At 41.4% G+C, this 119,949-nt stretch overlaps 2 protein-coding genes across 5 annotated transcripts; one reads left to right on the plus strand and one right to left on the minus strand.

Moving 5' to 3' along the window:
- Nucleotides 1–2,376: 2,376 nt before the first annotated feature.
- Nucleotides 2,377–86,226, plus strand: sytl4 (synaptotagmin-like 4). 2 transcript variants are annotated; one of them, XM_080187684.1, is made up of 19 exons: nucleotides 2,388–2,491; nucleotides 3,375–3,426; nucleotides 37,593–37,756; nucleotides 37,856–38,069; nucleotides 40,398–40,613; nucleotides 42,350–42,459; nucleotides 43,676–43,796; nucleotides 46,569–46,697; nucleotides 50,713–50,851; nucleotides 51,678–51,774; nucleotides 52,891–52,994; nucleotides 60,510–60,596; nucleotides 68,230–68,408; nucleotides 72,246–72,348; nucleotides 73,596–73,757; nucleotides 78,549–78,642; nucleotides 79,322–79,433; nucleotides 83,782–83,990; nucleotides 84,573–86,226. In XM_080187684.1, exons 4-19 carry the CDS (start codon nucleotides 37,951–37,953, stop codon nucleotides 84,710–84,712), a joined length of 2,121 nt encoding a protein of 706 aa, XP_080043810.1. In that variant the 5' UTR covers nucleotides 2,388–2,491; nucleotides 3,375–3,426; nucleotides 37,593–37,756; nucleotides 37,856–37,950; the 3' UTR covers nucleotides 84,713–86,226. The 2 variants fall into 2 exon arrangements, with proteins under 2 accessions (XP_080043809.1, XP_080043810.1); XM_080187683.1 differs by lacking the exon at nucleotides 3,375–3,426 and having other exon boundaries at nucleotides 2,377–2,491.
- A 4,304-nt stretch (nucleotides 86,227–90,530) lies between these two features.
- LOC145342267 (mitochondrial fission factor-like) lies at nucleotides 90,531–118,340 on the minus strand. 3 transcript variants are annotated; one of them, XM_080187686.1, is made up of 9 exons: nucleotides 118,249–118,340; nucleotides 116,909–117,007; nucleotides 112,289–112,501; nucleotides 106,624–106,781; nucleotides 105,435–105,523; nucleotides 102,673–102,828; nucleotides 99,813–99,884; nucleotides 94,860–94,938; nucleotides 90,531–94,494 (listed from the first exon to the last, which is right to left on the minus strand). In XM_080187686.1, exons 3-9 carry the CDS (start codon nucleotides 112,494–112,496, stop codon nucleotides 94,363–94,365), a joined length of 894 nt encoding a protein of 297 aa, XP_080043812.1. In that variant the 5' UTR covers nucleotides 112,497–112,501; nucleotides 116,909–117,007; nucleotides 118,249–118,340; the 3' UTR covers nucleotides 90,531–94,362. The 3 variants fall into 3 exon arrangements, with proteins under 3 accessions (XP_080043812.1, XP_080043811.1, XP_080043813.1); XM_080187685.1 differs by having other exon boundaries at nucleotides 112,280–112,501; XM_080187687.1 differs by lacking the exon at nucleotides 102,673–102,828 and having other exon boundaries at nucleotides 112,280–112,501.
- Between the last annotated feature and the right edge of the window lie 1,609 nt (nucleotides 118,341–119,949).

Consider the following 119,949-nt stretch of genomic DNA (forward strand, 5'->3'; position numbering starts at 1 on the left):
GTGGCCCAGGTTTCAGACTGGATCTGGACCTTGAATGGGAACACATGTTCAGGAGAGGGAAGTAGTGAGTGGGAGTTTTGGGAAGTAGTAAGATCTCCGAGAAAGTGAGTTAAGGAGCAGCAGAGGCTGTAAGTCAGAGGGTTGGCAGCAAGAGGATGCATTAGGAAGTTGGGGAGCCCACTCCAAACTGGTGTTGATGGAGTCATGTAGTGCGATGTCAGACCAGCATGAAATGGCTTTAAAACAAATCTCGTGACCCTGGATACTACATCATCTTTTTATCAATAACTATGTAAGGTCCAGATCCAGCCTGAAACCTGGGCTGCAAGGTTGTGAAAGTGTTGTTGTTTCAATACATAGATGAACAGTCACACGTGATGAATTTTTAACAAAATAGTAAAACATTTATCAAGCAAGAAAAGATCAACGCCAATATCCTACTCCTTCACAGATATATTTGTAACAATAACACAAGTTACAACATTTATTTTAAACACTAATGTACATAATAAGGATAAAGTCACCATAGTCCCAGATGACCATAAACTGCTCTTCCTCTCAGAGGATGGTGATTTAGCTTGAGGGTCACCACACCTCAGGCAAAGGGCAAGGTTGAGAAGATTCATGAACAACCTTAGCCAGTATGGAAATTGAGCCCGTGCTGTTGACATCACTCGGCATCACAAACCAGCCGTCAAGCCAACTGAACTAACCGATCCCATAGTAAATACACAGACCGTGTGAAACAAATAGTGAAATGTGATCAGACATCGCACACTTTGAAACCAAATGACAAATGCCACCTGATACAACCCCACCCCTGATACTTGTCACACTAAGAATCAACTGGAAATCTGACCTTCGCACAAAGGTTTCCAAACTCTTCTCTTTAAGAATATGGTTGGAATGTTCTCCCAAGCAATGGTTTGGCTTGGATGCCTTCACCAAGGATCCACCTTCAGGATTTCAATCTCTCCTTTTGGTATTCCTCCACCTTGGATCACCACATGCATTCAGGCTTTGCCTTCCAAACACACTCTCAAGATTCGCAGCCATGCAACAAAGAGCAATCAACCTTCTGATTACATTTGATGATCAGCCATGATCAAAATGAATGCCAGAACACGCTCGAAGGGCCCACTCCTGCGTCTAGTTTCTATTCGATGTCTGTCTTCTTGCAAACTGATTTTAAAACTGGTTCCCACAGCTGTCACTTTAATTCAGAACCCTTTCTCTGCTCTTTAACTTCCCTGAACAGGACCGTGCTCAGATTCCTATCATCCTGAATCCTCTGAAAAAAGGGGTTGTGTTCAAGCAATGCATGCTTTTCTAAATTACCTGGTAGGTCAGGGAGCCTATTGTACTCCACTGCTTTTTCCATGGCACAATGTTGGCCAATCGGAATTGACTAGCCAACTAATTAGTTGCGATTGTTTGAAATTTGGCATTCTTGGGCTTGTCCTCACAGGTGCGACACAAAAAGCTTCAGCAGGTTTCTTCAGCAATATTCAAGTTTTGTAATTTCAAAGTATTTCAAATTAATTTAACTAGAAATTAGGGGGAAAATTACTCCAAAAATGGTGGAGGCAAAAATAGGTACTTTCAAAAGGAAAATAAAGAAAAGGAAGAGAAAGGATAACTAAAATACTGAGATGAGAAATGGATTGGGAAGATGGAGGTAGAGTATAAATACCAGCACAGATTAGCCAGGCCAAATGGCCTGTTTCTGTGCTGCACATGAATCAAATTCAAGTTGACGGTAGAACCTTAATTGATAACTAGTTTCAAAGGTACCATTTTCAAAATCTGTGAATTTACTTTCGCTTTCTTGGCTTGTGATTTGTTCTGCAAGAAGCACTTTCTCCCGCAGGTGGCAATGTTTTAATTGTATCTGGTTTGGCTGTGTCTTACTCGGCCAACACTTCGTGTTGTTCACTCTTTGTTGTGGTGCACTTTCATTAGTGCTAATCACACCTTACTGTTCTTAGAAACACGGAAATTTTTAGGACGCCGTTCAGCTTAGAGAATTAAAAATAAAAACCTAATCCCGCTCCCCAGCTCTAGATCCATAACGCATTAAAGCATTGATAATGTCATAACCTGAATATGAGGGTAGGGAGAAACATCACAGCCCAGGTCTAACTGCCCTCACCAGATAACAGAGATTCTCCAGTGAGAACTCTGATTAATTGAACCCAATAGTTTGGATTTTATTTATCAGCAGAATCAAGTCTGGAGCTTTGGCAATATGTGTGTCCCAGACACTTCCCAGTGAGGAGAGGGACAGTGTGGAAGGAGTGGGTCAGAGCCTCTGGGCAGGAGCGGGATTCGAACGGTGTTCCGCCCCCAGGTGGCTGGATCGCTTTGAGCTGAAAAGTTCCTCAAACTTTCGCTTCCGGAACCAGCGGAAGAAAGAAGCCAGGAATCCGAGAGAAAGGATTGGAAAGATCTCTTCCGAAAGAGGGTTTTGGTGTATTTCCTGTCCCTTAAAGTAAGTGAAACTTCTTTAAAGTGACAGATTGTAGGTGTATTATGATGACATCTGTCCCCAATCCACCTGAGTTGGGCACACTGTCATTTCCAGGGTCTGTTGAAACAACTGAAGCAATTTATTAACTTTTTTAACTTCATTTTTCAACGGGACAGAGGCTGAAGGGTCCTGTTTTCTACTCAATCTGGACTGTAGATGTAGTTAATTCAGATGGTTAAAAGATGTTTTCAGTGTCAGAAAATGATCGGTATCAATAATTGGGAGAACGGTAATCATAATGATACAAATATACAAACGTAATATGAACTACCGTTGAGACTCTCTGTGAGCAATTTATCATGTCAAGGCATTTGCACCAGCACTGTGGGTTCAGGGTGGGCAGGGCACTGAGAATCGGGCCGAGTGGCCGGGGTCTCTGTTAACCCGCCTTCCAGCCTGGACACTGAGATTATCCAGTGTCCCATTATGATATTAGTGACCCACACCTTTTGATGTGACTCTCTTGTGGCACTGCTGCCTCACAGCTCCAGGGACCTGGGTTCGATTCCTGGCCTCAGTTCACTGTCTGTGTGGAGTTTGCGAGTGCTCCCCGTGTCTGCATGGGTTTCCTCCAGGTGCTCCGGTTTCCTCCCACTGTCCAAAGATGTGTGGGTCAGATTGATTGACCGTGCTAAGTTGACCCGACCATCAGGGTAAATATATGTGGAATTACAGGAATAGGGTCTGGGTGCGATTGTGAATAGTGCAGACTCGATGTGCCAAATGGCCTCCTTCTGCACAATAGGGATTCCATGATTCTATGTGTGATTTTCAAATTGCTATCAAGAAAATTCAGTAGTTTCATTTTATAAACAAAATCATTTTGTTTCTGATGTTCTGACAGGCAAATGATAACTTTTGAGCACTAAAAGGAAACAAAAGCGAATGGGGAGAGGGTGAGTTTGATTGGGCTTATCTTACTGACGTCCAGGATGAATAGGAGTTGAATAGATGGAATAACTTTGAGGAGAAAGTTGCCTGTCTATTAAGTTAAAGGCTGGTGTCTATCTGCGTTAGAAAAGTGTATATGTATATGTGTATGTATGCCCGTTGAAGTGGTGGAGGCTACCTCGCTAAATATTTTTAAGACGCGGGTTGATTGGTTTTTGATAAGAGAGGGGATTGGGGGTTATGGGGAGAGGGCGGGAATGTGGAGCTGAGCCGCGACAGATCGGCCATGATCTTGTTGAATGGCGGGGCAGGCTCGAAGGGCTAGATGGCCTACTCCTGCTCCTATTTCTTATGTTCTTATATGGATGAAAGTATGTGAAATGGGAAAAAAATACAGGAGCAAGAATCCCTCCGCTTGCTGAGAGGGGATTCAGAATTTCAAGAATGTCACTGCCTTCGGATTAATGGCAAAATTAGGAATTGAAATGTGAAATATTTTATCACTTAAAAATAATACATTTCAGATTCTACTTAAATATTCTGAATGAAATAGAAATGAATATTTACAGTTTTGTTTGTATTTTGTGTGTTTTAAGTGGTTATGTTGTAACCTCTATCCAAAGAACTAGGGAAGGATGTTATTGCTGGAAAATGGGATACTTGAATTGGATCAAATGGAGGCTCATAGATCCAATTCAAAAGAATAAAAGAGGGTGATGAGTCTTTGGAATTCTCTTCTTGAAAAGGTTGTGGAAGCAGAGTCTTTGAATATTTTTAAGGTTGAGGTGATTGATTCTTGGTAAGTTGCGGGAGCGGGGTGGAGGTGGTGATAGGGAATCAGAAGCGGGAGGACTGAAAATTTGGCATTATAATCAGATCTTATTAAAAAGCAGAGCAGGCTTAAGGGAGTGAATGGCCTACTCTGCTTCTTTTTTGTGCATTCATATGTTTGTATAACAGGGTAAATCAGGAGCTGCTGTATAGGTAATGCCCAGCTAGAACCATACAATCCCTACAGTGCAGAAAGAGGCCATTTGGCCCATTTAGTTTGTACCAACTCTCCGAAAGAGCATCTTACCCCTGCCTTATCTCTGTAACGCCATGCATTTATCATGGTTAATCCACCTAACCTACACATCTTTGGACACGAAGGGGCAACTTAGCATAGCCAGTCAACCTAACCTGCACATCTGTGGACTGTGAGAGGAAATTGGAGCTCCTGGAGGAAACCCATGCAGACACAGGGAGAATGTGCAAACTTCTCACACAGTCACCCAAGACCAGAATCAAACCCAGCTCCATGGCACTGTGAGGCAGCAGTGCTAACCACTTTGCCACCTGTTTGGGATTTAAAGACTTGGAAACTGGAGGAGTTGACCAATCTTCATTTTGTTTAAGATTGGTTAGTTGGAGGTTCATTACTACTGACCCATCAATGTGTCTGAACTCCCATATTAGAAACACAGCCTTTATTGTGCTAACCATCCTCCTGCCTCTCTGGATCAGGTTTGTGTTGCTAGAAATTTTATTAAGACCGTCCTAAATCAATTCACTTGGACCCTTTACAGCTAACATAAAAGATAGTCATCTCATCAGTCGGAGCTGAATTCAATTCTAGATCTCAGAAGTGAATCACAGAAGTTAGGAGACAATTTGACCCATCAAGGCTGTACCAATATTAATTTTTCAATCGGAGTGACTTATTTCTCTCCTTTTCTCCCTATTCATTCATTAACATGTGCTTTCCCTGAAGGCAGGTCTTAAGCTCAGTGTCTGTTGGTGTTCTGAGCTGTTTCCTTGGCAGTTTTTCTCAGTGATGGTTTGCCATTGCCTTCCACCGTCAGAGTAAGGCACAAGACTGGTTCCAAGTCTACCTCAAACCCAAACTGTTGTGTTATTCTGAACTATATAGTAGCCATCTAGCCAACCGCACTAACGGGCCTCAGCTTTTTCCAACAGATCCTTTAGGGAAACATCCTTTTTAATATCTACTTGCGGTAAAACTTTCCACGTTCTAATGTACTTATTTCCCCTTTATTCCAGCATTAATCTTTACCAATTTACTAATCAGAAATAATCTGTTACTTTTTATTTCCTCAAGACCTTAATCTTTTTTGTTCCAATGGGCAAAAGTTATTTTCTCAAGTGATTCTTCATAATAATGATGTCTAATGCCTGCATCATTGTGATATTAGTGAAAATTTAAGAAATTATTTTTTTAAAACATGATTTCTGCAGCTCACAACTTCAGGGGTTTCTTAGCTCACAGCTTCAGTGATGTTGTTGCCAGGCTGACTGCGATGAATCTCTTTATTGCTACTTAAGTGGTTTAAATGGTGTTGTTGTGTTTACTCTGGGATAAGTTTTATGATCCTGCTTTGTTAGGAGGGCAGTCATGTGTTTTTGGTCAGTTTTTTTTCTTTTTCGGTTTGGAGCTTAGAAAGGATAGCAGGACTAGAGGGCATAGCCTCAAGATAAGGGGGGGGGCAGTTTGGATCGGAGTTGAGGAGGAACTTCTTCACTCAAAGGGTGGTGAATCTCTGGAATTCTCTGCCCATTGAAGAGGTGGAGGCTACCTCGCTAAATATATTTAAGTCACGGGTAGATAGGTTTTTGACAGACAAGGGAATTAAGGGTTATGAGGAGAAAGTGGGAAAGTGGAACTGATCCACTTCAGATCAGCCATGATCTTATTGAATGGCAGGGCAGGCTCGAAGGGCTAGATGGCCTATTCCTGCTCCTATTTCTTATGTTCTTATGAGCTGCAGACTTGAGTTTCAGTTTTAGAAGGGGCTGCAAGCTGAAAAGAATTGTTTTCCCCCTCTCCCTGTTTTATTTGGAAATTCTACTGGCGATCTTAAAGCAAAGTTTTGCCTTCCTGAATGAAGAAATCTGCTGTTGTTGGAGGCTGGGCCAGAGCCTCTCTGGTGTTTTGGGAAGCTATCTTGTCTTCAAACTGTTCTGAGTCTCAACAGCACTTGACTGCAGAATTCAACTAATGGCCTGATCCCAGTATCACATAAGCATTAGTCTGCTGTGTTAAACCTGTGAAAAGGGTCTTTTGTCTATGGGATTAGTTTGATTGGAACATTGTAGATATTTTATTTAAGGGTTAAATATTATTATGATTGTTTGTTTCTCGTTTGTAATTGATAAAAAGTTCTTGCTAATTTTCTTATAAGTTAACTATATTCTTAAATGAACTTTGTTTGATCAAAGCTCCGTAGTGGATCACTTGAATCATACTTGAAGTGAAACATCTTATGCTTATCCTTGCCAAATTCAAGATGCAAAACTTATGATTCAGGCAGGCTTCATAAAACACTTTGGAGTTTCTAACCTGAACCAAGATATCATCCTCATGAATATTCACCATTCCCTTTTATATGACTCTAATAGCTTTTGTGCAATAAGGTGCCATAACAACATTTCCATATTGCAGCTGTGAATTAATTAATATCTTGTATCACTTCCTTGCTTTTGTTTTTAATGTTACTAAGAATAAAACCCAGAACTTCATTTGTCCCTTTGAATTAGACTCTCAACTTTGAAGACTTCTATATTGGCATCTCTAAAACACTCCATTTCTACCAACAATGTATTAATGACAACAGTAAAACACTAAACCAGATTGTCCTGTCTCTTTTGGATCAGTTAGAGTGACAGATATGAAAGAAAATAACTAATGGCCAAGATTTTTAGGATGGAGGTGTTTCCCAACCTGCCGTTCAAAGAGTCTGTGGAGAACGCTTCACTGCCGATGTTGTCTGTTCCCAGCCAGTTAATAGTCCCAATGAATGTTAATTGGCTGAAGTTGGGGCTTCTGCCTCTCGCTTGGGAGGCAGTCCCACATCAGATTGGCCACCAGCTCTGCAGTCCTAGCAGACGCTGCAGTGGACAGGACTGGAACTACAAGGAGTCTCCAGAATGTAAGATCCAGGAGTTCAGTACCAAGTAAATGTGGAAGTAGGTGGGGTGGGGGGTGGGAGTGAGGTCTCTAGGAGGAGGGCTGGAGAAGAGAGTAGGGGCTGAGCTTGTTGGGGTGGGGAATGCCCAATGTTAAAAGAAGGCTGCTGCAATAGTGGAGACACCACCAGCACCCACCCCCCCCCGTCTTACCCAGGGACTTAACAGTATTACTTTCCGGACTTGCCTCCTTCCTCAGGACCTTGAACTCCTCCCACCAGGCTGAAAAGAGGCTGGGCAAGAAAAGGCCCTTAGGTAGTCATTAAGACCTCACCCTCCCCATTGTAAAATTATGCAGAGGCCAGTGTGGGCATGAGCCTGGTGGGAAGGAATCTTCTGGCCCTCTTTTCCAGCCTGCAAACTCACTGGCACTGTAAAATTCTGCACAATGTCTGCCAGTGTCTGACATAGCCTGAAGATTGGAATCAGGATGGAAGTGGGAAAAAAGAATACAAAATTATGTCACATCATTCCTCTCCCATCAGAGTTTGGAGATTAAAAAAACAAATATTTCGTAATCAAATTCTGTGATTGATATTAAAATAAAAATAAAATAATGTGGATGCTGAAAATCTAGAATAAAACCAGGAATTGATGGGATAAATCAGCAGGTCTGACAGCATTTGTGGAGAAACAAATGGAGTTAATGGATAGGATACTCCAATCTTGTTCACTCCTATCCTGTTGCCAGCAAGAAAAGAAAATTTGGTGTGCAGCCAAAATGCCATTCACTGCTGTGGGCGCTGGAGAATCTCCGCTGTGGAGGAAATTGAAAATTTCCTGTGAATGTTTTAGCTTTGAAGAGCAATCATACAGACTCAAAACTTTAGCACTGTGATTGACATTGATAATTACATACAGTTAGAATGGAATCTACAATATGGAATATGGTTGCACTGTAACTGATCCACACCAGTGTTAGTACTCCCATAAATCTCCGTCCACTCTAATTACCACTCCCCACTGTGCTGCCATATTCCCGTATTTTCTTTTGTGCAGGTTAGATGAATTGGCCAAGCTAAATTCTTCTTCAGTGTACCCGAACAGGTGCCAGAGTATGGCGACTAGGGGATTTTCACAGTAACTTCATTGTAGTGTTAATGTAAGCCTACTTGTGACGAATAAATAAACTTTTTTTAACTCATGTAGCTATAAAATGTCTTTCATAGCTTCTCAACACTATTTGCTTGGACAACTCCATGTGATAGAAGTTTCAACTTGCTCATCACTGCCAGATATTAATCTGTTAAAATCTTATTTTCTGGATCTTGCCTCACCCAAAAGTGGCAATACATTTTTTACATCTATCCTATTGAACCCCTTCATAAATTTGAAGATCTTTTACAGGTCTTTTCTTTACCTTCTTGGAGGAGCCAAGTTTAATTTAATGTTTTCTATGCTTCTTTTGCTTGCATTTTTCCAAACATTTTAATTGTTGATGAAAGTAATCCACTTGTTTTTGTTTTGCAATTTAAGGAAATAATTGGCGCTATTATATGGCTTCTAGTAATACAATTGCTGCACTCATTGACGCATCTCCCACCTCCCTCTCCTTGGGTCGATTGCCACCCTGGTAAACCCTGATTGCAGATTGTGCAATTCCCCACGTGCTACCTCCTCATTAGGCCCTGCCCCTCTCCTTAGTTCCCACCCCTTGGCACTGCCCAGTGGTGGTGACAGGCTAGCACTGCCTGCCTCTGACCACCCGGAGCCTCAGTAGCCTCCAGTCCCACCATCGAGGCCATCATGTCTGGTCCTCGTTGCCAATGGTGACCTACACCGGTGAGGCTATTAAGGCAAGTGAGCCCCGAATGATTATGTTCTGGCCTCACTAATAATATTTAAATTTTGACTCAAATATTAAAATCAGCCTCAAGTCAGCAATTCAGGGCCAGTATCATTGTGAGAGACAAGAAACCAGGCGTGAACCCAAATTTTGCCTCTTTCACGACCTTACCAGCTCACCAGGCCAAACGACCGGTGTAAAGAGCTGGTAAGATTGCTCTCTGAGGACTTTTAATGGAATCAAAGCTGCTTGCTTGGGAGGGGAAAGGTTTTATCCAGCTTTGTGTAAAAACAGGCTGAGAAGAGAAGTACAAATGTTGTCAAGAATTTGATCTTGTGATTTGTTTATATTCTTAGAATATGAAAGTGTAATTGAGGACATCTCTTAAATTGAAAAGATAACTTTATAGCTGATGGGTTCAATGTTATTTGAAAAATAAATACCCTACTTCCTTGAAATCTGCTTGATATATTTTCAGCATTGATTATCGAAGAAAATTCCTTCCTGACTACCAAGCATTTTGCTTGACAAAGTCCATGTTTAGGATTCAAGTTGCATAGCAACATTATAACTGCTCCTTATTTGAGTCTAAGTTTGTGCAGTGGTTTGCCCATTGCAGTTAGGCTGTGTAGAAACTCTGGAGGATATTAACGGTTATCATCACCTTCGTCTACAGAAACAACACTGGTGTGTTCATCAAATTCACCCGAGGGCTTTTCTAAAACTTTTCATGAAAACCTAGTAAATCATTAGCGCAGCTTTTTAAATAATAAGTCATAACAAATAAGTCAATGGCTCATTCCCTTCCACCCATACCGTCCTATGCCTTTCCATCCCATCCTTCACATTGCATCCCCTTCCCATTCCTTCTGACTCAACCATGATATCCCACCCCATTCATCAATACCATCCCATCCCTCAAGAAAACGATCTCTCCAGCGGGGATAACTTTGCTTTTGAGCTGCCCGTACCTTCTGTTCTTTATTTCTCCACCTATCCTGCCAACTCCCCAACTCTGTACCCCCTCCCCCACCCATCGCTGCCATCTAACGTTGACAGCTGCACAGACATTAGTACTTCGCACACCTTGTGTGTTTTCTCACATGCCAAACACCACACACCAGCAAAATTACCCCCTAAACCAATCAAAATAATCCAGATGGCCAACAATTGAAAATTATTATAGATAAGATTCGTTAACCTTTTTTCTCCCTTTTCTTGATTTTCTGGAACCTTCCTTGACTTGGAAACTAATTGGAGACATGCTTCTGGGTGCTTGCCATTGTTGCCTTATGCTGCAAAACTATCCTTTCATTCTCTAGTCTTCTCTCCCTTACTTTCTAGAAATTCAAATGTCTTTCATTCATGCAGCATCAGTGAATTATCACATGAGAAATTAGAGGCACAACTCTGCTTTCTATTTCTGTGCTCCAGTGTCCTGGATTTATGATTGTACCACATTAAAGTTCTATTTTATTAAGTTAAAATCTATTACTTGACTTTTCACTGTGCAGCACCCTCTTTTATCCCAAGTTGAGTCAGAGTATGTAACATAAGACATGGAACAAAACTCCACTGAATGAATTAATCCTACTCTTTCCACAACATAGAATCTGTTCTATCGTAAACCATACCCATTTGTTTTATCTCTTAAAGTTCTGCATGATGTGACATTAGTGTATCTTTAAGAAAGCCTCAGCTGATATCCCCTACAGTGCAGGAGGAGGCCTTTTAGGCCATTAGGTCTTCGCTGGCTCTTACCTAGGCTTACCCTGTAACCCCAAGTATTTACCCTGCTAATCCCCCAAAACCTATATATCTTAAGAACATAAGAAATAGGAGCAGGAGTAGGCCATCCAGCCCTTCGAGCCTGCCCCGCCATTCAATAAGATCATGGCTGATCTGTCGCTGCTCACTAAAGAACAGTTCAGCATGGCCAGTCAACCTAACCTGCACATCTTTGGAGTTTGGGAGGAAACCGGAGCACCCAGAGGAAACCCATGTAGACATGGGGAAAACGAGCTAACTTCACACAGTCATTCACCCAAGGCCAGAATTGAACCTGGTCCCTGGTGCTGTGAGGCAGCAGTGCTTTATGAAGATCTTTGAAGTTGGGAGTTCTTCCGGTGTGCAAGCCAAAGCACATTAAACTAATCATTCATGCCACTATTGTTTCACTGACCTTGCTATGTGCAAATTGATTGCTGCAGTTGTATACAGAATAGATCAACACACTACAGAAAGAAAAATGCCTTTGAAGCAGTTTCAGATGCCTTAATTCTGAAATGTTCCATTAAATGCAAGTTTTTCTTCTTCACTGCCCCAGTAATAAAGGATTACTAGATCCTGCAAAATATTTGATCTCTTCCTTGAACTATCAACCTCAATAAACCTCAGAAACAAGAAGTGCTGGAAATATTCAGTAGGTTCCATGGTATAATTCTTCACTGAGATTCATTTTCGACTTCAATCATTAATTCTGTTTCTCTCTGCAGAGGCTGCCAAGAGTTGCTGAATTTTTCCAGCTCTTTGTTTTTATTTTGGATTTCCAACATCTGCAGTATTTTATTTTCACTTTGGTTTCAAATCCTGTTTGCAACCAAATGTATACTAAATATTGTGTATGTGCTTTAGCCGCAAGTGCTTCTAGTAGAGGCTTGTTCCTCATACCTGTTTTTCCGAATGGGGTGAGAAACATCTTCTGTTTTCTTCTCATGCGTGAAGCTTGCAGTTTTTTTAAGTTGTCTGCTTTGGTTTCATGACTCAAAATAGCCTCAAACAATTGCATCACCAACTGCTTCTGAGCATTTTAAAAAGTCATTATTCTCTATGAATCATATTCCTGTGAAAACCATTTAATCTTAATGAGTCTCCTCATGCTTTGGAGCTCTGAAGCCCAGAATCTTCCATGTTTTACAAATATGCCATTCCTAATGAGACAAGTATTGTTAAAATAATTACTTTTGACTTGTAGTTAAGTTTATCCATTTGTCCATTTATTGTTATTAATATCTACCCAGATAATTGAGGCACTCGGATAACAAGTCATGTTGTGTGTGATTAGTGTAGACACTCATGGATTTATTGCAGAATGTTGTGTCATTTCAAATCACTTACCCTATTTATATCAAAAGCTCTTAAAATATAACCAATATTTGATTCACTTCCTTAATCATGAGTTCCAATAGACTAGAAACTCTAAATGAATTATTAATATTTTGATCATATATTTAATCCCACCTCCACTTTTCCTAACTCCTGTTGGCTAATGGCACATTCATGGAAATATTATGCAAGTTTATGACAGCAGAAATAACCACTTCCTGGCCAATTTTGATCCTCCCTAATTAGTTTATCAAAGATTATTCAGCTCATTGTCATCCTTTTCAGTTAACCATTGGAGTGCCAAATTTGTTACGTGTTTCAAACTGCCATCATTTGGAATTAATCTCAGATCATCCTGCTGATTGGGATACAAAATTCTTCTATAATTGCATTCAAACAACAATTCTAAGCTAGGGAAGTGATAAAATATTTATGCACCAGTCCTCACTTAATAGTCTAGTAAGGAGTCTCACAATGCCAAGGTTAAAGTCCAACACGTTTATTTGGAATCACGAGCTGTCGGATTCCACTCACTTGATGAAGGAGCAGCGCTCCGAAAGTTTGTGATTCCAAATAGACCTGTTGGACTTTAACCTGGTGTTATGAGACTTCTTACTGTGCCCACCCCAGCCCAATGCCGGCATCTCCATCTCATTAATTGTCTATACAAACACTCTGCTGGGGTATTATGATTAACAGTTTCACTTAAACCTAGAACTTGTGATCCAGACCATCAGAGTGACTTTGCCTAAGATTCAATCAGAATTATAGCTATATAAATTTGAATTCTCGTGAGTCGAGTTACAAGGTTGTAATATAATGTGGGATTTAGGTTACATCACAAACCTTGAACATAAAACTCATAAGATTTAAAACCCCGACATTCAATTGCAACTTCATACCCTTTCCTCCCTGATTATATAATCAACCTCAAGAAACCTAGTTGAGTTCTTCGATAATGTGACTGAACACATTGACGAAGGAAGTGCAGTGGACGTGGTGTACATGGACTTCAGCAAGGCGTTTGATAAGGTCCCCCATGCAAGACTTCTTGAGAAGGTGAGAGGGCTTGGGATCCAAGGGCCTTTGGCCTTGTGGATCCAGAACTGGCTTGCCTGCAGAAGGCAGAGAGTGGTTGTGGATGGGTCTTTTTCGGCATGGAGGTCAGTCACCAGTGGAGTGCCCCAGGGATCTGTTCTAGGACCCTTGCTGTTTGTCATTTTCATAAATGACCTGGATGAGGAAGTGGAGGGATGGGTAAGTAAGTTCGCTGATGACACGAAGGTCGGTGGTGTTGTGGATGGTCTGGAAGGATGTCAAAAGTTGCAGCAGGACACAAATAGGATGCAGGACTGGGCGGAGAAGTGGCAGATGGACTTCAACGCGGATAAATGTGTAGTCGTCCATTTTGGCAGAACCAACGGGATGAACGAGTACACTATCAAGGGCAGGAGTCTTAGTAGTGTTGAAGAGCAGAAGGATGTGGAGGATGTGGTCAAGAAGGCGTATGGTGTACTGGCCTTCATTAATCGAGGGATTGAGTTTAGGAATCGGGAGGTAATGCTGCAACTTTGTAAGACCCTAGTCAGGCCTCATTTGGAGTACTGTGCGCAGTTCTGGTCGTCTCACTATAGGAAAGACGTAGAAGCTATTGAAAGGGTACAGAGGAGATTTACAAGGATGTTGCCTGGACTGGGAGGCATGCCTTATGCAGTTAGGTTGAGGGAGCTGGGACTCTTCTCCCTGGAGAGACGAAGGTTGAGAGGCGACCTGATAGAAGTTTATAAAATGTTGAGAGGAATAGATAGGGTGGATTCTCAGAGGCTATTTCCCCGGGTTGAAATGGTCGCTACGAGAGGACACAGATTTAAGGTGCGGGGAGGAAAGTACAGAAGTGATGTTAGGGGTAAGTTTTTCACTCAGAGGGTGGTGAGTGAATGGAATCGGCTGCCGTCAGTGGTGGTGGAGGCGAACTCGCTGGGGTCTTTTAAAAGACTTCTGGATGAGTATATGGGGTTTAATGGGATTGGGGGTTATAGATAGGTCTATAGATTGGTAGGTGTTGATGTGATCAGCACAACTCGTGGGCCGAAGGGCCTGTTTGTGCTGTAGTGTTCTATGTTCTATAATACTATCAATGATGGATAGACATTCAGAGCGAAACCTGAGAAACTAGCGTTTCTTCATTAGAGCCGAGGGAGTTGGAGGGAATTGCTTCATGCGGGTCATTAAGATTGAGAGGTTTTAACAGAGTAAATAGCGATTGTCTCAGTTCTGGACTGAAAATATAACATAAGCAAATTAGTAATACTCAGTGTCTACAAATAACCAAATACAAAATGAATGCTTCCCCCTTGAAATTTCTAAAGAATGCTGTTACTTAGGAATTCACAGAAACTATTTAGGTTGTTATGCAGAAAGTCAACACTAGATCTCCAAGACAAACAAAATGCTTGGGTACATGAAGCAGAACTTCTGTCATTCTTCAACTATATAAAGGAAATACAGTACCTGACGTTGGTTAGACCAATGGTTCCCAACCTTTTCACTAACACAGTTTCGTGAGAAACTATTCCACGGCACGCCCATCTTTTTTCAGCTGAATCAAATGCTTATAAAAGTCATGTTTACCTGCATTTACTATGGTTACGGTCTTACTGGAGAGGTTTGCAGCATTCAGTTGAAATTCAGTGGATCGGAACAAAATGCAAAGTTGACTAAACAGCAACATATCAGGTTAGTGGGAAAACTGGATCTGTCAGTGCACACAGAACCTTTTGATCTGGGGAGGAATCAATGAGAGGGCCACCTGCAAATCTTGCTCCACTGACAAGTGCTCCCTGCTGTTGTTTTTTTTCACATACGCCAGTTTTGAAAATGCTAGATTGCAGAGGAATGTTGTCAGAAATGGCAAATGTATAGCAATAGCATGGTCAGAGGTCATCAGATATTCATGTGCTACACACAGCCAGCCAAAACATGTCCAAAGACACCTCTCCAAATTTCAACATCATTCTCCAATTGTTCTGTAGCTCCGCATATTCCTCTTTTTCTTTTAATGTCAGCTCTTGTGATGATGTGGATGAAAGTAAACAAAATGCATCATGCACCCAGACATAGTCTTCCACATCTGAAGAGCGAGATGTAGCACTCAAACTTTTCTTGCAGTGTTTTGAGTTGTTGGAATATGAGACTGCGCACATTGACAGCTGCGTCTGTCATTGACAACATTAATGGAAACATCTCAAGTGAACCCACTGTCACTATCACTTGCTAAAGATACAGTTTTGACCTAAAACCTTGAAGTTGATATGTGATGGTATCATATACATCATGTTGTTTTTCTCCTGCATTTTAGAATTCAGCTCAGACAGATGACTGAACATGTCAGTGAGATACGTAAGCTTAGCCCAACAGTAAGTATCGGATAGTAACTCTTTATTAGGCAGTTCGTGCATTGTTAAAAACTCTTATCAGTTCTCTCCTTTGCACTCTCTGCACCCTCCTTTCCTTCTCTATGAATGGTATGCTTTGTCTGTATAGCGCGCAAGAAACAATACTTATCACTGTATATCAATACATACGACAATAATATTCAAATCCAGAATTCATGAACACGGGAGAGAACCTTCCCCCGGGTTAACCATCTCACCTCAGTGTGCACATTCTGTTGCTTAACCCCCATCTCTGCACACAACATAATGAATAAGCATGATTTTGATGGCTGTGATTTTATGTAAGTCATAACTTTCACAGCTTGCTCTCCAACAGCCGCTAAGTCTAGTGACAGTGTTTTGGCTACAAAACAGAGCATATAATGGTTGATATGAGTGCTGTTTCATCTTACTGACAAATCCTTTGACTTTCCCTATTATGGAACCCATAACCATCTTAACTCAAAGACACAAGGATATTTCTCACACTTTTAAAGTTGACTTATTAGACTCACAAGCACACTTACATTAACACTGCAATGAAGTTACTGTGAAAATCCCCTGGCCGCCACACTCTGGCGCCTGTTTGGGTACACTGAGGGAGAATTTAGCATAGCCAATTCACCTAACTAGCATGTCTTTTGGACTGTGGGAGGAAACTGGAGCACCCTGAGGAAACCTACACAGACAAGGAAAGAAAGTGCAGACTCCGTACAGATAGTGACCCAAGCTGGGAATCAAACCCACGTCCCTGGCACTATGTGGCAACAGTGCAAACCACTGTGCCACAGTCTCACACTGGTGAAAGGAACAGAGTTTAACCTATTGAATCAGTCACTGGTGTGATGAAGAAGCAGGTTTAAACTTCCTTCATTACCCAGTGTTAGGAAAGGGAACATAATTTAACCCTTGCTGGTGCTATTATTTCGATGAGATATTAAACTGAGCATCATTTAGCCTTGGTCTCTCCTCCCAGATGCATATGAAATCCTATATTACTACAGTACACAAAAGCAGGCTAGTACTTCTACTATCTTCGCCTTTATTTATCCCTCAACCAACATCACCAAAAGATATCTGGAAATTGATCCTGTTGGTGCTTGTGGAAGTTTGCTGCCCATAACCCTGCCATAATGTTTCCCAACATTGCAACAGTTAGTACAATTCAAAAATACCTAATAGGCTGTGAAACATGTCAGGATGTTCTGAATTCAAAATGTGCAATATAAATCAAAGCTTTCACTCTGTTGATCAGTGAGCTGGCATCAAGGTGGCAGCAAGATAAGAAAATCACAAAAGAAATTAAAGGGGAAAGTAGAAATAAATTCTTTGCACAAAGAAGGTTACAATATGGTATTCATTGCCTCAAATAATTGTTGAAGTCCACAAGTCCTTTGAAAGAGTATTTTTTGCTTGAAAATGAGAAGTCTTAAAGAATTAAGGAAGCATTCAGGGGATTAGGATAAGATTTGATCAGAGTGCAGTGCATAACGTTGGTGCAGATTCGATGAACCAAATGTCTTGTTTCTGTGATGGAACATTCAATGATCTATACAAGTGTTTTTACTAGCTGTGTGTTATGATCACTCACCAACTGTTTGGTGTCTGTGGAACCTTTGTCAAGGGGTAGGAACATTGCAGGAGGGGGTTAAATCAGGTTTCCAGACTGCTTATGACATTCAAATCTACCTAAAACTGCTGACATCAGATTCTCACCCTTGTGGCTGAGAACCTGATTCAAGTGGGCGCAGTGGGTCAGGAAACTGGGAACGGGATTGATACTAAATGGGAATTTTGAATTTGCCTTCTTGCCTGACTTAGCCAGCCATCATGATTCCTGGCTGGGGCTAGTGCCCTGGAAAATCCTGGTCCTTGTCTTCTATTAGTTAGCCAATCCTCTGTCTATGCTAATATATTACCTCCATGGGTTCTTATTTTTTAAGGAGCTTTTTGTGCAGTTCCATAATGAACATTTCTTTGGAAATGCAAGTTTACATGTTGACAGGTTCCCCTACTGGTTCCCCTTCACCTATATTGCAAGTTACCACCTCACAGAATTCTAATATGTTTGTCAGGCATGATTTCCCCTTCACAAAGCCATGCTGACTCTGCTTGATTATGTATTTCTAAATGCTCTGCTATTACATCTTTTATAATGAACTCTAACATTTTCCCAGTGACAGAAATTAAAGCTAACTGACCTGTTTTGTCTACCTCAATTTTGACTAATGGCATTACATTAACAGTTTTCTAACCCTCTGGGAATTTTCCAGACTTTAAAGATTACTACCAGTACATCCACCATCTGTGTAGCTACTCCCTTTAATATCCTCGAATGCATTCCATCAGACCTTTAATCCCATTTGTTTCCCTCGTACTTTTTCTTTAATGGTAGTTATTGTATTTATTTCCTCACTCTTTTTCGTCCCTTAATTAATTAGTATTTTTTTGAATGCTATCAGTGTCTTTACCATGAAGACTGGCGCCAAGTATTTGTTCAATTCCTCTGCTGTTTCTTGGTTCCCCATCATTATTTCCCCAGTCTCATTCTCAAAAGGATCTACTTGACTTTAGCATTCTCCTCTTTTTTTTATAGCTTTAAAGAAGTTCTTAATGTCCTTTTTTATATTATTTACTGGTTCACCCTCATAGTTTATTTTCTCCCTGTCTGTAACAAGAGTTAAACAATTTAAAATGTTAATTATTAAGACTACTGTTGGTAATATAGAGCTGTATATTATAGAACAGATTTTGAAGTTGATTCATGGGGGACTGTGCAAGCTTGTCCAACATTCATAGCCAAATGTCTCCAAATGCCATATAAAGTAACAAGTACTGATCCAGGCCAGGCAGCTGGCTGGCATCCATGAACTGTTGTTTTCTTTCTCTGATTCTTTCCTTGGTGCCTTATGTTTTCATGATTTCTCGGACTAACGAAGCATGTTAGATTAGAGTCATTCCCTGGAGTTACTCATCATCATTCCAAAATCTGTTACTTTATACCCTTTCACAGGAGTGGACCTGGATGTTATATTATTAGGGCCACATTGTCCTGTAAACATTCTCCATAATACAGAATGCCCAATAGTTTGTCAAGTTTTTTGTTTCAAGCATGAGGTAGGCACTAACTCAAATATTATCCATTTTTTATGAACTTCTAGAGCCTTCAAATGTATCTACTGGTTTTAATTAACCAGGACTTCACATCATCTTCCCAATCTCATCTTAAGCTGTTCTCTATATACAGCTCCTTAAAACATCTCATCTCCAGCCTTCAAACGAATTTTCAGGAACTTGATTGTGTTTGTCCATTATCAGTCATTAATGCCCAGGATTGTTCACAGCTCCAGTTAATAAACTGTTCATATTGACTATTCAGTCTATCTGCTCTAATTCCTTATCAAAGAGTGATCCACTAAAATCACTTTTATTCTAATTCCACACGCAAGAAAAGTTTCCCATTCCAGTGTGTATCTTATTAGGCAAGGTTGACTGCAAGGCTGTAACAGTTTTGTATATATTTTAAGTATTTATTTAGTTACTTGCCAGCTAATGCCCTGCTCTGTCTGACCATAGTAGTCTTTCAGGCGAGCTATAGTCATTCCGCCAGTTTTGTTTGGAAACAAAACCTCATGTAGTTTTCAGTAAAATAAAATTTTCAGCACAAACTGATTCCTTTGCCTGTTTCATTCATACTAGGCATTTTGCCAATTTCTGAAACCTTAAACCAAATTTGTTTGTATATTGACACAAGTATTCTGGCTGGGCCAAGGATACACAAAGTGTGTAGTACATAGTGCAAGAAGTATGAAAGCCAGCCGTGCCAAAAGAAGCTCATGTGCCACCGTGGATAAATATGGCTTCATTGTTAATATATATATGTGTAGCTTTGAACTGGACCATGACACCTGTTACTGCCCTCAGCAAAACAAGGGACAGTCATCTTAGAGGAGGAAAACCACGTCTTATCACTTGAATATGGTTATATTCAACAATAACAGCATTCTTGGGTTTCAGTTATTATTTGGATTATCACTGTTGTGAATAAATACCTAAAGTCTTGGATGCATCATTCACTATAAAGTAATCCTTTGACAACATAAAATAACAGGTGAGAACAAAGTTCCTCAAATCTCAGTGCTGGAAATGCACTGGAAATGCTTAGCAAGTTGATCAATGTTTAATAGATAAAGATAATGTGGTTGGCATTGCTGTCTCACAACGCCAGGGGCTGGGGTTTGATTCCCTGTTTGGGTCACTGTCTGCGTGGAGTTTGCACACTCTCCCCATGTCTGCATGGGTTTCCTCCAGGTGCTCTGGCTTCCTTCCACAGTCAGAAAAACATGGTGGTTAGTGCATTGGCCATACTAAATTCTCCCTCGGTGTACCCGAACAAGTGCTGGAGTGTGGCAGCAAGGGGATTTTCACAGTAACTTCATTGTAGTGTTAATATAAGCCTACTTGTGACAAGTAAATAAACTTTAACTTTAATGGTTGGGATTCAGTGCCACCCTGGTAGCAAGATTGGAGGCAGGGGGACATTTAATTGGGTGGGAGGGTGCAAGGTGGGAATCCTGCCCCCTGCCTCCAACCAATAAGTCCTGGGCAAAAAGACTTAAGGACAATATTCCTGCCCGGATTCTAATTGAAGACCTTGTGTGGGGCACAAAAGGGACTCATGCTCCTGCTGCTGGCATGAGCCTGAAGATCTTTTAACACAGTGTTGGGTTGTGTGAACATCCTGGAGTAGTTCCTGTTGCCTCATTCAGGGACCTGTCATCAGGAATGCAGTCTCCACTGAGAGCCAGCCATCCTTTCTGCAACACTCACCCACACACCACAACCCTGCCCTCATTTCCCTTTGGCTGTATGTCCCTTGTTGATACTGGGTCTCTGGAGAATGCATTCCCAGCAGATGCTGTTGTTCCTGGTAGCATTGACAGGCAGTAGGGTCCTTAATCCTCAGCAAAACCGATGCTGGCCACTTAAGTGCCTGAATTCCACTGGCTCTTTCCCAGTGAAGGTGTTTGGAGCTCCAACTGGTTTTCCGCCAATGGACAAGATCCCTGTTGCAAACAGTAAATTATTCCCAGTTTTTCAGATGCAATCTTGCAACATTAACCTAACTTTCTCTTTTAGATGCAGAGGCCACCAATGTAAATATCATTAAATTTAAGGGGAGGGGCCTAGTCCTGCCCAAAAGGCTGAAACCTGGGGGTCTCTGCGGGCCCAACACTGTCAGCATCCCAATTGCTGGCCAGCATAATCACTGCCTCAATCGCTGGCCAGTCCTGTGACTCCCACAATACTATCCCTCCAGTCCCCCCACAAGCCAATTGCAGGCTCCCCAACCATTCCGGACCAGTCCCAGCCATCCCCCCAAGCCCTGACCGTCCCGATCTCCAGTCTCCCCCCTCCAACCAGTAGTGACTCCACCTTCCCACAGTCTGCCCCGATTGCTGGCCTCCCTCCTTAGCTGACCAATCCCAATGGCAGAGTGACAGCGGGCCCTGCACCCCTCTTAGCACTTCTTCATGTCCAATGGGCAGTGCCAAGGTGCTACCTGGGCATTGGCACTTTTCACCTTGGGCAGTGCCGGGGACAGACTCTGCTGGTACGCTGCCATTGGGATTGATCAATGCCTAGAGGCCACACCTCTTCTCCCCCCCTCCCCCCCAGCCCTGATTACCCCTCTTCCCCGCCCCCCGCTCCCCCCAGCCCCGATTACCCCTCTTCCCACTTCACTCCCACATGGTCAGGCAGGTAGCTCCCCCTGGTGGGATGGGAGAATTGCGGCCATTATCTGGGAGACACCATGCAGCAACTATGTATGGACTTTTAGAACTTGTACAGATATAAGTCTTTGGTGAATGTGATCTTTAAGAATGGTTACCATTGTAGGATTACTGCATGAATCATTGTATCTGAGAATATATTAATAGCAAGGTGACCGCTTCTCTGGAGTCTTGTAGGAAGATATCAGGTATCACACCATGAATGAATGGGACAAAATAAAGGCTGTCACCTGCCCACCATTGCAGCACAATCATTTCATTTGTTAAATCGCAGCTGCATTTGAAAACCTGCTGCACAGCACTCCTGTTTATTCAGCAAGATGTAATCGTATAGAGATGCCACTGTACAGAGTGTAGAGCTGCTGTGTTTAAAAATAAAGTTTATTTATGAGTCACAAGTAGGCTTGCTTTAACACCGTAATGAAGTTACTGTGAAAATCCCCTAGTTGCCACACTCTGGCGCCTGTTCTGGTACACTGAGGGAGAATTTTAGTAAGGCCAACGCACCTAACCAGCACATCTTTCGGACTGTGGGGGGAAACCAAAGCACCCAGAGGAAACCTATGCAGACACAGGGAGAACATACAAACGCCACATACACAGTGACCCAAGCTGGGAATCGAACCCAGGTCCCTGGCACTGTGAGGCAGCAGTGCTAACCACTGTGCAGCCCTTGTGTGTTCAGCACCGTAAGAGTTATAATGCATGTAGTGCAGTAGAATTGCAGTTTGCTTAGTTTGGTAAGGAATATACTGAAAGAGAATGGAGTTGTTCAAGAAAGACAACTTTGCAGTTTGTTTCATAGAGTAATGGTTCTACACTATGATTTTGTTGTTCTTTATTCACCACAGACAATTATTGGGCTGTTCAATTGTACCAAGTTACTGTTTAGCCAGCAAGGCAGAAGTTAATCCAACATGTGTTGTGCTCACTTCCCAATTCCATTTCCAATGACATTGTTTCATTTGCCTTTGTTTTCCACAAGCTCTTGGCTTCATAGGTTATTTCCTGCCATCCATCTCTGTGTTGCCATTGCAAACTGGAATGTTAGAAACAAGCAAGCAATGCAAATTCCCAAGCCGCGTTTTCAGTCGAACAGGCGTTGATGAAAGCCCACTGCATACCAATTTTATGAGCAATGTTTTCCATCTCCAATTCAATGTAAACAGCCTTGGTGTTTTGGTCCTGAATTTGCCTTATCAGCTATTGCAGACAGTCCAGATGACCTAACTGTATTCAGATCTGTCATGGTGGGTGACAATGGTGCAAGTAAAGCAGACAATTTCTGATGTGAGATTAAGGACAGGAAACCTTGTTGTTGTACTTTGCCCGTATAATACTGAATCCATCCATCCATCTACAAAGAGAAAACAAGATTTTGAATCATCTCCGTTCCATGTAATATAAACAATGTAGTTCCCTCCACTGAATGAACATATACGTCCAGCCAACATGGATCAAAATAAATGAATCCTCTAGGTTGAATATTATTTATCCAGGAGAAATAAGAATAGGAAACGGGTTGATTTGTGAGATGTTGTTCAGTTGCCTAGTTGCTAAGCTCTGAAAAACCTCCCTAGATTTCTTCACTTTGCTACCTCTCTTTCCTCCTTCCAGACACTACTTTAAAAACATCTCTCAAACCAAATTTTTGGTCCACTGAACCGATATTTTGTTACATGGTTTGGTTTTGTTTGAATGTGTTCTGTGAAGCACCTTTGTATATTTCACAACATTAAAGATATTCATAGAAGGAGTCAGCACCAACACCAATCCCACCCAGGCCCTATTCCCATAACCCCACATATTTATCCTGCTAATCCCCCTGACACTAAGGGGCAATTTACTATTACCACAGGAAATCGGCACAGTTCCTGCCTTTGTTGCTGATTCTTCGCTCCATCATGTCCCTCTGAACATCACTCCCATGTGGCCTGGGATCCAGCAGCAATCCTGGCCCTCAGGTGGGTGCTGTCGTGGCAGCAACCACTGCTTCTCTGATGACACTTCTGTTCAACATAGCTGCCTACCTCTGACAAACCAGGGTGGGACTTGCCTTCCTGAAAACCTGGATCCTGGGAAAGATACTGTCCAAATGAGTGCCAGATAGGACTTTGTACTTAGAGGTGAAGCAGGCTCTTACCTCCTCTCCAGCTGGCAGACAAAAACCCCCATTGCCTCTATAAATACTACCCTTGTTCTAGATTTTCCAAAAACAGAGAAAAATTGTCCCTTATCTATCTTGTCGAACCCCATTACTAGTTTCAAAACCTTAATCAGATCATCCATAACTTATCTTGCCCTGTCTCTTGTAGCTCATTCCTTCATTCCAAATAAGAACATTGTCAGTTGTCATTGGACTTTCCCTATGGCCAGTATGTTCTTCCTAAAGCATGTTCTCTTTCCCCTAATAATACTGTGTGCCATAATACCTCAGTAGCATTTTCTCCTCTCCAATCTGCAAGTTATTTCCTAATTATGTTTGCCCTCTTCCCTTATTATCACTCAGTGGTAAAACTCTATTCAAGTGGTGCTCTGTGGAAGAAATTGGATCATGCAGGGTATATCTTTTGTGTTAAACCAAATAAACAAAATCAAACTAACTTAAGGGCAGCTCCCTAAAAGGAGGGGAACCACCCGAAACAAAAGATAAGGATGGGACGATAAGCTAGCTTGCAGAGAAAGGACCATGGTGAAAGAGATAGCTGGCTGTTGGCCCGTACGGGTATCAAATCCGCAAATTTGGTATTATTAGTACCATGCTCTAACCAATTGAGCTAATGGACCGCTGTAAAGTTCACAGATTCATCTGTCCCAGTGTAAACAAGAGACAGGTTGAAGAGAATAACAGTTCCACTGAGATGCGAACTCAGATTGCTGGATTCAAAATCCAAAGTGCTAAGCGTATCATGGCAGAGGCAAACGTAATAAATCATCACCTTCTCTGTGAAGTAATAAAATAATTAAATTAATGTATACTGGGAAAAGATTTTTAGCCCCATGATAACGTTGCTCATCTATAACATGCGAATAGAAAGTTTTACTGGAAGTTGATGTTATTTAATCCTTCGTTGCATGCGTAACAGTTAGAACATTCTTGAGTTAAACTCTCATCTGGGCAACCAGGAAGGAACTTTATTGACTTTGAATGAAGACCAAGGAAAGACATGCACAGAACAAATCATTGCTTACTGCCAGAATAGCACAGCAAAGTTCAAGGCATTCCCACCAACTGTGATAACAAAGTCTTAACTCTTCAGCACATCTTCTTCCCTCAGTATGATTAGCATTTTTCCTTGAAGCTTGCTCTTCTGCTGCCTCATTGTACCCCCTGCACACAACCCCTGACCCCAAAATAAATAAACTGGGCAGGTTTGATCATTCCTACAACTGCAGAAGATGGTACAGGATTTAAAAATGAGCGGTGCAAAAGGGAAACTTTAATTGTGTGTATTTCAATGGCAAAAGATAATAGAATTGAGATTAGCTGTAGATTCCTCTGCATTCATCCCCACCACAGTTTTATAGTCTGCCGACTTTCGTTGCCGAGGCTGAAAATAAAGAATCCCATTGGGTGCAGTTCCCAGCATACAGCCAATACATGTGGCAACATAACTCTGACTCATAATCTTTAGAAATGAAAGATTAACAATAATGTTTGTACACTGACTACTGTTGGCCAAGATATTTCATTTTTTATGGTTGGAAATCCCGACCTTTGATCCAGAGAAGAGAATTTTAAACCTCCACATCCCACACCCATAATAGGTGCGAGAGGGGTGAGGACATAACCAATTTGCCCCTAATGCATATGGAAAGCCCATTTCTGTTTTATGTCATTGGTGATAGCTGTCCCTCAGTTTGGGTTTGATGCCTACACAGTGTTAGGAGTTTCTGCCACGGGTCTTCATGTCATGGAGCGGCCAATTCTCGACTCTCAGATCTTTGGACACATGAGGCAGGTTGTCACATGATGTAGTGGGATCCAGATTGTAGGATTTGCTTCCTTTCATTATCTATGACTACTTTGCTTTCTCATTTAGACATTGAGGTTCAAAACTTGATGCAGCTTATGGATCAATTGTCATTTTGAATAATTATTACCAAGCTCCTCCCAGCCAAATGCTGCTGTGCTTCATGGAGTTTCAGAGCGACATGGAAGTGTTTACTTTGTTCTCCCCTGGAAGGTTGGCCATTTGAGATTTGGGGAAACTGGATTTTGGACATCCAGACATAGTGTCAGATTTTGGTGATATACTGATCACAATTACTGAGACAATTCCACCTTCCATTTTCACAGTCAGTGATGTGCACGGCCTTCCTTCACCTGTTTTTCCATTAAGGAATTTTTGGATTGCATTTTGTCTGGCACCTTCCCCTTACCTCGCTGCCATTGGAAGCCATACCAGGAGCAAGGATATCCCAGTGGGGTCACTCAAGGGATCTTTGACCCAAGCCATTCCACCAAGTCAAGGAAGTAATTCACAGCCAGGCATCCAAGTAATCTGCTGTGGTGTGGTAAGTTTTAAATGAAGCTGTTTTCCAGAGATTTTGGCAGTTTGAAATTAAATACTTCCGGCACGAGTTCCCCTGAATTCAAGAAGGTTGTCAGTAATTTGGAGGTTGGACTTGAGTAACATGATCAGGGGATGGTTGAATGTCAAGAATTCTGAAAGAAAATAATGGCTGAGTGCCCAGAGCTGCCACTCTCAGTTATTTCTGGGTAATGATTGGTGAGAGTTCTTGGTAAAAGAAACTAAGGTTAGATGTAAAAAACATCAGGATGGTTGACATCTTGGCTGCTTTGATTGGTCTTCAGATGAGGAAGATCAGTGTCCATAGCAGTCAGGACATAATGAAGAGAGTCACAAATGAAAAATAAGAGAGGGCGAGCTGACAGGAGGCATTACCCAGAAACTCAATTTCCTTAACCTTTCAGAAGAGTAATGCTTTCACAAGCTGAGATTATCATGTCCAATGATCATAGACATTATTAGCCACCCAAAGGAAAACCTTCTTCCTACCTGTTGGACACACATTGCCAGTGTCTGTAAAAGTCACTACCACCCTCCATCTTCTCATCTTTGGTTCCTTCCAGGATACTACCAGAAACAAATTGAGGGACTTACATAAGAACTAGGAACAGGATAAGCCATCTGCCTGCAACACCCCCACCCTCTGGAGCCTGCACCACCATTCAATAAGATCATGGCTGATCTTTTTGTGGACTCAGCTCCAGTTACCTGCCCACTTACCATAACCCTTACTTCCTTTACTATTCAAAAAATTATCTACCCTTGCCCGAAAAACATTCAATGAGGGGTGCCTCAACTTCTTCACAGGGCAGGGATTCACAACCCTTTGGATGAAGAAGTTGCTCCTCAACCCAGTCCTAAATCTGCTCCCCCTTATTTTGAGGCCATGCCACATATTCTAGTTTCACCTGCCAGAGGAAACAACCTCCCTGCTTCTATCCTATCTCATTCCTTCATAATCTTATATGTTTCTATAAGTTCTGCCCTCATTCTTCTGAATTCCAGTGAGTATAGTGCCAGTCTACACTGGGTTTCCTCATAAGCCAACCCCCTCAACTCCGGAATCAACTTAGTAAATATCGTCTGCACTCCCTCCAGTACTAGTAATCCTTTCTCAAGTAAGGAGACCAGAATTGTACACAGTACTCCAGGTGTGCCTCACCAGCACCCTATACAACTGCAATATAGTCTCCCTATTTTTAAACTCCATCCCTCCAGCAATGAAGGACAAAATTCTATTTGCCTTCTTAATTACCTGCTGCACCTGCAAATCAACTTTTTGTGATTTGTGCACAAAGATACCCAGGTCCCTCTGCACAGCAGCATGCTGCAATTTTTTACCATTTAAATAATAGTCTACTTTGCTGTTATTCTGACCAAAATGGATGACCTCACATTTACCAACATTGTACTCCATCTGCCAGACCCTTGCCCACTCACTTAGACTATCCATATCCCTTTGCAGACTTTCAGTGCCTTCTGCACACTTTGTTCTGAAACTCATCTTAGTGTTATTTGTGAATTTTGATGCACTATACTTGGTCCCCAACTCCAACTCATCTAAGTAAATTGTAAACAATTGCGGTCCCAACCCTGGCCCCTGAGGCACACCACTAGTCATTGATCGCCAACAAGAAAAACACCCATTTATCCCCAGTCTTTGCTTTCTGTTAGTTAACCAATCCGCTATCCATGCTATTACATTACTCATAACACCACGCACCTTTACCTTATGCAGCAGTCTTTGGGGAGGCATCTTGTCAAATGCCTTTTGAAAATCCAGATACAGCACATTCCCAGGTTCCCCGTTATTCACTTCGCACATAACGTTCTCAAAGAATTCCACCAAATTAGTCAAACATGACCTGCACTTCATGAACTCATGCTGCGTCTTCCCAATGGGACAGTTTATATCCAGATGCCTCGCTATTTCTTCCTTGATGATAGATTCAAGCATTTTCTATACTACAGAAGTTAAGCTAACCGGCCTATACTTACCCGTCTTTTGCCTACCTTTTATTTAAACAGTGGCATCATATTTGCTGTTTTCCAATCTGCAGGAGCCACACCAGAATCCAGCGAATTTTCATTAAATATCAGGAATGCATTTGCTATTTTCCCTACTATCTCCTATATTATCCTGAGATGCATTCCATATGAGCCAGGAGACTTGCCTACCTTAAGCCCCATTAGCTTCCCCAACACTACTTCTATAGCATTAATGATTGCTTCTAGGTCCTCACCTGCCATAGCCATCTTGTCATCAATTTTTGTCATGTTATTTGTGTCTTCCACTGTGAAGACTGACACACAATACCTTACAATGCCTCAGCCATTTCCTATTATTAAATCCTTCTTATCATCATCTAAAGCACCAATGTTTACCTTAGCCTCTCTTTTTCATTTTATATATTTGAAGAAACTTTTGCTATCGGTTTTTATATTCTGAGCTAGTTTATTCTCATAATCCATCTTTATAGATTTTTTTGTGGCTTTCTGATGACCTTTAAAGATTTCCCAATCCTCTAGTTTCCCAAATAATCTTTGCCACTTTGTATGCATTTTCTTTCAGCTTCATGCTGTCCCGTATTTCCTGAGATATCCATGGCTGATTATCTCTTTCTACAGTCCTTCCTTATCATTGGTATATACTTTTGCTGAGCACTGTGAAAAATCACTTTGAAAGTCTTCCACTGTTCCTCAAAATCCCACCATCAAGTTTTTGCTCCCAGTCTCCCTTAGCCAACTCCTCCCTCATCTCATTGTAGTCTCCTATGTTTAAGCACCAGACACTGGTATTGGATTTTACCTTCTCGTACTCCATCTATATTTTAAATTCAACCACATAGTTATTGCTCCTTCCAAGAGGATCCCTTACTGTGACGTCACTATTTATTTCTGTCCCATTACACAGGAAGAAGTCTCACAACACTGGATTAAAGTCCAACAAGTTTATTTGATAGTAAACCCACTAGCTTTTGGGGTTTGCCCCTTCGTCAGGTGAGTGGAGAGGACTTCTTACTGTGTTTACCCCAGTCCAATGCCGGTATCTCCACATCATTACACATGACCAGATCTAGGAAAGCTTGCTCCCTCAGAGGTTCCATTACATGTATTGTGGATACATTCTATGAACCCCTCCGCAAGGCTGCCTTGACCGACCTGGTTTGACCAATCAACATGTAGATTAAAATCCTGTATGATAATTGCTGCACTGTTTTTACGTGCATCAGTTATTTTTTGGTTTATTGCTTGCCCCACCATGATATTATTTGGTGGCCTATCAGTGACTTTTTCTCCTTACTATTTCTAATTTCCACACAAATGGATTCATCCTATAGAACCTACATAATCTCTCACTACCCACCTGATGCCATCCTTAAATATCAGAGTTATATCACCTCCCTTACCTTTCTGTCTGTCCTTACAGACAGTCTGAAACCCCTGGATATTTAACTCCAGTGCTGCATATTGAGGCATAACAGATGTAGGTGATGGATGGATTGTTTGCTAGGCATGGGAATTTTGCAAATCTCTCCTTTGATGACAACAGAATGAGCGGGAAATCCGATTAACATTTCGGGTGGGCTTTCCAAAAGTGCTGGGTTCCCATCCAAGCATTACCAGATCAATCAAGTGTCCCCATCAGCTGCAAGAAATTTCATTCCATTAATGTTCAGCAGGTGTACAGCATCATTAAAGATCCATGCACATCTGTATCAGTGCCCCTGGGAGCTGTGATGACGCTTTCATATTGCAGCAGTCCAAACCTGGACTGTTCAGACCTGGAACTAGCCTTAAGTGGTGAATGCTGCGCAACAGAGATTTCAAACCTGTCTGATGAAACCTCTAGAATTTTGCAGCATATGACAACATGATTGTGTCATCGAGCAGGTTTTAGCATGTCCCAGATGTGCTTCAAGTGCCTAGACAGGTCTGGAGGTTCCTGTCGGTACTCCCTAATGAGGGTTTCCAGGCTAATCATAATGTACTGTATTCTGCACAACATAGTAAGCAATGAAGACTAGCAATGCAGAATAAGTGCACCATTCAACACTCTTCATCTGATATGGATTCCAATAAGGAGGAGGAAAAAGAGAAGAATGATGAAGATGGGACCCACATTGTCCAGATCAGCCATTTGCTTGCACTGCTGCTTATGATGCCTTGGATATCTTAATAGTTCAAAGATTTAATTAGTCACTCAGACTAGACCAAGATAGTAATCACTTGTCCCCTTCCTACTGCACCCTCAATCCAAACTCCCTAACACAAAACAGTCCTGTAACCAATTACCTACTCAATGCACTTGCATCAATTACTCAGTCAGTTCATGTATTTACATTCATTATCAGACAACTGAAAACGTGGCCAGACATCCTTGCAAGAATAATGAACAGGAGGGTGTTGTAAATTAATTATACAAGCAAATAAATTAAGGTAGTTCTTTCAATGACCCAACAAGTAAAACAAACTCAAATTAACTTAGAGACAAATTAAGAGGGGCAGCCCCCCAAAAAGGAGGGGGGGGGGGATGGCCCAAACACAAACCAAAGTCCAAAGGAAACTTAAAACATTAAATCAAAATGTGGTTGTAAGGGTCTATAACACACACCAGCCCCTGCGGTGCCCAGCGGGCGCGGAAGGCATTGACTGCGCCCGTGGACACCGCATGCTCCCTCTCCAGGGACACCTGGCTGCAAACGTAGCTGCGGTAGAGGGGCAGGCAGTGCAAATAAATTAAGGTAACAACTGCCAGTCAGTGCTGAAATCAAGCCAAAAAGACTTTGCCTCGTTCGAGATGTGGGTGGAGATTTATTTAATGCTGTTACCATGTGGTGGCAAGGTCCAAATCTGTCTGTCTCCTATGGCTTGAGATGCAGTTTATAACTGTTGTTTCTCCCCTGCAGGTGCTGGCTGTACATTAAGTAATGGACATCTCCAGATCTGCCCTTCACTCTCTGCCTTGTATTTTAGGCTGTTGTTACCTGCAAGTGAGAACAACAGACTTATGAGTATTCGCAAGTGCACTGATGACCTGATGCCCTAATTCCGATTACATCCCGTTCATCCATCAGCCCAGTGTTTGCTGACCTACATTGCCTCGCAGCCAAGCAATACCTCAGTTTTAAAATTCTCAGTCTTATTTACAGATCCCTCCTCGGCCTCTCCCCGCCTATGTCTGTATTCTTCTCCAATTCCACAATCCTTTGTGATATATATGCTGTTCCAGTTCTGACCTCTTGAACACCCCTGACTTGAATCAGTTCATAATTGGTGGCCAAGCCTTCAGCTGCTAAAACACTAAGCTCCAGAACCTCTCCTTTAATTTCTCTATCTACCTATTTTTTTTTTAAGAATACCTCAAAACCTACCTATAAGTTTTTGGTCAGCTGGCCTTATATATTGTTGGTGCCTCGGGATCAAATATCATAATGCTGCCATGAAAGGCTTTTGGACATGTTAAGTTGCTGTATGACTCTGAAGTTACAGGTGTTATTTCAATACAGGTTGTTGTTGTTGCCTGCTTGCCACACTTTCTCTTCCTGTGTATCTGTAATTGTCACACCTTTTATTGAAATATGTTTGCAATAACTGAGAAGTCTGATCAGCTTCTTTTGTGTTTTGCCAAGCTTGGATATAGTTCTGCTTACAAGTGGATACCTATAAAATTTGTTTGTCTGATTGTGGTGTCCAACTAGACTATCCAGATTCCACCTTAGTGACTCTCCCATATAATCCATGCCACATTTAAATGAGGCATTCGATGCAACGTGGCTCGAATCCTTCCTGAGCTTGCATTAAATTCAAGCAACATATAGTGAAAGTAATACATTAAAGAACAATAATGGTGCAGTGGCAGTTCTAGAAGTGAATATAATGTATATCATGGATTTCGTTGCTTCTCACCTTCCACTTAAGCTTGCATGCTTTCTGCCTGCCAATCCATTAATAGCTGAGTCTTCCCTCCACCACACCTCCCCCTTTCTATTTTAGAGTTCAATGTCCAATTAATTAACTCTCGTAATCTCAAAAACCCAATGTTACATCCAGCAGCAAGTAGGATCCACCTTTAAAGGGATCATCAATTGCGTAGGAGGTTAGTTTGATTTCTTCCAGTTGTCGCTTTCCTTCTGCAAGTGTTTGGAGTTTCTATTGTTTTTTTCCAGTTGCCAGAGTACTCGATGGGTCTTTGGTGATTTCAGGGCTTCTGCACAAACCAGCTGCACCCAGACTTGGATGCACTAGTAAACATTCCAATTACAGTACCTCATAATTTGGGGAATGAACCAAGATCATGCAAAGCAGGACATGCTGCTGGAAGGAGGAAAAGGAGGTCTGAGGAGAAAGGCTCTCAGCAGGAGGCCATACCATCCAAGGTATTTAGAGGGCAATTCTCCAGCTTGAACTTCGGTGAGGAACAATTTATATGGTGTCTGTATTTCAGTAAAAAATCTACTCGTTGACATCTAACACTGGCTGCAGCCACAACTGCATCCTCAGAGCAGGAGAAGGACATTACCAGTAGCTGTGAAGGTAACCATGATGATGAATCTGGTTACCAACTGGCACCTTCCACACTGAAGCTAGAGGCATTTAAACATCACACAGTCACCATTCATTGTTGTGTGAGGCAGATCACTGACACGCTATTCAATAAAGTCTGACTGATGTTCTCTCTTTGCAGAGAGAAGCTGGTGGAATGAGGACACGCTTTCTCCAGTTATAAACTTCTGAGTAACATTGATTGTGCACATGTTGCTTTGTGGGTACCATATCTCATATTCTATAGTGAAAACAAAAGGGATTCTGCTTCCTCAACATCTAGCCGAGCAGGTCTGTGACCACTGACAGTGAATCAATGCCAGTATCCACAATAGATAATGAATCAAGAATGTCCACAAGACCATAAGATATAGAAGCAGAGGTGGGCTATCAACTCTGATCTATCAAGTCTGTTCTGCCATTCAAGTGATCATGGCTAATCTGATATAATACTCAACTCCACTTTCCCGCCTTATCCCCATACCCCTGATTATCTTGCCGATTAAAAACTGGTTATCTCAGCCTTGAACGTACCCAGCTTTTACAGCCCTCTGCTGATGCCAGTGCCCTATGAACTGAAACCTACTTCTTCCACAACAGTCTTCCAGCCACGTATTAATCTCTCTAATATTATACACCTTATGCCAATTTGTATAACCTTGGAGGCCCTGTTTTATAAGTGAATGCCTAGCTCCTCAAACTATCAACCTCTTTCCTCAGTCTACCCACACAGACATGGGGAGAACTTGCAATCTCCACAGTCACCCAAGGCCGGAACGAACCTGAGCCCCTGGCACTGTGAGGAAGCAGTGCTAACCATTGTGCCATTGTGCTGTCCAAAAGAAGGAAATGAAAGAAAGGAGGCAACTTAGACAGTTCCTTTTGCCTGGGCTGTCTGTGGAAAAATTCACTGAGTCCAACACCAGTAACTGCAACTTTAACTCCCATTCGCCAACAGCCCTGCATCTTGCCTTCCTTCTGTTATTGATCATCACAGCATCCATTTAGCCACAATGCAAAAATAATTACCAGGCAAAATAAACATTCCAAACTGATTGTAGAAATGAAATCATTGCAAATTATATTCCAAAGCCAATCAATCATCCTTGTGTATTTTCTTACTGCCTATTTCGCAGCTGCCTCTGTCCATCCTAGTGATCCGATGCAGTGTTATCGCAGTGGCTGTGTGTGGCTGGTGCAACAATGCTGACTATTAGCAGGGGAGACTTCCAACAGACTTGGAGGACAACCTCAGACTGCTTCACTTCGACATAAGCATCTGGGCTGGCTGGCTGACGGGCATCAGCAAGTGCATTGGCAGAGTGGCAGGGTGTTTGCTGCTTTCTGAGAGAGGATATCAGATTTGTGCTCCATGGAGCCAATACCACACCCCCAGGAAATGCCTCAACAATCCTAGTGATCTTCTGATTGAACATTCCCTCAATGCATTTGTAGAGTGCTTGCATGATTTACTTAAAAGTACTGCATCTTTATCTCTTTGTTGGCATGGCCACACATGCATGATAATTTAAAGGGACCAACTGCCTGGGTGGGGATTTTCCAGGTTGCTGCACAGCTTAGTGGGAATACTGGACAGATTGTTAGATTGCTTGACATCTTCTATACTATTCTGGGTGATATAATCCACTGCCATGATGGCAGCGTGCTGACCTTGCGTGACTTCTTACTGAGCTTTCAATACAGCAATGAGGCTTCTGATGCAAGTTGCTACAACAGAAGCTGACACATCGGTCATTGTACTGTGTGACATGGTTGGGTCCACAAGTGTGCTGATGAAGTTGGTAACCAATTCTAGGCTGGAAAGGTTGAGCTCTAAGCTTTGGGAAAAACCCTATGTCAACTTGTGCTCGACTCCTCCATGCTCCATGAGATTCAGCAGGCTTTCTGGCAGGCTTCCTAATGCACCAAGCATTTCATTGTGCATAACCAGCAGCATTCTTCTGTGGGTTCCCCACCAAAGTCCTCATTTGACGTCCCTGCATGAGAAGCTGTATGTGACCTCACCTTTGGGTGAGCTGGCACTTGTGTTGTCATTAACTATTGCCCTGGCTGCCTGCGTTCTCCCCATGTGCAGACCTTGCCTCTTGAGCTTTCCATTAAATGCACACGGAATTGGCATCTGAAGTGGTGGCTGCAGATATCAAATCATGTGACAGTGTATCTTCATCATCATTGTCTTCTTTCTGTTCCTCCCATATCTGGCTGGTTCTTGGGTATCTGCAAAGAGAAATATACAAGCATAAGATTGTGGTGCAAAGCAGACAGAATAACTGGTTCAGGCTTGACCATCTGCAGCTTGTAAATCAGAAGAGATTGTGGGATGAAGACAAGTTGGATGTGGGGGTGACAACTAAGTTCATGTATAACATCATCTTCAATTGTTCCAGCTTTGGTGCTTGCCACAACCTGAGCAATGAGCATCTCAATAATGACCAGTACCATCTCCTCCTTGGACTTTAGGTTGGAAGCTACACCTGTCCCCTCTAATTCGCTTCCTTGGCCTCTGGTTGTGCAACATCTTGTAAGGGTGAGTGTCATGCGATCTGTTGGATGATATGATTTATCCATGGTTGAAACTCCCAGAGTGTGCAAGCGGAGATGTGGTTGTGAGGCTTACAGCAGTGCTTGGTCTGAAGTGTATGAGTGTTAAATACAAGTTCTGATTTATATGGATCACTGGAAGATGAGAAATGGCATTGTGGTTGATTGAAAAGTGTCTGCCACTAATGGTGCAGTTGGTTAGATGTGGCATTTGAAAGTGGATTCACTAACCTTTGCCACTTGTGTGCAGCCATTAAACTGCTAGGTACTTGGATGCTAACTTGACTATCTGTTCCTACTGCTTTCTGTGCACGCTAGAGAGAGCCTCCTGGGCTCCTGCCAATATAGGATATCTCTCTTTTCAATTTCTTCTGTCTAGGACTCTGGTGCAGAAACTGAAAATCTACAAACCCTCACTCTGCCATATGCCATCTTTCAGTGTTGGGGTGGCACAGTGGTTAGCACTGCTGCCTCATAGTGCCAGGAACCCCAGTTCAATTCTGGCCTTGAGTGACTATGTGAAGTTTGCACATTGGCTCCGTATTGGCGTGGGTTTCCTGCGTGTACTCTGGTTTCCTCTCACACTCCAAAGATGTGCAGGTTGGGTGGACTGGTCATGCTAAGTTGCCCCTTAGTATCCAAAGATCTGTTGATTAGGGGAATTAACAGGGTAAATATGCAAAGTTACAGGGGTAGGGCAGGGGCTGAGCCTGGGTGAGATGCTTTGTCAGGAAGTCAGCACAGACTCGATTAGCTCAGTGGCCTCTTTCAGCACTGTGGGGATTCTATGTTTCATAGGTCAGATTCACTTCCTGCATGACTGCCAACACCTGCTTCTACCTTTAATGTACTTCCTCTTTAAGGGATCTAGCTGATGCCAGCCACTCATGATATTGGTGATGTGTTCAAACAACTAGTCAATCAACAGTTCCATGAGCCCTGGCTAAGGCTGAAGTGATTTTAAGACAGCAGACAGCACAAAGTTACCACCCTGTGACATTAAACAGGTGCAGGTTATTCACCAATTACAATCCTTATGCCTATTGTCATGGGCTGCCTATTTTAACTCCCTGCAGTTCAGCTGCTGTCGGGCTAATGGTGTGTATTCTACACCAAAGTAGTGTTGCCACCACTCAGCTACAGGTTGGTAGAACCAACTGCACCCTGATTGGCAACCATTACTTTGTTCTGTACAAATAAAGGTTCCAGTTCTGTGTAACCTTTTATTTACTTAGCGAATGCAAATCCCTGAAGAACTGCAATAGCCTCCTCATTTGCTGAGTTTGATATGATCTTGGAAGATCCTTATACTCTGGGCTCTTATGAAATGTTTTAGTGTTCTTGTTATATTGTAATGGTAAACTGGTTTCAATTCCAACATCATAAGTTGTGTACATTTGTTCAGGCCTCAGCCATCCTAACACAAGTATTGGACTCTGATCTTGACACCTACTGTTCTGTGTTGAATAAGTAGGCAAGGTAATTGTAAGAGGTGGGGCCAGCTGTTACCATTCTGTATTTTCTCACAGTTGAGGTCTTACTAGTCAAACAAATTTGTCTTGTTCTAATCTTGGCTTAGAAGGAACTAAGAAGAATGATTTAGATGTGTGTCTCAGTGGGTGGAGCAATGCCCTACCCTGTTCATGCAGTTTGCTTAATTACACCGGCAAAAAATGTTTTGAATGTATTGTAAATGACAATGCTGAACTGGAATGTAGATAAATATCTGGAGTTCAGGTGAGGTGGGTGTGATCATTGTGACTAAGATTCCAATATGCACACTTTGTCAATATTGAAGTACATAGAACATAGAACATTACAGCGCAGTACAGGCCCTTCAGCCCTCGACATTGCGCCGACCAGTGGAACCAATCTAATGACCCTCTAACCTAAACTATTCCAGTTAAACCTAAACTAAACTGTTAAGTAGCTGCCAGTGAGTATATTCTGCAAGGTAAAAAGTATATTCTGAGTATATTCTGCAAGGTAAAAAGCAAAATGCAATAATTTTGTGTTTTCAGAGCAACTGTTGGACAAAACCTCAGTCCAAACAAGCACAATTCATCTTGTTCAAAGTATTTCCAAAAACATTCTTAACTGCAAATTTGAAACTTTCCAAAAAAATTCAGTGGCCGAGCAATTGGAGATTTACTTAAAGATCCTAAAGGAATGTTGTGTATTGTGCAGAAATCATTGCTGGCTTCACAAGTTGATTTACTGGTTAGCCCTTGTTTAGTGATGAGACAATCTAATTTGTATAAGGTGTCATCTGTCAGACTTTACTCAAGTACCTGATACTGAATCCTTAATTGGACAGTCTGAAACTACATTCATTAGCATAACATTGTTTTTTTCCTCGGTCTTCACCATAGCACAATGCAGCAATTCACATTAGCTTTCCATTCTATAATTGTAATAGTTCTCCATTTGTTTCATTTCTAGGATCTAATCTGGTGAAATGTTCAAAAGATTGCCTCCAGACAGCTAACCCTGTTGAATGAGTTCCTCCAGTGAATGGATAGCAACGCAATGTCAGACGGGACAACCATCGTTAAACAATATCATGAGCCAAAGGCTTAGCACAGAAATCACCCAGAGCCATTGTGGTTAGTGAATGTGCAGCCTTATCTACAAATTTCTTTATTATAAAATCATTTTTTGTTAGTGTCAAAGGTTTTAAATTCATGCTCTATTCTCTGTTTCAGTATCGAACATCTGAAACCTCTTTATTGCCCACACTTAGTAAGGAAGAGGTTGTTGCAGTTTGTACAGACATCAAACCTTTGGTGATTGCAGCAATATGTCAAAACAAATGGAGATGATCAACCTGTCATTCCTGACGGATAAAGAGAGGGAAGCAATCATGGAAGTGCTGCTCCGAGATGAGACGTTGCGGACATCTGAGGAAAAGCGAATAAGGTAATGAGGGGAGAGACGATGTTGGAACAACATTTCTGACTGTGATTGTTTCTAAATTCTTCCACTGGCAATGCCACATCTAAGTGGTGTTCTGCACAAAATGCCTACACCCAGCAACCCACAATTTTAAACCATAAGGACTGGAAGTAAGGAAGACTGGCACGTGAATTATTTCAGCTATCTCCCTTGACAACACATTAATACTAAAATGCTTTTAAAGCAAAGTGATTTTTCATAAATGCCTGAATATTAGGTTGTATTGTGGATGTGGAAACAGGCAACAGGAGCAACGGTACAGGATTACTGCCTCCTTGTACTTTGTTTGGAGGTTCCCAAAACTTTATTTTGGGTGGCATGATGGCACAGTGGTTAGCATTGCTGCCTCACAGTGCCAGGAACCTGTGTTCAAATTCCCGGCTTGGGCCACTGTCTGTGTAGCTTCTGCACCTTCTCCCTGTGTCTGAGTGGGCTTCTTCCAGGTGCTTCGGTTTCCTCCCACTGTCTGAAAAATCTACTGGTTAGGTGCGTTGGCCATACTAAATTCTCTCTCAGTGTACCCCAACAGGCACCGGAGTGTGGCAACTAGGGGATTTTCATCGTAACTTCATTGCAGTGTTAATGTAAGCCTACTTGTGACACTAAGAAATAAAAAACAACTTTATTTGCTAAGCACCTACTTTGAAGATTCAGGTCCTGTGTACACATCTCTCTGTTTAAGGAGAAGTGGGACAGAAACCAGTCTCTGAACATAGCACGGAATGGATAATAAAACTTTGGCAGCCCACACATACAATTTTATTTTCCAGAAATCAGGTTCAGTCTAAAACAATTAGCCTGTTTCATGCTTCAGGTAAAGATGAATCGCACCAGCTGCAATATTTATACACAGAACAGGAGGATTTTATTCTATAAGTTAACACTGCATACTGCTTAAGACAGAAAGCACAGTGCCAGTACTATACAGCTGAACAAATATAAACATAAAACAGCGTTTGATGATTCATCAGTGAGTTGGGTGAATTAATTTGTTCGTGCAACCTCAGTTTGGTTTTGCAGAGTCATTTGCAAATCAGTCTGCAAATTGAAGTTAATTTCATAGTTGTTTTTGATGTAAAGTAAATTGAGCCCCATTTTACATGGTAGGTACATGGGGGCAGAGTGGGCAAGCATTTCAGCAGCTCATTGGGGAACTCTGGGAACCCTTCATGAAATAAGAGACATTGTCTGGAGGGACGATTAGAGTCACCAGTACTACTGATGAAATTCTCTTTTAACTGCGCCGTAATCTTGGTTTTTGTTCTAGTCCTCAAAGATGGATTATGAACCATGTTCTGTCTTTTAGGAAAACATTTGTTTGATTTTGAGCAAAGCCAAGACAAAACAGAGGTGTTTCTGATGTGTAGTAACTGATTACTGTGTACCAGAAGCAGCTCTGATTAGACCAACTTCCAGTTTTAGGAAAACTTCGTGAATACATATATCCAATGCTGTGCTGGGCTGTGACTTTCCTTGACAAGGATGCACCTGGGTATACCCTTTCTTTAAAGTTAAAAAGATAAAGAAACTCAGACTATTGATGTATCACCTCAGAGTGAATTGGAGGCTCTTCTTCTCAGCCTGTCCTCAGTCCCTGGTGTTTTTGCTGTGCCTGCCAATTTGGGAGCTGGGTAGGTGATGGCATAGTGATATTGTCACTAGACTAGAAATCCAGAGACCCAGGCCAAGATCTGGAGACCCGGGTTCAAATGTCACCACGGTAGCTGGCGAAAGTTGAATTCCATAATAATCCGGAATTAAAAGTCAATGATCAGGATTCACTAATGTCCTTTAGGGAAGGAAATCTAGACTGGCCTACGTGTGACTTCAGACCCACAGCAATGTGACTGACTTTCAAATGCCCTCTGACATGGAGTGTAGTTAGGGATGGCCAGCCAGCGAAGCCCATATCTTGCAAATGAATTTTTAAAAATTTGGTTTAGAAGCTGCTTCTGTGTGTGCCATCAAAAAGTGACAATTGTGCCCCTGGAGGGATCTCTGGATTCACCTCCCACTCCATTTTGCCATGGTTGTATGATTCCATTAGTGAGAATTGTTTAAAGTGACACCATAGCGATGGCTTAGGACAGACTGTAAATGCAGTCTTGTGACAGTCATCCATATATGGAGAGCTTTTTTTTTTAAAGGACATAATTAGGTTGATTCAGCTGATATTCTTAGTAGCCTTTAATAAAGTAATTAATGTCATTTCTCATTGCAGTTTGCCTTATTTTGAATAGACACACGTCGGGGTTTGTGCTGACGTAGTCTTATTGTTTGATTTTTTTTAAGAAAGTTGAAGAGTGAGCTGTTGGAAATACGACGTAAGGGAGCAAAGCGTGGCAGTCAGGACTACAGTGATAAGACCTGTGCACGATGCCAGCAGACACTGGGCCGCTTTGTTAAGAGTGGAAATGTGTGCAAACAGTGTAACCACCTGGTGTGTAAAGAATGTGGCGTTTCAGGTGACGATGGAAAATGGAGATGCACTGTGTGCATCAAGGAGGCGTAAGTGTGACTTCTTCCTTTAAACAAAATACTAAGTAGGATTGGCTGGGGAGCATATTTTTTGCACGATGCATAAATCTGAAAATATGTTTTACTGAGATGTGTTCAAATTCCCGGCTTGGGCCACTGTCTGTGTAGCTTCTGCACCTTCTCCCTGTGTCTGAGTGGGCTTTTTCCGGGTGCTCCGGTTTCCTCCCACTGTCTGAAAAATCTACTGGTTAGGTGCGTTGGCCATACTAAATTCTCTCTCGGTGTACCCCAACAGGCACCGGAGTGTGGCAACTAGGGGATTTTCATCGTAACTTCATTGCAGTGTTAATGTAAGCCTGCTTGTGACACTAAGAAATAAAAAACAACTTTATTTGCTAAGCACCTACTTTGAAGATTCAGGTCCTGTGTACATATCTCTCTGTTTAAGGAGAAGTGGGACAGAAACCAGTCTCTGAACATAGCACGGAATGGATAATAAAACTTTGGCAGCCCACACATACAATTTTATTTGCCAGAAATCAGGTTCAGTCTAAAACAATTAGCCTGTTTCATGCTTCAGGTAAAGATGAATCGCACCAGCTGCAATATTTATACACAGAACAGGAGGATTTTATTCTATAAGTTAACACTGCATACTGCTTAAGACAGAGAGCACAGATTCCTGGATGCATGAGATCCTGGGGTATGCCACAAGAAACGCCTAGAAAACGGTCTGAGATAATGGGAAGATTTGTGTTGGGTTAGCTGTTTTCCTCAAAACATCAAAGAGTACTTTTCAAATCGGACATTTGACCAATAAAGTTTAAAATATCTTGCATTAAATTTGCTGGAAAATTAACCAGATTGAACTCAGGTTAATTGACTGACACAAAAGCTTCAGGACCATTTTATATCTTCCTTCTAAACAGAGAAATCTATGATGGTGAAATTGGCAGAGAAATTTAGATACACAATATCCAGGGTTCCCTGTCAAAGCTCTAGTATTGGAACGTGATGGATGTTTGAGGAGAGATTTTATGAATCGCACTCCTAGTGGGAGCACCTAGTGAGAAATCATGGGGTGTGGCTTTGTCTAGGCCCAGAATATGCGTTCAAAAAATTAGTCTGAAGGTATAGATATCCAGATGGAAGACCTTCTCAACATTAACATTGAATTTATAAACCGTGGGCAAGTGGTAGGAAAAGGACAGAGGTCAATGCCTTGACTGAATTGGATTACATTGATCCCAAACAGTCCTTTTATTCTAAGGAATTTCCTTCAGGTGATCCTTAACTTATTCCTAAACTCAAAGACATTGAGGGGTAGATTGACTTTGTTGCATCCTGTAGACTGAGCAACCCTTCTCCTAAATGTGACTGACCCTTCCTCCTAAACTGCAATAGTAATCCTGTTGCCTTTCTAAAAGCTTTTGTGAAATCCAACTTCCTCAGTATGGCTTTTGGATGATGCGCCTGAGATTTACATTCATTATTAGCAAACAATCGAGGCAATATTTTCGAGTAAGTTCTGGGAAAAGATTTAAATGGATTGCTCAGTGTCAACATGAAGTCAGGTCTTAGAAGAAATAAAATTTAGAGCAGAAACAGGGAATTGATGTTAGAGTTTAATCCAATACCAATAAGAATGATTTCATTTTGAAAAATACAAAGTACAGGCCAGATTAAATCTTCAACAAACGTTTATAGTAAAAAGATCAAAAGAGTGGAATTCCACACAGTGACTATAATCCTATGTTCTTTATCAGAAAACTAAAGAAACAAACAGGAGACTGGTTCTTTGAATACCGAGCAAAGCGGTACAGCATTGACTTTGGTAGTGATATAATCAGAGCATCATTAAAGAGGAAACATGTCTGTAAGTAGCTGAGTGCTGCATATTTTCAATTAAAGTTTATATATCTGATACTCATGTACATTACACATTTATTCACTAAGGGAAAGGAATTCTGTTACCTTGACTAAGTTGAACCTCAGAGCTGCACACGTCAACAACTTTGCCCATTTCCATCTCTGCTCAGCTGAACTATTGCTGAAATTCTCATCCATGCTTTTGTTACTTCCTGACTCAACTCTTCCAATGCTCTCCTGGCTTGCCTCTCATCTTGTACTGTCCCATTAACTTCTGCTAATTTGTGCTGCTTGTATCCTAATTCACACCAAGCCCTGTTCTTCCATCAGCCCTGTGCTTCCTGACTTTGCATTGGCTCCCAATCAGGCAATGCCTCGGTTTAAAGCTCTCAATTTTATTTTCACACAGCCTCCCCTATCCCCACCGTTGTAATCTCCTTCAGTGCCAGAACATTGCAGGATTTTTGTGCTTCTCCATATATGGCTTCTCTCATTTTCCTGATATTAATTACTTCACCAAATGGTAACCATAGGGCAGCACGGTGTCACAGTAGTTAGCACAGCTTCCTCATAGTGCCAGAGTCCCAAGCTCAATTCCTGCCTCGGGTCACTGTCTTTGTGGAGTTTGCACTTTCTCCTCGTGTCCGCATGGGTTTCCACCAGGTGCTCCAGTTTCCTCCCACAGTCCAAAGATGTGCAGGTTAGTTGACTGGCCATGCTAAATTGACCCTAGTAACAGGGATTAGCAGGGTAAATGTGTGGAGTTACGGGAATAGGGCCCGGGTGGGATTGTGGTCGGTACGGACTTGATGGTCCTAATGGCCTCCTTCTGTGCTGTAGGGATTCTATATAACCCTAAATTCTGGAATTCCCTCTGTATATCTTGCTGTTCCTCTTTCCTCCTTTCAAATTCTTTCTTAAAGTTTACCTCTTTGGTCTGTTTTTGGTTACCTGAGCTAATATCTGGCTCAGTGTGAAATTTTGTTTGGTAACTCTGTGGTAAAATACCCTAGGACGTTTAACTATATTAAAGATGTTAAATAAATGCAAGTTTTTATTTGATTGCTGCAAGATGGATGTTTCTCTTAGTGATTACACATTGGCTTTCCAATTCCCATTCTCTAATGCAGGAGTTAGTGATGAATTGAAAAATCTGGGGAAGAAATGGATAATATCCTTTTAAAAACCAGTAAATACTTCCTAACTTTTCTCCTACTGTGCAGTAAATAAGCGAGAGACAGTAGGACAGGCATTACTACAGAAGGCACTGGCCAACGATGCAAAAGCAAATACTGCAGCAAAGGCAAGACAGAAGACATCTCAAAATGACAGCAAGGTTTCTCGGTGAGTGTGGTCATGTAGCATAGCAGTTAACATGCGTTTGTATTTGATTAATTTTGGTTTTCTATACATTGACATGTACATTGTGAATTTTAGTTATTATTTTGTTTTATTTTGTTGTCGAGAGACCAGAGAGAAGGACAAAGGCTAAAATACAGCACATAAACAAGGCTAGACAAAGGAATAGAGTGAATCAATTGGAAACTAATGATAAGGGTGAGATGCTTTCAAAGTGAGGATTGTACCAGGAAAGGAGAAAGGACAAAGGTAGGAAACCTACAGCTTGAATTTTTAGAAAAGAATCAATTAAATGTGATTGCAGTACAGGAGGGGAAAGGGTGAGCATATAGCACATTGTATTTGGAAAAGGAGAAAGGAAGAATTGAGAAATACCTAAAGTGTTGCAATTGAGAAAGAGAAGTTGAACAACAAAAATAAAGAAGCCATAAGTCTGGTTGCTGAATGTAAGGAAGCATTGCGAATGGGAGCATGCTGAAGCTTTGGAATAACTTCAGCTTGACTGAGAGTGGAAAGATGTCAAAGTGTGAGGATCATTTGTCTCAGAGAAGGAAGCAAAGTTTTTTGAAAGAATTTCTGACCAATGAGGGGATTTGAAAGTTATATGAGGTCAGAAGAGATAGTAAGATCAAGAATATTAGTATTTAAAGCAAGACTCAGGATGGAAACATCCATTGGATGAAGTGGTCGTTGTTAGTTAGATGTAACTAACTAACATAAATTAGTTAGTTACATCTATTTGATGGTTATTGTGGCTGAGATTCCACTTGTTTTGCTCTCTAACTCCAGGAAAAGTTTTGACTTCCTGCCACTAAATTGAAAGAAGCAATTTTCAATTTTCTTCTTAAAAGACGTGGACGAGATGAAGATTTTATAGAGCAGATCAAGTTGTGATTTAGCCATTATATTTCAAGAGAGCACACATTTTGGGATATATGGGGACTGATTTTCAAGGTCCTGCAACTGAGTGCATTGGATCACTTTGATAGATCCTATCAGCCACGCTTCTTCTTGGCTGTGCAATCCTTCTGGCTCATTTCCCTATATGTACAGGGGTAGGAAAATCTGACCCGTGATCTTTGCAGAAAAACTTGAATTTAATAGCTCAGTGTCATTGGCTGGGTGTTTGCGTGGTTTACTGTACCATCGAACTTTTTCTAATCTTGACCCCCATAAGGCAAGAACATACAGAATATGCAGTGTAATGATGTTCATCTTTGGCCAAGATCATGAGGACTTCTTATGAGTTTTTTAATGGCTGTTTACAAACAAAAGGATGGACTTTTCAGATCCTGAAGCAGTCTGTGCCCATATGCAGCAAGACCTGAGCAACATTCAAGCTTGGTCTGATAAGTGGCAAGTAACATTCAGGCCACATAAGTGTTAGGCAATGATAATCTCCAACAAGAGAGAATCTAACCATCTCTCCTTGACATTTAATAGCATTACCACCACTGAATTCCCTGCTGTCAACATTCTGGGGGTTACCATTGACAAGAAACTGAACTGGACAAGTTATTTAAACAACATAACTACAAAAGCAGGTCAGAGGCTGTGAAACTCACTAAAGCCTGTCTGCAATCTACAAGATACAAGTTGGGTATTAATTGGAATACCTTCCACTTGCCCAGATGAGTGCAGCTCCGACAACACTCAATAAAGCACACGTCATTCAGGACAAAGCAGCCCACTTGACTGACACCCCATCCACCACCTTAAACATTCACTACCGACATACAGTGGTTGTACTGTGTGCAATCTACAAGGTGTGCTGCAACAACTGGCCAAGGTCCTTTGAACAGCACATTCAAATCCTACAATCTCTGCCCTGGTCCTTACAAGTGGCAGTAGATGCATGGGAACACCACTGCCTGCAGATTCCCCTCCAAGCCACACATTACCCTGTGCTTGGAAATATGTTACCGTTCCTTCACTGGGTTAAAGTTCTGGAATTTGTTTCCTGACAGCACTTTGTATGTACATACACCACATGAACTGCAGCGGTTCACAAAGGCGGCTAACTGCCACCTTCTCAAGGCAGTTAGATATAGGCAATAAATGAATTAACTTTATCATTGGGAGCTATCAGCAAATCATAGGAAACATATTTTAATCTGCAAAATATTCTTATAATTTTCAACATTTTGGAAGATTGAAATGAGGAACGTGGATCAATGTGGGCAGCACGGTGGCACAGTGATTAACACTGCTGCCTCACAGCACCAGGGACCTGTGTTCGATTCCCGGCTTAGGTCACTGTCTGTGTGGAGTTTGCACGTTCTCCCTGTGTCTGCGTGGGTTTCCTCCAGGTGCTTTGATTTCCTCCCACAGTCTGAATGATGTGCTGGTTAGGTGCATTGACCCGAACTGGCGCCGGAATATGGTGACTAGCACAATTTCACAGTAACTTCATTGCAATGTTAATAGAACATAGAACACTACAGCACAAACAGGCCCTTTGGCCCACGAGTTGCGCCGATCACATCAACACCTACCAACCTACAGACCTATCTATAACTCTCAATCTCATTAAACCCCATATACTCATCCAGAAGTCTTTTAAAAGACCCCAGCGAGTTCGCCTCCACCACCACTGACGGCAGCCGATTCCATTCACTCACCACCCTGAGTGAAAAACTTACCCCTAATGTAGGCCTTATTTGTGACTAACAAATAAATAAACTTTATAAACAATATGGTTCTCTGAAGTAGCAGTCAAGTAACTAAACTATGAACCTGTGATTTGCGATTTTATAGCATTCTGCCTGAATTCCAAGAAAATTCTGAGCAGCTAAGTGACACAGAGTCCACTGGACGCGTAAGCATCAGCAGCCACAAGAGCAACTCGCAATCTCCCTCCAAACACAGCACACCTAACAATTCCAGGTGAGAGATCTGGGGAGGATACTGTTTGAAATTCCTGCGATCAAATGGAAATCCGTTCATTAATGTGATTCAGACCATCTATTTCCTTAAAACCTACTTCATTCATTTGCCCTAATGTCTCCTACATAGCTCAGTATCAAATTTTGTTTAATAATGTTACTGTAAAGTGTCTTGGGATATTTTAGTGCATTAAAGGTGAATATCAAAGCAATTTGTTGTTGAAATAATTGACTATCATGTACTTATGTTTAGTTTTTTTGCTTTTCTCTCTCAGCTTGCTTGAGTCATACTATATCATGTAGCCCATTAGATGAAGAGATGAGCTGGTAACTTACTGCTAGGTCTCTGAAGATCCTGCTTTGAAAAACTGATTCAAAGTAATTCTGTGGCAGCAATCTCATGTGCTGGATCCTTGCTCTGGGAAAGTGACTGGCCTCCAATTAACCTCCCTCTATAACTGTGTGGAGGGAGAATGATATTCAGCATAGAGAGGATTGCAAGCAATGTCCCATATTGTTCCAATCCATCGTTGCTTTATCCAAGATATTCTGGTTATGATCCTAATATAAGAATGTTACTGTGCCTTCATCCCTTGGGCATGGTTTGTTTGGTTTGTGTCTATCACAATGGCCTGGATATCACGGTCTACAGCAAAATGACAGCACTCATTACTGACTTGACAAAAGCTTCTCCTAGATTTTATTTTTAGCACTTGCAATAATCAGCAAGCCAGACAATAGTTTCCGCAGTGGCTAAATGGATCACCTTGAGTCCTCTACTGAATTTTGTTAGGGGCAGTCTTCAGTGATGTGAGTCATTGGTTGGGGTTCATCACAACTGCAGTCTGTATCTTTTTGCTGCAGTCCGGTCTTGGCTAGTGCAGTAACAGTCGAGGAATGCCCAATGTTTGCATGACAGGTTGAAGTCAGGTGAACAGGCTGTGGGATCTTTGAGGACGCTTTTTTTTAATATCTAGTGATCACTATAGTATGGATTCTATTTTTCCCTGTGTTCTGGTGCCAACTACAGGTGTTCTCCAATGCCAAAAACAATGATGTCATCAAGGAGGCTAATATCAGCCAATCACATTGATGAATTCTCATAGACAGCAAGCCAGAAAGCAAAAAGGACTGATTTTCCTTCAACTTTTAATCAGCAAACAGAGAACCAAATAAAGATTGATACACGGAATTGAAATAAAAGTTGAAAATTCATAAACAAATTTAAGATAAATATTTTGACTGTTTTTAAAAATCTATGGTTTCTTTTTAAATTTTCATTAACATTCCACAAAGATAAAATGAGTTTTACTGGACCAGAGAGGTTGTACAGTAATTATGATGTAGCACATTGTAAAAACCCAGATACATCTCAATCAACAAGGCATAACTTTTCAGGTTTTTACAGCAGTGTTAGTAGTGTAAAATATAGGCAAAATATTGCTTATTCCCAGGCTGGAATCTGAAACAAAAACAGAAAATGCTGGAAAATCTCCACGGTCTGACAGCATCTGTGGAGAGCAAATAGAGTCAACTCTGACGAAGAGTCATCCAGACTCTCAACATTGGTTCTATTCTCTCTCCACAGATGCTGTCAGAACTGCTGACATTTTCCAGCATTTTCTGTTTTGTTCGTAGCGTAAAAAATGGATGTTCTTGTCAAATCATAGAATCCTACAGTGCAGAAGGAGGCAATTTGGCCCATGGAGTCTGCACGGACCACAATCCAACACGGGCCCTATCCCCATAACCTCATGCATTTACTCTAGCTAGTCCTCCTCCGGGCACTAATTTAGCGTGGTCAATCCACCTAACCCACGCATTTTTGGACTATGGGAGGAAACCGGTGCACCTGGTGGAAACCCACACAGACATGGGGAGAATGTGTAAACTCCACACCGACAGTGATCCAATCTGGGAATCAAACCCGCATCCCGGAACATTGAGGCAGCAGTGCTAACCACTGTGCCACCTGGAATCAATGATTTCTAAATGATTACTACCTGAAAGAACTTTGACAGCACATCCTGTGAAGGAGCGATGAATCACTGACAGCGGCTTATGGATAATCATGTTTAACTGCGCATGCAGTCTCCATATGACAGAGTAATGACAGTTCTGTGAACCATTAAAACTGCAAAATCCAGGCCAACATATCAAATGGTTGTCATTTGTCATTAAAGGTGGATTGACCTTGCTAAATCAGCAGGATACTGTTTATTGAAATTTAAACTAATTTTATCAGCATATTTAATTAAAGTATGGACTACGTAAATGTAAACTCAACATCATCTTTCCGATTTAACATAAAGTGAAGGTAATTCTGTTTTAGTGTTAAATATAGACGTGGAGAGGAAGAGTTCAGTTTCACTGTTAATTATGACTGCACTGCTTTTAGCACTGGAGAAAATAGAGTGCTACCTTTAGAAGCTGTATAACAATGAGTCGTTTGTAATGTCACTGTCAAAAAGAGAATTTGTGAAACGCACACAGCTACTCTGTTTAAAATGAATGGATTAATGTCAGTGTTACAATAATACTGACTGGAAATTTTATAATTGTGTCCATTTCTATGGTCACTCTCTGGGCTGCTGCTAGCGTGGGAGTTTGGAGTGTGGCTGTCAGCAGGCAATTTAAACAAAAAAAGCTTTGCAGCCAAGCCTGATCCTGCCCCTGCCTGGTATCTGCACACATGCACTTCCTGGCAGGAATTGACAGATTGTAATCAGGAGCGGGAAACCTGTCGGAATCGTCTCTTCCTTGGGCCACAGGCACTCGGGCCTATTGTACTGATTCAAGAATCAAGCTGAGATCAGTTAGCTCAATATCAGGAATTAAATCCAGGGCCTTTCCAACTCAGTAATGCACTATCTTTATGAACTCAGCCGTCAGGGCAGCTAAACGCTATCTCTGACATTTACATTCCTTTGTAACTAATGAATGCAAACAACGCACGTTATTTAGTGACAACTAGTAATTCTTAGATCTCTTCAGTTGAAAGCTAAGCTGTTATTGGTGATTTTAATGTAAACATAAATAAGGCACAATATTTATCCAGTGAGGTGGGCCATCATGAGCAAACTGCTGTTAATGTTCACTGTTTGCGGGAGTTCACCTCTTTGATAAACATTGTAATCAACTGATATAGATGTTCAGGATTTAGACACGGGCAAGTTTCTTTCATATAAAGAGTGAGACTATGCGGTGACCTTACTATCTGCCAGAATTCCTTTTAGGAAATCAAACTATTCTTTAGAAAATATCCCTAACTTTTGTTGGGAATAGGTTTAAAAGCTGAAACTTAGAAAGAATGTGCAATCCTCCATCAGAACTCCAGTCGTTATGTAAATGAATTTAAAGACTACTCTGCTCAGAAGTATCCTTCCCATAACTATCTTGGGCTGAGACCATCGTGGAACCTGAGTACGTTTTGAAAGTTTGTTTATTATTGTCACAAGCAGACTTACATTAACACTGCAATGAAGTTCTGTGAAAATCTCCTAGTCGCCACACTCCGGGGCCTGTTCGGGTACACTGAGGGTGAATTTAGCATGGCCGATGCACCCAACCAGCATGTCTTTTTGGAATGTGCGAGCACCCCTCAGAGGAAACCCACGCAGATATGGGGAGCATGTGCAAGCTCCACACTGACAGTGCCCCAAGCTGGAAATTGAACCTGAGACCCAGGCACTGAGGCAACAGTGCTAACCATTGTGCCACCATGCCGCCCTGAAGTTTTAAAGTGTCAAAGTTTCTCTGTTGCTATTTGTAAATTATGGGAGTGAATTTTTCTATGGTTCTCCCCCTGCCACCCCCCGCAACTCATCTGCCATAACTTTGGTGAATGAGGCATGTGAACCCCAGAATGCCATTTGCACAATTCTCCCAGGGCCCCACCATTCTACCGTTCTTCCATCAAGGCCTGTAGACATGCAGGAGCTGGGATTGGTGAATTCACCTATGGATTGGTAAAGCTTCAGCAAACTTTGTGACCTCCCTGTTTCTATATTTTTCAGGCGGAGTTCCTTAACAGAGAGCAGTATGATGAATGAGCTTCCCATTTCCAAACCCATGAATGCAGGCAGCATGACTCTTCCAGCCGTATCGAAGTCACCCACCACAAGCAAAACCAACATGCAATCTGACTTAGACAATGTATGGCAATACACTTCTTGTTGTGTTTTACTTATTGCGAGTGCATGGGTTTGGCTGATCAGTTGGCCACCTCCAGTTTTTTTAATGCAGTTGAGTAGCCATTCAGAAGATATTAAGAGTCAACCATAAACTAACTGGAATTAATGACCAATTGCAGGTTGCAGAGATCAACCATCGTCCTGCCCAGTTCAAGCTATTGATAAATGATTTCAGGGTTTAAAATGCTGAGCGGCTCAGATATAACCAAACTACAATACATTGCTTCAAATTGAACAAGCCTCAGTCAAGAGAGAAGAATTCTTTTCCACACAGAATAGTGGAAATGGGGAACAGACTCACAGGAAAATCAGTTGAGTCAATTAATCCTTCAAACAAGATCCAAATAAATATGATTGGGACTAAATTAAAAGTTACAAGAATAGATATAGAGCACTGACTTTTTGTTGAGGGTCATAATCAGAAATAAACTAACATGACTGATGAAATATGAGGAAAGGATAACTTTGCCTCCAAATAACTGTTTCTCCCTGGAAAGCATGAGAAGGTGAGGGGCAAATGCTGAATCACACAGTTGAAACTTAGTTCCTTCAGAAGATAAAGTGCATGGAAAAAATCAATCAGAATGTGGATTGTATATAGGCATTGGAAAGAGTGGGCTGGATGTGATTAATGGACTTTATGATCCACACTTTCTCAATAAACCAGTCATTAAGTGATATAATTTTATGTAACAGTGATACTGTATTCAATGTAAAAAAAAATGCAATATATAGCACAATCTACTCAGACATAATTCAAAGGTTTATGGAATGTTTTAATCTTTCAGGGAAATCGCACAAAAAAACACAGTAAAGTTTCAGTGGATGAAAATGTCCCCGAGAATGTATTTAAAAAGAGTTCAAAAATCACTCTGAAACCCACAGGTGAGCTTCAGCACATCAGTGTCTCTTGAGTTAAATTCAATCAAAAGTTTATTTAACACATTTTGAGAATGTTCCACACGTACAAAGAGGAGTCCAGAAGCTTCCTGAGAAGGAGGAAAATTCAGTCCATGCCACATTTGTTCTCATACTAATGCCAGCTTCAGAGAAAACCTCATAGATACTTAAGTGCAGATTGCTTTGTTACATGGCAACACATAATGTATGGCACAAAGAGACTAAGGAATTCTTAATCTCTCACCCCCACTGAATTAACTGTTCTGTGTGAGGCAATGAGATTTGACGCCTATATCCTTTGTCCAAAATGGAGAAAAATCAGCCAAGGTTCCTGCTCCTGATTGATATCCAGTGACTCAAATCGTAAGTGTTTTTGGTCATCAGGCTTGGCTGTGAGCCTTCACCATGGTTGAACTGCCTGCTGATTTCACTCATTAAGAAAAGACCATTGATAAGTTATTACAATAGCAGGACCATGGAACCACAATCAGGCATCAGTTATATTAGTCATGTCAAGGTGTGAAAACTGAAGGGGTGGGGGTCAGTGAGTGTTGAAACAGAATCTTAAAAAGCTAAAGTCTCACTCTCAAAAATATAAATAAACAAGATCACAATTCTCAAAGCAATTGGCTTTGTTTGTGTGCTACACCAGAGATGAAAAACCCAAACCAACGTGATGACTTTAGCTGTCATTTGCAATGTCGTGATGATTTGCTAATTTCAGCCATGTCTTCAATTAAAATGTTTTGTGCATCAGCACTTTCTCCACTGACCACAGAATGCTTTTGGCAGAAGCTATTGTTGTTTTAGAGTCATTGATCTGGTTGCTTGTTTATCTGTGTCTGCATTGTGAAATATGAGACGATGAATGGCTGTATCTAACACATGGATTGTCTTTGTGTGTGGTGTTTCAGGTGTCTGGACTGTTTTTTGCTAAGTTTTGGTTTAACACAGAGGCTGTTTGGCCAGAGTCTCAAGCAAAATTCAGTGAAACCCTCATTCAAACTCCATAAAATTAGGATGAGCAGAAGTATCACCAAGTGCAGTTTTACCCCAGTCTATGCTTTGAAATAATTATTTTATATTTAAATCCTCTGTTAGATTATAGTAAATCTGTGATGGATCTTCGCATATCGGATTCTACAAACATAGGTGATTCCATGGGAGACCGTAGTCGTTCAGTTCCAGGTCTCAATGTGGAGCAGGTCTGTGCGCATATGTTTTTGTGTGATCTTTATACCCTGCATCTGGTTCAGCGATCACCAGCTTCCACTTTCAGGACATTGCCTATTTAGTCCTATCCCTCTCCTCCACCATTGCTGAGATCTTATTACCATGAGGAACAAGTTTTTAAATGCTCTTCATCAATTTTAGCTGTCCTTCAAAATTTAAGTTTATCCAGAACTTTGCAGAGCCCATGTCCTCTCCTACAGGAAGCCCTTGCCACTTAAACCATTCTCATGCTTCTCAATGTCCCTGTGTCCCATAAACTGATTTCAAAATCCTCATTCTCAATTGCCCCCAATATAATGCTCTAATCTAGCTTCACCATGAATGCGCTTCATCTTTCCAAATCCAGTTTACTTTTCCTGTTCCCGCTGCTCCACACTCAAAGCCAAACTTTTAACTGTGATATTTCTGCTGCCTTTTCCCAAATCACTTTGACTTATCAGCTGCTTCCCTGCTTCAAAGCCTAACTTTTTTTTGTATCCATTGCATAAACCTCCCCTTCCCTATTTTCCATCCACTGCTCCCCTTTGTAAACACTTGCAAACTTTTTGTTGCATGTGAATTTATAAATTGTTTTGCTGTTTAAACTCAGAGTGGGATGCTGATCAAGAGACTTTCTGTGCCCTAGATTATTGCGTCATATATCTCCCACACAAGCCATAGTAACATGTCTGTATTTCACTTATGTCACAAATAACATAATTAGTAAAATAATGGCACTGAACCAAAAACAGAAATTCTCATAACATTTATTATGTAGTTTCCATACACATTATGTCAAATACATTATTATAAGGTTTCTCACCGACGACAAATCATTAAACATTTGCCTTTTTACCCACATTATATCAAGACAACAGAAATGTTATTTCATATTATCCAAGTAACTATTATTTCAGCATCTTCTTCATAAAGTAACTTACTGGGTGCATTTCAATGTGTTGGTAGATGTATGGTATACAAAATGACTCTTTATGTTAGGGCATTGATTAATTTCTATCTACATTTAGACAATTGAAAATCAGACTTTAAACTACAATGAAAGATTTAACTGACTCATTTGGTGGGATTTTCCAAACTTTGTTCCTGGCCAAACAGCAGGACGGTTTTAAGGTTCAGGAAGCTGTTGATAGCTCAAATGAGCTTTGCTGAGAGTCTTTAATTCAGCCATATGTTGGTATCCCACCTCCAAGTTCCCTAACTAATCATGAAAGATGGGCAGTCATGAGGTTTAAAATACTATACAAGCTGGTAGTAAAGTTAATAAAATATCTAAAAACAAAAGTATATAAACCAGTGAATAGTATAATTAATTAATTATGGATGGCAGGATAGATGATGTTAAAGCTGCAGCATGTGGGAGCTCCTGGATAACATTGTCTGCAAACAAGAGCAAACGTGTCTGCAGTAGGTGTTTGTGACTTGAGAAGCTTCAGTTCAGAGTAATTGAACTGGAGGCACTGAAACACATCAGTGAGGTGGGAAGTTACCTGGGTGCTTTCTACCAGGAGGCAGTCACACCAGTAAGAATAGAGTCTTCTCATTTGGTCATTCGTCAGGGACAGGATGGCGAGACACTACTGAAACAGGTAAGGGGTCCCAGAGGGCAGGGGTGTCAGCCTCTGTAATTGTCCCATAAGTTTGCGGTTCTCTCAGCTTGTTGGACGAGAGTGGGGACTACAAGATAGATGAGCAAACTGACCACAGCACCGTTGTTCTATGCAGCAACGAGTGAGGGTCCAGATGGCTATGTTGCCTGCCCATTCCAGGGTTTGGTTCATCTGCTAAGGGCTGGAGAGGGATTTAACGGGGAGGGGATGGATTCAGTTGTCGTGGCCCACGTAGGCATCACTGACATAGAAAGAGGTTTTGCCTAGAGTATGAGGAACGAGACACCAAATTAAAAAGCAGAACCTGAAAGGTTATAATCTCTGGATTATTATCTGAGCTTTGGGCAAATTAGCATAGGGTACATAAAATGAAGGAGATGAATATGTGGCCCAAAGATTGGTATGGGAGAAGTGGGTTAAGATTTGTGGGGCACTGGCACCCGTACTGGGGAAAGTGGGAGCTGTACTATTGGGACAATTGCACCTGAACCATGTTGGGACCAGTGTTCTTGCAAGCCACGTAAGTAGGGAGGCACAGGGAGTTTTAAATTAAATAGTGGTGCAAGGGATCAAAGGTGGGCAAATGTGAAATAAGTGTAAGGGAAGAGAGGAAGGTATGAATATGGGAAATGATAAACAGCTCATATCAGGAAGGACAGAGTACAAGTCTAACAATAAATCAACAGATAATGCTAGAAGTTGCAAAAATAATAAAAGGACAATCTTAAGGCTCTGTCTCTGTATGCACAATGCACTTGAAACAAACTAGATGAATTGATCGTGTAAATAGAGATTAATAGGAATGATCTAATAGCCATTATAGAAGAATAACTATAGGATGGCATAGATTGGGACCTGAATTTTGACAGGTATGTGACTTTTAGGAAGGATAGGAAGTCAGGAAAAGGTAGTCCTGTTAATTAAAGACAGTGGACGGGATCATGAGCCCGCACTCTTTATTTGTAGATCGCCAGTGGAGGCTGAAGATCCAACAAAACCTGGAAATCTCGAATCTCGCTGATGAGGTTGCAATTTCTCATTCTCAGTGACGACTTAATTAGGTTAAAGCCCTTAGTAAGCAAGATCCTGATTTGGATTAATTTTAATTTTTAATATAATTAAACAATCCCCTTACCAGATCCACCACCCCCCCCCCCCCCCCACTAGATTTTTGTCACATTGGCGAGTTTTACAACAGATTCACACAGACGTGAACCTGTCAAGGCGATTCCCCTTCTCAACCCACCCAGGACACAAAGTTAGGTATAGTCCCTGATGGAGAAGGACATGGGCAGACAGAACTGTGGCAGTGCCCCAAGGCACTGCAGTGCCAATGTGGAGGTGCCAAACTGTGCCAGAGGACAATGCCAGGGGCAGACCCTAAGGGGAGCCTCACATGCATGGATTTGTGTATTTGTGGGGGTGGGGAGGTAACAATAATGATCAGGGAGAAGGGGGTCAATGCCATTGATAATCACAGGAGGGATGGGGTTGTGGGAAAGTCACATATGCCTCTGTGGAGGATGGGGGCAGATAAACTATTGTTCAGTGAGCCAGTTCCTGACCCAAAGAGTCCCTCCCCTCAGCAGACTGATGGCACAAACCACGCCCACTTTTTTCCACAGTTAATGTCACATGATCTGGAGAGAAAACTGGCCAGTGGAGCTGGAGAGTCCCTTGCCAGTATTCTCATTAGGACTGACATTCTGCAAATTTCTCCTAAGATTCTGCCAGATGTTAGCACACCAGAGGTAGCTGACCTAAGTTCAGGAAACCAGGATACAGAAGCGATTTGGGTAGAGATGAGGAATAACAAAGGCAAAATGCCACTTGTGGAAGTGCTGTATAAACCCCCTAATTATAATCACATGTAAGATGGGATATCAAAGAAGAAATAGTTGAAGCTTGTCAGAAAGTTATGGCGATTATCATGGGGGATTTTAATGTATATATAGACTAGAATAACCGGGTAAACAAAAGTATGTAGATGACAAATTCATAGAATGTTTTCAGGGTAATTTCTGAGATCAGCATGTTCTGAATCCAACCAGGAAGCTGGCTATACCATACTTGGTATTTTTCAATGAGATAAAATTAGTGTATGAACTAATAGTGAAGGTGTCCCTAGATAACAATAATATCATTGAATTTTACATTCAGTTTGAAGGAGATGGTTTAAGACTAGCATTGTGAATTTAATTAAAGACAATTATAAGAGCATGAAAGGAGAGCTAGTGAAAGTGAATTGTCAATTTATATTGAGAAATAGGTCAATAGAGATGCAGTGGCAGATATTTAAGGAGATATTTCAGAAAACACAGAATAGTTACACTCCAGTGAATAATAAAAATTCCAAGGGGAGGATGCACCATCAGTGGTTAATTAAAAAAGATAAAGATAGTATCAAGTATAAAGAAAAACCATGAAATTGTGCAAAGATGAGTGACAAATCAGAGGATGGGTAGCAGGTCAGAAGAAATAAAGCAAAGAATGACTAAAAGATTGACAAAAAGGGAAAAATTAGAGTATGAGAGAAAACCAGATGGTAATATAAAGACAGATAGTAAGAGTTTCTGGAGATATTTAAAAAAGAAAAGAGTTAATAAGAGTGAGTATTGGCCCCATAGAAAGTGAGCCTGGGGAATCAATAATGAAAAAAATACTGAGATGGCAAATGAACTGATCAGGTATTTTGCATCAGTTTTCACTATAGAAGACACAAATGACATCCCAGAAATCACTAAGTCAAGAATTGGAAGGGAGCTGAGGATCTCCAGAAAATTACAATCACCGGGAAAGTGGTACTGAGCAAGTTGATGGAGCTATGTGCTGACAAGATCCCAAATCTTGATGGATTTCATCAGAAGGTCTTAAAAAAAAGTGGCTAGTGAGACAGTTGCTATATTGATTTTAATTTTCCAAATTTCACTAGATTGAGGAAAGGTTCCATTAGTTTGGAAAATAGCAGATGTAACTCAAAGGGAGACACAAAACTGGGAACACAAAACATAACGTGCCTCATCAAAAGCTATTGAGGAAATAAAAGCTCATGGTGTAGGTGGTAACATATTGGCATCTATTTTAGTTTTATTTATTAGTGTTATAAGTAGGCTTATATTAACACTGCAATGAAGTTACTGTGAAAATCCCATAGTCGCCACATTTCAGCACCTGGAGGGATATACAAAAAGAGAACTTAATATGGCCAATGCACTTAACCAGCATGTCTTTCAGACTGTGGGAGGAAACCAGAGCACCTGGAGGAATCCCATGCAGACATGGGGAGAATGTGCAGACTCTGCACAAACAGTGACCCAAGCCAAAAATCAAACCCAGCTCCCTGGCACTGAGAGGCAGCAGTGCTAATCACTGTGTCACCTGGCTGCTCCGGATAGAGGATTCGTTACTTAATGGGAAATGTTGTGTAGATAAATGGATCATTTTCTGCTTTGCAGAATTTGATGAGTGGTGTGCCACATGGATCAATACTGGGACCTCAACTCTTGTCATTTTATATAAATGACATGGACTGAAGGGATAGTTGCCAAATTTGCTGACAACACATAGTAGTAAAGTAAGTTGTGAAGCGGACATAAAGAGGACCCAAAAGGATGTAGCTAGATTAGGTGAGTAGATAAAGATCTGTCAAACGGGTGATGATGTGGAGAAATGTGAGGTTGTCAGATTTGGCAGGATGAATAATAAAGAAGCACATTATCTGAATTGTGAGAGTTTGCAGAGCTCTGAAGTGCAGAAGGATCGGGGTATCTTCGTACATAAATCACAAAAGGTTAGCATACAGGGACTGCAAATAACTAGCAAAGCTAATCGTATGTTGTTGTTTATTGCATGGGGAATTGAATACAAGAGTAGGGAGGTTATACAAAGAACAAAGAACATCCCAGCACGGGAAACAGGCCCTTCGGCCCAACGAGCCCACACCGCCGCATCTTCCCACACCCGCCCTGTGTGTATGTGAGTGGAACCCCTAATGTAGCCAGATTCAGGGGAGAATAGTGTCAATTTGGTACACCAATCAGTCTAAGAGCACATCTTTGGGGTGTGGGAGGAAACCCACGCAACCACAGGGAGAATGCGCAAACTCCCACAGACACAGGCCCAAATCCATGTATCTGCACAGCTAGCAGTGATAGTCACTGAGCTGTTGCAGTGTTATGCTTCAATTGTGCAGGGCCTGGTGAGATCAGACCTGGAGTACTATGTACAGTGTTGATCTCCTTATTTAAGGAAAGGTATAAATGCGTTGGAAGCAGTTCTGAGAATGTTTACTGGTTTAACACCTGGAATTTGCAAGTTGTCTTGTTAGGAAAGGTTGGACAAGCTAGGCTTGTATCCACTGAAATTTAAAAGATTAAGAAGCAATTTGACTGAAACATGTGAGATCTTGAGTCTTGAAAGGATGGATGTAAATAGGATGTTTCTTCTTATGGGCAAATCTAGAACTAGGGGCTGTATAGGGATTGCCCATTTTAGACAGATGAAGGGGGGAAATGTCATATGGGGTTGTGAGACTTTGGAATTATCTTCCTCAAAAGGTGGTTGAGGCAGAGACTTTGAATATCTTTAAAGCAGAAGTCAATAGATTCTCGATAAGCAAGGGAGTTAAAGTTTAACGGGCATAGGCAGGATTATGAAGTTGATAAAATTATATCAGCCATTATCTTATTGAATGGTGGGGTGTGCTCAAGGGCCAAGAAGCCTACACCTGTTCCTAATCCATATATTTGTAGGGCTATCTGAAACAAGGGGCATAATCATAAAATTTGAGTTTGGCCCTTCAGGGGTGAAATCCTGAAACACATTTTTGCACAGAGTGGTAGAAAGCTGGAGTTTTCGCCCCCAAAAATTTAACTGATCAATTGAAATTTTCCATAGGTAAATTAAGTTGAGGCATGAATTAGCTGTGATTTGACAGCAAGGACAGGCCTGAGTGGGTTGATTGGACTAGTCCTGCTTCTATGTAAATGGAATATCCAACTTCAATTTGAGTGTGAACAAGAGTTTTCCAAAGCTTTCATTTGCACTTTGGCACATCAGGTTAGGCTCTGCTGATCAAACTACTCCACTCTGAATAAGTCAGCAGGATACAAGAAAGAGGGGCAATAGTAGACCATACTACCACATCGTCAGTATAATTTTGTCTGATCTTAGGTTTCAACTCCATATTTCCGCCTGTTCCCAATATTCTTTTATCCCCTGAGAGGCAAAGACATCCATCTATTGTAGCATTGAATATAGTTAATGATGGAGCATCCATGATACTCTGGCATGGAGAATTCCAAAGGTTCACAACACTTGACACCAATTTCTCCTCATCTCAGTACAACATGATCTGACCTGACATTCCCCAACTAGCAGAAACAACCTCTCAGTGCCTACAATGTAAAGCCCCTTCCGAATTTTGTATGTTTCAGTGAGATGCTCTCTCGTTCTTCTAAATTTTGGACAATATAGGCCCAATTTGCCCAGCCTCCCATCAAACACAACCCTCATCCCAGGGAACATTGAAGCTATCAAATCTTTAGTTGTGCCATATCATAGCATGTTGGCACAAAAATTGACAAAGCAGAGGACCAGCGGTTCCAAATGCTAAATTGTGTTTTTCATAAGTGTTATTCCAGAGGGGAAACCAAGCTTGGTGCTGCTTATTCTCCTAACATGAGATTTGGTAGTTCAAGGTCGCTCTAGAGCATCCTGAATGCCTAATTGCTAAAAATTGAGAAACAGACAGATAACTTTTTTTCTGAATTCAGAAGGGAAATTTAAAAATTGCTTCAACAGTTAACCATACTTGCTACAGAAGCAATCCCCACATTGAACTTTACTGCTCTAATTTTTGTAATTTATGCCTTTTGACAGGAGGAGGAGGAAGAAGACATTGATAAATTGGTGAAAATCCACCGGCTGACAAGTGCTCGCCAAAGCCTGAAGAGTGGCAATTCTGTCGTAAGTGACTCAGCAAAATATTGTAATATACTTCCTCATGCATGAGATGCATGCACAGAAACCAATGTAAGACTAAATTTAATGTCCATTCGTAGTCTTAATGGGGACTATGTGAACTAAATGCTTCACTAAGATGTTCTACTATTGGGCAGTATTTCCTAGTACAGGCTGATTGTATTGATGCAGGAACTCTTTCCATGCAGTCCATGTTCTGTGGGTTGGCCCACAATGTCGTTAGGGAGGAAATTCCAGGATTTTGACCCAGTAACTACTAAGGAATGGCAATATATTTCCAAGTCAGGATGATGAGTGGCTTGGAGGGGAACTTGCAAGTGATGGTGTTCCCATTTATCTGCTGCCCTTGACCTTCTAGATGGAAGTGGTCATGGGTTTGGAAGATGTTGTCTAAGGATCTTTGGTGAATTGCTACAGTGCATCTTGTAGATAGTGCATATTGCTGTTACTGACCGTTACTGTTACTGTCGGTGGTGGAGGGATTAAATGTATGTAGATGTGGTGTCAATCAAGTGGGCTGTTCTGTCCTGGATGGTGTAAAGCTTTTTGAGTGTTGTTGGAGCTGCACCCATCCAGGCAAGTAGGGAGTATTCCATCACACTCCTGACCTGTGCCTTGTAGATGGTGGATAAGCTTTGGGGAGTCAGGAGGTGAATTACTCACCACAGTATTCCTAGCCTCTAACCTGCTGTTGTAGCCACTGTGTTTATGTGGTGAGTCCAGTTGAGTTTCTGGTCAATTGTAACCCCAAGGGTGTTGACAGTGAGGGATCCAGTGAATGTTAAGGGGCTGTGGTTATTGGTGATGGTCATTGCTTGGCATTTGTGTAGTGCAAATGTTTCTTGCCACTTGTCAGCCCAAGCCTGGATATTGTCCAGATCTTGTTGCATTTGAATATGGACTGCTTCATATCTGAGGAGTCACAAATGGTGCTGAACATTATGTGAACATCCCCACTTCTGCCCTTATGATGGAGGAAAGGTCATTGATAAAGCAGCTGAAGATTGTTGGGCCTAGAACACTACTCTGACACTATCCTGGAGCTGAGATAGCTGACCCTCTATAACCCCAACCATTTTCCTATGGACCAGGTATATCACCAACCAGCGGAGGATTTGCTCCCTGACACCCATTGATTCCAGTTTTCCTAGGGCTCCTTGATGCCACACTGGGTTGAATGCAGCCTTGATGCCAAAGGCTGTCACTCTCACCTCACCTCTGAAGTTCAGCTCTTTTGTTCTTGTTTAAACCAAGATTGTAATGATGTAAGGGGCTGAGTGACCCAGACTAAACCCAAACTGGGCGTTACTGAGCAGGTTATTGCTGAGCAGGTGCTGCTTGATAACACTGTTGATAACCCCTTCCATCACTTTACTGATGATTGAGAGTAGACTGATTGGGTGATAATTGGCTGGGTTGGGTTTGTCCTGCTTTTTGTGTACAGGACATAGCTGGGCAGTTTTTCACAAATTGGGTAGATGCCAGTGTTGTAACTGTACTGGAAGAGCTTGGCTAGAGGAGCGGCAAGTTCTGGAGCGCCAAGTCTTCAGTACTATTGCCAGAATGTTATCAAGGCCCAGGGCCTTTGCAGTATCCAGTGCTTTCATATGGAGTGAATCAAATTGACTGGAGACTGGAGTTGCTGGGGACCACTGGAGGAAGCTGAGATGAATCACCCACTTGGCACTTCTGGCTGAAGATTGCTGTGAGTGCTTCAGCCTTGTCTTTTGCACAGATGTGTTGGGCTTCTCCATCATTGAGGCTGGGAGTATTTGTGGGACCTCCTCCTCCAGTAAGTTGTTTAATTGTCCACCACCATTCTTGACTGGATGTGGAAGGACTGCAGAGCATGGATCTGATCCGTTGGTTGTGGGATCGTTTAGCTCTGCCTATCACTTACCGTTTTTGCCATTTGGCATGCAAATAGTCCTGTGTTTTAGCTTTGCCATGTTGACACTTCATTTTTAGGTATGCCTAGTGCTGCTCCTGGCATACCCTCCTGCACTCTCCATTGAACATGCTTGGATCCCCTGACTTGGTGATAATAGTTGAGTGGGATTGTGCTGGAGTACAATTCCACTGCTGTTGATGGCCCACAGCACCTCATGGATATGCCGTCTTGAGTTGCTTGTTTGGTTCGAAGTCTGTCCTATTTAGTATGGTGATAGTGCCACTCAACACGATGGAGATTATTCTCAACGTGAAGGCAGGACTTCATATCCACAAGGACTGTGCAGTGGTCACTCTTAATGATACCATCATGGACAGATGCATCTACAGCCATTCGATTTATGATGAGGTCAAGTATGCTTTTTCCTCTTGTTGGTTCCCTCACCACCTGCAGCAGACCCAGTCTAGCAGTCATATTCTTTAGGACCTGATCACCTCGATCAGTCGTATTGCTGCCGAGCCATTCTTGCTGGTGGATATTGAAATCCCCCCACCCAGAGTACATTTTGTGCCCATGCCACCCTCAGTGCTTCCTCCAAGTGTTGCTCAACATAGAGGAATACTGATTCATCAGCTGAAAGAGGATGAAACATGGTAACCAGTAAGAGGTTTCCTCACCCATGTTTAACCTGAAGCCATGAGACTTCATGGGGTCCGGAGTCAATGTTAAGGACTCCCAGGGCAACTCCCTCATGACTGTATACCACTGTGCTGCCACCTCTGATGGATCTGTCCCGCTGGTGGGACAGGACATATCCAGGGTTAGTAATGGTGGTATCTGGGGTGTTATCTGTAAGGTATGATTCCGTGAGAATGACTATGTCAGGCTGTTGCTTGGTTAGTCTCTGATTCAGTTCTCCCAGTTGTGGCATAGGCCCCCAGATGTCAATACGGAGGACTTTGCAGGGTCAACAGGATTGTTTGTTTTGCCGTTGACTTTCCTAGTGCCTAGGTCGATGCCAGATGGTCCGTCTGGTTTCATTTCTTTGCTGAGACTTTAAAACAATTACTACAACTGAGTGGCTTGCTAGGGCCACTTCAGAGGGCAGTTGGGAGTCAACCATGTTGCTGTGACCCTGGAGTCATATGTAGGCCAGACGAGGTAAGGATGGCAGATTTCCTTCCCTAAAGACCATTCGTGAATTAGATGGGTTTTTCTGACAATCAACAACATCGGTAGATTCTTAATTCCAGATTTTTTGTTGAATTCAAATTCCACCATCTACCATGGCGGGATTCGAACCCAGGTCCTCAGAACATTATTTGGGTGTCTGGATTAACAGTTGAGCAATAATACAGAGGAGATGTCAGAGGTAAGTTTTTCACTCAGAGGGTGGTGAGTGAGTGGAATCGGCTGCCGTCAGTGGTGGTAGAGGCAAACTTGTTGAGGTCTTTTAAGAGAGTTCTGGATGAGTACATGGGATTTAAGGGGATTGAGGGTTATAGATAAGCCTGGTAGATAGGGATATGATCGGCGCAACTTGTGGGCCAAAGGGCCTGTTTGTGCTGTAGTGTTATGTGTTCCCAGGGGTCGGTGCTGGGGCCTCAGCTATTTACCATTTATATAGATGATCTGGAGGAGGGAACCGAGTGCAGGGTGTCGAAATTTGCTGATGACACCAAGATTGGGGGAAAGGCAAATTGTGCGGAGGGTGTGGAGAGTCTGCAGAAGGATCTAGATAGGCTGGGCGAATGGGCCAGGAAATGGCAAATGGAATTTAATGTTGGCAAGTGTGAGGTGGTCCACTTTGGTAGGAAGAATGGTAGGAAGGACTATTACTTACGTGGCGAAAAACTGCAGCAGGCGACGGTGCAGAGGGACCTCGGGGTCCTTGTGCATGAGTCGCAAAAACCCAGCTTGCAGGTGCAGCAGGTGGTCAGGAAGGCGAATGGGATGCTGGCCTTCATAGCGAGGGGGATTGAATATAAAAGTAGGGAGGTCTTACTGCAGCTGTATAGGGCATTGGTGAGGCCGCAGCTGGAGTACTGTGTGCAGTTTTGGGCGCCGCACCTGTGCAAGGATATTTTGGCCCTGGAGGGAGTGCAGAGGAGGTTTACTAGGCTGATACCGGAGTTGAGGGGATTGAGCTATGAGGAGAGGCTGAATAAACTAGGCTTGTAATCGTTAGAGTTTAGAAGAATGAGGGGAGATCTCATTGAGACGTATAAGATGATGAATGGGATGGATAGGATAGAGGTGGAGAGACTCTTCCCGCTCAAAAAAGACAGTAGGACTAGGGGGCACAGCCTCAAGATAAAGGGGAGGCGGTTTAGAACGGAGTTGAGGAGGAACTTCTTCACTCAAAGGGTGGTGAATCTCTGGAATTCTCTGCCCGTTGAAGTGGTGGAGGCTGCCTCGCTAAATATTTTTAAGAAGCGGGTTGATGGGTTCTTGATAAGAGAGGGGATTAAGGGTTATGGGGAGAGGGCGGGAAAGTGGAACTGAGCCACAACAGATCAGCCATGATCTTATTGAATGGCGGGGCAGGCTCGAAGGGCTAGATGGCCTACTCCTGCTCCTATTTCTTATGTTCTTATGTTCTATAATACCGTGAGACCATCGCCTTTCCAACTTCATTTTTTCTGTGTTCTGACCTGTGCTCTTTGTTTCTCCTGAGACAGATGATTAAGTAGTGTGGGAAAAACAAGTGAATCTGTCCATGATAGTTGCTCTTTTATTTCTGTTGGCAACAACAATATAAGTTCATTTCATGGTCATTCCAGTTTTTTTTTAACATTTTATTGAATAGTTCACTCTGGAGAAAAATGCATATTTCCCTTCTCTCCTGAAAGCACTGATTCTGTGTTAGGGTAAGTCCACTGAGAGTCAGTCAGAGTGCAGTAACTCATTGCTGTGGCCTTCTGACAAATTTGGTCCAGTCCTGTCAAGACATTCATGTATTTGCATCTTCATTAGGAGTCACTGGGTGGCTGTCAGGAACAGAAATATTACCAATTCTGCCCTCAATAACCTAGGGCCAGTCAATCCAATTGGAATGGTCTTATTCTCCTCAACTAACTTAGCACAGTTTGAGGTTTGAACCCTGGGATCTCCATGTTCAGCTACTCACCGGATAAACTTACTGAACATTACGGGAGAAGAAAAATGTTATTTGTTTAAATAAGTATCCAACATACAGTTCTAAGATGAACCTGTTCCCATTAGCGATCCGATGCATATATCCTTCTAACCAGGCTAATTAACTCAAGGATAACATCACACATTTTGGTATAAAATTTAATTGATTTTGATGTATTTCTTATAACGTAGATCCACGTGTTAAGCTAATTATTTCTGATCATAAATGATACTTCTCTAATATTTTGCCATTTCTAGACCCAAGAAAATAAGGTGATAGATTTTTTACAATTAAATCTATGCTACCTATAGCTGACCTGAGAGGACTGGCCAGAGGAGACAGAGTAAAAAGTCTGACAACACCAGGTTTTAGTCCAACCGATTTATTTGATAGTAAACTCACAAGCTTTTGAGGGGACTCCCTCTTCGTCAAGTGAATGGAGAGTTCTGGCCTCAGACAGAGCATATAAAGCACAGACGGTTTAGAGATTATTGATTAGAATGCGAATCTTTACACCTAACCTGCTGTTCAAGTCCTAAAGTGGCTGTCAATGTGTGTGGAAGGAGCACTGATCACAGGTTAAAGAGATGTGTATTGTCTCCAGACAGTACAGTAAGTGAGGTTTTGCAAACCCAGGCAAGTCACGGGGGTTACAGATAGTGCGACATGAACCCAAGATCCCTGTTGAGACCGTCCTCATGTGTGTGGAACTTGGCTATCAGTCTCTGCTCAGCGACTCTGTGCTGTCGTGTGTTGTGAAGGCCACCTTGGAGAATGCTTACCCGAAGGTCAGAGGCTGAATGCCCGTGACCACTGAAGTGTTCGCCAACAGGAAGGGAACAGTCATGCCTGGTGATTGTCGAGCGATGTTCATTCATCCGTTGTCGTAGCTTCTGCATGGTCTCCCCAACGTACCATGCTTCAGAACATCCTTTCTTGCAACGTATCAGGTAGAAAATGTTGGCCAAGTTGCAAGAGTATTTACCGTGTACCTAGTGGATGGTATTCTCACGTGTGATGATGGTATCCATATTGATGATCCGGCATGCCTTGCAGAGGTTGCTGTGGCAAGGTTGTGTGGTATTGTAGTCACTGTTCTCCTGAAGGCTGGGTAGTTTGCTGCGAACAATGGTCTGTTTGAGGTTGTGTGGTTGTCTGAAGGCAAGAAGTGGGGGTGTGGGGTGGCCCTGGCGAGACGTTCGTCTTCATCAATGATATGTTGAAGACTCCGGAGAAGATGTTGTAGCTTCTCCGCTCCGGGGAAGTACTGGACGACGAAGGGTACTCTGTCCACTGTGTCCCGTGTTTGTCTTCTGAGGAGATCGGTGCGGTTTTTCGCTGTGGCGCATTGGAACTGTCGATCTATGAGTCGAGCGCCATATCCTGTTCTTATGAGGGCATCTTTCAGCATCTGGAGGTGTCTGTCACGATCTTCCTCATCCGAGCAAATCCTGTGTATACAGAGGGCCTTCACGACACACGACAGCGCAGAGTCGCTGAGCAGAGACTGATAGCCAAGTTCCGCACACATGAGGACGGTCTCAACAAGGATCTTGAGGTCATGTCGCACTATCTGTAACCCCCGTGACTTGCCTGGGTTTGCAAAACCTCACTTACTATACTGTCTGGAGACAATACACATCTCTTTATCCTGTGATCAGTGCTCCTTCCACACACATTGTCAGCCACTTTAGGACTTGAACAGCAGGTTAGGTGTAAAGATTCGCATTCTGATCAGTAATCTCGAAACTGTCTGTGCTTTATATGCTCTGTCCAAGGCCAGAACTCTCCATTCACCTGAAGAAGAGGGAATCCCCTCGAAAGCTAGTGAGTTTACTATCAAATAAATCGGTTGGACTAAAACCTGGTGTTGTCAGACTTTTTACTGTGTTTACCCCAGTCCAACACCGGCATATCCACATCATGACTACTATCGACAGAGGAGACAGTACATTAACTCATGATATCTAGTCAAGGGGTATTTTTTGGTGATACTGAATAACAAAAGTGATAGATGATTTCCCAATCCTGGCATTCCTCAGCTCAAAGAGCATAAAACATTCCGCTGAATTCCTTACCTGAAGAAAAATAGTTTGAAGCTTCTCAAGAAATCGTATTGAATCCTTTACAAAATGTTTTATTCATTCAAAGGATGTGGAGTTCATTACCCACCCCTAATTGCCCTTGAGAGGGTGGTGGTGAGCGGTCTTCTTCAACCGCTACAGTCCATGTGATGCAGGTACACCCACACTGCTTTTTAGAGAGCGAATTCCAGGAACTTGGCCCAGTGACAGTGAAGGAATGGTGATATATTCTCAAATCAGGATGGTGTGGAACTTGTAGGTGGTAGTGTTCCCATGTTTCTGCTGCTCTGTCTTTCTAGATGGAAGTGGCTGTGTGTTTGAAAGGTGCTGTCTAAAGAGCGTTGGTGAGTTCCTGCAGTGCATCTTGGTAAATATATTAAGATTACATAAATGATACTGAGGATCCCTCATTATAAATTGCATGAGATAAGTTTAACGAACTGGGATCTGTAGTTTTCTCTGTTAATTTACTTTCAGACTAATGTTACAAAACTTGTATTTCAGAGTACAATAGGCAGCATGACTAGCATCTACAGTGAGGCAGGCGATTATGGCAATGTCACAGTTACTGGGGAAATCATCTTCCTTCTGAATTATGACCAAAAAAGACAAGGGCTTAATATACATGTGAAGGAGTGTCGTAACCTGGCTTATGGAGATGAGAAGAAGAGGAGGTCAAACCCGTAAGTGTGTCTGCTTGTGAAAAATCAACTGTTTCTAAAAAACATACTATCCCTACGTTGAAGCAAATGCTCCTTGCTTAAAGTTAACAGCAAAATGCAAGCCATTGTTCAGCTGAAGGGTTTATCATCAAAGCTTTGAGTTAAGTGATAATTCCTCTGTAGTCTGGAGATAGGTGGATACCATATTGTTCTGAAAATATTCAATGAATTGAACATTTTATGATCTTTACTTGAAAATTAGCACATATGTTGGACGCTGGAATTACAGTCACAATATCTAATATTAGCCACTAACCACTTCCCTGGGTTCATGTTACAATGCCAAGACCCCAATTCTGAGATGCATTCTGGCAGTCTGCTGAGCTATTCAGAGCATGTTAATGGTCTGCAAAGACTGCATGATAGTTTTGTTAATTAGTAAGGTTTTGCCTCTGCAGAAAAATTAGAACTGAAAATCCATTTTGGATATGCAGCGCTATACAGTTACTGGAAAAATTTTTATTCCTTCCTCTTTGTGGATGAGTTATATTGGCTGGCTTGGGTGTGATTGTATAATAAAATGCTCCTCTTACTCTGCTCCAACTAGAATCCACAGTTTTAAGTTGATTTATTAGTGCCACAAGTAAGCTTAAATTAACACTGTAATGAAGTTACTGTGAATACCTCTGAGTCACCACACTCCAGTGACTGTTCGAGTACACTGTGGGAGAATTTAGCATGGCCAACGCACCTAACCTGCATGTCTTTCGGACTGAGGGGAAACCGGAGCACCCAGAGGAAACCCACGCTGACACAGGGAGAACATGCAGACTGCACAGATACTGTAACCCAAGCCAGGAATTGAAACTGGGTCCCTGACGCTGTGAGGCATCAGTACTAACCACTGTGCCACTGTGTTGCCCATAGAATCCCTATTGTGCATGCCTCAACACAATCTCACAACCCCTCCAAATGCACCAATCTGACATGTTTTTCAGTTAACCTCTGGCCTCTCTAAGTGTAATTGTATATCCTTTATCTGTAAATCCGAAAACTGAACATACATAAAATCTACTTTTTTTGAATCACATCAACCTTTAGCATAGGAAGTCTAGTTGCTTGTTTGCACTGTTTACCTTGCAATTTTTGGGGTGAACATGTCAAAAAGAAACTCATAATGGGTACCTTATATTTATTATTCAGTGATACATCTTACTTTTCTAGTCATTTTATTTACTTTTAACTATAGCTGGCCTTGATATAGACTTTTGTAATGTAAGTTTATATGCAGTATCAGAAAAGCTAAATTATCTGAACTCCAAAATGCAATCGGCCCCAAAAACTTTGGATAAAAGATACTCGAATTGCATTATGAAACTAAAGAGAGTTTGATGCTACTGCTCACGTGGGATTCTTAAAACCAGCAGAAAAGTTAGGTTTAATCCCACCTATTTTGGACTGGCTGATATCCCAGAACTCAAACAACACTAATACTGTTTAAATTAATTGCCCACACAGTGCTCTCCAAGTTAACTTCTTAAGCATAGTTATAGATCATAACTTTTGAATTATTCCATGTTAGCCTTAGATGAAAATGATAAGGGAGAGAATGGAAAGAAAGTAAGCGATGATGAGCAGAGATGTGTTTTTGATAGCTTTATTTTATTTTGACAAGTGTTGAACTTCTTTCTTGCCAATTTTCTACCAATTCTGTTACCTAAGGTAATTGAATCCTTTCTACTGTACGATACTATGATTGCTGATCACCCTCCAATTTCTTGCTAACACCTAATAACATGTACATGAGTGTTGTCTGTATAGGTAGCTGTTTGGCCATGTGATCAATTGTATCTGAGCTCTATCATGCCCTCATCTGAAGTTCACTCATGCAGTTTCAATGAGATGATGGTTCATTTCTCCAATCCATCATCCAAGGGTCCCAAGAACAATTGTTTAGCTTTATAAGGCTTTATGTCGTGAGGTAGATTAGGATAATTTGATCATGGCCTTCCAGAATACCAACCTTATCATCTTCCATAATACGACATAGCTGTTTTCTGAAATAAGTACAATGCTCCAACAGATGCTGATATTGAGAGCACGCCTGGTGCAAAATGTTAAGAGTATTCCAAAACCCAGAATGGAACTCTGGAGTGCTGACTCTAAACTGTATTTTTTGCAACTTATCCAATGTGAAGGATGTCCCAGACTCTTGTGTGATGATTTTAAACAAAATAAATGTTTATTTACTAGTAAAACACACAAGAAAGTCAATTATAGTTAACTGTATTAATGGCTGACCGCAAAATCTTTAAATTTACCAGTTCCAAAATATCTATTTACCCAGTTTCAAACTATATATTTTCCTGACCTTAGAGCTAAACTTCCCCAAAACAACATTCCATAGGTTTTAAAATTATAATCAAAATCCAGCAATAGTTACCACACTGGGCACCTCCATCCTTCAGGTTGCTTCAGATTCGGAACAAAGACACCAGTTTTTCGAAATAGTGTTTCTCCATAGTTTCCTCAATATATGGGCTATGATCTCAAAACAACTCCCTGCATGGGATGAATATGCCTCTGATATTCTGCCTTTCTTTTTGGTCTCCTCTTATCTGAACAACCTTCTCAGAAGTTACTACTCCTTGCCTTTATTACATGAGCTTACCTTTCATAACATAAATTTGAAACCCACCAAACTTGCCTTAGATAAACATTTGTTCCCAGTGTTGCTCTGCTAGGACTGTGATATATCGGTATCTCAAAGCCCTGGTTCCATCAGCTCAGACAATCTGTCTATTTTCCATTTTAAACAAAATATCTTGTTTTCCCTTCAAACCTACAGCTACCAGAACACATTCTGAATTATTGAATTCCTTATTTTCCCATTTTACCCTGTGTCCTAACACTGGAATATAACAGAAAATGCTGGAAACGCTCAGCAAGTCAAGGAGCATCTATAAAGTATTAAACTTTCAGGCGTAGCTCTTCAATTGGGTTCTGTTGAAGAGGAAACCTGAAACATCAAAATGTTTTCAATGTATAAAAGTTGCTAACATTCTTGGATAATCCCCATATCTGTGTTTGATCTGATAATCTAGGAAGTCATTCCAGTGGAATGCAGACAAATTGCTCCAGATAAGTTAAAGATCCCATGGCATTATTTTGAAGTTGTCCTGATACTCTGCCCAAAATTCCTCCCCTAACCAATAGCATCATGACTGGTCATTCATTACATGCTGTTGCTGGGGCAAAATGCCCACTTAACAGTTTCCGCATTTTATTGTGTAAAATATTTTTGAGATGTCTAGGTATAGCAAAAACATTTTACAAACTCAAAATTAATCAAAATATTTTAGTGTTGTCACTGCATTATCAGTTTTTGATTAAGTATGCATGTATGTCGGGGGAGGGGGGACCGGTAGCTGAAAGCAACCTAAGACTGTTACTTCATGAAACATCAACCTATTTTTTTAAAACTACCTTCACACATACACACTGTTTTCCCCTTTAGGGGATAGCAAGGATTGTGTACTAATTATCAGACCACTGAACTGTGTTATGGATGCTTCGTCCATGGCCAACAAGTCCTGGCACTGGACTTGAACCTGGAGCTTCAGGTTCAGATGTTGGGGCATTACCACTGTGCCACAAGACCTCCTTCTCAATCTCTTTGAACCAGGTTCCTTAGAATGGAATGACACACTACAGCTGGTGAGAAGAAAGATTAAGTGGGACCCAGGGCAGCTGACAGCACAGATACTATTCTGGTCCAGTCCATTCCCAGCAACTGATTCTGCAAATATAATTAAATTTATAATCTTTCGTTTAAAACAAATCTTTTTTTCTCTGCAGCTATGTGAAGTCTTACCTGTTGCCAGATAAATCCCGACAAAGTAAACGGAAGACTACAATTAAACAAAACACGACTGACCCAGTCTACAATGAAAACTTACGGGTAAGGCTTAAAAGGCTATAGGTTTGTCTTTACAATCAGCACTGAAGAAATGAGGGGCAATTCTCCCAACCAACTTTGCTGCTTTTGTAGTGCTGTGGGCTAGGAGTCTCCAGCAGAAGATTTTTCACGGGCTCCCTGCTGGATCCACGGCCCCCGCTCATCTCCCAGTGCCTGATTTCCAACGCCATCAGCTCTGCACCAGAAATCAGCATGAAGTCTCCTAATGTATTCAAAATGTAATTTCAATACAATTTAAATAGCATTAGCGGGCCCAGGACTAAAATTTCTGGGTCCATTAAACAGGGGCCATTGTACGTGCACCGACCTTGGTGCTGGCAGATTGGCGCATGCGCAATGGCCCGCTCTGTGCTGCCAATTTCCCCAGCAGGAGTAGGCCTACCCCCAGCTTTCTGAACAAATTCACACTGGCGTACTCTGCAGTGCACAGAATGTGGGAGATTCATTTTAAAATGATTGCTGTAAAAACCAGTGTGATTTACTCCAGTTTTTACACAAATTCAACACACACAATTTTTTTGGGAGAATCGCCCCCTTGGAGTTTGTGGGATTTGTGGAAAGAAGAGGCTCTAATGGCCTCCAGTGCTTCCCATCTATGTTGGAAAATCCCATTCTTTATAGAATTCCCACATCGACTACATGGAGGAAGAAACCATTTAATAGAGACAATCCAAGGCAGAGTGAATTCTCAATCATCAGGTTTGAGAATTCAAGTAGCAAATTTGACCAAGAATTTCTGGTGTATTAAAATTCCTAAATGATTTAAAATTAAATGCAGTGGTAGCATACTTTGTGTTTTACTTTTGAATGCACAAACCTCACACCTCACATTCATTATGAAGAGACAACATTTCATTTTCTACTTATTATTAGCATCATATTTTCCATCTTTAATTCCTTCCACCAAATACCACTTGCTGACTAAAAAGGTGGTCGGTGACCGGTTCCTAGTCTGGTTGGTTGCTGTTTCTTACCTCTGGGAACTGAATTGACTGCTGTCCAGACAGAAGTTAAAGTGTCTCTTTCATGCGGTGGGGAATATTATACTGAGGTTCTTTATTGGGACAATGAGGAAACAGTTTTGCCCTGCATATAGCCAGTGCTATATCTGACCTACGACAGGGAAGAGGTTGTTTCTTCAACGGTATACACAATTTTCTCTCATCAATGTTCAAAGATAAATCAGTTTTTATGGACCTTGTTTCAACTGTGTTCTTTTTTCTAATTAGTATGACATCAGTGAGTCACAGTTAATTATGAGGACATTACAACTTTCTGTCTGGCATTATGACCGCTTTGGGCGGAACGCATTTCTTGGAGAGGTGGACGTCTCATTAGATATTTGGAACTTCAGCAGTGAGATTGAGGAGTGCCTTCCTCTTCACGGTAAGGTAAGGACAAGACCCTTTTGTAAACGTCATTTAAATAGTACAAAAGCAGTAAAATGATTTTCTGGATTATTTGCTCTCTCGTCTATTCAGTCTAGAATTCTAGGTGGCCAGGGAAAGAATTTGAATGTTTTTGGCGCTGCTAATTGTTGGAGACAGATGCATTTCTATTTTATTTGAGGCTGGGATTTTCCGGCCTCTCCGTGGTGGGACTTGTAGTGGGCCAGCCAAAAGCGCTTTGACTTTTGGCAGATCCAGAAGATCCCAGCAGCAGGCAGGGCTGGCTCCACTTCAAAGTCCTCTGGCAACATAAGTAAAAATAAGTTAAATTACTTATGCTCCAGTTCCTCCCACAGTCCAAAGATGTGCAGGTTAGATGGATTGGCCATGCTAAATTGCTCCTTGGTGTCAGGAGGACTAGCTAGAATAAATGCATGGGGTTATGGGGATAAGGCCTGGATGGGACGGTGGTTGGTGCAGACTTGATGGGCCAAATGGGCTCCTTCTGCACTATAGGATTCTATGATTCTAATTTAAGGGATAGGGGCATTACAGTTATATGGATAGACTGGTGGAACTGGAATTGTTCTTAAAACAGCAAAGGCTAAGAGGAAATTTATTGAAAGTGATAAAATAGAATAAATAAAGAGTAATTATATCCGTTGGTTGAAGAGTCAATACTCAGTGATTTAGGGTGATTGATAAAAATAACCAGGTGGAACAAGTATTTTTACGGAACAACTGATGAAGATTTGGAATGCAGTGTGTGTTGGAAATGGATTCAATACCAATACTCAAAAGAGAATTGGTTAAATGCTTCAATGTGAACAAAATTGCAAGGATATGGGCAAAGAAACAGACACTGGGACCTGCTAAATTGCTCTTCAAAGGAGCAGGTGCAGACACGTTGAAACCAAAGTTTGAATTCAACGTGGGCCAATTCTCTGAAAGATTATTTTCTGCTAGTTGTAAAGATTATACACAAGATTACTTTAGATAGCAACAGCACAGCCTAAAGCACAAAACTGTTCATCATAAAAACCCAACAAATAACTTGATTCAGCAATCGTATATGTAGGAAATGAAAGTATCACCTTTGCACAGTGGGAGATTTCTAGGGTACATTGTTGAAACAGTAAGGGAAAGCTTACTCTCAATCCAAACCATTTTACACCAAAAATGATATAAACTATGTGGTGAAAGTATAAAATTGTTACATTTTAAAGTTCTGTTTATTAGTCACAAGTAACGCTTACGTTATCACTGCAATGAAGTTACTGTGAAATTTTCCCTAGTCACCAACGTCCAGTGCTGGTCCAGGTCAATGCACCTTACCCAACATGTCTTTCAGATTGTGGGAGGAAACTGGAGTACTAGGAGGAAACCCACGCAGACATAGGGAGAATGTGCAAACTCCACACTGACAGTGATCCAAGCCGGGAATCGAACCTGGGTCCCTGGCATTGTGAGGCAACAGTGTTAACCACTGTGCCACCTTCCCACCCTTGCATCTTTGCACATATATCCATCATCCATGAAAACAGAAAAGCCAGGCTCAAAAATATAAATCACAGTGCTGCTTATGTTCCAAGCAATAATTTTTTAAATATGTCTCAAGTACTTTGTGAGAAGTTCATATTCAGGTTTTTCATGGGAGAGCTCAGGGAATGTCATTCTCTGCTGAAAGAGGTTTGAAGAGAGGAAGAGAAACCCCGTGGCTTGGGCAGCTTGGCTCACTGGGTGCACTACATAAACTGCAAAAACTTCCTGAAAAGGACATTCATAAACTCCCTAATGCATTTGTGGGCAGCCACTAAGGAGATGCCATACATGAAAGAAGGTGGAGATGAGGAAGGGCAATGTCTGTGATTTTTGGCATCACAGGCATGGCACTATTTCCCAGTTTGTGTGGCTACAGTAGGTCTCAGCTGTTGGTGATGTATTCCCGAGTCGTGTGAAGATGTCTCTGGTATTTTGTCTCTCAGTCATTTGCTGGTATCCTCTTTTATAGATCCTGGAGAAAAACACTGCTCGGTGAAGCCGCTATCCCTGGTACCCCTCTTAAGCACTGCCTGTCCTTCTGCAGCTGCAGTCCCCTGAGGTTTGGATCTCTATTGTTCCTGCCCCTGGGCCTCCCTTCACATTCTCCTCTTTAGGAACACCAAAGGCAATACAGTTATCTGGTTCAGCTGGCCAAACATTGCTAATGGAAGCATTGATCTGTGAATATTTCACAGGAAAAATATACGTGCTTTTTTTCAGAAGTACTCCTTTCATCCCCATTACCTCGTCCTTCTTGGCCTGTTGATACCTTTGGTGAAAGCCTGCTGTACCAAGCTGAGGGCAACCGCCAAGAACCAAGACTGGCCCTCCTCTCCCACATGCAGCCAGGTGCCTGGAATCAATCAATTTGAGCATTACACTGCAGGCCATGCACGTGCCGACAGAATTCACTGCCTCTTGCTGGGTTTCATTAGCTCCTGTGGAACATCACAGCAACCATTGAATCAACAGCACGTAGACCACCACCACCATCCCCATGTCATTCCGAATCATCCACCTGAGCCAGTGAGGCTCCTTGATGGCTTAGTGTTGATACAAGCCCTCTCCCCTCCACTCCCTACAAACATTACAGAGTGCGAGTTCAACGCAAACTTCAATGCATTACCCAACCTGATTGAGATCTTGGCCCCATTTAAGGAAAGATCATGGGAGTCTTTGTGCTGTACAGTGTGCATCATTGCAGGTTAATTCCGACAGAGTGCAAGTGCACTGTCTTTTACCACTTTCTGTTTCATTTTGCATTCATTTGTGAATATGAACAGCCCAGGAACTTGTGGAATGGAGCTGAGGCCCCTCTCATTTCCTCTCATCAGCAAGGGACTGCATGAAAATTCTGCTTAATATTTCTATTTCCCACAATGACCATGTGTAAGAATGCTGAGGGGAGGTATTGGTTAGTGTTTTATTATTAATCGTTTTGTGCAATGTAGCCAGGCTGGTATAGTAATCTTGTGTGGTTCTTTACAACCACCAGAAAAATATCCTTTAAAGGACTACATTGAATTAAAATTTGGGTCCTTGAGGTGAAATTGCCACCTGTGTTTCACTGACTGTGTGAAACGTGCACTAAGCAGTCTGTGCTAGGTAAACGGCATTTTCGATCATTAGTATCAAGCAGTTTAATATGTTTCCTTTCTTTATAGGACGGATGTCAGAGGTAGGTTCTTTACTCAGAGGGTAGTAAGGTCGTGGAATGCCCTGCCTGCAGCAGTTGTGGACTCGCCAACTTTAAGGGCGTTCAAATGGTCGGTGGATAGGCATATGTGTAACATTGGAATAGTTTAGGTTAGGGGGTCATTAGATTGGTTCCACTGGTTGGTGCAACAGCGAGGGCCGAAGGGCCTGTACTGCGCTGTAATATTCTATGTTCTATGTTCTATCTTTTTACATCTGTATGACTGAAAAGGGAATCATATAATCAGGTTTCTGTTCTTCGAATCTGTGTTCTTCAGATACTTTCTCATTATACTATTACGCACACGGTTATAAGGATTTGCAAAATGTCTTTTTTATGTAAAAGCTCTTCAATACAGGCATGTCTTCCAAGTTATGACAGTTACTGCTATACCAAGATTAAGGAACTTGCAAGTTTTGGAATGGTTTTGATCAAAAATCAAGTAACATATTATTGTCCTAATTCTGCTATGTACAAATTTTGGTTCTGTGTTTGTATCTCTCAAACGTTAATTTACAGCTCCAGTTGAATGATTAAGATCTATCAGTGCCGTTTATATTGGCTTTAGAGAAACAGGAATGACAGGATTAACCCAAACTGTTTTCACAGTACATAGAAAACAAATTAAATGCACACCCTGTCATGTACATTCGATACATGTTGTGCAGGAGGTGAAGTTTCTGTTTGCAGGTATAAATCACCTATAGAAGTTTGTTTTTGCACTGAGTACAAGAAACACATATAGGGACAGAGGCCCTTTGATAAGCATTACTCCTGACATAAGAATCACAGATGTATGTTTGTAAAATTTCTCCGGGGTTAAGCTTACAAGCTTAATGTCGATCAATGTGGTGAGCTGGTAAGCTTGCGGGAGACTCAAAACAAAAGGGCGCCCGTGAGGCTGATCTTATTATATTAATTTAAATATGGCTAGTGAGCCGAGGATGGAATTGTCTGGGCTCACTTGTCTTAACGGCCTCACCAGTGGAGGTCCTCACTGGTGAGGATCACACATGGTGCTCACCAACGGACCATCTGGTCCATGTTGGTAGGGATCGCATGTGATGGCTTTTCCCTTGGGACTGAAGGCATTTGAAGCCCTGTGGGTGGTTGGGGGCAATACTGGGGAGGGGGAGGTGGGGGTTATTGGGCTGATATCCGGGTTGGGGGGGAGCAATCAGCCAGGGAGGCCAGCAATTGGGGTGGGAGGTGGATGATATCTCGGGTGGGAGAGTATCAGGCTGATATCCAGAGGAGTGAGGGAAGTGACAGATCTGTGCATGCACGATGCGAAACTCTAGTGTGAGCAGCTGGCTTTCCAGCATGAATAAACTCCATCCGTTCCCTCTGCTGGCATGAATCACACTGCCTCCTTTTCTGCAAATGTTGCATTGAAAAGCTCACTGAAAAAATGGGTGCGATCCACTTCTGTTTTCATGCTCATTCAGCGCTTCGAATTTTTTTGGTAAGATCGCCCCTCCGTCTTTATTAAAAACTAACGTAATGGTCATTTGAATGTAGGTTTATTCTGTTTTACTTCCGCTTTGATGTTGCAGGCAAATGCAGAGTCTGGTGTTATCACTCCATATAAAGGTGAATTGGTACTTTCAATAAAATACATTCCAACTGCCCCCACAGACAAGGGTAAAGGTAAGATTATAACAACTATAGTTTGTTTATCTCTAATTAATTCACCAAGCTAAGAATTTGCTCACCTTGGGCCGCAATCTATTCTGGACAAAACATCCAAGAGGCTGTGTCTATCAAGTAGATAAGACTTAATTATTCACAGGTTCATTCTTAACAATACCAGGGCGTTATTATGATTCAGATTGGTTGCACAAAATTAACACAATAAAGCGAAAGATAAGAATTATAAATCCATTACAGTGATTTCTGTAATAGTTTGAGATGAACAGGACAATGCATAACACGAGACATTATTTTACTGCCGAGAACCATTTGAATGAAATGAAATAGGCACACGGTTTACTTCAAACTACCTTTTCAATACTGGTGACTTTGACTTAATTTTCACCTCTGTTTCTTCACTCTGGATTCCTGATTAGCCTACAGAAGTATAAATAATAATCTATTTTCTGTCATCTTCTGCCTGTAGAATGATTTGCCACCAAATCATTCTACAGGCAGTGTCATTCTTTTGAACATAGCTAAGTGATACCCATGAGAATCATTATGGATAGGAATTGAAAATAGTTGAAAAATGTTGAAAATTCCAGGAGAAGATTGAGCTACTGTACTGTAGCTAACAGAATAATCTCTATCAACATGCACACATCAAATCTTGTTACTGCTTTGCCTTTAACAGGAAAAAAGGGCACAAGGGCAGCAGAGGGTGGGGAGCTACAAGTGTGGATTAAGGAAGCCAAGAATCTTACACCAATGAAAGTTGGAGGAACGTCAGACTCTTTTGTGAAAGGGTAAGAGTCAGCAGTGTCTCTATACAAATAACTATAATGAAATATTAATGTTTTAATTAGGGGGATCTCTTCATGCCTTCTGTGAATTTATGGACAAGAGAGAAAGTGACTGAAACATAAAGCAGAATATGGAATGTTTGCAAAATGAGAAAAAGTCTCCCACTTGTAAACAGATTCTCAAATTAGAGCCTCAGGTTTACTTACCATTTTTGGTCAGTCTGTGGCTTAAAATGAACCGGCACAGCGACGCAGTGGTTAACACTGCTGGCTCACAGTTCCAGAGATCTGGGTTCGATTTTCGGCTTGGGTCACTGCCTGTGTGGAGTTTGCACATGCTCCCCATGTCTGCGTGAGTTTAAAGTTTATTTATCAGTCACAAGTTGGCTTACATTCACACTGCAATGACGTTACTGTGAAAATCCCTGGGTTTCCTCCAGTGCTCCAGTTTCCTCCCACACTCCGAAGATGTGTGGGTTAGGTGCATTGGCCCGGCTAAATTGCCCCTTAGTCTCCCGGGATGCGTAGGTTAGAGGGATTAGTGGGATAAAGATGTGGGGTTACTGGGATAGGGCCCAAGTGGGATTGTTGTCGGTGCAGACGCAATGGGCCGAATGGCCTCCTGCACTGTAGGGATTCTATGATTCTCTGACCTAGAGTGGTATTACTGGAAATTATTGCGCAAATGAGACTCAGTCTGCTAGGCTTATGCCGCGTGAATACTGCGATAAATATTGCCAGGCTGGAGGCTGGAAATTTTGCAGCAAGTAATTCACCCCCTGAATCACCATAAACCCACTAGGATATTTTTGACTTCACTGGATCTATTGCTGCATCTCTAGTGCTTATGCTTAACAGCCTGTTGACATCTCCTCAATGTCATTTGCAAACACTGAGATGTAAGCCTGGATGCTTTTTTCCACTGTCATAAGAAACAACCTTGTGTAAATGCAATCCAGCTATCACCATTCAACTCAAAGAACAAAGAAAATTACAGCACAGGAACAGGCCTTTCGGCCCTTTAGGCCTTCACCAACCATACTGTCCAACTGAACAAAAACCCCCTACTCTTCTGGGGACCATATCCCTCCATTACCATCCTATTCACGTATTTGTCCAGATATCCGTTAAAGCTCACTATCGTATCTGCTTCTACTTCTTCTCCCAGCAGCGTGTTCCAGGCACCCACCACCCTCTGTGTAAAATACGTGCCTCGTGCATCTCCTTTAAACCTTGCTCCTCGCACCTTAAACCCATGCCCCCTAGTAACTGACTCTTCTACCCTGGGAAAAGCTTCTGACTATCCACTCTGTCCATGCCCCTCATGATCTTGTAGAATTCTATCAGGTTGCCCCTCAACCTCCGTCGTTTCAGTGAGAACAAACCAAGTTTCTCCAACCTCTTCTCATAGCTAATGTCCTCCATTCCAGGCAACATTCTGGCCTCTCCAAAGCCTCCACGTCTTTCTGGTAGTGTGGCGATCAGAATTGAATACTATATTCCAGGTATGGCCTAACTAAGATTCTATAAAGTTGCAAGATGACTTGCCAAGTTTTAAACTCAGTGCCCCGGCTGATGAAGGCGAGCATGCCATATGCCTTCTTGACTACCTTCTCCACCTGTGCTGCCACTTTCAGTGACCTGTGTACCTGTACACCCAGATCTCTCTGCCTGTCAATACTCTTAGGATTCTGCCATTTATTGCATATTTCCTATCTGTATTAGACCTTCCAAAATGCATTACCTCACATTTGTCTGGATTAAACTCCATTTGTCATCTCTCTGTCCAAGCCTCCAACAATCTGTATCCTCTGATGGTCCTCATCACTGTCCGTAAATCCACCAACCTTTGGCCTAGACCTGTGTGCCCTTTGACCAGGAAGGTGGCTGCCTATTGGCTACTCTCAGATCATGAAAGCCCACAGGCGCAGCTGCACGTCAAACTCTAGCAGCTGAAAGCTGATATAAAAGGTTGTTCCTCATTTGCCTCTGTCACTAGGACAGCAGTCTGTGTTTCCATTGAGGCAAAATCACAACCTAGTTGAAGGCCATCCTTGATTGGGGGGGCAGAGGGGAAAAGGTGGTTAGCTTCAGCAGATTGCAATAAACCCACCGGATAACTATTGATAGCTACCATAAAGAAAAAGGTGGCAACAAAATAGACTCCTGAGTCACAATCATCAATTACTGCCTTCTCAGAGCCTGCTTGTATGTTGCGTGTTCTTCAGGCGATCTTCTTTTCAGGACAGCACTTTTGAATCATGGCCCCCTACAATTTTGCTTCCACAGGTAACATGCAATCTCCTCACCCACTACCCAGGCTGTCATGTGCTGTGAATCACTGGGTGCCATAACCTCACAGTCCAATGCCCCCGGTTCTTAGTATCTGAGCTAGTGCATGTGAGTGAGAAAGCAAATGTTGATACCAAGGAGATAGTTCCAGGGATGCCTGTGTGGTGTTCTCTTTAGCATCCCACTCAACATCTTCATCAGAAGAAATTTCTGTCTTGCTACATAACATCATCATCTTCCTCTTCCTCGTCACTAAGTTAATGTGAAGAATCTGGAGGCATGGAAAGCAAACCCTTTGACTGGTTGATTAAAGAATAAAAAAGACAGTGAAAGCTATTAGCTGAAAGCTATTGTGTTTATGAGCACCTTCTACCTGCAGGGCCTTACTGATCTAACCACATGCCACAATTGAGTGGAGTGTCTATTCCAAAACATCTATGGCCCCGCTTCTCATATGGCATCAGATCTGATGTCTGAAATTTCCTTTCTGGTTCCTTATCTATTACAGATATTGTACATATTTCTCCTGTCACAAGATTTAGTAAAATAAACAATGGCCTTTATCGACTCTGAGGTGTGTGTGTGTGTGTGTCTGCACAACATTCTAGAATATTTGGTGGGATGTATTAATTAAGTCGCCCACAATGATGAGCTTGAGATAGGATAGGGATGCATAGCAAAACCCAATGGCTAAAGTACATGCTGGCAGAGAGAGAATCAGTGGGAGAATGCAGTTGGAGGAGTATGGAAGTGTGGGAGAGAGGGAACTGCAACTGGAGCTGTGGAGAACTAAGGAGGATGGAGATGTGTGCAGAAGTGAGTGATGAGTAGGGCGCAATGGGAAGAGTGGGAGATGAAGTGCCGGACATGGTCTTAGAACTCTGGGAGACAGTGGGTTTCAGAAGGTGAGTGCTCCAGATTCATCAGAGGCTCGTAGGAGGAAGAGAGATTTGTGAAATTTCCCCCATAGCGAGTCTGTCTGTGGAGTTGATGGGGGATTTCTGACAGACTGAGCAAGATGAAAATATTGGGGCCTGCAACTAGCTCTATACCAGAGGAGGATTCAGGAGTGCTTCCTGTTCAGAAGCTTTCATTGGCATGAAATTCAAACTGGAGATGAATGGCCCACAACAACTAAAGATCACCAACTGGTGGCACAACCCATCGTTATCAGGTAACACATACAATCTGCCGTTAAGCTGAGCAATGGATTATGTCGCAATGAGCATCTAATGTTTTATGACTGGCAGCTTTATGATGCAGATTGTGTTACTGATTATGTACAAGGACAATTGCCAATTAGGGTTAACTGAGCCATATATTTCAGTTTTGAAATTGGAGGTTAATTGAAGCTGTCTAGGATAATGGATAGAGTTTGTGATTTTTTTCACTGTTTAGCAAGATCAATGTATCTTTCAGCTTGTTAATGATCTAAAATCAGATTTTCAAGCTCTGTGAAAGCTCCCTGCTCCTTTCATGTTTCATTTACCCTCCTGAAAGCCTTGCTGGCCATTTAGTTGTAGATAGTGAGGGAAGAGGCAGAATTAAACAGATGTGAGAAGGAGTAGAATGGAAGATATGAGGAGAGAACAAACACAGTCAATGAGCAGGGAGTAAGGGTGGGACATGTGAGAAGCAGGAAGAGTGGGAAAAGGAGTAGGCAAATGGAGCAAGTAGTGGGGAAATGAGAGCTGTGGAGAGAGACTATAGGGGCCAACAGCTATTTGTATTTATATAGCACCTTTAACATCAAACATCCTACGGTGTTTCACAACAGCATTTTAAGGCAAAACATGACACCTAGCCACAGAAGAAAATATTGGGACAGAGAACCAAAAGCCTAATCATGAAACTAAATTAGGAACTGTCCAATATCATTTTTAGTTACAGTGACATTGCAAACTGAGATTTTCTATTCAGATTTGTTTACAAATAATTGCTCTATTTTATCAATATTGTTTATATCTCACTCAAAGAGTAAGAAAGGTCTACAATAAATTTCCTTCAGGAGCATTTATAGTTTATAAGTAAAGGTAATCCCAATCCCTGTGTGTTTCAGATACCTGCTACCATTCAGAACCAAAACGTCCAAACGGAAAACTCCTGTGGTGAAGAAGACATTGAACCCTCACTACAACCACACCTTTGTGTACAATGGTGTGAAGCTTGAGGACTTGCAGCATGTCTGTCTGGAGCTGACCATCTGGGATAGAGAGCCATTGTCCAGCAATGATTTCCTCGGAGGAGTGCGCCTTGGAGTTGGGAATGGTAAGGAAAGAAGATGGAAGGGAAAGAGGAAGAAGCTGACCCAAGCTCCAGCGCATGAATTGGACTTTATTGATTTTGGCTGAAATTTTCAGTAGGGGTGGCAGCCAGAAGTTAAGGATGAGGGAAATGGTGCTCACCATGCCTGATGTACAAATTTAACAGAAACTTCAGTTAAAAACATCTGGACATGAAAATCCAAAAGTTGTTGCCCCAGACACAATATTTCTCCATAAGCTGCTCTCCATTTGGCTCCCTATTCAAATGCACTGAATGTCATGAAATTCAGTGGTGGATGTGAATTGAACCCACTACAGAATGTTAGGACTTTGACCATTTCGGTCTTTTTCAATGGTGATGAGTCTTGATTACTGCCATTTTGATCTCTAACTTACAGCAACTTCCAAAGCAAAAGTTCATGGAAATTTATAGGTTAAGGGCAAATCTACATTCACAAACTACAGGAAATGCTGGCCTATTAGCCAGAATCTTAACTGCTAAAATCCACATTGTAGATCTGCTCTGAAGTCTCAGTGCTGTAATTTGTGACCCACACATTCACTTCATTTTTGTATTTTGTTCCAGGGGTTAGCAATGGACAAAAAGTGGACTGGATGGATTCATTGGAAGAGGAGAGGAATATTTGGCAGAGGATGACCCAGTACCCTGGTTCCTGGGTGGAAGGAACACTGTTGCTTCGTTCAAATATGACTGGGCACATCTAGACAGGGTAGAGGAGAGGGGGAGAATGTATAACTTTACTTCCATATAGTACATACCAAATTAATATATTGCAACCAGAAAACTGGTTTCTTCTCCAAAATGCTGGAAGTTCTATATGTTCATTGATACTAAAATCTGCCTCAGGAATAGAGGGAATATTCTTATTAGAAGCAAATGTGATTGACTCCATGAATTCACAGGAACAAGAATGGCAGCTTGTAGTAGCTAGATCTGACCGTGGCAGGAAGTGAAGGAGAAAATGAAGAGAAAATGATATATTAAGAGAATTGATGTGAGTGCGTGTTAAAAATGCTTCTCTTGCAACCTGTATTCACTCTGCTCGTGCTTATTTTCCTTAGTCAGTCCATCACCTATTGGGTTTCCCACTGACTGCATCCCACGCTGCTGGGAAACCTGCAGCGGGGTGTGCCATCAGTGGGACCAGAAAATCCTGCCACTGTGAACAAACGGACAATTCTGGCCTATATCTTTCAAAAGGTAATATTTAATTATAATGGAATTATGCAATGACTGGCTAAAAGACTAAGCAACATTTTTGAAGGCCTAGCAACTAGTCTAAGTACATTTATATGTTTTCCCTTTCAAGAAATCCTTTAAGATTTGAAAGGTTCTAAACCCGGAAGCAGAGGGTAAGTTTGATAAACCTTGTTTGAGAGGAATCCATGCAAGTTTCTACCAAATACAGATTTACATTGTCTCATTGGGTAAACTAAATATACGTGGATTACGAATATCTTGTTGAACTTACACAATCTCACACTCCCACACTCCTTCAGAAGAATGGGACAGGCCTTTATTTCTCCCCATTTTAGCTTAGTTGAAAATATACTGATTCAACAAATGGTATCTACATTACCTGTTACTATCTTCAACGCCTTTCATAGTCAATAGAATTTGTTCAACTCAAAATTAATCTAATTTTGATTTTTAACATAAAACCTAATGTCATCATAAAATATTAAACCCAATGAGTTCAGACTTTGCTTGCCACTTCTTTCTGTGGGTTGGCTGTTAGTTTATTATGTTGGCTGGCTTTTATTGATATCCTTACAATGGAGTTAACGCGAAATTCATAAGTGATGATATTGTGCATGAATACTGGTCACTGTTGAGTGCCAAACAATAAGCATCTATTTCAATTCCATCCAGTAGTTAAACTTACTGGGGAATGACACCTCATGCTTCAATGCAATGGGAGGTTTCCCAACCTAACTTCCAGCAATGGTTCAATTCAGTGAGTAGCTGATCCATATAGTAAAGGCCTTTCCTCAGTGAAGACTTTACTGTTCTGTTAATGAATACCTGGATGTATCTGATCTTGTATTTCATACAAATTTGTTACTCAGCCTATGTTTTAAAATGTTTAAAATGTAAGTATTGGCTATTGTGCTAGAGTTGTATTGCGTAAGCTTTGAAAGCTGACAGGTAAAACCGAATATGCACATATATCTGAAAACAAATTGCATATTAATAAATTGAAATTTTGTTTGGTGCAGTTGGAGTTGTTTACATCTGTAGATTCTTCCATCACTTCAAGAAGCATTTTGAAACAGCTTCACTTCATCAAGAAGGATCCCTTTTTATCTTCTTTTCTGTCACCTTAGACTTCAAACAGACACATCTAACATATAATAGGGTGTTCCACTTTCTCCAGTTTCTGAGATTTAATTAGTTAACTGCTCTCCATTGTGATATGGCAGAACTCCATTGAAACTAAAGCACTGTTAATTATATAGTTTCTCAAACAATCACGTGGACTCTGGAAAATGACTCTTGGGATTATGATTTTCATGTTGCCCTTAAAAGTTCTGATTTATCTTTTTTAACTATATCATTTTACATGCAATAAAGTTATTTAGTAGTTTTAGCTCAAGTCTGTCAGCATGATATTGTCCAAGAATTTATATCTGTAATTGATGAGTAGACCATGTTATTTCTTGTGCACAGACCACTGTTCGCTCTTTTTCCAGTGACAAACTGGATGGGATTATTTGCACCATGTCGTGCAGTGGCGGGAAGTGGCAGAAGACTACTTGGAGGTTCCTGATGTTGGACAGGAGGAAATTCAGACTCATCCAACACTGTTAGACAGACAGATTGCAAAGAAACTGTCGAGAGGTCCAGATATATGGTGGATAGTGAAAGTTGCCATTGGCATCCATGCGAGAGCTAATCACTTAGCTACAATGATATGGTAGAGAAGAAGCCAAGACTATTGGGGAATTCAGAGATGGCTATGGAAAGGAAGATAGCAATCCCACTCTCAATCTTGCATAAAGTTTCCTTTGTCTGATGCTGGACCTATAGCTACATTTGACCTCAGCACTGCAATACGTTACATTATGAACAGAATGTATGTGTTGTCTTACTGCCTGTGAGCACTATGTTTTTATGAAGAAGGTCTTCTTATCCTTAGATCGTATGTCCTAATTAAATGATTGAGTGGCAAGCTTTTATGAGTTTAAAAATTATTTATTCTTACACACTTACCCAGAATTAAATGTGATGTCTTACACACACCCACCCATCCATGCACAAACATTAGATACAGGCATGATAATGCATTTTACAGAATATGGTTATTTCCGTTTCTGATTTACAAATTCAGGTCTCCCAGCTGGCAGGCAAGTAGTCTTCTGAATTTTTTTTATGGATTAAACTTGAAGTTAGGCTCTTACACAGTGAAGAGCTCACAGCAGGTTGGGGGATTTCTTGTCAAATTTCTGAGGTTTGTTCCCATGTGAACTTTAACTGGAGCAGGTTATGTACTTAGGCTGGTGTCACATGGCTTACTTCAAGTCTGATTCATAGAAACAGGTGAATTGATGTTTTCAGTGGCTTCAGTGGTTCTGCACTTACTGATTTTTGAACAGACAAAAATGTCACTCCATGTGACCTTCACAAGTTCAAAGTCCTTCCCAAATATGGAGGTGGTGCTCATGTTGATTCCACCTGTATTATGGGTTTAGCACCTTTAGGATTCACACAATCTAGCTTGGAAAGGGAAAACCATCACAATACAAAGAAAAGCTGACAGGGTCCAATCATTCCTCTCTGCCGCAAATTGAGTTTTCATAAGAACATAAGAAATAGGAGCAGGAGTAGGCCATCTAGCCCTTCAAGCCTGCCCTGCCATTCAATAAGATCATGGCTGATCTGAAGTGGATCAGTTCCACTTTCCCGCTTTCTCCCCATAACCTTTAACTCCCTTGTCTGTCATATACTTAGCGAGGTAGCCTCCACCACTTCAACGGGCAGAGAATTCCAGAGATTCACTCTTTGAAGAAGCTCCTCCTCAACTCCGTTCTAAACTGCCCTCCCCCCTTATCTTGAGGCTGTGCCCTCTAGTCCTGCTGTCCTTTCTGAGCGGGAAGAATCTACCTCTACCCTATCCATCCCTTTCATTATCTTATGCGTCTCTATAAGATCCCCCCTCATCCTTCTAAACTCCAACGAGTACAGACCCAGTCTATTTAGTCTCTCTTCATAGTCTAACCCCCTCATCTCCGGTATCAGCCTAGTGAACCTCCTCTGCACTCCCTCCAAGGCCAAAATATCCTTGCGCAAGTGGAGTACTGCACACAGTACTCCAGCTGCGGCCTCATCAGTGCCCTGTACAGTCGCAGCAAGACCTCCCTGCTTTTATAGTCTATCCCCCGCGCTATAAAGGCCAGCATCCCATTCGCCTTCTTGATCACCTGCTGCACCTGCAGACTGGGTTTTTGCGACTCGTGCACAAGGACCCCCCAGGTCCCTCTGCACCATAGCATGCTGCAGCTTTTCTCCCTTTAAATAGTAATCCCTCCTACTATTATTTCTGCCAAAGTGGATAACCTCACACTTGCTAACATTGTACTCCATCTGCCAGGTCCTCGCCCACTCGCTCAGCCTATACAGATCCCTTTGCAGACTTTCCATACCCTCTGCACAATTTGTTTTTCCACTCATCTTTGTGTCATCAGCAAATTTCGTTACCCTACACTCAGCCCCCCCCTCCTCCAAATCATCTATATAAATGGTAAATAGCTGAGGCCCCAGCACCGAGCCCTGCAGCGCACCACTAGTCACCAACTGCCAATCAGAATAGCACCCATTGATACCAACTCTCTGCCTCCTATTAGACAACCAATCCTCTATCCACGCTAACACCTTACCCCCAACTCCAAGCCCCCTAACCTTCTGAAGCAACCTTTTGTGCGAATCTGTGCTGTGTCTGCTTTGTCAAACCATTCTTTTCTAGGTGCCTCGCTATTTCTTCTTTGATGACGGATTCAAGCATTTTTCCAACTACAGCCGTTAAACTAACCTGCCTATAATTCCCTGCCTATTGCCTGCTACCTTTTTTAAACAGCGGCATAACATTAGTCATTTTCCAATCTTCCGGCACTTCCCTAGAATCCAGCAAAGTTTGGTAAATAATCACTAAGGCATCTACTATCACCTCTGCCATTTCCTTCAGAACCCTGGGATGCATTCCATCCGGTCCTGGGGACTTGTCCACCATCAGTCCTGTTAGTCTATCAAGCACTACCTCTCTAGTGACAGTAATCGCATTCAGGCCCTCAACTCCTACCATCCTTCTATCTTTAATATCCTTCTGCGCGAGGCAAAGAGGCAGGCAGTCTGGAATTTCTATAGTCCATTTATATTTGTCTATCCTTAAAGAAATGCATGAATTCCCAGAATGTCTGTGAATGTCCAGATTTAATTAGGTATTCACTTAAGACATGGTACTGTCTATAGCCCAAATGCAATGGGCATATGATTTGTAGCAGCTATTTTAATAGCCTGTTCTGTCAATTTTTTGAAAGTATTGACAAAGGTCATAAAACATAAGAACATAAGAAATAGGAGCAGGAGTAGGCCATCTAGCCCTTCGAGCCTGCCCCGCCATTCAATAAGATCATGGCTGATCTGTTGTGGCTCAGTTCCACTTTCCCGCCCTCTCCCCATAACCCTTAATCCCCTCTCTTATCAAGAACCCATCAACCCGCTTCTTAAAAATATTTAGCGAGGCAGCCTCCACCACTTCAACGGGCAGAGAATTCCAGAGATTCACCACCCTTTGAGTGAAGAAGTTCCTCCTCAACTCCGTTCTAAACCGCCCCCCCCTTTATCTTGAGGCTGTGCCCCCTAGTCCTACTGTCTTTTTTGAGCGGGAAGAGTCTTTCCACCTCTATCCTATCCATCCCATTCATCATCTTATACGTCTCAATGAGATCTCCCCTCATTCTTCTAAACTCTAACGAGTACAAGCCTAGTTTATTCAGCCTCTCCTCATAGCTCAATCCCCTCAACTCCGGTATCAGCCTAGTAAACCTCCTCTGCACTCCCTCCAGGGCCAAAATATCCTTGCGCAGGTGCGGCGCCCAAAACTGCACACAGTACTCCAGCTGCGGCCTCACCAATGCCCTATACAGCTGCAGCAAGACCTCCCTACTTTTATATTCAATCCCCCTCGCTATGAAGGCCAGCATCCCATTCGCCTTCCTGACCACCTGCTGCACCTGCAAGCTGGGTTTTTGCGACTCATGCACAAGGACCCCGAGGTCCCTCTGCACCGTCGCCTGCTGCAGTTTTTCGCCACGTAATAGTCCTTTCTACCATTCTTCCTACCAAAGTGGACCACCTCACACTTGCCAACATTAAATTCCATTTGCCATTTCCTGGCCCATTCGCCCAGCCTATCTAGATCCTTCTGCAGACTCTCCACACCCTCCGCACAATTTGCCTTTCCCCCAATCTTGGTGTCATCAGCAAATTTCGACACCCTGCACTCGGTTCCCTCCTCCAGTATTGGGCATCAGAACCTTAAAGTTGCCTTAATTCTTCATTAAGTTCCCAAGAAACAAAATTCCTAGAGTGTTCAGGGCAAAAAGCAATAACTCTCATTAGCCATGTGATGCAAATAATTTTAATAATAATTTTAGAACGCAATAACCAACCTATAGAAGTAGAGATAGATGGCAGCCAGACAGGATTCAGATCAAAAGGTCATCTAGACTCAACATGGGCTCTATTCTGTCTCCACAGGTGCTGTCAGACCTGCTGAGATTTTCCAGCATTTTCTGTTTTTGTTTCAGATTCTCGCATCTGCAGTATTTTGCATTTACCAAAGAAAGGCATTTTTGACTTGAGAGAAGGCATGGAAAGATACTTGGAAGTACAAAAACTTGTGTATGTAAGCTTTTAAGACTGAACACGTTTGATAAAATCTACCATCAGAAAGTAATGGAGTACTTAAACTAAAAATTGACAAACGATAAAAGGATAATTCAGAATCTATATTAGATTCAAGAGTGCCCTGTCAAATAGTTTCCCAATCAAAATAGGAGTACATCCAGGATGTGTAATATCTCCAAAACTGTTCAAGTTGTACAATGAAGCTATGTTCAGAGACACAAATGATCTAGATCACAACAGCAAAATCAGAAGAAGACAACATGAAATTGTAAATGAAGTGAAATCTGAGAGAGTGGAACATGGATTAAGAATGAATGCAAAGATGACCAAGACTATGGTGATATGCAGCCTAACCAAGAAGTGAGCAGTGAAGTAAACAGACACGGCAAAAGTTTCACATACTTTGAGCTGATTATCACAGATAATGGGAGTTGTGGCTATGAGGTCCAAGATAGCCAAAAACAATTTTGTCAGAATGAAGGACATATTGACACAAAAGAAACTGAACCTAATCTTAGGAAAATAATGCTGGGGTGCTATGTCTTTTCATCTATGTTATAGGCTTCAGAAACATGGATAACAAACAAACTGTTGAAAAGCTGAGTGCATTTAAGATGTGGACATGTAGGAGAATGATCTATATAGTCTACACAGCCAGAAAATCTAATGAGAAAATGCTGGAGAAAACAAGAAATTAGTACATAATATCAAACATGCAAAAATGCAATATTTTAATCACATCATTATAGCAGATGGTAGACTGGAACTATTGTTGGAAGGAAAGGTCAACAGAACTCAGAAGGAGAGAGAAGCAGAAGAAAAAAGTGATGATGGCTATTAAGAACTGGATGTATCGAACTGTGTGGAATGTGCAAGCCCAGCATAAGACAAAGGTGGGAGGTCTATGGCAACCAACCTTCTGGAAAAAGATGACAGCAATGAAGAAATTAAACCAATCCTTATTCCAGATGATAAAATCTGGAATATTCATCTTGAAACCGGGAAGGAAGGAATATTCTGAAAGGTATTCAAGAAATTTGGTCACACTGCCAAAAACAGCTGCAGTAAAATTTCAATGTTTTAAGTTTCTGAAGTAGAGACTTGCCAAATTTGTGCATGGATGTTGAAGATATAAAACAGAAGGAAATGTACAAAAAAAATTGTTTTTATTACATGGGTCATCAAAAGGTCCTGTAAATGTTTTGGCCCAGGATTTCTGCAAACCAAGGAACTTGACACTTCTTGCGGAAGGGCAGAAATGCTACAGCTGAAACAACAAACATTCCTTTGTGTATGAGAGCCCACATTGGGTATATATTTAAATATACGTAAATATATGTACAAATGACAAGAACGGACTTCAATGTGCATTCCCATTCCATAAAGTGCAAAACGAAACAGTCAACAGGAAGGCCAGATTGTAATACAACTGCTAATTTTTAAACATCTGCACAATTCAGTATTCCTGCATACAGATTTGACTTCGTAACACACACCTCTATTGATGTTTATACTGTTCTATGGACAGAATGCTTTTAAGTTTTCTTTCACCACCTCTTGGATTTTAAACCTGCGCTTAAATCCAGATTTTTTTTTAAACTCATTTTTGAATGGAATTTAGAGGAAGAGATTTCTCCACAAAAATTGTCATTCTGCCAGTGCACTGGAAGAGAATATTAAAGTATTTTTACATTTTTAAAAATACATTGAGGAAAAAATATAAAAATACCAAGTAATAGAGGCCTATATTTAGATTATCAAAACTTGGATGGTTTAGTAGATCTCAGTTAAAATTAAGCCTTGGAAGCTTTAAACTCAAAAGAATAAATTCTTTGACAATTTTTTATTCTGCCAACTACCTTTGCACTAAAAGAGGGAACTCCCATCGATTTAGATTCAAAGGAATTTGTTTGTTTATATTTAAAACATATACAGGAATATCAAATTTCAATTTGGTCACCTTATTTTGACCTATTCATTACTCACAATACATGACCTTAGGTTGAACATTAGTCACTAGGATCTTTTTCTCTTGCACCGCTTTAAAATTGTTTCAATCTTTGTCCCAAATTGTTTATTGGTGAATGCCAGCTCATATCTTCCAATTTCTAGGAGTCATTTTAACATTGCATTGTGTGTTATCCATCAGGAGAGAACCTTCTCTTATTTCAAGTTGAAAACTTGCTGGACCCACTATCCCAGCATACAGTTACACTTTTAGGTGTTGACTGTTTAACTAAATGTGCATATTTAAGCTGTCCAACTGGATAACTAGATTCTCACAAGTGCTTCTATGTTACATCGGGTACAGTTCAATATCAGTGGAAACAACTTTAATTCAACAGTATATTGCATTTATAAATGTTCCTCAAGCACACTGCATTTAATGTTTCTATTCTTCAAACAAAGGTTTTAAACTGCAATGATCAAGCACATATAAAAATCAGAAGAAACATGAATGATCATTCTTTTTGTATTGTAATAATGGACAGCATTGTTCGTCTAATATTTTAAATTTTAGAAAAACAAACAGTAGCCTTGGGTTACTGAGAATTTCGATTTTTCCGATTACAACACATTAGATTGTTGTGTCTCATACAGCATGTACAAAGACAAAGTAAATTAATTAAAATATACCTGCTGACAGCAAGCATACAAGTCAGTATTGGATTAGATATCTTCAAATTAATTTATAAAATATTACACTGAATTAACATGCAACTTTGGGGGAAAATCTCTTTCCTTTTGTATTTGCATGCAGTTTCATCCCCAACCATAGGGCAGACAAATATTTTTGCAGCTCTATAATAAAGAAATGTGATATCTGAACAGCAGTTCAAGTATAACATGATTATACTACGTTTGCTTGTGACTTTCTACTGAACAACGTAATAAATGTAGTTTGGGGAGAGGTCGAGCACGTTTCCTTTGGAAAGGAAGGGAAAAAAAAAGACCGTCAAACATCAGACATTCCTGCACAAATTCTCATGGGCAATTAGGGTTGGCCAATAATTGCAGGCATTGCCAGCGGTGAACAAATAGCAAAGGCTGTCTCTAGTGAGGGAAAACACAGAAGCAATTTTGCTTACCACCAAGTTTTTTTCAAATTTACTGGTTCATCAACTTATTTGCGGACAAAATTATTCAAAATTCCTATTGTTGCAGTAAAGTTAGATTTGTGGTGTAAATTAAAGAAAAAACTTTGTAAGTTTTAAAGCAATCAATTAGGCTTTGACACTTGTAATACAATTTCTCCCAAACTCACATCACAGTGTTTTTAAAATGATGTTAGCAAACTGTTCTAAAGAACATCATGCCCTTGTATTTCAGTAATGACACCAATTGCTTCACAAAAGAAACAACACCCCATCATGCTGCATTCAGAAGATGGTCTCACTCTGTCAGATTGTAGCACTTTTCCAACTCTACATGTGTAGTTAGAACAAATTTACTTCCTCAGCCAGAGCCAACTGTTGACAAAACAAGCTGCAATGATGATGGAATAGAGGACAAATTCCTTTCGAGCATGGTCTCGACTCTCCTGTTCCAGTAATTGTAGGCGCCGATTCAACTTGTTCAACTGTAAGAGAGAAAAGTTGGACCTATTGTGCAAAGGAGCTCAATGCCAAAATAAAAACTAGAACATCTATTGATTTTCTTTTGAGGATTTAAGTCAGATGGAAAATATATGTCCGTAGACTGAGCCATCTGCAAAAAGGACAAAGTAGTGCTAAAATAAAACGTCATTTTATTTAGTACTTAGAAGTGTAAGAGTTAGAATCAAATGTCCAACAACTAAACTTCATGCTATGTTACTAAAGGCATTCAGCTTTCCCAGGGAATGATAGGCACTGTTTTGGAAATATAACTGAATTCCAACTCCAAAAAAGTTCACTGTACTCACCTTATTTACACATTTAAACGTTGCCAGTGAAAAACTCTTACCTGACGCCGGAGTGTTACAATTTCCATGACACTGAAATTTTCAAGGACTCCCTCGGGTATTGTGTATTCATGGGTCATGCTGAAAAATTAAAAGCAAATATAACCCTTGTTTATCATCAATACTAGTTTCATAAAAGCACTCTTATTACTGTGCAGAACAGACCTCTTTGGACTTTAGCCTTCGGATTATAGCACCTTTTAGCTACTAGAAAAGCCTACATCAGTCAGCACTAAAAGGTTTCTCCCAGTATAAATTGCTGTCATTAAACCTGCTCCGTGAGAACTCTGTTGCCCATATCCTTATCCACAGCATCCAACTCATCCATCTTTCCCGTCTTCGTTGATCTACATTGGGTGAGATTCTCTAATCTCATCCATACCTGTACAGCTGCAGCAAGAATTCAGAATTTGATGTTCAACCAAAACTTCATTCACCGCAGCAGCACCGGAGAATCCCAGCTATAGACGAGGTTGAAGGCTTTTGGCAACTGACTACCAGTCAGCCAGTATCTCAAATTTAAATTTCCCATCTATAAAGTCCTTTCGTAGCCTTACTCCAACAGGTCTCTGTAACTTCCTCCAGCCATACAGCTAAAAACATTCCAACTCTAAATTCTCCATTCTTTGAGCATGTTCCATGCTCTCTGGCGTCTCCATTGGTTGCTGTGCCTTTTTCTGTCACTTTGTAATCCACTCCCTAAACATCTGAACCTTGCCACATTTCTCTTCCTTTAAAACCTTTCTCAAAACTCATTTTTTGGCCTAGTTCTGGGTTACACCTCCCAATATACTTTTCCTTGGCTTGAGGCCCATTTTTTTCATGATATTGCCTCAATGAAGCATTTTGGAATGTTTCACTACCTTAAGAAGTACTATAAAGACATAAGAAATAGGATCAAGTGCAGGTCATTTTGCCCTTCAAGCCTGCACTGTCATTCAACAAGAGCATGACTGATCTTCCGCTTCAAGCCCACCTTCCCAAATTACTTCCATGTCACTTAATACCCAAAAATCGTTTGATTTCTGTCCTGAATATAATCAATGACTAAGCATCTATAGCTCTCTGGTGTAGAGAACTCCAAGATTCACAACCCTTTGCGTGAAGAAATTTCTCATAACCTCAGTCTAAATGCTTGATCCTTTATTCTAAAACTGTGATCCTGTGTTCTAGATTCCCCAGCCTGGTGAAACATTTTCTCAGCACCTATCCTGTCAAGTCTTTAATAACTTTATATGTTTCAGTTAGATTATCTGAATTCTAAGGAATACAGGTCGAATCTACTCAATCTCTCCACATCGGCCAATCCCCTCATCCCTGAAGCTGGACTACTGAACCTTTGTTGCACTCCCCCTTGGACAAATGTGTCCTTCCTTAGGTAAGGAAACCAAAACTCTATGTCCTTACTAATTCCCTGTGGTTCTAAAATGTCTTTACTCTGTACTCCAATCCCTTTGTACCAAAAGCTAACATATAATTAGTATTCCTGATTATTTGCTGTCAACTGCATGTCAACTTTCCATAATTCATGTGCAAAGACACTCAGGTTCCTTTGAATGGCAACATTTCCCAGTCTTTCAGCATTCAAAAGGTATTCTGTTTTTTACTTCTTCCCACCAAAGTGGATAACTTCACACTAGGCTGCATGCCATTCCATCTGCCATGTTCTTGCCCATTAACCCAACCATTAATATCCCTCTGCCACATTTTTTTCATCGTCATCATTGCTTACTTTCCCAGCTAACTTTGTATGCTCAACAAACTTGGATATGTAACACTATATCCCCTTGTCTAAATGGGCACTGGAGGCCCAGGCCTTACCACTTGTAGAAGTAGAGAGAGACGACAACCAGTGGCAAAAGGTGGCCGCTGTTTGCCCAGAGGCGGGTGCAGGAGGAGGGAGCAGAAAACACAGCAATTCCGTGTGTCATTTGAACAGATGTCGGACACCATGTACTGCTGATGTCTCTGCCTCCAAAATGAAACATTGCCACCTGTTGCACGACCTGGCACCTCAGGGAATTGGGGGGGCGGGGGGTGGTCCCTCTTGGTGGCTGTCAAATTGATGGCTGCTCTGGCTTCAAGACCCCTAGCAGAGATGTCTGTGGCATTTCCCAGTCAACTGTGCACACCTGTGTCAAGCAGGTGACAGAAGCCCTGCACGCCCAGGCTGGACAGTACGTCAAATTTAACCTGGACTGGACTAGGTCCATCAGGAAGCCTGGGCTGCAGGGTTCACAGCCATTGTGGGGATGCCTAATGTACAGGGACCATCAACTGCACCCTCAAGGTCCCACTGCAGAATTCAGGAAGATTTGTCAACAGAAAGGGATTCCATTCACTGAATGTCCAATTGTTGCGTGACCACAATATTCACATTGTGGACGTCTGCGCGAGACACCCTGGCAGCTGCGTGACAGCTTCATTCTCAGGAGCTCTGATATACCAGAAGCATTTGAGGAGGAGCCTAGGCTGAGGGGATGGCTTGAGGGTGAAATGAGTTACCCACTTCGGGCATGGTTGATGACGCCTGTGCAGAGGTCTGTAACTGAAGCACAGATCCGCTGTAATGAGGCTTATATAGCCACCCGCGCGATAGTGGAGAGGTGCTTTGGGCTCCTCAAAATGCGGTTCTGGTGCCTGGACCACTCTAGCATGGCCCATTAATGCAGCCCCCTGATCTCTTCTTGCATTGTAGCAGTGCGCTGTGATCTGCACAACCTGGCACAGCAGAGATGTGACCTATTGGAGGTGGAGAAGGAAGCCGTAGAGGAGGAGGACATGGAGGCTGACCAGCCAAGCATCGCTGGGAAGAAGGCTGCCCAGCAGCAGGAGGAGGAGGAGGAGGAGGAGGAAGAGGAAGAACACGCCGAGCAATATATGCCACCTAGGTGCTGGAGGGCTGACAGCTCAAATGAGGCATGTGAAGGTGGCTAGGGAGGCCCTGATCACCAGGTGGTTCAGTCACAAGGGAGCCTGTGTCTGTGGCTTCTATTTCACTCCTCACCATCCCCCCTCCCCCAATAAAAGTCCTATCTCCTGCAACACTGTCACACCAGAGTGTGGGCCAGTAGAAACATCAGCTGGGATCATAACACTTCTCCCTGGAACAAATATACAGTTCAGCATTCTTCAAAGGCTTTGCAGATCAAGCCTTTATTTATATCACCTGAATGCACTCTACTACTTCTTTCACTTGTAGAAGAATCCACCTGAATAAAGGTGGGTTATCTTTTATATGGATTCTCCCCAGTACAGAGAAATCAAACCTGTAGAGAATTTTCCTAGCATAACACAGGTTCTGTTTGCAAATGACCACAAAGCTGAAACACTAAAGACTTTTAATAAGATTTAGGCCAGTACATGTCAAGAAACAAACCAAATCTATTTGCTACAGGTATAGGGCTTGCTGCCCTCGGAATGCAAAAACAGGTACTGAGATTTTGTCTTACTGGCAATAGCTTCATCCTAGAATAGGAAACCAGAGGAATCCGGAGCACCCAGAGAAAACCCACGCAGACATGGAGAGAACATGTAAACATAATGATTGGAATCTTCCTTGAATGATCAATAATCATTTTTTTTTCAATCAGTGGGCATGCTTTTATCATAATCATGTTTCCCTTCCAATGTACACAAAACTATACTCTTTGATTACAATAAATTAGATTAATTATTTTTTAGCTCCCAACTCATCTGCTCCAGCCTCCTTTGATGTTTTTATATTCTTGGTGGCATGAGCAAATTTTATATTACAATTAATACCATTTATGATTACAACAACTTATATGTAACATGTTAATGTTATGAAATATGCTAAGGTAATTCAGGGTGCATGGAGGAAAGTTAAATGAGGGGACTAAAAGCGTTGTCATGGTAGGTTTTGAGAAAGGTTTTGAAGTGGGAAACAATTAACAGGACAGAGGAGTTCTGACAGTTCTCCAGAGTACAAGGATATAATGGTGGAAACTATAGCATCTATAAAAGAGCATGCATTAAAATAAATGCGATAAAGGACAAAGAAAAATCCAGAAAGGAGAAAGGGATCAAAAAATGTGTTCTTCACAAGTCTCCTAATCTGTCTCATGCAAACACTACCGATACATTTTTAGTAAAATCCTTATTTTTTTACAGCGTATCTTTCCACTCAAATAATTGAAGATTTACATTTTTTCTTCCTTTCTCAACCATTCGCAACACATTATGGGGATGGTAGCACAGTGGTTAGCATGGTAGCACAGTGGTTAGCCCTGCAGCTTCATAGCTCCATGGACCTGGTTTCGATTCCCCGCTTGGGTCACTGTCTGTACGGAGTTTGCACATTCTCCCCATGTCTCCGTGGGTTTCCTTCAGGTGCTCTGGTTTCCTCCCACAGTCCAAAGATGTGTGGGTTAGGTGGATTGGCCAAGCTAAATTGCCCCTTAGTGCTCCAGGATGCAGGTAAATATGTAGGGTTACAGAGATAGGGCCTAGATGGGACTGTTGTCAGTGCAGACTAGATGGGCCGAATGCCCTCTTTCTGCCCTGTAGGGATTCTATGGTTTCTGTAGGAATTCTATGGGATGGCATACATGTATCCTAGAACAATTTTGCTAATTTGAATGGAAACAAGCATTTCAGCCCAATCTGGGTGCAGGATATGGATGTGAATATTATAATTCATTGTTCCTTTACTAAAGAGGAATCTGGAGCCAATCTTTCCTGAACCTTGGTTTATTCATAAAACCCAAAAGGAACAAGCTTTCTTGCCCTTCCCCTCCCACAGGTGGAATCTGAGCATGCACTTTATTGTGGCAAGATTGCAACATTACAGCAAGCATTATATACACTTTTTTAAAAGTTATTTCAAACAAAGTATTTACAGCCAGGTATAAAAGTTTGAGAAAGCAAAAATAAAACTAATATCACAGCATGTTCAAATTCAAGCGCTTCAAGAAAATAAACATGACAATCACCTTTGATTCCTTGTTTGATTGATCCCATCCAAATATAGGCTGCCAGAAAGGGGCTGGTTATGGAACCGATTCCTTAAAAGTGGAAAAATAAAATGAATTGGCCACAGAAATACTAGATTGAATCAAAGCAATTTAAATATCAAAGTCCCTGTGGAACTTAGCCATTGCTCCTTATTTTTTCCCTCTGTTTGATCTTACAAAATTTTCTGTGCCCCACATAATTCCCCAGGCAAAACTGTGGCAACTCAGTTTCACTGACATTTGCCAATGCTGTACTGCATCTAAAAGTAACAAAGGCTGAGAAGCCAAAGTGTGACTAAGTGTGATTTGTCCACCCTAACACTTTCTTTAGCAGGCACACATACAACACATGCAGGAAGGTTTTTTTATTCATTTGTGGGACATGGACACCTCTGGCTGGCCAGCATTTATTGCCCATCCTTAGTTACCTGAGGGCAACTGACAGCCAACCATATTGCTGTAGCTCTGGGTCACATGTAGGCCAGACCAGGTAAAGAAGGCAGATTTCCTTCCCTAAAAGAAATTACTTTTTCTGACAATCAACAATGGTTTCATGGTCATCAGTAGATTCTTAATTCCAGATATTTTTTATTGAATTCAAATTCCACAGTCTGCCATGCCAGAATTCAAGCCCGGGTTCCCAGAACATTAGCTGAGTTTCTGGGTTAATAATTTAGTGATATTATCACTAGGCCATCGCCACATGCTCTACAGTAAAAAAAAAGTTTAGAACATGAAACTCAATCTGGAAAGGTACTCGGCTTAATGTTTATTGAGCATCAATACTGAGAAAACAAATGATCTTACTCAGAAGGGTCTATGTTTGACATAAAGTTCTAAATACGAATGTGTCACCAGTTTTTCATTCACATTCAAATCTTGCTCTCCATGGTCTTTTACCTCACTGCACGTAAATTAAAATGGAAAAAGTGACTTTTTAACTGAGAACATGTCCTCAGCCTTTTTGGTTTCTCCACAGGAAGGACATAGAGGCTATTTTTCTCTCAGGCTTCTACTAATGTAATGTAGCTCACATCCAAATGTTGAGAAGTGTGTAAAGATTATCTAGGAATGATAAACCTTCCAAAAAGCTATTTTTGCAAAACTGCATCCATCACTACACTAAAATATAGATCCCTATAAAATATGAAGTTGAAATCTCAGCAGAATGGCAGCAATTCAACAGTGTCCTACCCATTTGTGCACCTCGTGCAAAAATCAGATTACAAATGGATTACGTCATACTTTATTACTCAAAGTAATTCAAATATTCCTTATTTTCAGAATATTTACAAAATATGTTTAAAAACGATCATCCAACTGAAAGCCCAGATTTTAAAAAACTCACTAAAAATTTAAGAGGTTGAAACATAAAAACATGTATAAGCAAACCATTACAACTACAACAAAGTTAACATGGACAGTTAGTAAGTTCTACATCACACATGCAGAAGAGTCCTTTCACCAATTTCCACAATAGTAACTGCAGTGCATAAAGAGCTCAAAACACATTGCTGATTTAAGCGGTTCCAGCGCATGGTGCCTACTGCATATTACATTAGCTGCCTCAGCCAGGTGCTTTGCTGACACTGAATTCTATTTTAACTCTGCGTGAGTTTTGAATTAGTTAATTCTTGTTCAATATTTCCAATTCCTTCCTTTCTCAATTTTCTGCTGATCTGAATTTGTGTAGAAGATTAATTATATTAAGCTACACTTCAAAGGAACTATTGGGTGATTTTTTTTCACTTATATGTTCACTAGAACTTCTCTGCATCACTGGCTAGCCAGCATTTATTACCTATCCCTAATATCCCTCGAGAAAATGGTGAGCTGTTTTCATGAATTGCTGCACTCCATAGGGTGTTTTGTACACACAGCATTGTTAGGGAGGGAATTCCAGGATCTTGGCCCAGTGACAGTAGAGAAACAAGTCAGGATGGTGTATGATTTGAAGCAGAACTTGAAGATGGTGGTTTTCCCCTGCATCTGCTGTCCTTGCCCTTTGAGGTAGTAGAGGTCACGAGTTTGGAAGCTGCAACTAATGCAGCAATTGAGAGTTGCTGCAGTGCATTTTGTAGATGGTACACATTGCTGCCAATGTAAGAGAGATAGTGAATGCTTAAGGGGTTGACAGGATGCCAATCAAGTGGACTGCTTTACTTTGGATGTTCACACGACATTCCTTTCTTCCACCAAAAAGGAATATATATTTTAACCTCTACACCAAAAATATTAATCTGCAATGTGTAATAGAAATTTTTATTTTGATTTGTGAGATTGATCATTTCTGAATCATATTATTGCCATTCTGAGTCATGTTATATCTCATAGCACGTCAGTGGTGTTGAGTTCTGTACATTCTAAAGTACACAAAAATTACAGTATGCTAATCCAATGTTTTTAAGTATGGCTAGTGTGAGAAGTAATTTTGATCTACTAATGTAAAGAAAGATCAAGTGTGCATGCAACTAGCTCATGCAGTCGGGGGTATTTAATGCTGAAACTGGCATAAAAGTATAGTTTTACTTTAAACACATAGTGCTTAGAAGCACAGAAGTTTCCTCACAAATGATCATGTACTTAAAAACAGGGTTATGACAGATATCAATATACAACAGTAACAGTATGGTTACTTGCAAACAGTGAAGAGTAATTTCCTGACTGTAAGCTGTTTCATTAGTCAGATAAGTATTGATGGCAAAGCACAAATCAGATGCATAGTTACTGGAAAACTGTTAATATCTAACAAACTTCAAAGTGATGCACTTCGAGCATAGCTTGAGAACAAAAGGACATAAAATAAATTTTTGATGTTACATATGCCAGTTCCGGTCACCTTCTTCGCATTTTCTGATTGACTGTTTCCATTAAGTATTCTGACAGTTTGTGCCCAGCATAAATTAATACATTGCACACATTATGAATTGAAAAGGATGCCTGGCCAGGTCCAGGTGAAGGGAAGGGATGTTTTGGATCACTGGAGTGATCAATCCTATAGAATGGATAGAAGCAAAAGCACCGTTAAAGCAAATGATTGAATAGTACAGGGAAAGAGTTCATATTCCCCATATGTAGTTCAAGTAATTTGTTACAAAATATTACATTGAGGGGCATATCAAAGCATTTCAAATATAAATAGTCTAAAAGATAGTTGGTATATATTTAAAAACAAATGCCAGAATAGGATAAGAACATTCAAATTGTTCAGTCATTAATTTCTTTGCTGTCTATTTGACATTGTAGCCCTGGGGATGGGTTTAAAATGCTTGTTCTCAGAGAAGATAATTGTTCTGCAATCAATTTTCACCTTTAAAAAGAATTGACATCTATTAGAATGAACTGCGGATTGTAGTATATTTACGATATTTCTCAATGCTGCATTAAGTAAAAGGTTATATGTATTTTTGTCAACAGACAGGAGAACAGAGTTTTGCTGTTAAGTTTACATGGTATGTGTTAACAAAACAATGAAGTCGCTCCGAGACTAAGAGGTTACTGTGAATGATAAAGGAATGATAAAGGAGGTTGTTAGCATTCTCCCCTTAAAGTCAGCAGATTCTGGGTGCCCATCGCACTCCAGGACTCAAATACGTAATGTACAAAATTCAAGGCTGACACTCCAGTACAGTACTCAGAGAGAGCTACTCTGTTTTGGTGCCACCTATCAGATGAGACATTAAACCAAGGCTCTTTCCAGTGGATGCAAAAGTTCTCATGGCACCATCTTGAAAAGGTGCAGGGTATCCTAGCCTATATCTATCCCTCAATGAACCACACAAAAACAAAGCATCTAACCATTAACATATGGCTGTTTGAGTAAACTGGCTGCTGTGTTTCCTACATTACAACAATGACTACACTTAAACAAAACATCAGCTGTCAAGCACTTTGAGACAGCCAGTGGTTGTGAAAGGTCACGAAAGGCACAATATAAATGTAAATTTTTATTTTTGCACTTCACAGCAAGACACAGACTTGACAATGCATGCACTGTACATATCTGTCCAAAGTTTCAATTTTGCATTAGAAAGTATTTATGTTCAATAAAAATTGGATTACGAACATGTGCACAATAGCAGTTGCTTGGGAGTTAGTGCTCCATAGTTATGATGTTAGGTACAGCAGTTATATAAAAAAATTTACAGGGCTTAGCAGTGAGGCATCAAGAGAAGCCTGCTGCAAAAATATGAATTGCCAGAGGAATAAGTTATCAAAGCAGGATTAGAAGATCATCAGCACATCAAAGGAAGGGAAAATGTAGATTGTACTGTTTGGTGGCCAGCAGGTAAGTTAGTGACAGATAACGTTATTACAAATTTACTGGTGCCTCAAAAGGCTTCCAACTGCCTTTACTTTATATCCCAAACCATGAGTCTTCAGGTCTCAAATTGGTGGAATTTTCAATGGCCAAATCATCAAATTATTTTTAAAGGATTAATTCACGAGATGTGGGCATCACTGGCTGGGCTAGTATTTATTGCCTATCCAAACTGCCCTTGAACTGAGTAGCTTGCTTGGCCATTCCAGGAGCCATTACAGAGTCAAACACAATGCTGTGGATCTGAAGTCACATGTAGGCCAGACCAGGTAAGGATGGTAGATTTCCTTCCCTATTGGACATTAGTGAACCAGATGGGATTTTATGACAATCAACAATGGTCATCATTAGACATTTCACTCCAGAGTTTTTAAAAAGTGAATTAAAATTTTATTATCTGCTGGCATTACCCTGGATCTCTCGATTATTAGACCAATGACAATACCACTATACCACCATCTGTCCCTATTATTGTTTACCTGCAGAGTTAATTCTGTAGTAAGTGTTCTGTGTTAATAAAAAGGATTGCCTTTGGTGGAAAATGAGATGTTCTGGGGATTTTGAGCTGGTTTCATCTCACTGCACTCCATCAATATGCCAAAATTCAAGTGTAAATGAGCAGCTCTTGAATGTAGCATTTTCAAATCCCAAACTTACCATGCTTTTCAATTCAGATTATCTGTGAAACTTTTATATGGGCCATGCCAACTAGAATCTGGGTCAAACTCATTTGGTATGTTTACTTACAGACTGGGCCTGAGGTACAATCCCTGAAGTAAAATGATATTGCGCTAAGCTACTCTCGCATTCTATAATATTAAGGAGGTCACAGAAAGTGATCATTCAGCACAGTGTCTATATCAACTGAAAAGAACTAGCTGCCCATTCCAATTCCAAATTCCAGCACCCAGTCTGTAACCTTGCAGGTTACGACATTTCAGCCAAGCACCTTTTAAATGAGTTGAGGGTTTCTGCCTCAACCATCAATTGGAATAGTGAATTCTACTCTTTCTCCACCATCTTGGCAAAAATATGTTCCCTAATATCCCCTCCAATACTTCCACTAATTACGTTAAATCTGAAGAACAGTAATGATATTAGTTGAGTGCTAAAAGTTAGTAAATAACTGGTTTCAGTGAGGTTATCAAATTTTCCTTTGCATATCAGACTGCCCTCCATTCCAGTCTGAGCATAGTAGATTTCATTATCATTACTAAAACAGTGCAGATTTGACTGCATGACATGACAACAAACAGACAAGGTCAACATTTTGTACTTACAAATTCCTCTGCCGCTTAGACACACCTGATAGAGAAATTTCATTCTCACTTAATGTTCGTGGTCTATTACAATGTTGGGAGGCAGCCATCTGTGACAAAACAACAAATAATGCTAAATGTTTGCTTCTTACTGGGGTGAACTCAATTTAAGAGTCAAAAGTCCACCAGCTTATCAGGGTAACCTGGGGTAGGCAATAACTATCCAGCCAATGACACCCAACTCCTGTGACAGCTGCAAAATAAGTTCCGGTTATTAATTTTAAAAGCTAAGTGCATTTTTTCCTGAAGAAAGTAGTTTTTTCCAAAAAAATAGACTACATGGATATCTCCAGGTTTAAGTTTTAAGAATAACTCTTGAACATTTCATTATTTTCTACTCTTTGTAGTCACTGGTCACCACAGAATTTCCTTCAGACAGCACTTGCTATACTAAGAGGAGTTCACAGAATATTCTTTCCCCTCCTTCCCACCTCAAAACTCCAATGAATACTTTACCACCAAGAACTTAACCTATTCATCTGAATTCAAAAGACTGACAATCTTAGCTCAATAGCAATATCTTTGAGTCAGCAGATCATCCATTAAAGCCCCATTTCACAGGCAAGGATATAACCCAGGTTAACACTCCAGTGCAGTACTAACAAAATGGTACACTATTGCAGACTCTATCTTTCAAAGACATATAAACAAGACAATGGGCTTTTCTAGCCACGCTCGTCCCAAAACTGGGAAAACCCACCCAAACTCAAAAGACCTTCCCCTGATCCGCTACAATTCCCATGGTGGGTGAACAGGAAAATTCGCCCCCATATCTCATGTGAACATAGAAGAGCAGAGGAATTCTTCTGTTGCTGCAGCCAATTTTGATCCCTCAATCAACATAACTAAAATAGATCATCTGCTCAATTGCCTCAATTGTTATTTGTCAGACTTTGCAGTGTGAAAACTGGCTGCAATGTTTCCTTACATATCAGCAGTAAGTACATTTCAAAAGCATTTCATTAGTTAAAAGGCACTTCAGAGTATCCTAAGATCTTGAAAGGCACTATAAAAATGCAAGTTCTTATTTCTATTTTTAAAGTCCTTGTTTTCAGCGCGGAAGTTAAAGGCAAAGGGAATAGAATTATAAGGTCAACAGTCAGCTTACTGCTATACTTTATGAAAGGACACATTGTTAATATTTGCATACCTGCGATGGACTCTCGGATCGGTCTGCATTCAAAGCATGGGCAGGTCCAAACGTTAAGTTGGGAGAGATGCTGAGTGGTGGAGGATCTGTCATTGATGGGTTGTTGTGGAACCAACCATACAAGTATGGTCTTGCACCAATATCCTGCATTTCAGTTTCTGAAGATAAAAATGCATTATTTGAAACCAACTGACAAATTCTCTAATATGAAAAAAAATTATTGCTCTTGCCTATTTAGTATCCATTTAGCTATATGTTGAAAAGTCTTACATCAATTGCATACTTGTCACCATTCAAAGTAACAAAAATATTAAACAAGGAAGGCAGTCACTTCCAACCGGTTCATTTTAACAAGGTGGAACATTTTCAAACCTACCAATCTGCAAATTTATCTTATTCAGCTATAAGCCTCTAATTGACTTCAAAATTTACTACAGTTTGAGATTGTGATCTTAAAGAAGAATCTTAGCAGCAGAATAAAACTATGTTCAAGTCACATAGCAATAGGTTGTGATGGTTATAAACAGTATTTCAATGACATACAACAAGTTGCATCAGGAAATCTGTGAATTTTCAATGAAAACAATTAAAAGCTTCATAAGCCAACATTTCTTTGAGCAGTGTCTTAAGTCCGCATTCACCATCTGCAAGGTTGTTATCGGGGGCTCAAGATCAGAAGATGCAGTTCTCACCAGTGAGAATGCAACTTTGGATCTTCCTGGCCCCTCATCGGTGAAGTCATCAGGGTCATACCCAAAATGATGTACATATATTTCCATGAATGTTAGTATATTCAACACAGCCCCTCATCACTGACCCCTCATCATACATTCAAAATGCACTGACGTGATGTCACATCAACAGTTTACAACAGGTTTACACAGATATGAACCTGTTGTGGGATCACCCCAGGGGCTATATTTGCCTTCATGCCTCTGGGGAGAGGGACACGGCCAGACAGTGCCTTAGCAATGCCCCCGGCACCCACCCTTTGCGCATGTTGGCACTGCCCAGATGGAACCAGGGATGGGAGTGGGGCATATCAGGATGACTGCTAGATTGAATTGGGGGTGGGGAAGGGAGTTCCAGAGGTCTTAGTGGTTGAGTGGAGAGATTTATTGCCATTCTGGTTGGAGCAGCCTTTAAAGATGATGCCCCAATCTCTGCAGCTGAGTTTTCTGGCCTGTTTAGGCCCTGACCCCACCACACATCCTCCCCCCGCCCCCAGTGTGGATCATGCTTTTTTGGCAGAGTGTGCGGGATCTGAAAAGAAAACTAACTGGTTTCTATGCAAAGAAACACATTGTTTCTGATGAGAAAACCAACACTCTGCCATTTTTTGGTAAGGTTAGTTCTCTGTTTATTTATCATTTATCTTCTGCAATTTACAAAGATTTCTGTTCCAAAATTGGAAATTTGAATTTGTCATATTTCAACTACAATAATCTGCATTTATATATTGTGTTTAATGTAATAAAAACATTCCAAACTACTTCATAGGAATGCAATTAAATAAACTTTGATACTGAATCAAACAAGGCAATATTAGGGTAAATGGCTAAAAACTTGGTCATATATCTAGATCTTCAGGTGCTTTTTAAATGGGGAAAAAGAAATGGAGAGGTGCTGAAGATTAGGGAGTGAATTAAACAGCTTGGGGCCTTTTCCCATTCATGGGACCCAGGCATGGCTGACAGGACCAACATTTGTTGCCCAACCCAAATTGTCCTCTAGAACATAGAACATTACAGCGCAGAACAGGCCCTTCGGAATCTAAAATCTAAAATTAATTTAAAATTAAAATTAAAATAAAATTAAAATCTAGAAGATTCTAATAAATTGTCTTCTTGAATCATTGCAGCCTACGAGGTTTATGTACACCCACAGTGGTGGAGGGAGACAGTAGCAGGATTCTGACTCTCAGCGAAGCCATGGAACAACAATATAATTCCAAGTTTAGATGGACTCAACAGATGGCCCTTATTCACCTGCTGTCCTTGTCATTTTAAATGTTGGAGATCTTGAGTTTGGAAGATGCTATCAAAGGAGTTGTGGCAAGTTGCTACAGTGTACCTTGTAGATGGTACACATTGGTGGTGGAGGCAGTGGATGTTTAAGATAGTGGGTAGGGTACCAACCAAGCAAGTTTTAAAGGTACAGACAATGTTCAGGTAATCAAGTCTTAAAGGTACTGACAATGTATAGGTAATCAAGTTTTAAAGTTACAGACAATACAAACACCTCTTTAACCTGTGCTTGGCCCTCTCTCCATTCACACTGTCTGTACCTTTAAGACTTGATTACCTGTCCACACCTCTTTAACCTGTGCTTGGCCCTCTCTCCACTCACATTCCCTATATCTTTAAGGCTTCACTACCTGTAAAGACTCACATTCCAACCATTATCTTGTAAATTGAGTTTGTGTCTTTATATGCCCTGTTTGTGAACACAAATCCTCACTCACCTGAAGAAGGAGCTTGAAGCTCTGCAAGTTGGTGCTGCCAAATAAACCTGTTGGACTTTAACCTGGTATTGTGAGACTTCTTACTGTGCTTACCCCAGTCCAACACCATTATCTCCACATTACAAATACAAGTTCTGCAGTAACTCAACTGAATTAAACATTCTAACTTCTGCTTCCTGTTCAGACTATGCTTGAGTCAGTAAGGATTGGCTAGGGAGTAATTTACACTGCTCAATCTGTTTCCAATTCCTCTGTAGAGGCGCCACTACAGTTTTGAATTCCTAATCACCACAACTTCCAGCAAAAAGAGGCACAGAATGTTCACAAGCAATTTTAATATGTGCAGTTGCCATCTATCCATCAATGACCAAAAGTTTTTAAAGTTTTTTTTAAAGTTTATTTATTCGTGTCATAAGTAGACTTATATTGACAACACTACAATGAAAAAATCTCCTTGTTGCCACACTCCAGCGCCTGTTTGGGTACACTGAGGGGCAATTTAGCATGGTCGATGCACCTATCCAGCACACCTTTCGGACTGTGGGATGAAACAGGAGCACCTGAAGGAAATCCACGCAAACATGGGGAGAACATGCAGACTCCGCACAGTGACCCAAGCCAGAATCAAACACGGGTCCCTGGTGCTGAGTTAGCAGTGCTAACCACTGTGCCATCTGGGCCTCTGTATATTCTCCTTTCTATTTCCAGCATCATGATGACTTGCCAAGTGTCATAAATTCAAGGGTCCACAGGATTCAGGTCCATTCACAACACCTCTGATAATGCAGTCCACAATAATATCCAGGCTTGGGCTGTCAAGTGCAAGGAAACAGTTGTGCTACATATGATTCAAGTCAAACAAAACAATATCAAACAAGAAAAAACCTAACACCACTCAAACCTTCCCTGTTACTACTGACATCAACTCTCCAATTGTCAAAATTTTGGAAATCAAATTTATTAAAGGTTACAAATGGAATAATCATATTGAAATCTTGGCCAAAAGACCACAGCAGAGGTTTGGTAATCTGACAAGTAGCACATTTTATGATCTTCAAAGCTGGTAAACCTGTGCTTCCCAAACTAATTTCCAACGTGACCTCATTTTAACACTTGGAAATTAACGTGACCCCAAACGCCAGTAAAAACAAAAGGCAATAAAGCATAGTAACATTCATTACATAATTCATAACGTTTGTGTATTCTAGACCAACACACAATACATCAGATAAATATGAAACTGAGCTTTTAGAGTACTTCGCAAAAATGTTATTATTTATATCATCATGTAAGTTTCAGCCAACTCTCCATATTCCCTGGTGACAGAAGATGCAATTAAACCTCTCTTCCTGCCAGCCCCTGCACAAACATTATAATCAGCTTTCAAACCCTATCCCACTTCTGCACACACACACTGGCCCTGCTTCTTAACCCTTTGTCCCCACTCATTCAACTTCACCCTTCCCAACTCCTCTTCTTCCCCCTCACTCAGCAGTTCCCTTTACAACTCCCCTCCCCCTACTCACTTACTCTGCAACGCTTCTTCCCAACTGCCTCCTCCACTCACTCACTAGTCCCTTTTCCCAAACTGCCTCTCCCTCAGCAGCCTCTCTTCCAAAACCCCCCTCCCCCTCATTCACTCAGCAGCCCCACTTCCCAACTCAGTTCTCCTTACTCATTCAGCAGGCCCTTTTCCAAACCCCCCTCTCACTCAGCAGCCTCACTTCCCAATCCACCCCCCACTCATGCATCAGTCCCTTTTTCCAACTGCCATCCTGCACTCACTCAGCAGTTCTTCCCAGCCTCCCTCCCTCATTCAGCAGCCCCCTCCCAACCCACCTCCACCTACTCACTCATCATCTCCTTTTCCCAACTCCCTCCTTCCCCCAACTCATTCAGGAATCCCTTTTCCCAAGCCCCTCTTACACTCACTCAGAAGCTCCTCTTTATAACCCCCCAATCATTCAGCAGCCCCTCTTTCCAATGCCACTCCCGCTCGCTCAGCCACCCATCTTCCCAACTTGCCTTCCCCATTCACTCAGCAGTTCCTTTTCCCCATTCCCCTCATCCCCCCACATGTGACATACACTCACTCAGCAGCTCTCCTCTCCCCTGGTGTGAAGGCAGCACACAAACATCCTGGGGCCAACACAAATTCATAACTAAAGTGGTCTCTGATGTTTAATGATGCTTTGAGCTCAAATTCCACCCATTGTTGTTTGGCAGAGTCAAACCAGTGGGCTCAGGGATGTCCTGCCAGAGCCTTCGGACTGGGTGGTCTTCACTCCAGTCACCATTTCTGCCTGCTATAAGGGCTGTTCACAACTGCAAATGTGACTATTACTACTCTTTTGGGGATGTCTACCCAAGGTTTGGAAACTCCTGTCTTAAGCTATCTACAAGGCTTAAGTCAGGGGTGTGATGAAATTCTCAGATAGGATGGAGATTGTCTCAACATGCAAGAGGATTGCTAACATCTAGGGCAGTGCAGTGTTTTTGTTTAATCAGCATCCATGTCACTGGACTCAATATTTGCCTTCCTTACCACAACTCATCATAGAGACAGTATTCAATACCTCACCAAGGTTGCTTCAACAGCATCTTCCTCCCTTACAATAGCTACCAAAGAGGATGAAAGGGAAAAAATGTCTTGGGAATACCCTGACATCTCAGCTCCCCAAGTCTCACACAAAATAATTTGTACATATATCAGTGTTCATTCATCATTACTGCAGTGTTTCAATTAGAAGTCCACCAGTACAGTTTCAAGGCAACTAGGGATGGACATTAAATATAGTCTTGCTCATTGTCCATATCTCAAGTACATTTTCTTTTTAAATAAAGTCATTACAGGAGGGGCACTAAAAAAATAAAGTATGCATTCAGGTGGGCCTCACTACCACAAGGTGTAGCATAGATTATTTAATAGGAAGCTAGATAAATAAATGAGGCTAAAGCAATAAAATTCTATGCGAATATGGTTAGATAGGAGAGTTATGAAGAAGCTCGTAAGAAGCATAAAAATGGACTGGTTGGGCCAAATATACTTTTTCTGTGCTGTATATTGTATGTATAATTTTTCATTTTAATTTAATTACAGACTTCTTCAGCTAAATGGTATAGAGACCTGGATCAATACATGGATATGAATATAGAAACCTGTATTCTTGATGGTGGTTTATTGATACTAACTTAATTTACCTCCCATCGATATTCTTTCAGGAATTTGCATCTGTAGCGTTGACAGGTGAATATCTTCTACTTTCTCTTCATCCTCTTGCTCCTCAGTCACTTTTAGTCTATTAGGAATTCTCATTTTCTGACCTATAACCTCCATGAAACCTAGGTCACAAGGAGCTGGACCGGAATCTATCAGATCAGAAGGTGCTGCAAATGCTGGTTCTGTCATGGCAGCTAAAGGACCAAAATAAAACTTTATTTTCCAAAGAAATAAAGACTGATAAATAATAATCATTAATACTTAATTTCAACTCTTCACTAGGTTGAACAATTGTAAAGCAGTAGTCATAAAACTGAATGTGGAAGATTTGATCTGTTTGTCAACCTTTCTTATGCATAGCCCAAGCAAAATTGGTAGCAATCTTTAAGTACATACCTAAATTCCCAAAGCCAATCTTTGGATATGTAATATTTCATTTCATTTTATAAGTCAAAGTCAGTGCTGATTTTTTGCACAAGGTTTGTTTCAGATTTTGAATGTGCTACAGAACAAAGAACAAAGAAAATTACAGCACAGGAACAGGCCTTTTGCCCTCCAAGCTTGCACCAACTATGCTGCCCAACTTAACTAAAACCCCTACCCTTGCAGGGATCATATTCCTCTATTCTCATCCTATTCATATATTTGTCAAGACGCCCCTTAAAACTCACTACCGAATCTGCTTTCACTACCTGCCCTGGCAATGAGTTCCAGGCACCCACCACCATTTGTGTAAAAAATCTGCCTTGTGCATCTCCTTTAAACCTTGTCCCTTGCACCTTAAACCTGTGCCCTCTAGTAATTGACTCTTCTATCCTGGGAAAAAGCTTTTGATTATCCACTTTTTCCATGCCTCTCATAGTCTTGTAGACTTCTATCAGGTCATCCCTCAACCTCCATTGTTCCAATGGGAACAAAAGTTTTTCCAACCTCTTCTCATAGCTAATATCCTCCATGCCAAGCAACATCCTGGTAAATCTTTTCTGTACCCTTTCCAAAGCCTCCGTATCCTTCTGACACTGTGGCAACCAGAATTGAACACTATATCCCAAGTGCGGCCTAACTAAGGTTCTATAAAGCTGCAATATGACTTGTCAATTTTTAAACTCAATGCCCCGGCCAATGAAGGCAAGCATGCCGTCTGCCTTCTTGACTACCTTCTCCACCTGCATTGCCACTTGCAGTGACCCGTGTTCCTGTACACCCAGATCCCTTTGGTTATCAATACTCTTATTGTATATTTCCTACTTATGTTAGATCTTCCAAAATGCATTACCTCACATTTGTCTGGATTAAACTCCATTTGTCATTTCTCCATCCAAGTCTCTAACCAGTCTATATCCTGCTGTATCCTCTGATGGTCCTTATCGCTGTCCGCAAATCCACCCATCTTTGTGCCATCCGCAAACTTACTAATCAAACCAATTACATTTTCCTTCAAATCATTTATATATATTACAAACAGCAAAGGTCCCAGCATTGATCCCTGAGGAACACCACTTGTCACAACCTTCCAATCAGAAATGCACCCTTGCACTGCTACCCTCTGTCTTCTTTGACCGAGTAAAAAGTCTGACAACACCAGGTTTTAGTCCAACCGAATAATTTGATAATAGACTCACAAGCTTTCGAGGTTTCCCTCTTCGTCAGGTGAATGGAGAGTTCTGGCCTCAGACAGAGCATATAAAGCACAGACAGTTTAGAGATTACTGATTAGAATGTAGTTAGAATTAGAATTAGGTGTTGTCAGACTTTTTACATTCTAATCAGTAATCTCTAAACTGTCTGTGCTTTATATGCTCTGTCTGAGGCCAGAACTCTCCATTCACCTGACGAAGAGGGAAACCTCGAAAGCTTGTGAGTCTATTATCAAATTATTCGGTTGGACTAAAACCTGGTGTTGTCAGACTTTTTACTGTGTTTACGCCAGTCCAACGCCGGCATACCCACATCATTTCTTTGACCGAACCAGTTTTGTAACCACCTTGCCAGCTCACATCTGATCCCATGCAAGTTCACCTTCTGCACCAGTCTGCCATGGGGGACATTGTCAAAGGCCGTACTGAAATCCATGTAGACAACATCCACTGCCCTACCCTCATCAATTATAAATTATAAATGATGTGGATAACATGCGAGCAATTTCTAGTTCTTTTATTAATTTCAACATTTTTATTCTAATGATCAATAATAATTTTGGCAAAGTGCTGTAGAATTTTCTAAAAAAAGGCCTAATTACAATCCATGGTTGATATTTCCATGTCAAGGTATACAGAGGGCCTAGGACTGCATTTGCACTGTAATTTTATTGAATTTTGTATTGTAAACATGGATTAATCCAGATACCTCTCACTCTACATTGCCCCTGTGACAGGTTGGCTTTAACTCTGGATTCAGTCTATATTTATAGAGTCATAGAGGTTTACAGCATGGAAACAGGCCCTTTGACCCAACTTGTCCATGCTGCGCTCTCTTTTTTAAAACCCCTAAGCTAATTCCAATTGCCTGCAATTGGCCCATATCCCTTTATACTCATCGTACCCATGTAACTATCTAAATGCTTTTTAAAAGACAAAATTGTACCCACCTCTACTACTACCTCTGGCAGCTTGTTGCGGACACTCACCATGCTCTGTGTGAAAAAATTGCCCCTCTGGACACTTTTGTATCTCTCCCCTCTCACCTTAAACCTATGCCCTCTAGTTTTAGACTCCCCTACCTTTGGGAAAAGATATTGACTATATGGCTGATCTGTGCCCCTCAGTAATTTATAGACCTCTATAAGATCACCTCTCAGCCTCCTATGCTCCAGAGAAAAAGTCCCAGTCTACCTAGCCTCTCCTTGTGACTCAATTCATCCAGTCCTAGTAACTAGGTAGCATCCTAGAAAATCTGTTCCGCACTCTTTCTAGTTTAATAACATCCTTTCTATAATAGGGTGACCAGAATTGCACACAGTATTCCAAGTGCGGCCTTACCAATGTCTTGTATAACTTCCACAAGACATTCCAAGTCCTGTATTCAATGTTCAGACCGATAAAACCAAGCAAGCCAAATGTCTTCTTCACCCCTCTGCCCACCTGTGATTCCACTTTCAAGGAGCTAGGAACACGTACCCCTATATCTCTTTGTTCTGTAACTCTCCATAACGCCCTACCATTAACTGAGTAAGTCCTGCCCTGGTTCAACCTACCAAAATGCATCACCTCGCATTTGTCTAAATTAAGCTTCATCTACCACTCGTCAGCCCACTGGCCCAACTGATCAAGATCCCGTTGCAACTGGAAATAACTTTCTTCACTGTCTTGGTGTCATCTGCAAACTTACTAACCATGCCTCCTATATTCTCATCCAAATCATTAATTTAAATGACAAGTGGACCCAGCACTGATCCCTGAGGCACACTGTTGGTCACAGGCCTCCAGTTTGAAAAACAACCCTATACAACCATCCTATGGCTTATACTCTTAATTGTACTGTCATGAAAAGCAAAACTGCTCTAATGCAAATGTATTCACTTATTTAAGTTGTTGTTTCTTATAGGAAACTTTTAAAAGCATGTAACTTTGCCAATTATGGCAGATGTATAATGTTCTAACATGTATTGACTAATCAGATGTGTTATAACATAGCCATAATTATTGAGGTAATTCCATCAAATCAAAAGCATGCAAGGTGGAACAATGCCCAGCAATTCGCAGGATGTAAATTATTGTCACTAATTTCTATATCTTGTTTGGAAAGGGGTGAGTTGATTTCCTGTGCATAAAGAAGACAGAATTGAATGGCCATTCCTACTCTATCAAATTGCAGCCAGTTAATGGAACTTGATTAATGGAAGCCCGAGAGCAGGTATCTAGCTTATTCGTTCATTTGAGATGGGTGCACAACAAAGTGGTATATTGCATGTTAGTTTGATCAGTGAAATTAAGAATATATTGACAATAAACCACCAACTTCCTTTCTTGCAATTATTTTATAGTGATAAAAAGCCATTGTACAGTTCCACATATATACTTTTTACCTTTTGATTGCATTCATACATCCAGACTTCTTGGCATGACTGCTTGCAATGGTGTACACTCCAAGTCAGGGATCTAAGGTTTTAGTTTTGACTGCTGGAAATCCCTGTCTATTCACAGTCACAGCTTTATGGGTTAGTTATGGGTTGCCTTTGTGGGGATCACAGGCAGTTTGTGCCAAGCAGATCTCCAGTCACAGGTACTTAACAAATGTCACTTCCGTACAGATGGTTCAGAAAACATTCTGGGACAGGCTGGAAGGGTAAAAGGCAAAAATAGCCCCTGGTATCCTTTTGATTGCAGGGGACTCTCACTCTTCAGTTGGCAGGCCTTGTCAACATTTCATTGGGCCCTCTGGGATTGTAAAATCAGTCTTGGAAGGTCTCCTGAACTGCTATATAGAATGGTTGAAGTAAGTGTTTATCAAGAAAATATACAGGAGAGTGCCTTTCTCGTGACTTTCCCTTAGCAGCAAAAAAAAGTGGAATTTTTGTGAGGTATATACTTGCAAGATATGTTCTAGAATTGCTTTTCACATATTTTTCTAAAAGCAGTTACATTGAGGATCTGTCTCCATACCTCTCACCACTCCGCCTCCCTTTAATGGATGGTCTCTTCAAGGAGTTTTAATGGAAACTAATTTCATGTGACTCGTCTTTGTAACTTTCTAAAGTAAAACTGCAACAAAAAAAAAGCCATTGGTACTATCATCCAGCATTTATTTGCTCACTGATATACATTTATTATTACACCGCTCTTCAACCATATTTTAAAACAGTACAAAAGGAAGCCACAGCAGAGGAAGCCTTTTTTGAAAATACTGGGAGAATGCCTCAAAGGCAGGGACACCACATCAGTCCAAACTTGCAGATAGAGTCCAATGCAGTTTTAAATATCAGAAAAGCATACAGAACTGACATTCATTGTAGATCATTTTGTACTGTACAACTTAATTTATTTATTACTGTCCCATGTGGGCTTACACTAACATTGCAGTGAAGTTACTGTGAAAATCCCCTAGTCGCCACACTCTGGCACTTGTTTGGGTCATGATGTGGAGATGCCAGCGTTTGACTGGGGTAAACACAGTAAGAAGTCGGACAACACCAGGTTTAAGTCCAACCGATTTATTTGATAGTAAACTGGCAAGCTTTTGGGGTTTGCCCCTTCGTCAGGAGAGAATTTAGCATGGTCAATGCACCGAACCAGCATGTCTTTTGACTGCAGGAGGGAACCAGAGCACCCAGCTGAAACCTGCGTAAACACGAGGAGAATATGCAAACTCTGCACAGGCAGTGACCTATGTCAGGAATCAAACCCTGGTATTCTGAGGCAGCAGTGCTAACCACTGTGTCACTATGCTGCACCGACTCCAGTTATATTGCATCCTTTGCATTGCTGTCAAGAAGTTTCCACTTTGTGCAATCAGATGACAACTCATCCTCCTCACCATAGAAACAAAGCCTTGGGAAGACATCCTCTTTTCCCAGGAGTTTAATATCACTTCAGAACAGCAACCACAATAAATGCTCCATTGGACACTAATTGACCAGTCTCTTCTGGGGTGGGCAGCACTGTTTGTTAGTATAGTATCCTCCCTGTCGGGCACACTTTCTATTGATTAGTACAACTGGTGAAGAGGCACCAGGCCCAGCCACACTACAAGTTGGTGGAACTCCAACCTCCCTCAGATGGATTCAGCACTCTGTTGCTGGCTGAGCCGCAATGACAGTTCAACTTAAGTCAGTTGTTTGATGCCCTGCAGGCAGAGTTGCCTGTGATATACGTAGACCGGGGGATAACTTAAAGCCCTCTGTCCCTTGACCATCCTCAGACTCAGGCATAGCACCTTCGGAGTGAGTAATGTTATACATGCAGAACCTCTGCGATGAGGGCAGCCAAGCCCCATATCCACTCACCTCTGCAGCCTCCCCCCACCCCTACCGTGCTTCATAAACACCGCTTCACCAGCCCCATTCCTGGACCCTGACGTCACACACCCAGCCTTTTCCAGCCCCTCATTTGCGCTGATCCGATTGGCTCTGGCGCGCCCACGTGGAGGCCCAGAAGCCCCGCCCTCGGGGGAACATGATCATGTGACAGAGCGATGTTGGGCGCGTGGCTGCAGCGTCGGTTGAGTTTGAAAACTTTGTCTTCGCGCCGGTTTCAATTTGACGCTGCGGCCCCTCGAATTTAGCTACGATCAGCGGTGGCGGTTGCTACTGCAGTCTCACAGCGGACAGGAACATGAAACTGGAGGAGGGTGAGGGTTACACACTCCTAATCCAGAGTATTGTGACATAGAAATAGATCCCAGTCTGGAAAGTTTCTTCTGGATTATCTCTTGGCTCATTGAGTCTTGGCCTTTAGTATGGAAGCACTGCAACAAATGCCTTGCATTAGATTCACAATATGGGCTTAGAAGGTAAGAACCCCTTGTGATTGTCGTCAGACACATGTAGAAGCCTCTCATTCGAGTTAAGGGTCATAAGCCAAACCAGTAAAGAGTTTCGTAGAATCCCTACACTGCAGAAGGATGCCATTCGGCCCATCGAGTTTGCACAATCCCACCCAGGCCCTATCCCCATAACCCCACATACTTATCCTGCTAGTCCCCTGATACTAAGGGCCAATTTAGCATAGCCAATCAACCTAACCTGCATTGTGGGAGGAAACCCACATGGTCATGGGGAGAATGTACAAACTGCACATGGACAGTCACCTGAGACCAGAATTGAACCCAGGTCCCTGGTGCTGTGAAGCAGCAGTGCTAGCTGCTGTGCTGCCCTTAAAATTTTCCTGTGAGAAGTGCACACGTTAATAGTTATGACCCTCCCAAGTGTGTATAAATAATCTGCAACTATTAGCAGAATACCTGACTATAACCCTTCCCCTGCACCCCCCCACCCTGCTTTTCATTCAAGCATTTGTAGCTAAGAATCACTACATCCAGTACCAGCCTTGTCATTGCACCATGTTCCATTGATGGAGCAGCTTGCCAATCATTGTTGCTTTCAGTTATTCTCAATCTACCAAAAGTGAAATGTGTACAAATCGGTATTATAGAATAAGTTAATTTTGAAGTACTTTGTAAGGAAGCACTGTTTCAGATGTTAAAATATGTTGAAACAGTATTGAATAAAACAACACATTGGCCTGGATCATGCAGTGATAATGATGGTGGAATCAACCATTTTGGGAGTTTGCACATGCATAGAGTAAGGGAGAAGTCCTGTCAGTGTGCTGTGCTGTTCCAGGGGCTGTGCTGTTGAGGACCCCAAGAATGCAATCCCTAAATATTCAGTGAAATGATGAAACTCCACTGGTGGATTTTTACAGCAATCCTAAAATCCTATGAAAGAGCTGTCTCATTGAATGAAGTATCTTTGGATTTTTTTAAAGCTAATTAAGTTCAAAATTATTACTAAAAACCCTTCATGGCCCTGAAAAGTTATTTCTTATATTTGTGGATTGACAAATTTCTCTATAATAATAAAATGCACATTTTTAAAAGTTTAAAAAAGATTTTTTAATATTTAAGTTATCTTTAAATTTATACTTTCAGTTAACAAAATGGCTGCTTTAAATAAAGGGATCCTGCATATTTAACTCCTGGTTTT

The sequence above is a fragment of the Carcharhinus amblyrhynchos genome, chromosome 4 (assembly GCF_965287045.1).
Source record: "Carcharhinus amblyrhynchos chromosome 4, sCarAmb.v2.hapA, whole genome shotgun sequence".
NCBI lineage: Eukaryota > Metazoa > Chordata > Chondrichthyes > Carcharhiniformes > Carcharhinidae > Carcharhinus > Carcharhinus amblyrhynchos.

What these genes read in the sequence shown, in the direction of transcription:
- LOC145342267 (XM_080187685.1), bottom strand. Translation starts at nt 112,496, where the DNA reads ATGACAGAACCAGCATTTGCAGCACCTTCTGATCTGATAGATTCCGGT. An exon ending in GATCCGAGAGTCCATCGCAG is followed by an intron (nt 105,524 to 106,623) that starts GTATGCAAATAT and finishes GTTTTGTCACAG; the next exon opens with ATGGCTGCCTCCCAACATTG. An exon ending in AATCAAACAAGGAATCAAAG is followed by an intron (nt 94,939 to 99,812) that starts GTGATTGTCATG and finishes TTAATTTTTCAG; the next exon opens with CATGACCCATGAATACACAA.
- sytl4 (XM_080187683.1), top strand. Translation starts at nt 37,951, where the DNA reads ATGTCAAAACAAATGGAGATGATCAACCTGTCATTCCTGACGGATAAA. An exon ending in AAGAAGAGGAGGTCAAACCC is followed by an intron (nt 68,409 to 72,245) that starts GTAAGTGTGTCT and finishes TTTTCTCTGCAG; the next exon opens with CTATGTGAAGTCTTACCTGT. An exon ending in GCCTTCCTCTTCACGGTAAG is followed by an intron (nt 73,758 to 78,548) that starts GTAAGGACAAGA and finishes TTGATGTTGCAG; the next exon opens with GCAAATGCAGAGTCTGGTGT.